This window comes from Halictus rubicundus, chromosome 1 (assembly GCF_050948215.1).
Source record: "Halictus rubicundus isolate RS-2024b chromosome 1, iyHalRubi1_principal, whole genome shotgun sequence".
Taxonomy (NCBI): domain Eukaryota; kingdom Metazoa; phylum Arthropoda; class Insecta; order Hymenoptera; family Halictidae; genus Halictus; species Halictus rubicundus.
In genome coordinates, this window is record NC_135149.1 from 32,714,098 (window position 1) to 32,818,966 (window position 104,869).

General features: G+C 40.4%; 8 protein-coding genes across 11 annotated transcripts; 5 read left to right on the forward strand and 3 right to left on the reverse strand.

Moving 5' to 3' along the window:
* The first annotated feature begins 20,621 nt into the window (after positions 1 to 20,621).
* LOC143362371 (protein gooseberry-neuro) lies at positions 20,622 to 49,215 on the forward strand. Its single transcript, XM_076802485.1, has 6 exons — positions 20,622 to 20,673; positions 25,169 to 25,482; positions 30,431 to 30,542; positions 44,743 to 44,939; positions 45,787 to 46,213; positions 47,688 to 49,215. Exons 1-6 carry the CDS (start codon positions 20,622 to 20,624, stop codon positions 47,909 to 47,911), a joined length of 1,326 nt encoding a protein of 441 aa, XP_076658600.1. The 3' UTR covers positions 47,912 to 49,215.
* A 672-nt stretch (positions 49,216 to 49,887) lies between these two features.
* LOC143361276 (guanine nucleotide-binding protein subunit beta-like protein 1) lies at positions 49,888 to 51,731 on the reverse strand. The gene is made up of 4 exons (XM_076800546.1): positions 51,372 to 51,731; positions 51,110 to 51,288; positions 50,595 to 50,913; positions 49,888 to 50,431 (listed from the first exon to the last, which is right to left on the reverse strand). The coding sequence occupies exons 1-4, from the start codon at positions 51,513 to 51,515 to the stop codon at positions 50,132 to 50,134; spliced, it is 942 nt and encodes a 313-aa protein (XP_076656661.1). The 5' UTR covers positions 51,516 to 51,731; the 3' UTR covers positions 49,888 to 50,131.
* Positions 51,732 to 52,818: 1,087 nt separating this feature from the next.
* Positions 52,819 to 55,994, forward strand: Atg13 (Autophagy-related 13). Of its 3 annotated transcripts, none has more exons than XM_076800730.1 (5): positions 52,819 to 53,491; positions 53,959 to 54,307; positions 54,478 to 54,661; positions 54,749 to 55,073; positions 55,154 to 55,994. In XM_076800730.1, exons 1-5 carry the CDS (start codon positions 53,339 to 53,341, stop codon positions 55,367 to 55,369), a joined length of 1,227 nt encoding a protein of 408 aa, XP_076656845.1. In that variant the 5' UTR covers positions 52,819 to 53,338; the 3' UTR covers positions 55,370 to 55,994. The 3 variants fall into 3 exon arrangements, with proteins under 3 accessions (XP_076656845.1, XP_076656855.1, XP_076656837.1); XM_076800740.1 differs by having other exon boundaries at positions 52,820 to 53,491; positions 54,878 to 55,082; XM_076800722.1 differs by having other exon boundaries at positions 52,825 to 53,491; positions 54,749 to 55,082.
* A 1,037-nt stretch (positions 55,995 to 57,031) lies between these two features.
* Uch-l5 (ubiquitin carboxy-terminal hydrolase L5) lies at positions 57,032 to 59,846 on the forward strand. The gene is made up of 6 exons (XM_076800932.1): positions 57,032 to 57,170; positions 57,357 to 57,420; positions 57,643 to 57,748; positions 57,850 to 58,037; positions 59,121 to 59,318; positions 59,404 to 59,846. Exons 1-6 carry the CDS (start codon positions 57,095 to 57,097, stop codon positions 59,705 to 59,707), a joined length of 936 nt encoding a protein of 311 aa, XP_076657047.1. The 5' UTR covers positions 57,032 to 57,094; the 3' UTR covers positions 59,708 to 59,846.
* Positions 59,847 to 59,914: 68 nt separating this feature from the next.
* LOC143361481 (uncharacterized) lies at positions 59,915 to 64,611 on the reverse strand. Of its 2 annotated transcripts, XM_076800917.1 has the most exons (9): positions 64,444 to 64,611; positions 62,430 to 62,963; positions 61,981 to 62,351; positions 61,691 to 61,876; positions 61,429 to 61,622; positions 61,164 to 61,339; positions 60,823 to 61,075; positions 60,144 to 60,295; positions 59,915 to 60,060 (listed from the first exon to the last, which is right to left on the reverse strand). In XM_076800917.1, exons 2-9 carry the CDS (start codon positions 62,959 to 62,961, stop codon positions 59,915 to 59,917), a joined length of 2,010 nt encoding a protein of 669 aa, XP_076657032.1. In that variant the 5' UTR covers positions 62,962 to 62,963; positions 64,444 to 64,611. The 2 variants fall into 2 exon arrangements, with proteins under 2 accessions (XP_076657032.1, XP_076657024.1); XM_076800909.1 differs by having other exon boundaries at positions 61,981 to 62,963.
* A 17-nt stretch (positions 64,612 to 64,628) lies between these two features.
* LOC143357010 (uncharacterized) lies at positions 64,629 to 67,828 on the forward strand. Its single transcript, XM_076793174.1, has 7 exons — positions 64,629 to 64,638; positions 64,710 to 64,832; positions 64,908 to 65,113; positions 65,189 to 65,315; positions 66,328 to 66,698; positions 66,765 to 67,286; positions 67,503 to 67,828. Exons 1-7 carry the CDS (start codon positions 64,629 to 64,631, stop codon positions 67,506 to 67,508), a joined length of 1,365 nt encoding a protein of 454 aa, XP_076649289.1. The 3' UTR covers positions 67,509 to 67,828.
* A 2,897-nt stretch (positions 67,829 to 70,725) lies between these two features.
* Positions 70,726 to 84,771, forward strand: Crzr (corazonin receptor). Its single transcript, XM_076800946.1, has 6 exons — positions 70,726 to 71,214; positions 75,706 to 76,399; positions 81,880 to 82,063; positions 83,490 to 83,692; positions 84,273 to 84,394; positions 84,487 to 84,771. The coding sequence occupies exons 2-6, from the start codon at positions 75,773 to 75,775 to the stop codon at positions 84,608 to 84,610; spliced, it is 1,260 nt and encodes a 419-aa protein (XP_076657061.1). The 5' UTR covers positions 70,726 to 71,214; positions 75,706 to 75,772; the 3' UTR covers positions 84,611 to 84,771.
* LOC143361500 (uncharacterized) lies at positions 78,074 to 80,291 on the reverse strand. Its single transcript, XM_076800960.1, is given in 3 exon segments — positions 78,074 to 78,343; positions 78,345 to 78,596; positions 80,092 to 80,291. Coding segments are annotated over 3 exon segments (552 nt in total). The 5' UTR covers positions 80,233 to 80,291; the 3' UTR covers positions 78,074 to 78,184.
* Positions 84,772 to 104,869: the final 20,098 nt, after the last annotated feature.

Consider the following 104,869-nt stretch of genomic DNA (forward strand, 5'->3'; position numbering starts at 1 on the left):
TGCGTGGCGCGGCATCTAGAGACACAGAGAACAACGGCGTCGGTCTACAGGGGTCCTGGTTCCCTGGTTGGGGCAGCGGGTACGCTTATGCGTGGATCTACTGGCAAAAGATTTACAAACGCGGCGTGATGCGCGTCTAATCAGCGCGGCGTAGCCAGCTGCCGTGCGGGTCGAGTCGGCCGGTTCATTCATCAAGACCCTGGTTACAGCGTGCAATGCCACCCGAATAATCCCTTTTCTTACCTTCCGTTCCGCACTCTCTTCCTTCCGCGCTTACTCTGTTGGAACGCGCGCGAAAGAACACGGTCCATGCTAGTTCTTCCTTGATAAGGTGCACCAGGACACCGGTCTCGCGTCTCGCGTCTCGCGTCTCGCGTCTCACCGACAATCAGTTGGTACTCCCGAAGTTGCACTCCGAGCCATGCACGCGCTCGTGTTCGACGCGGTGGAACCGACACTGCCGCCTAGACTGCTCAGGTTCGGATTATTGGATGCTAGATTCGACGCGAGGTTGCTGCTTCCGTAATTGAACAACCTGAAACAGAAAAACGAAATGCCATACAATTGATTCCTGGAATGTGATGCGCACTCTTGGACAAAATGTTCGAAACATCGAAAGCTACATGAAACTTCTGAACGAAGCACACAGTATCCTAATTGTTGCGACGCAGGAAGAAGGAACCAGTTAGCAAATAAAGTTGAGCTCGACGGCTTTCCGAGCAAGCGGAGGAGAGTCAGAAATCTCGAACACCGAGCTTCGCGCGGTAATATCGTTCGCTAGTTTGCGAGTTGTGATGCAATCAACATGTAAAGTTACGATTAAGCCCAACTGGCTTAGCTAAAGTCAACGTCGGCAAATATTCTAAAAAAACACGTTGCAAGATAATTTGTAATTTGGACGGATTCAGACGGATTTTCACTCTGTTGTCATGACTTAAGAAAAGAAGACTTTTGAAAATACAATGAAAAATGGATAAGGGTAGCGTAATGGGTAGGAAAAATGGTGGTTACTTTAATCTCGGAACAAATGAATGAACACGCGCAAAAAATTACCAAGGGCAAATTTATCTTCAAACATGACAATGCCTGCCATTTACAGATCTGCAGTTGTAACTTACAGATCTGCAGTTTATAATTCGTATTTTTGAAGACAAGCACACGAAAAGAAAAATTGAAACCGCTAATTTTTTGTCACCAGCGAAATATAATGAAAAATTGCGTTAAACTTCACTTATCTTTGCATATGGTAGATAAATCCTGGAAGTTTTAAACGATTTGCAGATTTAAATGATTCAGTATTTATAAATACATTCCATTTCAGTATTCATAGAAACACAGTCTACATTTATATCAGATTTTACATGATTGTTTCCGTAGCAATTTAGGAATCGTTATGACGGTACGGTTGCTTAGGTTTGGCAATGTACAAAATCGTAATATCTTGAGTGGTACTCGGTGAACTGTGAAAACCTCTCTACCCGTATCCGCAGGCACACGAAATTAAACTTAATTAAACGCTGCGGTTACGTTCGTCGAAGGAATTCTTTTAATTCTACAATTCCCATTATCGAGTAACATCCGTTAACACTTACTTTTTTTATTACACACCGACGAATTCGTGCGATGAATTGTCAGACACTTGATTAAATTCTGAAATCGTAATCGAATAGACCGACCGATCGCCGATTTCCAAGAGTTAACGATCATTTTGAAACTTAGCGTTAAATTATGAACTTTACGATCTATTATCTTTTTGAAAACACTGATATTTTCCCATATACGTATGTATGTAGTAGGTACATTGCCGGCCATTAAATTTTCCAATGAAATTTTTCATCGGATCCAAACATCCACAGAGGATCCAAAAAGTATTTAAACTCTAAATTTCCAATTCTCGAAAAATTGTCGATATTGAAATTATGATAATTTCGAAAAAGCAACCAGTGTAACCATACGCCTGTACAAAGGCTTGGCACGAAATGAACGATGGATCATGAAACTAGAGACTCCCAGCTTGAAAATAAGTTCAGGCTTATGGTTGTATTGTTTACTTTTTTGAAATTAACACAATTTATATATCGATAATTTTTCGAAAATTGGAAAGTTAGTGTCCAGAAAACGACAATAATATCTACATTCTGATATGGAACCTGTATAACATTTCTACTATACGTAATTACTTCTGACACGATGTTACGATCTTTATTATTTGTTAGCCACGTACAAATTTTAATGTTACGCTATAATAATATTGCACTACATATTTTCTATGTGTCGATCAATTATTATTTGCTTTTTATAGAAAGACATTTGGATGTCATGAATGTCTTATTAATATCTTATCTAGACTTATTAATATCGTTAGCTGAAAAAATGTTTCGTACAGTCTGTGAAAAGTATGGGAAAATAGGAAAAGATTTAAACAAGGTTTGGAAGGAAAGTTGAATCGGTGATTTTCAAGAATAATCTTTCAAATTCAAAATACAATGTTTAACTATAGACTAATAACTTATATTCTGGAAATATTCGAATCGATTTGACTTTTTAAGCCGAAAAGATTTCAGAACTCTTCGACTTCTTCAGAAGTTAAACTCAAAGTTTTGCAAACTTTTTCGGGTCGATGAGCAAATCCACTTAAGCCAGATTTTTCAGAGAAAATGCGGCCCGAGCAGACCGTTGCATGTGAAATCCTTTGGCCATGCGGATTTCGGACAAGCGACCTCGAATAGACCGGTATCCAATCCATGGGAACCCTGTGGAAGCATGTGAAAACATCGAGTAGGCGGGATAGGCTTAAGGATACTAGACTGACGCCGCGCCGAGCCGCGCCGAGCCGCTCCGAACCGCGCCGCCAGGATTACAACCCTTTTTCAAAAGGACACTTTCATCGGGATGGCGCTTTTTCTGTCGCAAACTATCACAGATTGTTCTCGATTTTTGCCGAAATTTTCAAGGTATAGCTCACCGGCTATACATACAATATACATACATTACAACTAAAATACATACACAATATGTACATAAAGCTTTAGGGAAAACATCTAAAATTAACCAAACACCAAAAACTAATAAAAGTATGGAACTTTTTAAAAATCTATAAATTTGAAAGAAGGATTAACAAAGCATTCTAGAAAATTTTCGATGTCGTGAGAACGTTGATTACTTAAAATGAATTATTGTTATCATGTCAACGCAGTTATTACAGAATGTATTATTCAATTTTCAGAGCATTTACAAATTAATAAACCTAAATTAGTGATGCATCGAAGGTAATTTTACGCGATTGTTATGCATATTTCGTCATCGTTGAACAAAAAATTTAATCAACGGTTGTTCACTTGTTTAACTATTATCGTTTAATTATTAACTGTGAGTCGACATCATCTTTAATATCAAAACCAAGAACATTTTATTGATTATTTAAGTCTGTTTCACTACACGTCCAAAATTATAGTATAAAAATATTAATTTTGCTTTCTACATATTTATCAATAAATTATCAATATAGAAAAAATAAATGCTTTCTAACAATATAATTGGTAGATCTGTGTACATGTATTACGTAAGAAAAATGCAAAAATGGTTAACATTGTTTAAAATGTCCATGTCGTCGGCGTCGATTGATTTAAAAATATGCATATCGACGTCGACGTTAAAGATGTCGATTTAATGGATTCACGCATTTCGTCGACGCCATAGACCATAAAGAGATAGAATCTAAATCAGCGAATACACCGTAGTAAAAAGTGTAGAAACAAGCGAATCAAACCGATTGCTTTGCCTGACTAACTTAACGAATAATGCCGAGTCCCCCTTGTCCACGTCTATATCATCGTAGTAACCAAACGAAACTAATCCGGGCAGACCGTCTTAACTAGACTTACCAAACCAACAAACAGCCGATGATACCGTGTCCGCGTTTATCCACGGATCCTTCCACGCATTTTTTCCTCGCGCATTCAACCACAATCTCGTTTCCTACCCTAGCACGTACACGTACACGTATACACATTGAGATCTTGCTGGACTGTATTTCCCATCCACCGACCTAACCAGCCCGCTTTCGTCGAGCTTCGTTAGGGGCTGAAAAGTGCCCCATGACGCTGCACGATGCGACGCGACGCGACGCGGAGCGACGCGGAGCGACGCGAAGCGAAGCGACGCGGTCCGGGTTAGCATCGCTCCTTCAACCCCTGGTCGCTGCCCCTACTCTCTGCACGCTTAAATCATATTCGTAACAGATGTTTTCTGCGTGTACTAGCGTATCGTGCCGAACGAACCCGACAACGAAGATGACCCATTCTCCTTTCACACCTCCCTCGACCCTCCGGCATCCTTTTTCTTACAGATTCTTGCCATTTCTTTTCTCCGTGTTCAATCTTCCACGTCACTCCACAGACCCAACATTGTATGTATGTATGTATGTATGGATGTATGTACACCCCGGCACAAAAAGATGGCACATCTTAAATTTTTTAAAGTTTCGTAATAAACAAAAAAAAATGTGTTTTATCCGAATTCGTGGAAAAAATCAACAATGATATACATATATAATTCTGCATATTCACACATTCTACAACATTTATATTTCAAGAGAATCCAAAAAAAGGAAAAAGGATTTCTTGAAAATGAAAAACCAGAATGTCCCGTTAATAAGGAATTTTCCCACAAATCACCTTATAAACAACAAAAATCGAGTATCGAGCGTCAAAGTTAAAAGCATGTCCTCCTAGTGTCCGAGTATCACTGCGATTTCCTGTATCCGCTGACAATGGCGAAGCTGGAAGGAGCAGGGAAGCGTTTCCTTGACAGATTAATCGCGACCCGTAGCCATTTCTACGAGGAAGGAACTTCTCCTCCGTCGATCCTGGATTTCCAGCGTAGCTTGGATAGTAAATAAACAACGGTTTAAAAAGTCAGCGGCCATGGAGCTAACGGTTAACGGGGTTAGTGTCAGCTTCGCGGCTTATCCACCGGCTAAGACCAGGCTAAGTCTCGAGGCGAGAGGACGCATTATCTTACTGGGGGGTCCTCTCCTCGGCAGAGCAACTCCTCGATGATTTCCTCTTCGTGGTTAAGCCATAGCCACGGGATGCTCGTATAATCTACCGCTGTTCCGCAAACGTCTTTTTTCGCCTGTCTTGCCTCTTCTCAGATGTCACTTTGATTTTCCGTGTAAACGGATGCCCCTTCCCGCGCGGCAAGAAATAGTTTTCGTGAACCGACCTTTATTCCGATGGATTTCCGGTAAGGTGTTCCAGCAGGAAACGGTTATGATTTTCTCGTTAATAGACCGGTTGGTTTTCGCTTGAACAGGAGTATCGAATTTTAACCGAAACTCCCTTTCAAACTGTACTCGCAAAGCACCTCGAGCATCTTTCTTTTAACCTTTTTAGCCCTTTCTAGTCGAATTTCACTTTCGTAGAGTTCTGCAGTCTAATAATAATATAAATACTACATGTTGCACCAGAATGATTTTCTATTATATGTTGTCGTTCGACACCGTTTCACTTTACAAGCTGTTATTTTAGGATACATTTGTAGCGTAAACGCGATTAGAATGCTGAGCACAAGGAAAGATGAGAAGAGGCCTAGACCCAAGTGGATCGACTATTAAAACAAACTTGTTGTATTCGTTGACACAGCAGTTGTGACACAGAGTAAATTGTTGTGAAACATACGAAAATGTACGTACAGCAAAAATAGCATAAACCATTTCTATTACCCATATAGGAAATGCTATCGATCGAATTCAAACGCTAAATATCTTGCACTCTGTAAGAATGATAAGTATGTAAAATTAATTTACATCTATTCGTATTCGTTTTATGTAAACGTAACAGATATCGCATCCGTTCAAATAGTTTGAATTATCTTTCTTTCAAAAGTAATTTTGAGTAAAATGATTGTTCTTGAAATGATATTCACAAAAAAACTTGAATGCTCTTTAATGAAAGAATGGTTTCTAGGAATAAAAGATTGATCATCGTGTAGATTCGCAAATTGTTTTATAAATGCATTTTGAATATACGTTATTTTGTTAGAGAAGTGCAGTACATCTTATTTTTGGAGAATTTTTCGACATTCATTGAATCATGAAAATAGTGAATTTTATTTGATTTCCTCCTGGCCAAATTGATCGTTTCTTACAAAATTCAAGAGTAACGATATTTAGTTATTACGATATTCGGTTAGGTATTTCATGTATCTTTGTTTGAAAGAGCAGCGAATATACCAGCGATCTATCAATCCCGATTGTAAAAATCTTGATAGACGGTTAACCGGTGATCGTGTTCTGGGACACGGAAAATCCCCAGCGTCCTCGTGCACGTCGTCGATGCCAGATTTCCATGTCATCGGTCGAGCATATCTGGCCAGCTCTCGATAAAACCGTCCTCGATCATCTTTTCGCGTCGGAAGAAGAAGGGAACTCCCAGAAGGAAAGAGGTCTTCGGGAACGTTCCCCAATTTCCTCGGTTCTATGGATTCGCAACGGCCGTCTCACGACCAGCTGGTAGGTCACCGAGAGAACCGAGAGAACCGAGAGAAATCACGAGAAATATCGTAAACTGCTGGTAGCGGAGGCACGAAAATGCGGTAGGACAGGAGACTCCGAACGGGAGGACACGGCAGATAATCGGTAAATGGGAGGAAGTTGCGATCCGGCGACACCGGGCCGAATCCAATCCGCGTTCAGGAAACAAGCGGACTGTGACGAAATACGAGACTTGGCTTAGCGTCGAAGGATCGCTGCTGCTACGCTTTTTCTACGGTGGAAATCAAAGAACGCGACTTGGCTCGTGTACAGAAAAGATCAACCTTCGAACCCTGTTTTCTTCGAATAGCTATCGGATCAAAAATATCGGCGGCACGAGTCCGCTCCTAGGCGTTCGACAACTATTTAGCTGTTCCGTTGGTTAGTTTTGTCGGCTCCCTATGACGGTAGACTCTCCTATAATGCGATCAAAAGATTGTTTAAAACATACTCTATACATAGAGAGCGAGTCACCTAACGTTTGCACCTCAAATGTCTTTGTTGTTTTTAAAGATACGCCAAATGTGGTAAGGACAAGACGAACGATTCAGCGAGGCTCGCTCTCGATGCCATAAAAATATTTTTAGTTTTTGTTATTTTCTTTTTTTTTTTGTTTTTTTTTTTTTTTTTTTTTGTTTAAGGGGACCACGCCTTTTTAAACACCTAAAATGTTAGGTGCCCTTCCATTAGGAATTCAGTCACTGCAATTACTCAAGATTATTCAAGGTCACGTGCGAGGAAGTTATTGTACTAGCAAAGCAAAATATTTCAAATAAAATGTCATTTACCTAATACGCTTTTAAAGTAAACACATCTTTTTTTTTTTTTTGTTAGCTAGTTATACTTTTCACTCGTTCATTTGTTAAAAAAGAAAAAGAAAAAGAAAAACAAACAAACTATCAATTTCATGCCTGTTTTTGTAATTTCTTGTGCTCATTATTTCATAAGAAGAGACTATTCGTAAAACATTTATTGCTGCTTGAACATACAATTTCAGTTTGTAAAAATGGTGGTATGTATGTATGTATATTCTGAAACTTTCTTTCGTCCGCCAATGTATAATACTATCGTTTTGCGAGTCACCGTAGACTGTAGACTGTAGACTGTAGAATATAGAACCTACTGCGATTCGACAAAGTTCGTTTGCACGATGACACCCGTGCAGCGAAACCCGGCACGATGACATCATATTTTGAAGCACATAATGTATCGAAGGCTAAACGACTTCCATTCGTGTCTCGGTTCGCACGACTCGTGTGTCTGACACGTTTCTTCTGGAGACATTAAAGTCACGAAAGAACGAACACGGAACGACTAAGAACTCTGGACTCCTTAAGCGTTCGCCGAACAGATCCCCAAAGTGGTCGAAGAGAAGGAGAGAAACAGGAGATGATGATGAAAAGGAGTACGAAAGAGAAGGAAAGGGGAAGAAGATGATAGAAGAGACTTCTCGTCGAGCCTGAGGCCTCGCAATTTTTCAGTGGGATTTATTAGAGCATCATTCTAAGGCTTTACGATCCACCTGGCCCGAGCGGTCGTCCCGTTCCACCTTGGCACTTCCATCGTGCTTCATCTTCCTCGACACTCTCGTTTCGCGTTCTCCGTATGCTCAAAGCGAGAAAGAGATGACCGAGAGTTGGCGAGAGAAAGCGAGAGAAAGCGAGATAAAGCGAGATAAAGCGAGAGAACGAGAGAACGAGAGAAAGCGAGAAAGAGGAAGGGTTCATGGCGCGGAGGGCAGCTCAGCTAATTATTTTATTCTCACGCCGGACCGTCAGAGTGCGCGTGCCTTTCATTAGACTTCCTCCGGCCATTTGACGTACCCTCCGCTCTGACAACGATCGTTTAATGGATTACTTCGTTTCGGTGTATACGACACCCTTTCGATTGCCTTTAGGCGGGCCAATTTTCGATCCCCAGATTCTTTCGACTGTGCCGCTACCACTTCGAATTATGGCTAATCGATTAGTTTACACGTGTGAACGATTAATACCGTCTTCATCGCGATTACTATTATTTTTTATGCGACCACTTGCCAGCACATCCGATAAACGAATAATTACTTTCCTCGCTAACCATACCGAGCACGAAATCTCACTGGTCCGCGTTCTTTTCTCAAAAGTCACAAAAATAGATTTATCTCGATTTCGTGCCTTTTCCATAACAGTATATGTTGCAATGAACAAATTTATTTACACTAATCATTTCTGCTGGAACCATCTTTCTAATTCCAATAATCTGAACAGAAAAAACCGGTCATTTGTCATACAAATATTTCTATTTATAATTCGGAATTTTGACAATATTATTAGATGCGCAAATAAATTCGTGGTTCTCGCAGTTAATCAATTGTCTCTGCTAATAGAGAGAGAGAGAGAGAGAGAGAGAGAGAGAGAGAGAGAGAGAGAGAGAGAGAGAGAGAGTATTTCAGTTCTTTGTTAACAATAAATAAATTCACCAAAAAAGGACTTGGAATTAATTTGTACACTTAATAATTGTTGTATTTATAGCGCACAAATTTATGTATTTAAGCTGGAATATTATTTCTTGAAGATTATTATTTTGTCGTAGAAATAGTTTCAGTGAGGTATTATGCCTAAAAAGTTCACAAAATTTAATAAGTTTTTGTTGCATAATGAAACCCGTTTCTTCTCATTTCTTTACGTTTAGATGTTCTTCGATCTATTGACTCACTATACCACTATGGTGTACAAGCTCGACCTGTGTAAAGTATTGCTATTCAATTGATATTCAAAAGATTTCATTCGTACAGTAACACGAGAAGTTATACGTGCAATCAAGCTGTTCACATTATTAATTTAAAAGTCCACTACCTTTGAACAGCAACAAATTTGACCAATTTTCCAGATGAATTCTTTATTTTTGTACAGGCGATAACCATAAACATTTCTGATTAAGAATCTTCTTGATAATTTTATTTTAGTCTACCCTAATCATGCCATCAAGATACGATTTTCAACAAGAAACAAGTAATTAAAACAATAGAAAAAATTGTCCGTTATGACAAAAGAGTTAGCCAAGTCAATTACAAAAAAAAAAAGAAAAAGAAAAAGAAAAAGAAAATTCTAACGTAAGACGTTCCGTCACTTTGAAAAAATGCATGAAAATTGTTGAATTTTCCAGCGTTCACATGACACTGGCCACTGCATGCAATTCATTCCTCTGAACGGTTGAATAAAAGTACGTCGCTAACAATAAAAGAAACACTAGAGTGATGCGCTATTACTCAGGCCTCTCTGGATTTTCGAATGAACCGTTTCGCCTGCCGCGAGTTATTTAAATAAAACCCTTTGTCGGCCGACTCGACTCCATTATCGAAGTACCTTTATAGCCACGCGCGTACGCCGATATGCCGGATTACCGTTTCCTTTTCTAACTCTTTTTACAACCTTTTGAGTCTCTTTCTTTGACCGCTGCACGCTCACGCATTCGTCGATCTTCGGTTGAACGAACTTCGTTGCGGATTACATTAGAACGACATGTCATTCCTCCTTGTCTAAAATTAAGAAATTACGCGTTGTTAGTACGCTAATAATTTTATTCGATTTTCATAGAAAACAATGAACGAACATTTGAGATTTATTCTTGGAAAATTACAAATCTTTTATTCCGTATTTCACTGAGACACAGTGGCCAACGAAAAAAGCTTAAGAAATAAATGCCACAATTTTGAAAAACGTTTCTGCAGCAATTATTATGAGAAAATATTGCAAGTACACATAATGAGAACTACAAAGTAGTAAATGTGAAATAACATTAGCAAAGACTCTGGATTTTTGTGTGAAATAAAAAGTTTGTGCATCAATTACAAGCACAGGAGGTAAATATAAATTTACATTTTTCACTAATAAGTTTAATGTACTGAAAATAATATATTAATATTCTAAAATCCGTAGTGTATTTATCATAAATTTAAGATTTCAGAGCATTTTAATAAATTTGCGAGATATTTCTATGGATTACGACGATAAGGATTAAGTCGATCCCTGTCTGACGTTAAATCAAAGTTTGCCTAATCTGCAAACATTTTTACCATTTTTTTCGCGTAATAGTCTTGATATCTGGTTATTATAGATCACATTGACAGAATTAGTTTTTGTTGATTTGGAAATTAATTTAGTCCAGCTAATTGTGGCATTCGAACCATTGCGTTGTGCGTCGCGTCAAAAACGCACGCGTCTGTACGCTCCAGTACCGCAATTGGTGTAAAACAATGAACGCCCGTCCACGAAGCGTGATTGTCGCGTTATAGTCACGATTTGCATTCGTCAAGACGACACGTAATGTCGTAAATGCATTGTTGTTTCCCGTACACTTTCGAGTAACGACTGAAAACAGAAGGTGTCCACATTTTACTCGCTAGGTGTACGCTGACGCGATGCGTCCTAGATAGAAAAAAGGTCCAACAGCGTACAGCCAACCACCAGTAAAGAAGTGATGCATCTGCTGTTCTCTTTTTGTTTTGTTTTGTTTTGTTTTGTTTTGTTTTGCTATGTTTTTGAAGACAACATTCACAAAATAGAACTGCTTTCTCTCTTCAGTGCGGAAATCACCAATTTAATCTGGTTTTCAAAATTGCGTGAAAACTGACTGATATGGTATATCAAGCAGGTGTAGCTCGCCGATTTTAATGAAATTTAAACAGGATATAATTTGTTGAATCCAGTTATTCGATACGTATTTTTTTATCTGCAATGATCCGTATCTAGGGGGTGAAAATAGCCCTCGAAGTTGCTGGTGAAAACCCCATTTTTGCTAATAGCTCGGCAACCAGAAGGTCTATTTTCGATATTTGCAATAAAGATTTGCAGATAAACGCATCTTTTTTCTGAAATCTTATTAATTATTGAGTAAGTTGATTCACTCGTGTGCATACTATAATAGTACAAACCAACAATGCTCGGTAGTTCCAGTGTTGATACGACGTTCTTACAATCATTCAGAATATTCACCGTAATTTCTGAGTTACGTCATTGTTTCGTTCCATATCCTCATCTCGCGAAAAAGTGGACGATTATCAAGTGTCTGTTGGAGAATTCTACGACCAGAATTAGTTTAGATTTGAAACGTAATGGATTCAACGGAAAATGGAGTTGAAGCGATACTAAAATTCGCCAAATGTCTGAAGATATCCAAGAATCAGCGGTGGAAGCGATGAAACTGATGAAACTTTAACGGGCACATTATCTGATTGTGAGACCACCAAAATAATTCATAGGTAAAGCTTCAAATTCTGTCCGAAAGTCTTTCCTTTCTAAATGGAGATATCGCTTCTCTCTGTGGAAGCGTAAAGTTTAAGAGAGGGCTTCAGAAATACTTGGTAATGTGCTCAGAAATGCTGGTTATCATGAAAAATAATGCGCTTCCCTTTCATTTCTGGAACCCAACTTCACATTTTATTTTAGTCCCTTGTTTTGTATAGCACGAATTCCCATAAGACGGCACCCTTTCGGAATTCTCGTGTTACACGCGAGATTTCTGCACACAAGGAGTTGCGTTGCACGTTGAAAATGCAGCAGGGGTGAATTCGACATACTAAAATAAGCAAAACAGCTTGTATAAACATACAGCGGTGAACAAAAGAAAATTTAAAGTCGACACTTTAGTATGCGCAGATTGGTAATTTTAGTATTAGATGGTTTTCCAATTGTTGGTAACATTCATCTAATTCGGGGCACATCTCCAACACTGTATGGCATGAAACTCCTTTTGTTCATTCGTCCATTCTCGCATATCGCATTGGTATCATCCATTTGGTTCGACATATGCAATCGACGAAAGTAAGTTTAACCGTTTGCACCCGATTGGCACAGCAGTGGTGACATTCGTAGTCGGCTGCCTAATGATAATAGTGGCAATACCATTTTTATTTAGATTCGGATACAGCAAGCCAATAAAAAACTCAAAGCAACCAAATTCATAAACATTTCAAATTTTCTCATCTAAGAATAAAATTGTTGGTATTCTGGATCTTCCAATTGATGCAGCAAAACTTTGTATTTTGCGTAAAGATCCGCAGTCTACTTATTAGTTTACCTCTCCATGTTAAGCAAGAATTTAAATCAATTTATCGTATGGTATAGTAGTTGTGAGCATTATTTTAAAGTATATAACCATTAGAATACAGCACAAGCTGCGCCTCGAAGACACGGTCACACTGGGTATACCATACATACATACATACCACCTTTTCCGCCTATTTTAGTGTGCTAAATTCGCCCCTGCAGCACTTTCCATACACAACGCAACACCAATGCATGGAGCTCAAAATGGCTCGAGTGCATGGATCGGATTAAATAAAAGCATAGGCTGCACATTACATTTCTTTCTTATTATTGCGTTTGTCCGATTTAAAAGTGATCCCGTCTATCCGACAGTAGATTTTCGAATTATTTCTCAACTGATTTCAGATCACGATTTCTTTGTTTAGTTTTTTATCATATCTTATTTTTGGCTGATCGGTCCAACGAGTTTCTATTCTGTTAAATTTCAGTTTGGTTCTTTAAATAGATCCAAGTAACTTCTGGGGATTCTTAGATTCTTAAAGTGCACGTACAAGAATATTACTTCGTTCTTAAGATGCTTTCAATTCTAAAAAGATAGGGTAAAGGACCCGATTACGGTGGGGGTACCAATTACTGTGCCTATATTCATTATACTTATTTTTAAAGCATAGTGAACATTTAAAAAGAGATATACTAATAACATATATATTAAGTGGTTTTAATGAAAAACTTTAATTTTTTTCTTTTTTTTTTTTTTTTTTTTTTTTTAATATGCATTATGCTTTAGAAACAAGTATAATTAATATAGCCACAGTAATTGGTACCTCCAGAGTAATTGGGTCTCTTACCCTATTTCTCGTTGCTTTTTTACAAGCTTGATTGACGTTAAAAAATGTATTTTAAAAAACTAAGGATTAAATTATCGAAGCTTACTTCTATTCTCAAGTACGAGTTTTTCTTTTATGAACATTCAAGTAGGGCAAGTATGGCTTTCAAATTAGTTGCAAGTATTAAAAACAGAATAAATCGAATATTTTTAACTCACCTCCATTTGTTGACACTATTTTACTTACTTTTGAAAAATGTTTTCTTTCGTTGTCACGAAATGAACACGATCTCCTATTATTCGAAGACGAATCGTAAAATTGTGAGATATGGATTAATATTCGAAATGGAAATAAAGAAGATATATGAATTTTCACCGGCGCTTGCTCCTAGGCAAAATCCGCGGGGCGAGCCAAGAATTCGTCTTGCAAATAGAGAATGTGTACGATGTCAAGGGTCATCGCATAATTCACAACATGTAGGTGCAACACTCATTGAGTAATACGAATTTACGTTCAACGTATTGCTACTGAAAGAAAAATAAGTAGCGTTGTATTACCTCTTCGACCTCTGGTGCCACATCCGTCTACTCACGTTATTGCAAATGGTACCTACGCTGCAGCAGAACACTTAAATTTTATAGTTTCCACGACTAATACAGTGGATGGAAAAATGATTTGAATACTAAATTTCCGATTTTCGAGAAATTATCATCGTTTAAACTGTGACAATTTTGTTAACGAAAAAGAAAAAAAAAACAACTAATATAACAATAAGCTTGGTCTCATTTTATAGCCTAAGATTTCATAGGCTTCCATAAACTTTATTTTATTTCGCTTAGGCAGCAAAATATAGTTTAAATTTTTACATTTCATATATTCTTTACGAGGCGATAACTACTTGAAGTTAAGGATTTTCCATTTTTATACATTTTTTGCTTTGTCTACCATTTCAACAACTTTCCCGCCTTTTTACCGACAAATAATGCTGAACTCACAGTTCCTTAGAACCTGAAGAATATTAAACCTTATCGATATTTTAGAGCTACCGAAAATCTGGCCAATTTTGAACATCTTCCTACGGTTTGTGATAAATGTATGCATGTCGATTAAAGAAACGTCTGTAAACGAATCTGAGCAATATCGATTCCGTTTAGTATTCGGTTTCGAAAGATATGGAAGTCCGTCGCGTTCGCGTTTCCCTATTTGTGTAGATGGTCGTAACCGAGGAATCTATCAATCGAGGGAAGCAGGGTGCACGCGTTACGGCACCCGGTGTTCTCAGCCGAGAAGAAACAAGAATGAACAAGAATGAACAAGAATGAACAAGGAAGAACAAGAAGAAACAAGAAGGGACGGTAAAGGGAGAGAAGAGGGAGGGTCAGAGTGGGAGCAGAAGAGAAAGAAAGTTGGATAGTCGGACGGGTCGGACGGGGCAAAAGAGAGGAAGCGGTCTACGTGTGGGGGCCCATTCCTGATGCATGCTTGCGAACTATGCAGCTCGAAAATGTTGCAGAAGTAAGCGGCGGTATGGACATAATTCAGCTTGTTATGCGCAAAGCGGGTTTCGAGAGAACCTTACGGGCCTTGTGGACCTTATGGATCTTATAGACTGTCCGCCCTATGCGAGGTCAGAGGGCCCTCTGTTCCAATTTTGTGCCCAATAAGACTAATTCCCTCAAAGGTGCCGGCGCACTTCGGATAGGCCACCTTGCTGGCGAGAACTTATCGGCTAATTTTACGTAAATTATGTGACGTCACGGATTATACCCTCGGACCATTCCCTTTCCTAAAAACGCCTTTTCAGAAATAAAATCGAACTCGCGTGCGACCAACACGAAACGCACCGCTTGAAATTTTCAGAATTAACACGTTTCAAGCGATATCGTTGCTTCATTGTTCCCTTATAACCGAGATACGCTCGGTTTTCTCTGCAGATTTGTTTAAACAATCGTATGTATAAGCAAATGCAAGATACCTAATGTAACGTGTCTAATGTAGCTATTGAATGTCTACATGTAAAAACATTGATGGCGTACAAACTATAATTTTGTGTATTTTTTTTTTCTTTTTTGTTTTTGGACTTGCGGAACTAACTCTTTTTTTTTTAATTGTATATTATTTTGCAGGAAATTTCGTATATATGATATATGTATGTATATTTTTTTTTATTAGAAATCAAAAAAGTGTTGAGGTCATAACCAATCAACACCGTATAATTTTGATACGAAGCAATCGTAAATAATGTTTACACAGAAGTCAGTGATTTTCGACAAGCACATAGAGTGGACAGCTATTACGACCATTAGCGTATTTCAGATATATCTTCTTTCGAAAATCAGACCAGAACGTGCCGTGCTATAGACTATAGAGAGGTTTACCATCGCAGGTGTACCACGTTATGACTGTTTGTCCAGGATAGTTTCGTTTGAAGTTGATAAAGCAGGCTATAATGTACAAGTTGACAAGAGCACTGCCTCGAGCACGGCAAACAGAAGATTTCGCATATATTTGAACTAATTTGAAGGTTTTTGTGTCGAAGAAGCTTTGAGAAACAGCTCTGTCTACGTACCAGGTAAAATTCGAATGGTCGACCTCTGAAAGTGCCCCAGTTCTAAAGTTATGCAAAGGACTCATTCATTGGGTCAATAAGGCAATCAGGAAACTATTTCGGCGATTTAAAAGTCTAAAGAGGCGGTTAGAAGAGGTGGTTAGAAGAAAGCTCGGCCGAAGACTAAGTGGAAGTGGAACACAGAATGCTCTGTAGTTTTGAAAACTATGCAGACCGCAAACCGACTTTTGTCGTCTTGCAGAGTGTCGCCAGATCTCAAGACTCGTGTCCCCACGCTAACACGTACATATTTTCCACGCTTCCCCCACAGTCCGGTCACGTGAACGAAAAAAAAAAATCGTAGGTGAAGTTGTTTTATGTCGTTATATAGGGTAGGTTACACTCACAGTCAGAAATATCTGCAGTCGATAATCTTCGTGGGTATAAAATTTTTTCAAAAATTTGTAGAAACGCTGCGATTCAGTTTTCCACCCGCTATGTCGTGCAAAAATATCTTAGATAACAATGAACGAGATTTTCAAGCTTCAACACGAGACCAGGTTTATCGTTGTATCGCTGGTTTAGTCAAAGTTATCACAGTTTGAATGTCCAGAATTTTTCGGGAATGGAAAGCTCGGTGTTGAAATAGTTTTTTGGTCCACTATACATATATGTTAATCGTATAAAAGAATATTCCGTGGAATGTTGTTAAAACTACTTTTGAATATCATTGGTTAAAATTCGATTTCCGCTCACCTCGGTAGTTTTAATTTGAAATACAGAGAGAAAAGATAGTCGGGCCGCTAAGTGGACCCTTCTGTAAGGTCTGGCCAAATTTCTATTAAAAGCGGCAATTAGTCTAAGTCTCTATAAATCTTGATGACTGATATGCCGACATCAGTTTGCTTGTCAAAGACGGTTGTGGCGAGGGCTACACCGATTTCCAACACACATTGTTTCCACGGCCGCTCTCGGTGGACGAAAATGGGGGAACTGCAGGATTCTTTCTGTGGTCCAAGTACCACCGCCAACCGGTCAGTCGTTGTTATGTTAAACCAGGTTCAGAGACGCGATCAGTCTGCAGCACCATTAGAATTTTCAATGCGAACGTTTAAAGGACATTCGTTACCTTCCAGCTCGAAAACACGATGGTGTAAGCCTTATAAATCTTCCACGCTTATTTCTGTTTTTTGTTTTCACAGTTTCTCCCTTCCGGTTTCGACATATCGATTTCAACAACTTCAAACTTCGGGCTCATTTTGTCGTATTTCAATAGTTGTTCGCAACCTTGGTAGTTGAACGTAGTAAAACAAAGTGAAAAATAAACATTTGGTTGGACATTTCGTCTTCCGGATCTAGAATATGTAGTGTAGCCAGTTTGAAAGGCTTAAACGCGGTACTACGTTTTCCAACAAACAGATCCGTAGTAGGTAGATACAAGTATTGTGCCAGCTGACAGTTGAAGATACACAGGTAGATTTAGAACCGTAGCGAAGTACTTGTTGCAACGTAAGACGTTTTACAAAAGATGACATCCCTCTGCGAGAGGGCATAAATTGCATTGGATGTTCAAGAAAAGCAACAGGTTTTCGGTATACCGACAACGAAAGCCACGGCAGACCACTTTTTTCATGAACAGTGTTTATTCTTGTCCAGAATTGAGTTATTCGATCGAATAGTTTAACGTTCTATTGCTATTCTAGAATATTGCAATATTTAACGATATCAATAGTACAGTGTTTAACAATATCAATGAAAACCGATTAGGTACATGTATCCGTTTGAAAATAACATAACAATATGTAATAATAAAACTAACCACAATCGCTCCAACAATGAAATATTTCGTACAAGATTCGGTTAAAATCTACAGAATTATGGTAATCAACTATTCCGACATGTAAAAATAACTTTTTCGATATTGTCATAAATAACATTTTCGATGTCCCCTTAGAGGGGACATCCGAGTGCAGAAGGGTTAAAGCGTAGAACACAAAATGGGTGAATAATGGTGTTTTATACAATTTTTTAACAGCGCACGGGAGTTAATTAAATAATATTAAAGAGCTCGTCAAAGAGCTCCCTCTGTTCAAGTACACTCTTGTCGTTTGTTTTTCACGTGGCTAATATAGAAAATGTACGAGGCCTGGCCTCCCTGTGCATCGATTCTCCTCTATCACCGGTCTGCCCTATCTTAAATTCGAACTGGCAAAAATTGCTAAAATTCGCCTTGACCTCGGTGGCGAGACAATGCGAACCAGGTAACCGGTCTCACCTGTCCATTTAACGCAGAGACAAACCTGTCCACCGTGGAATGATCTAACAGGAGGTGGTACGTCGAATCCAAGAAAGAGGTGTTGCAAAGTCGACTTAGTTCCGTGCAAGTCCGAGGGTGCCTAGATAAAACGAGTCTCAATATTTCCGTAACGGAGGTGCGTTCGCATTGTCTCGGAAGCGGTAAATTCGGCGTGAACTGTGGTCGAGTGCTGGTCGTCCAAAGGACCTACACCTCTTATTCGACGTAGGAGGAGAAAGTCACCGGTGTTCTATTCGAGCGTATTGGAGCGTAGCAAGGTCATGTGGATTCGGGATCAAAGAGTAAACCAGGTAGCACGCTGTAACGCGGAAGAAATTGATTAGGCGAATTCGGTGGATCGATAGGTTAGCCTCCTGTAGGCTTTCTATTGTCGCAGGTGAGGTTTCGTCGCCCCTCCCCCACCCCACCTCCCACTGAGCTTGCACAGCCCCCGAAAAATTCCTTTTCCCTCGAAAACGAAACTGTCCAGTCATTTTTAGTTTGGTCGCGACCTGGCTTCTCCTGTTACCTCGGTTTTCTCCGGCCATGGAAAGAATGTATCGAATCCTTCGTACAATCGAAAGGTTGATTTTCCTTTTTGTACCATACGTGGATAGCACACTACGACAATTGAAATATTAATGAATTAAGAGTCTCGATATAGAAATTTACAGATTACGTGATCGGTGAAATGATTTTCAGAATTCATTCAACCAACTTGAGCAAGTCTCGTACAAAATTCTTTCTTCTATTATTTTGTGTTTTCACTGGGTGCGTACAGCTCGATGTAGAGGACCTACGTATTATCACGAATTATCGCTGCTAAACGAAACTTTCAATATTCGAAGGCTTATTACGAGAAACCATGCTTCTTCCATCGTCGTAGTCCTCGACGGCAAGGACATTGCGAAAAGTTGTTCCAAAAAACTTCCGGCTACCTGTTTCGCTACCGTGCAGAAGATTTACAAGCTGGAAGGCCGTTTACACAGAAGACCTTCAAAAAACAAAAAAAAAAAAGGAAAAAGTCATATCATAAGTCATGCATATCAAATCATAATGCGTTCATTATGATTTTACTTCCAGAGAGCAGTGGCTGTAGATATTGCTCGACCAAAGGCAAGCAGAATACCTTCCTTCACAAGTTCCGAACTATTCAATTTCGAGGCCTTGTTTCCAGGATATTATTTCCTTATAATCACCTTTTAAATCAACTAAAAGGCAAAACCTTGCTTTCATAGCGTGAAACATTCCCTGTAAGCGGTCATTTTTAAGGGTAGTTTCTCATCCTAACAAAAAGATAGTACCGTGGAAATGTATAATCAAGTGTAAAAAAAAGTATATGTATAATTAAAAGATGTATGGATTTGGTCGAGGTTTTTACGATTTTGGATTAGCAAAATGTGGGGGGGGGGGGCATGCGCCGTGGTACTTGCGTGCGGCCAGCAGCTTTTCCGAGAGCAAGCCACGCGGCACGCGGCACGCGGCACGCGGCATGGCAAAGCTGCGCAAACCGGCGAGGACGAGGAGGTTTCAGAAAATCGTGGGGCCCCCGAGCCTGGCGAGCGTAGGCACAGAAAGGGTACAGAAGACAGACAAACCAGTGAGGAGCGGGCAACGATCCGGGCACTGCGCCCTGTAGGCGTTTCCGTAGGTAAGAACGCCCACCGCTAGGTGATCGCTTACCAACCAAATAGCAGGGCGTAGCCGACAGTGAGACCCCAGTGATATAGCGTAGCCCGTTAGTCCCAGAGCCCCGACGCGACGCGACGCGACGCGGCGCGACGCGACGGCCCCGGCCCCGGCTCCCTTCTTTTTTTCTAGGCGGCCAGGTTTGACAGAGAAAGACAGAAAGCCCCCCATTGCTCGACACAGTTGGAGGGACACGAGGGTACCAGTGGCAGAACTGACACGTTATTGCACCGGTACCCCTCGCAACGAAAGCTACGCGTGCTGCCTGCTTATTCGTTTTCTTGTTTAGTATCTTAGCCTGGGACCTACCTCGCGAGACCCCTACCCCTACCGAGCCCGTTTTTCCTTTCATTTTCTTCCCTTTTTTTTCCCTTCCGCGCTCCGCTCTCTATCTATCTCTTCTCCGCTATCTTCGGGCGCGTGTCCTGCCCTCCATGCGAAGCCGATGCGTCTCTCGACCGTCTTTCTCGTTCTCCATCTCGTTCTCCATCTCGTCGTTGCATCGTGCAACGCCTGCCTTTTTACCACGAGCTCTTCGGGTCGGCGTGCTTCTTTCCTCCGATAGCGGCTCGAACTCTTCGCCGGTGAAAACAGGATTGTTGTGTCTTCGTTCAGAAGAAACAGTGGAACACGGGAAACTGCCTACACACGGATTTTCTAGTGCACGGTGTGTTTTACGTGAATCGGAACCACGGCCGGCATGGATGTCACCAACGGCATGAGGACCATTTTCGGAGGCTACCCGTTTCAAGGTTGGTACTCGCGCGTTTTCAGATCTCACTTGTCGATCGGTCACCCCTGCGAACCTACCAGACCTTCGAGAAACTCTCAAATACTCTGCGATCAGGAACTAAGAGCAAACTGAATAGGTATATCGAAAGATGATAATTATCGAATGAGGAGCTTCTGCGTCGAGCTTCTTTTTAAAAACTTTTTATCCTGGTCACTGACAGCAACCAGACTAGACAGTCTGATCGAATATCTTCACGATATCACGAAACCATGCGAAGAATACGAACAATTCCTGTGAAACCTAACCCTAACCTAATATCGGTCCAGCCCTGATACATGATATTGCTGCACAAATCATTATATCCTATCACCGTCCATCTGTCGCTTTCGCAGATGTTTACAGACAGTTTGGACTATCGAAATCAAAACGCTTCTCATCGGAAAAGAATCACCTTTTCCCATTGTTTACACAAATGTACTCGTTCTTTCGTAAATTCTACTGGAGATTGTCTTCACGGCGACTCATTAGTGGTGGTTTCTCTAACATTTCACGTCACGTCATGTTGCTGTAGCTTCAGCTGCTATTTGTCCGATAGTTGACAAAGAAGTAGACCCAATCTTTAATATCCTCTTTCTCGAGCAGTTGTCGCTTTTGGGCGACCGCCTAGTTGTTTTTCACCGTAACTATCACTGTTTTTCAGGTAATTGTAAACCGCACAACGGTTTCTTCCGAATAGTTTTGCAATATTCTTCACTATTTTATAAGAACGTCGCACAAAAAGAACAAACAAAAAGTCATAAAATACCGTTGCGATAGTACCTACTAATCATTATCGCGCAATCAGTTACAGGGATCACAACAAAAAATTTCCTCTGTCATCTTAAAAGACTAGGCCTGCACACATACACCTATCATATTGTACCTACACAACATACAAAATCTCATAAGACTTAAGCAGTAGTGACAATTGGAGAAATAAAAAAGATAACAGTGTTTGCTTAGCGAATAATCTACGAATAGTATTGTTCAAGTTTCCAATTTTTATGATGTTTATGGTATACCTTGTATATTCCTTTGAACTAGAAATAGATTTTCTCTGACAACCAACTCAACCAACACATGTCAGATGGATCAATCCATTAAACAACATTTGAATAAAAGACAGGAAACGGTTATCGGATCTTGACAAACATAGAATAAGGGACTCAATTACTGTGCCTATATTAATTATACTTATTTGTAACGCACAATGACTGCTAAAAAAGAGATATATGTATATGTATACTTTAATTGATTTTAATGGGAAAAATTTAATATTTCCTTTTGAATATTCGTTATGCCTTAAAAATAAGTATAATTAATATCGGCACAGTAATTGGGTCCCTTACCCTATTTAGTTATTCTGTAATATTATACTCCAATCCGTCTAATAACAAATCAAATTTCTGGCCTTATTCGTTGCCTGATTTCTAGTTAATCTTATCAACTTTCACATCTAAATTCCGATATGTTCGAAAAAAGATGTTCCAAAAGGATACAAAAGGATACAATGTAGTTGTCACCATTGTTTATAATGATGTATTTAATACATTTATAACAAATGCTACTATTAAAGCTCGTTAAAATAGAGACTTTTAACAAACTCAAACTTCTTTGTAAATTCTTTCTGTTTTACATAATACTCTGATTAATACTCTGAAAACTGGTGTTTGTATAATTCTATTCGTACACAACCAATTCGTACTATTTTTACCTTTTTTTTTTTGTTACCTTTCATTAGTATAAACTGCATCGTATTTTTCCGTTGATTGTGGCAAAATTTCCGTTATGTCAATTGTACTTGTCTCGCGTTACGTAACACTCCCTAAATGTTCACGAATGAAAAGTCACACAGTTAAAAGGTTAAAAACCTCTTTGCGGACTGCTTGCTGTACATATTGTATAAGATACATAATTAAATGACTTATTTTATGACGTAATGAGCAGAGAAAAACGATCGTTGTTGGATGGCTGGATGCTTATGGTAAACCAGTGTTCCTCCAAAGACGTTATTAACGTAATCGTATTCTTCCGGTGTTTTCTCGGGTTCGAACCAGATTTTTGCCTGTACAAACGGTAATTATAATGACGGAACCGCGCGGTGTACGTTGTCAAAGCAAGTAATGCCATGTACGGAAGGATGGCTAATTCGACTAACGATCGGGCATTATACTCGTCAGACGTGGAAATGGTCTCCCGTGCGCATAACTTCTTCAATTTTACGGTTGTTAGTTTCGTTTTTGGTGTTCCCCGGCTCGAATTCGCCGACCTGTTATCTGATTTCACGTTTGCCTCCCGAACCCGGATTCGCCCGCTAATTTCAAGCTCAATCACCGCAATTCCACTTGAAACTTTTTCATTTTCCACCTCTAAACCATGCTGTTGTGGTAGCTTGTATGTATGTACAATGGGTGGACTAAAAAAAGTTCCAAGTCGATGATCCTTCTGCATATGAGAATTAGTAACTTTAGTGTTGGATGGTTTTTCAATTGTTCGTATCATTCGTCTAAATTCGAGCACACAACCGCAACACTACATACATATGTACGTACACGTATATGGCATGAAACTCCTTTTGTTTATTCGTCCGTCGTCGCATAACGCGTCGTTGATAATCCATTTTGTAAGACATATACAATCGACAAAAGTAAGTTTAACCGTTTGCACCCGATTGGCACAGCAGTGGTGACATTCATAGTCAGCTGCCTAATACTTATAGTAGCAATACCATTTTTATTCAGATTCGGATACAGAAAACCAATAGAAAAGTCGAAGCAACTAAATTCAGAAACATTTCCAATTTTCTCATCTGAGAATAAAATTGTTGGTTTCGTAGAGCTTCGCTTTAACAGTTCGAGTACCTGATGGCATCGCAACATGTATTCTACTTAATAGGTAATTGAATATCTAGGTCCTTGAATTGCGGCGAGAACGTAGTAGAAAATAGGCGAAACAATTCTTGAATTATACAATTTCACGCTTACGGTGAACCTTCACCGATTCCTTGTTTTTAGCGGTTTTCCATAAAAACAGTAATAAATCACTTATCCCACCAAAACTGAAAAATGGCAATCCAAATGCCATCTTAAATTTATAGACCTACTCGAGTTCGGAATGTTACGTCCAACATTTTCGAGCGTATAATTACGTGTAAATGATCCCTCTGATGTGGGAACATTATCGTTACATTTCATCGTATAGGGTTGGATCCGCTTGGGTGTGAACTGGTATAAGTATTCTACAGGATGTCAGTTTTGTAGCGAGTAATGACTAGGCCTCGGATTTTTATACGTTTATGGTATTTGCACATGTTTGAATTACAAGAAGATAAAAGGTGTTCTAATTTATCAAATCGGACCTTTACCTTCGCTCTGTTTAATCTACTAATTAATAATACCACCATACTGTCGATTCACGCTTTGTTCATTCTAGAAAACGCCTAATACATAGATTTCTTAATACCGTCCCCTAAATAAGTTATGTTCCAATTTATACGAATGTTATTAGAGACAGTTGCATTCAGCCGAAAGGAAAATATATGTACATCGCTTCCTAAAGTCTAAATAGTATATTCTTGTCCATTCTTAATATTATCCTATTCGAAATTCAAACATCATTTTCTTTCGTTTCTTTTTTTTTTTTTTTTTTGACATTTCGAAAGCACAATTGCACGTAGTTTTTGACTGCTGAGACTTACCAGAAGATTTAGAGCTTTGAAATTTTTCTGGAAGTCTTTACATAATTTATAAAGCCAGCCTAATATGTACCACTGACCAAATCGTACTGTATAGAATATTTACTGAAAATATATAAGGAAAATATCAAAGGAATTGTCATTGCGTCGTTACTTCGAGTCAGAACGCGCAACACAGTATTTGAATTGTTCAAGTTTTATCTATCGGTGTGATGAGCCATTACTGTTTTATTCCGTTTATTTGACAGATTTATGATCTTCTGTTCTTCAATTTACACTTACCAACTCCAAAAATCGGAGAATAGGTAATGTTTGGTATACCAGTTAGTAACATCATTTAGAATTGTACATATATCGAATACATCGTTATATCATTTCGACATCAATAGAACTATTTAATCCTTAAGATGGCATATCATTATTTACCAGAGTGTCAGTGATCTTTTAATCGAATGTTCACGGATATCGATGAAAGTTGGAAAAATGGGAAATAAACCAAATGTCACGATCTTGTCCGGCCGACATTAATCCATCTTTACAATTCTTTCTACATAGTATAACCTTTGTGTTACACATGATAAAATTCTGAGCTATTGCGTGTTCACTGTGGAAATTACCAAGAAAATACAGGGTGTACACAGGGTGTAATGTATACATATATGTATATCTCCTACCTTTGAGTCAGCAACCTTTCTTGAATTATGCAATGCGATTAAGTATTTACGAACACGTTTGGATGTTTCCAACGAAAAAGTAAAAGATTGGTGAAATATTTTGTCAGGGCAAGGACGCATGAATCAACTGGGAGGAGTCTTCATCAATGGTCGGCCGCTTCCGAATCACATTCGACGGAAAATAGTTGAAATGGCAGCTGCGGGAGTTCGCCCCTGTATTATATCTAGACAGCTTCGCGTGTCCCATGGCTGTGTTTCGAAAATCTTAAATCGTTATCAAGAAACCGGCTCTATCAGACCTGGTGTGATCGGAGGCAGCAAGCCACGAGTAGCTACCCCCGAGATCGAAGCAAGAATCGAAGAAATGAAAAGAGACAATCCTGGGATTTTCTCGTGGGAAATTCGTGAAAAACTCGTCAAGGTAAGAAACAAAGCAACATTTATTTCAATTTATTTCAACCGTAGATACTTCCTACGTGTCCAAGCATCCAACTGATATGAAATAAATATTCATTGTCAACTAGTCGTTTTTTCGTTTCGAGTGCCTATACCTTTTCAAATCAGGTTATTCACCCGCAAATGCTGTGATTCATGAATTAAAAAAAAAAATATATATATATAGCGGTTAAATTGATCGAATAAAATTTTCATAACATTATAAATAATTCATTAAAGTCACACGATGTGGCAATATAAACTCTTTTATACATTCGAAAAGTTCCTAATAAAATTTCCGAAAATGAACAGAGTTTATGTAGTAATATTCGTTAAAATGTTACACTAGAATTTGTATTACTTCAACAGACAATTGATATTTAAATCATAAAATGAATTCAATCTATTTGATATCATAGTGTAAAATCAATAAAATGCAATTGTTCTGAAAATTATACTATATACTTTGTTTTCGAGTTATTAACGAAAAAGAAGGCGAATTGCACAGGTGACGGGGTCCCGGCTTAGCTGGGCACGGCGCGGCGCGCGGCGGTTGAATCAAACTGATTGCGAGCGGTAGCGTTGCTGTCACGATGTGCTCGAATCGTGAATAATAATTTGATTATACAATCGAGTCAGCATGCGTGCAATTATTGTTCGCTACTAGATCAAAATAATTCGATATTGCCGTATAAGAGAGTTCCAAGTGGCAAGTGCATTTACGGGTGAATATGCGAGTTTTATTCGAATAAATTACAACTCCTTCTCTTGCTCGCGATTCGAGCACGGTTCCGAGATCCCGAGCCGAGATTCGGCAGCTGTGATTGGCCTGTCTATTTCGTTAATAACTCGAAAACGAAGCCGCGTATCACACATTCTCGCATAGGACAAAGCTTCTTAAAATAACCCAGGAATCATTTCAAGGAATTGGTAGATTTTTGGAATACCCTGTATATGAAATATAAAGAATAAACGAAGACTCTCGTCAAAAAGTAATAGCGTAATATTTTACCAATAATCTGCATACATATAGGAAATTGTAAATAACTGTTGCATCTTCTTCGGTAATGTTGTAATCATCGCCATATAACAACGATACCTATTAAATAATTCTTTTTCCACGTACAAAGTAAAAAAATCTATGATGAAAAAGAACAAATACTACGCGCATATACGAAACAATAATCGAAGTTACAGCTATTATCGCATAACACTATTATCTCGGTAAACACCAGTTTAAATAACGATTCAAAACTCTGGTCGTGTTCCGATTCTTTAATTTTAGAATAAGCGATAGTGCAACGTTTCGTCAAAATTTAAAGGGTAAATTGGCCAGGATGAGTGGAACAATGTAATTACATTGATTACTGTCCGAAATAAAATGCAATCACATATGATATAATATAAATGGTTAATAACTGAATTACCGATCCGAATGGAAGTTCATTTCCTGTTATTACGTTGTTACATTCCAGTACGCAATTCTAACGATATTTGATGGTTGTAGCTTGTATTCAAAATCTGGCGTAGGATTAAATGAAAAATGGGCCGAATGACCAATAACGTATGAAGAAATCCGAGGAAACTTATCGCAGGTCCATTGAACCACCTTAAAATATAAATTGCCAGTCGATCACGATTAAACGATACATAAATGTTTGGACGACGACAATACTTACCTCGAATACGTAGGATGTCGTTCGAAGAGCTGCTAAATAAATTAATCTTAAGCATGTTATAAAAAGAAATCTGTGAACGTACAATACAATCACCGAATAAATAACAACACGAGGAGGGCATCATAAATATTAGTTATTTTTTCGTTTAATACGAATTATAGTATTGTATAATATAGTAGTCATTATTATAGTATACGTGTTATAGCATTGTGACGGAGTGTATGAACAAGAACGCACATCTTGGAACGCACTCGAATTCGAAACGAGCAGTTTGCATCGGGAAGTCTCGATTAGCGAGAACAAAACAGCTATCTGCTCTACCGCCTCCCATCCCCCATCCCCCCTGCCCCCTCCCCTGCCCCTCCGGAGGAATCTGACCGGAATACATATTAATCTAGCGGGCGCAGTTTTTCGTTAGGAAAAACGTTGAAAGGTATTGTTCGACTTCTCGATCGGGGGTGGACGTTTCCGCAGGGTCTCTCTATCTCTCCAAAGATCGCAGTGAGTGGGGCTTTTTAATCTTGTACACGAGGCGTGCACGAGGTGGGCAGGGGTGTACGTGAGCGCCCCGAGGCAACTCGCGTGTCCTTTAATACGTTACTGCCCGCCGCCTACACCCACGCCTCATTGGCGTAACGCTCCCTCGTTCGTGACGCGATTTTCGAGTATGCAAAACGACTTTTCCAAGAATAGCTCTTCCGTGTACGGAGTTTATCTCATCACCTTGAAAAATTGCAAACACCAGTGCGAAAGCCGCGCTCCGCTCGTAGAGACTAGAGAGAGAATAGAGAGAATAACAATTTCTTCGTAAATTTCTCAACCGGCGACAAAAACGGTACAACGCGATAATAGACAGGTGCAAGCTGAGATTGATTGCCTCGGCTGTTTAATCGGTCCTCGTCGAATATAGGGGTCACCGAGTCGCCTCGGTTACGTCCATCATCGTTTCAAGTAACGATAATCGAAGTACAACTTTCCACGCATAGGTTCCCACTTGAAATGCCATTTCCGTCCGGTAGATCGGCGGTGGGCCATTCGATGCGAAAACAAACAAAAAATTGGAAGACGTAGAGCTATAGAGGTGTCGGTTGCATCGTTGCAACCGTTGCGTTGATCGAGATATTGGGGTGGCAGTAGCAGCTTCAGCTTCTCCTCGGAGGCGACCAAAAAGACAATAGCTGATAGCTGAATGTTTCTTTCGGAACGAAGCAGATCACCGAAGGTTCTCAAATCAAGATCCGACGGGAATTCCACCTCGACTCACCCCAATAAAACCGATTCCGATCGCGAGCTACGAGTAGTGCGATTACGGCGATTCTCGATAAAGAGATAAATTCTATCAAGGTAGAAGAGGAATGCCCGTGCTCGTGCCCGTGCGCGAGCGCGAGCGGTGATGACTGTCGTGTAGAGTGTAGAGAGACGGAGGAGAACGGAGAGAGAGAGAGAGAGAGAGAGAGAGAGAGAGAGAGAGAGAGAGAGAGAGAGAATAAAGACGGCAAAGACGGCGAGAGTCGAAGAGAAAAAACAGTTTCGTGAACGCGAACACGAACGCGAACGCGAACGCGTACGCCGTTGCAGTCGTGGAAGCAGGCGGTCGTAGCCGGCATTAATACGGCATTTAATGCTGGAAGGAGGCGTTCCTGGGCTGGAGGACCCGAGGCGGCATCTATCCTTCTTCCCGATCCTTGCGGTGCTCTCTAACAGAGATCTCTGTCTCTTTTCTCCTGTCATCGCCCCGGACCTAAAGCCTCAACCGCCATCAACGGCACAGGAATCGTTATTGTTTCTGAGATCGTCGATCCGCAAGATAGCCATCGACACCGACAACCTCCTTTTTCACTTTTTCACCTTTTTTCTCTCCTTCCCCCGTTACTTTCTATTTTCCGTACTTCCACGCTCTTCCTTGAAAACATGCTGTCTTTCGTTTTTTGCTTCTGTTCTCCACCGTGGAAAGTATTATTGAAAATAATAGAGGAAGGGGTGGTAATGTGACCCCCTAGTCTCATATGTATGTATATCTCTCTAAAATCTGATTCAGAACTTCTATTGCATTAAATTCTTGCTTAAAATGTAGGTAAACTTATGGTAGACTGTGGATCGTTACGCGAAATACAAATTTTTGCTGCGTCAAAATTACATGTAATAACAGGCGGAAGCAAAAGATAAGCAACTTCGTTGAACACGTAACGTACTATAAAAATACAAAGGCGAACGAAAGAAAGTATAAGAAATTTTTAAACTGCCCCGATAAAAGGACGCGAACGATAGTTCAAAAATGAATGTATTCACAGGAACGAAAGATGTTAACCCTTAGCACGCTAAACATTTCCTGATGTCATCAGGAAACCAACAATTTTATTGTCAGATGAGAAAATTGGAAATGTTTATAAATTTAGTTGCTTCGACTCTTTTATTGGTCTGCTGTATTCCAATATAAATAAAAATGTTATTGCTACTATTACTATTAGGCAGATGACTACGAATGTCACCACTGCGGTACCAATGGGGTGCAAACGGTTAAACTTACTTTTGTCCATTGCATATGTCGGACAAAACGGATTATCAACGACGCATTTAACAAAACAAGTTTCATGCCATAATATAGCGTTGCAGAGAGGCTCCGAATTATATGACTATTACCAACAATTGGAAGACCATCTAATACTAAAGTTACCAATTCTCACATACAGAAGTATCAACATTAATCTTTCTTTTGTTCATCGCTGTAAGTCATTTTGCAAAAAGAAGAATATTTGAAAGTGTCATTCCTCGATTCGAACTGGCCTTTCAGTCTCACCAACTAAAAACATTTCTTGCGCTAACCGTATTATCAAGGAATCCAAGCGTAGAATATAAGTATACACACATACATCTGCACACTAACGCATAACGGTGTCTTATAGGTGTAATAATAAATGGTTCGAAATGTATATTTTGCATCGAATATAATCACACGCGAAAACATCGAGGAAAGCGTAATGCTAGATGCCGTAACGTCGACTTTACGTTTCCACTGTGAATTCAAGAGAATAGTTGTTAGTTTTCTGTGAAAAACTCCGATGTGTGATTGTAATTGAATAAACTCAATTTTATTTTAATAAATGCAACGCATAATAATAGACAAAATAACAAGTTATTTACTTGTTATTAATAACAACTAACTTATTCCTGAATACTTATTTTTTAAAAAGATTAACAACGTTGATAATACAATATAATACATTGATGAATTCTGATGACACGTATTTTGAATAGGAAGGTTTCTCGGATCCTCCAAGCGTCAGTTCTATCAGTAGGCTGCTTCGTGGTGGACGACCTGGCGATGATGGGAAAAAGGATTACACGATAGACGGTATCCTAGGAGGTGGTAAGTAATTCCAATTTTCATAGTCTTTTTTCTAGTCTTTTTTGTAGTCTTCGTTTTTCATTAATAATTGTTAGGTTGGAAAGAAGGAAGCTGCGATTAGAATTTTCCCACATACATATTTATGGACGAGATAACCCACTGATGGGTTTGAACATAACACTTTCGACTCGTCGTCACTCAGAAATGTCAAAGAGAAAGATGCTTTGATACCACTATAGTAGAATGGAATGTAATTTTTGGCTAACGTCGGAATTTCTGACGACTACGTCTATCTACATATTACACCGGAAAAGTAAAAATGGCTTGCATACATGCATACATGTATACATGTATACATATAGAAAATAACAAAACACTCTGTACAAACGAAATAATTTTCGCGTTACTTTCGTGAATTTACAAATTGGACAATATTTCCTTTTGCACACATATTCTACAACACTCGTACTCAAAGAGAATGCGAAAACTCGTTTTTTTTTTAATGAAAACCAGAATACCCCGTTAAAGTAAATGTTAAAGTAGTGACGGCCTGCTTTTCGAAACCAATGTTCTATTGTGCAACGATTTATTCACAAAACGCGCACAAGTGGCACATTCTCATCGTTGATTGATTTGTAAGAAAATGGAAAAGTGGTATTTACGTCGCAAACCTTTGTAACGTTAATTGCCTGTACCTCGAGGCTAACAGTACACGAGAAAAATGAAAAGGAAGAGGAATTCGGTCGGTCCATCCTCGGGAGGGAGGGAGGGAGGGAGGGAGGGGGGCACCAAGAGCTTTTAACCTCTTGTATCTACGAATAAAGTTTGACATAAAGGTGTGTACGTGTGTGTGTGTGCGCGCGCGCGTGTGTGTGTGTGTGTGGGACTTTAAATCCTGTCGTACGTCGCGTCGCGTCGTCGGTTAGGCAAAGTTGGTTCGGCCGAGCCAGGAAGCCTGCACTGCACAGGATTTAATCTTCGGTGGGCGTGAGCGGGATTAGCTAGGTTGCCCACATGTCCGTCAAATGGATTACCGGAGTGTCAATATCTTACGGAGCACACATTATCTCTCTTCTTCTCTCTTCGCCATCTCCTCGCTCTTTTATTTTTTCCTGTCTCTTCCATTTCTCTTTACACGCATATGTATGTACTTTTCGCCGAGACTTCCTCTGCGGTTAACAGCGACGTTTTAGGTTTAAGTATTTTTTTGAAAACAGAAGGAAGCAGCAGGTGGAGATTGATCAACGCAAACATGACCCGAGTAATTTTACGACGATGAGAAATAATGATTGTCTGTAAATATGCTAATGAAAAAAGTGTTTTTAAATCTTTTCAATCTTGTTCGAGAATCAATTTTTTTTTTCTTTCTTTCTTTTTTCCGGTAATTTACATGAACTATTGTATTATTTAATTGTGTAAATTTTTGTATGTTTTTTCCAAGTTACCGGTTATTTTAAGTATTTTTTCAGAAGATACTCTACAGAAAAACGATAACTCGTATACCCCAAACACCATAAATACGCGTGCAAAAACCTACTGCAAAACAGGATCAACAGTTTTTCTGAATAAAATTGCCAAAAATTTGTGGAAAAACGGCCTCGAAAACCAGAATAGCCCCGTAAACTCAGTATACATCAGTGTTCGCACAATGGTCCTCATCGTACACGTGTACCGATAATGATAAAAATACTGTTGATCTGACAACGAGTGGAACGCGAGAATCGAAATAGTTCTGGACAGTAGTGCATACATATGTAAATGATCCTGCCTGACACAGAGTTCCGAGTTCTCGAGAAATCAGCTACGATCAAAGGTGACGGTCCCCGTTGACATGAGCCAAGAATTTGTTTTCGTGAGTGATACAGGTAGACAAGGAGGAATTAGCAGTACAGGTGTTCCGAAGTTTTAAAAGTCAAACCGTCAGGTACGCTGCCGCCTTGAAAGGGGGAGAATTCGAGGGTGGCTCAAGGGGGAATGAGGGATCGGGTCTCATAAATAAAAATAGTCTGCGAGAGGGGAAAAGAAAACGGGGTAAAGGCGAGAAACGAAGAGGGCCGAGGCCCGATGAAACGGAGAGAGAACTAAGATGTCCAGACGAAGAGATGTGCATATACGTACGCTTATTTTTAGAGAAAAAATGAGAGGGAGAGAGAGAGAGAGAGAGAGAGAGAGAGAGAGAGAGAGAGAGAGAGAGAGAGAGAGGGAGATGACTGTAGAAAAAGCAAGAGTATAAGAGGAAGAGACGAAGAAAAAGAAAAGACAAGACGTGGAAAAGGACAGGTATATGCTTCGAACGTGGAGAATGTGAAGAAAGAGGCAAGAAGTAACGATGAAGGAGGGCAGCAGAGACCGCGGGCCCCATGAGGGTCCCGCGGAGATCAAACGGGCCGCCTGCCACACGTCGGCAGTGGTGCTCATTTATTTTTACCCCTGTTCCTTCTCACCTCGCTATAACACCTCATAGACATACCTATATTGACGAATAACTAAAAAACTATCCGACTCTAACGTGTTATTACCTATTACTTTCGGAACTGAAACCTTACAGTAAAATAGACAATTCTAAAAGTCCAATCTGTACTAATTTTGCATGAAACACTAAACAGAACACTTTGAAGTTTCGCATACTATCGAAAGAAAAGAACATACCTATTCCACTGAAAGCGTTCGAACGTCAACGCGTAAAGTGGTTTCAAAAGTGTGGAGCATTCCTATCGAGTGTGCAAACACGTCGGAAACAACATTTCAATTTTCCAGAGAGTTTCAGAGCTGGAGCATAAATTTGAAACGATTACTCGTAAAGAAGAGTAGTTGAATGTGTTCAAAAAACACAGATAAAATCAGCACGAATCGCAGCGAAAACATTGAAAGAACATTTTGATGCAAGATTCGTGACACGAATATGGGAAAGAACAAGTCTCTTCTGTCAAAAACCGAAATATTGAAGCTCGTTTAGCATTTTTAAATAGATACAAAATTAAACCACTAATTATAGTAATATCTTAGGCCCAGTTAATTTTGAATTCCACGAGGAAAAGGATTTCAAAAATGGCACTTAAAAGAAGCTGTAAAAATTGTTAATGGAGCACTGGTGATATGATGGTGTGTTACGTAATGTAGCGTTAGGTCGCTGTGTCGTGTTAGAGGACGAATAAAGGTCGATCTATACCTACTATCCGCAAAGACACGGAACGGTTTCGTTCAGCATATGCATTCGAATATACACGTATGCATACGTATGTATGCAGGTGTTTATACTATTCGATCGTATCGGCACAGACACGTATCGGAAACTAAACAAAAGTATTATTAAAGTACAATAGTGAACGGAACTGTTCCGTGTCTGTGCGGATGGTATAAATTATCGTCCTTTAACCAGTAATCATGGAAAGAAATACATATAACGACGCACTTGACAGAAACAATTCAACAAGAATTCTCAGGTATTTAACCTCTGCAGGGACGAATTTTCCAAAGTAGACAGAAGAGTTACTGTCAGGTGCAGGATTTAAAAACTACTGATTTAATACCTTTCAAAAACTAATCATTTTTTGAAAGTTCGATCAAACAACTTGAGATTTTTTTCTTTTTTCTTTTTTTTTCTTTTTTTTTTTTTTTTTTTTTTGTTTTCTTTGACATTAGAAGAATCAGTTTACTAGGTAATGTATGAAAAAACTTAATTAAAAATTACCATAGGTCGAAATTGCGAAAAAAAGTGAAGGTCACGATTTTGAACTTTTCTTTATCCGTGCTTATTTATAGATCTAAATAAGTTATACTAAATGCACAGAGTTTCGTCCAAATCGATTGAGGTTTCTATGAGCTATAAATAATTAAAAATAGCAAAAATAAGTTCAAAATTCGAAGATTTTTATATTTTACAATGTGTTCGATGAAACGTTGTGCACGTATGCATACAACTCACTTATTGTTAGATTTACAAAAGACACGTTTTAAATTTTCATTATAGACACATTACCTGGTAAACTAATCATACAATCTCAAAAAAACTCGAGTCGCTTGGTTCAATTTTCAAAAAGACATTAGTTTTTAAACGGCGTCCACTTAATTCTGTCCCCGACTGTACATGTATAATAACTTCTTGTTTGATTCAAATATTGCCGGTGCTTCCATGCGGCGAATTGTTTGTTTTTACCGTTGAGCAATTCTGTTTTTCTCCAACAAATTTTAATTTTGTTTTGCTTGGAATAATTTGAATTATCATATGTGCCAAAATTAAATCCGAAATAAAATACTGTAACTAGTAAATTGAACGTAACAAAATTCAAATATTAATCGTTTCTTAAGTTCAAATTAATGGAAATTCGTATGTCCCTCAAGTTTTTTGCGATCCTGTTTTAATAAACATCTAAATAATGATTTCCGAAAAATGGTTTCATCAGTTCAATGTTGCTCCTCGCTCTATTTTTGAAATATAAGAACACAACGTAAGAAACAATTTTTTTCAAATATAAGAATAATGTAATTTCGTCCAACATAAAAATTGAGTATAAAAATAAAAAAATATACTAACAAGTTATACTAAGAAGATAATATATAATTAAGCTTTCTATCTTTACAATCAGGTTCGATCAACATTTTCTTATACTTGTAATTATAAGAGGGAATTCAGCAATTTTATAATCAACAATTTATAACCGTAAACATTGCGACGAAACTCGTAATTTCGAACTTAAAGCTACTACAAATATATGCGTATTTAACGCGTTTAACGAACAATTAAATCTCAAACATATATTATAACGGATATTATGTCATTTTAACATTGTATATGCTTGTCCATATTGAAATGATGTATGTATTGTAGTTATTTCTTTCCATAATTAATTAGTACTCGTCCTATAATTAACAGTATTATTATAATTTAAGATCACATATGTTAATTAATTGAACGTACAATGCAGCGGAAAATAAATGTTAATAAAATGCTGATGACGACAGGTGTTAAACCATTAAGGAATATTCTCAGAGTCTTCTCGTTCTTTAGGAAGTGTTGCGGACAGCTTTAAAATTGAACCCTTCAATTAAAGATATCCATCGTGTTGTCCGCGTTCAAGTATTCATCGATCTTGTAAATGGCCGTCGTTAACGTTTAATACCCCTTAATTAAAGCTCATTACATTAAATTTTTCTTGTTCGTGCTCTTATGAAATTATCACTTTTAACAGTTATTAAAGTTACACGATGATAAGGTTATATCGTCCAATTAGACGTTCCTGTATAATAATGAACCATAGAAATGCTATGTAATTTTTCATTTAAACTTATTCTCTTCGAATAGTGTAATAACACGTTTCATACGTATCATGGTTTTAACGGTCATTGAAAATTCGGTATTCTTCTTCGGTATTTTCGATCGTATTATTAATTACACTATAACCGATACAATAGAATCATTAGGGAAAAATAATTTCATACTTCAAGTTCAGAAAATATATTGGGCATTTTAGGTTATGTAATTACTAGAACTGCCGATCTTTATGCAATTTCTCATTGTCATAGTTTACTTTCTAAAATTTTAATCAAAGGAAACGTCTCTAAATACATTAGTTTACTAGACCACATGTAATGAAAATTTTGTAAAAATTGCGTTTCATCTGAATTACAAAAAAACAAAAAAACGTAAATGGTAATATTCACAACTTTTCATTTGGGTTTGTAACGAAAATTTAAAAAATGTGTTTTATAGATCTGTGTCAATTATACGCAAAGCAATAATTTCCAGATGAGAGCTTAAGGTTGAAAGTAGCAAATCTTCGGCTTTGTCAGAGAATTTTGCGCTTATGTGATCATCTTCAAATGTTTTTGGCTGATTGCAACGTTGTCCGATTTGGATGAAATTTTCAAAATGTACGAGTGTCATGCAGTACACTATTAAAAAGGTTACATCGCTTTGATGTAACAATTAACTTGTAATTTCTGAAAAAATTTAATTTATTTATAAATTTTGAGTGTTTGAGTGTTGGTGTTTTTTCTGACTGATTGTGTAAGATTGCCTAAGATTGTATGTAAAAGAAGGGAAACTATCTGTTTGACGGTTGCAGTAACTAGTAACAACAGAATCGAACGATCCATTTGTAGATATTACGTAAAGGGAAAGAGAGATGAAAGATGGGGTGAATTCCGAAGGGATGCCGAAAGTGGAAAAAGTTGAGTTGGGGGAGGGGGAAGTTGGCCGTGATTCGTGATAGGGAGCACCTCTGAGCGGATATACTCGTAGCACGGCTACGGAGTAGGGTCGGTATAGGTGTCGGCAGGCGAGCAGGAATGACACGTAACCTGTGGCTTTCTCATTCCTTCTTATTCCGTTCCTTTGGCCGAGGCCGCCGACGAGGGATTAGCCTAATGGGTCCTGCCCACCCCTCTCATTCCTCTCCGCGTGTGTTATATGTATATCCATTCTGATCCTTTACACCACCTCCGACCTCCTACATAATCGGAGCCCGCCATCCGATGAACAACGCCGCTAAGTGATTCACAATCAGGTTTATTGATTGTATCTGATGATCGACGCGCTACGGAATACTCGACATTGATTTAAGTAATCTCTGCTCCTTAACTCTTTACTCGCATGCCTTTGCTTGATTCCACGCAGATTGCTCTCTCTCTCTCTCTCTCTCTCTCTCTCTCTCTCTCTCTCTCTCTCTCTCTCTCTCTCTCTCTCTCTCTCTCTCTCTCTCTCTCTCTCTCTCTCTCTCTCTCTCTCTCTCTCTCTCTCTCTCTCTCTCTCTCTCTCTCTCTCTTCTCTCTCTCTCTCTCTCTCTCCCCCCTCTCTCTCTCTCCCTCCCTCTCTCTCTCTCTCTCTCTCTCTCTCTCTCTCTCCTCTCTCTCTCTCTCGTAAGGTTTATTGGAGATGTCGATTATTTCTTAAAAAAAAATTATAGAATACAGAATTCGTTTCCATTTTTTCGAAGCATGAGAAAGAAACGAAAAGTTAATTTAACCCTCCGTAGTTTGCGTAAACTTTCGCAGTTCGTATGTTACCAAACCGAGGATATAATTTTTGCAACTATTGAAACTCAGATTAACATTGAAAAATGGGGACAATTATTATTAGTGGTAAATACTGCTGTTAAAAGAATTGTGCATAGATGTATCATACTTTTGACAGACAGCTTATACATATATGTACATAGAAACTGCGCGATCGAATTGTAGAATTCGAAGAATGAAAAAGAATGGAAGGAGATTGGACAGATGGGAAAAAGAAGCGACGTCAAAGAAAAGGGGCAGCTTGTCTAGAACTGATATCAAGCTCTGTATCTAATATGTTATGCTGCGAGGTGTTGTGCCGACGCGTCGGTGTAGTCCTTGTCACATAAGCATATAATCCTTTTGAGATTGAGAATATACGGCGCGATTCGTCTAGTGGTTCACATTTGATTATCATCTGTAAATGATATCTCGTCAAATCACTAATGTAATAAGTCAGATTAAAGGACTCGGGCTACAGAGCGCGTTTACGTCAAGGGCATACCATTGTGAAGTATTATACCATCAACCAAGTCCTTTTGACCAGTCTGGAAACATTTCGTTGGTCGTACACTTTATGGAAAATTATTTCGATAATACACTCGTCAACTGTATTAGATCTAGAACGTATGAAGATCAATAGATTTTTGCGAAGAATTTGATACTCTATCGATTCCTGATACAAAAGGTAGGTCTTTCCATTTAAAGATATCAAGGTGACCTTGAAATGTCCGAAACGCACTGCCGGCCTTCACGCACTCGTACAAAAATATTTACATCACAATAGTTCCCCCTCTATTCCGTGCAACTTGCGTATATACCATTTTTTCATATTATTAGAAATAACGTAGGTTACGTGATTCACCCTGTATGAAGTGTCTTATACATTTATCCATCGGTGTAAGTCGATCCACGACGCATAAGGTCACCCACTCTTACTTGTTGAATTTGTTTCTTTTCTCTCTCTCTCTCTCTCTCTCTCTCTCTCTCTCTCTCTCTCTCTCTCTCTCTCTCTCCTTTTTTTTTCTAATTCAAAGAATAAAATATAGATTGCTGGGTGGGCTCCCGGGTACTACGGTGATGAAACAGTCTGAAATGTTTCGGTTACGAGCAAGAGGGTTAAATAAAAATGCAAAAGATGTTATTTACAAGGCAGCCCGCCGTACGACACGTATTATCAGTGCCCCTGAAATTCTTCGGCCCTTCCCCAACAGTCTCTCACCCCTCGAGAGAACGCTGACAGGAAGATAGAGTGCGCTCTCGGATGTCAACCGCTTCGCGGCTCATTGTTGGCATTTTGAAGACATTTGTTACCATTTAGGGGACCTCACACACGCTCTAAGACCCCCTAGGACCGCTGGAGGAGAAAAAGGTGGGACAGGGACGGGCCGGCTACATTTACAGCCTACGAAGGTGCGGCACCTTTTCCACCATTCAGAACGCGATTCGACATGCGGAAAGCAAAAGGAAGGCGCAGGAAAGCACCGACCCCTCCTGCAACACAACTGATGTAAACGAGTATACATATATGTAGTATATGTGTATGTAGCTACCTACCGATGTTTCTGTGCACCCGATATATATGTATACATATATATATATATGTATGTATTTCCCCACTTTCGCAGCGACACGATATATGCACAATATACCATCCTCCATCGCGATTTTCCTAACTGGTACAACATCTTACTCAGAGAGACGACGCGACGCGACTAAAGTCCAATATTCAACTTTGTTAAAAATAAATGATTTTTGGATTTACTAATAGTTTTTATGCCACCTAAATGTTAGTCAGTGGCAATGTGGATGGTATTTGAAGTTGTGTCGATTACAAACAGACTCGAATCTGTCACAAGAAAATACAAATCAAACACATCACATCAAAAACATAAGATAACATTTTTCTTGAACCAAGAAGAACAAAAGAATGTGAAAAACATTCGCTTTTCATGCGCGTTAATGTACATTATTGTCTGCTATTAATATTCTCATTTTTAAAATATAGTATTTGTTTTGTAGTTACCAAGACATGAGCAGTGAGCAGCTAAAATTCACTATGCAGGAAAGTAAGCAATTTATTCTTTCTATTAGAAGCCTAACGATTGGAGTTCAACTTTGATCCATTATTCTATATTTCATTTGATTGTAGACACAATCGACAATTTGAAACAAAATCTTTGATTGTACATGTAGCTACGTGCGGTACGGTACAATATTTGTGTTACTCGAGCACCGAGAAGTTCGGAGACACCGATTTTATATTAGAATCGTGTTCCCATAAATGTACACGACATATGTAGTCGGTATATTGTAGTCCAGATAAACAATTGATTTCTATGATTATAAAAAATTCTTTAAATTGGTTAACTCAACCTACTAAAGATGATGTAAATAGTATAGATACGTATAGACGAGACGCTAGGTCTACTACTACTAAAGTGAGAATATATTACAAGCAATTCTTCTACACGTTCGCGCAGAGCCTCCGTAGTATTTCAGTTTCGTTACTCGACGCGAGAGTCTCGTTCATATGTAAACGTATTGGTCTTTACTCAGCAGGGATGCTGACCAGCACATTTCAGGATGACGTTGCTCCAAAAGAGATATTTGCTTTTGACTCCACAAGTCCTCTCTAATTGATTACACGCATCTTTTCACGCGTTCTATTCAGCCGATCGCATCTCTTTTCATCCTTGAGAAGCCGATATTGATTGCGCCTATCAACGAGCAAACCCGCCAAATAGTCGTAGGTCGCGGAGCGGACTCCGTGTGAATCGGGTAATTCGCTGACTGGACATTTGTCGTGTGTCAACGGACCTTGTATATCAGCTTCTGATTACGTTCTCCGCAAACTGACTCGCAACTCGATCACGGATATTTAGAAATGTATGCCGCACGCTGATATCGAGGTATGTACCATGCGGTGCTACGCTTTGAAACATTTCAGAAAATTTATACCAACGTTATTAATATCCGCGAATGTAAGCGCAAAGCATATATGTATGTACACATCTACGTATCTACGTATGTATGTATGTACGTATATGTATACATTCAAGAAATTTTGACCAACGACCGTTGTTCTTAACAGTGCGATTCGTATTATACTTTCACCTCAGCAATCATTTAATTTTGCTCTTAGTAATCATTTAATAGAATTATGTGCTCTTACAGATTGAAATCGTTTAATTTTGACGATATTCTCGAGATTTTAGTCCGTACTGTTTCTCTACTCGGTCCCAATCTACAATTGTCCGAGGGCAGTACTTTCCTTTCAGTATTCTGTGAAACTCGTGTCATTGTGGTACATCGAAATGTTCTCTTTAGTGTTTTATACAAAACTAGCACAGATTGCATTTCTAGAAATCTATGACTGTGTAGCACAGTTCCAAAATTCTTGCAAAAAATGCATCAATCGGTATAAGTTTACACGTTTCCGAAAGTTTGCCTGTAGCGTCACACGGAAGCGCGTGCGAGCGCGCGCGCACACACACACAAACATACCTGATGGTACGAATGCCACATAAATTCGAAACGAAGGCTTAATATCCGCGTGAGTTTCCTAAGGTACAAACCGACAGAAAACTTTTGGTGATTCGTTTGGCGGCACCTTTACCGGCCCCTTTACGTTTTCACTGTGACAAACGGAAGAGAAAAAGAATGCATCAGAGACAAGTTGCATTTACCGTAAAGCCGACGGGTACCCGGTTTAAACTCTTGTCATATCGTGGCAAGACAGTGTGGAGAACATGGTCAACTCAAACAAAACAAAAAAAGGGTCCGCCGATATTTCATTACGATCCATTATAGCTATTACGGAACGTTGGCGTTGGTTCGCCAGCATACGTTATTCTTTGTACAGTGGTGGACAAAAGAAAGTTTCAAGTTAATATTTCTATATGTGAGAATTGGTTATTCAATTTTTGGTATCATTCATCTAATTTGGATCCGCATATCCGCAACAGTATATGGCATAAAAATTCGTTTATTTATTCGTCTATTCTTGTTCGATATATGCAAGGTATGACAAAAGTAACTACCCCTGCGCTATAGTGGTCAGCCACCTAATAGTAATACAGCGAAGGGTTCGATTTAAGCAAACCCTCGGGACCGTGTCGTTGCTTAGATCGTGCAGTTCTACTATTTTTCGCGAGCTCGCCGGCCGGACCGCGAGAAGAAATCCGAAGGTAAGGACAGCGGGTGTAAACACGGAGCGTGCGTCCGAAGGCGCAACAGAAACTACATAGTGGCTATCGATGGGACAATGCTAATGCAATAACGAAACTTTTTTTACTTTTACCTGTTTTATCAGGGCTGTAATGATAGAAACTCTATCCAAAGACATAACAGACGCGTGTACATACGTATACGTACAGTATGCATCGACAGAGGAAATAAATTGCAAAATTATTAGACTAAATAAACTGAAAAATATTTTCAAGCCCTAATAACAAGGTACCCATTCAACCCATTCATATGTATTCGCTTTTATAATTTGCTATGCTCTCCTAATGATATCACAAAACCGCTCTGAACTGCTCTCCGTTCGTTAGACATTGATTTATGGTGTGAAAATAAAAATTCTTTTAAAACATCTTAAATGCCAACGTTATACAGTTATTTATACATTTTAGTTGGCTACTCGCATCTGCAGGATGGAAGATAATAACCTGGACGCTTGTACCGTTACGGTGACTGCCTTCATAGTTTAAGAAAAGTAATACGGTCTCTTTGGAATAAGAGACTTTTCGCTGCTGTTATTTTTCAAAAATGATTCGCTAGGGGAACCTTTTGTCATGCCTCGTGTTCGAGTACATGTTTCGGTCCATCGCATCGGTCAAATGCTATTTAAGCGCGTCGATTCGACAATGTTTCTCGAATTCGAAAAATAAGTTCAGTCTTCACGGTATTTAATTCTTCATCGCGAAGCTGATCCGCAGCTAGGCAAACAGAATAGTGAAGTAATCCTGTATTGACAACGAGCAATCGAGGTGCGAGTAGTTCCTTGTCATAACAGACGTCTCTTCCCGATGTCTTCTTCGTTGATCCCGTCCGCAAAAGGTACACGCGAGACACGTCGAGAATCGACGTCAAATCGAGCGTAAGATTTGATTTCACTTCGCCGATGGATCAATGAGTTCGCTGAACGAACAAACGGTAGAGCTTCGGCAGGTAAAGAGCTTCTTCGACGTTGAGCCACGATACTTGTAACGGATACAAAAGGTTTCGTTCGGATGCTCGATTGAACGATAATGGGACAAAAAAAGGGACAATGGAATAGAGTCGACTTAAGAGCAAATATGTCCGAAGTAATCGCAGCCGATCATCCTTTTGGCTTACTTTCCCTCTACATTATACTCAATGTCTTTTCTATTATTGGCAACAAATAGCCATACAAGTACCCCATAGCCTGGTCCAAATAAACCTAAAAAGACCGAAAAAAAGAAACGCTTTTCAACAATATTTCAAACCCAATGCAACTCTTCGTTCAGAACCTCCATATCAAGTAAACTAAAATGTTTGGAAGTGCCGTCAAATTATTTTCTTACAAAGTATAGTTGAACATATACGACACGAACTATTTAAAAGATTATTTTAACACCGATTTTTAATTGATCTAACAACACGATTTAAACTTTTCCATTAAAGTACCTTCGAAACCGTATGTATGTATACATATGTACGTCGCGTCGCGTCGAAGCAAAAAGGAATAAGGTAAAAATTAAACACTACCGACCACCGACTAGATTCAAATTGAATAAAAGTTTCAGCAACGTGATTAGTTTTTTCATAAAACGAAAAATTATAGACGTTCTTTTTTAAGCAGTGTACAACGGAATACAATAAATATTTCATTACAATCTCAATAATCGCAAAATAAAAATATTAGAATGCGCCATTTTGTCGCACAACTTTGTATACATCAAAACTTTATCTCGCCGATCTACATTTTAGTATAGTATACATAAGTCTTACAATTAGATATAATACATACATTGTATACAGTTACATTATTGTATTGCAACAGGACGCTGTAATAGTTGGAACGTATTATAAAAAGATGAACGGACATATACGTATGTACATATATGTAGAAGAGAAAATCAAGAAAACTGCATACCTAATCACCTCAATACTAAATACATCATTTAAATATATTCAAGTGAATACAAATGATACTTCGAATACTATGAGATTCTTTGTCTCTTTGCACTTTGATCTTTGCACTTTTTTTTTATCTCGCTTTTAATAAAAATTACAAATAGAAATACCGAAATTAGTAATAAAAATAAAGAATCCTACAATTAAACATGATTCAATATATTAAATTTCAAACGATGTTCTTTGTACGCATTAATCGTCATCGTTAAAAGTTCACTTCTACGCTTTGTACTTTCTATAGCAGATTATAAAGAAATGTATATAAATGCTTTAATGTTAATATTTAAATAATGGTTCGATTAACGACATTTTCGTCGATCTAGCCGTCGCGTCGCGTCGGCTACACTACCGACGATTGCGTGTGCGACACCTGTCGTTTTGTCCGGTATAAGTATTTACCTTATCGCAAAAATTGCCTTATGTACACGTGTCAAGATAGTTGGTATAGAGTTGGAATAGCAAATGAATGCGAATAAACTATTCTACAAGCGTTAACTCGTGGATGTCCGAAATCTCTCTCGATTATTTAAAAATGTCTACTCTTAACAGTAGGTAAAACAATACATTCTCGTATTATAATAAAACACAATAAAGATATCATTGTATGTTGTAATAGAATACAATAAGAATTGTTTTGTGTAATCAGTTGCTGCTGTGTTGTGATCGAAAAAAGGTTTTTTACTTGTTATATTATCTTTTCTTTTTTTTCTGTTTCATAAAAAATGCTGATTGTCGCGAATATTTAACGTTGGTAACGAACGCTTTAGAAGGAGTTCTCTAGTTCTTTAATAGTCTCATAAAAATTAATCATGTAGGGTAAGGGACCGAATTACAAAAGAGTTTATTCAATTTTTTCATCAAAATCAGTTAAATCAGTCAAAATCAGATATATATCTTTTTCTTAATATTCATCGTGCTTTAAAAGTAAATACATATAATTAATATAGGCACAGTAGTTGCCCCCCCCCCCCACCCCTCCCTCCCCCCAGAGTAATTTGGTTCCCTTATCTCACCTGCTAAACAGAATTTTTAACTTATAACGCAACAACTGTGCAAGTTGCAGGTCGTTGTGGTGACGAATCCGATACGGAAAGCGAGCCAGGTATTCCTTTGAAGCGAAAGCAACGTAGAAGCAGGACTACGTTCACCGGAGAACAACTAGAGCAACTGGAAACTGCGTTCCAACGGGCGCAATATCCCGACGTCTATGCGAGAGAAGAATTAGCTCAAAGAACTGGCCTTACGGAAGCTAGGATACAAGTGAGTATATTTGCATATCGTTTGGCACCCTTGGTTCGAACTCTTAGGCAGTCCTCGGTTCCCATCACGACCCATCACGTTCCTATTTATCCATTTGCGAAACGAATGCGACCACGGACAAAAATATAATGAAGTTTCTACGAATACGTTTGTCTTCCATTTATTTTAGAACATATTAAAAGCATATCACGTGAATTCACATATCGTAGTTTTAATCACAATTGTCACACTCGCGGTGTTCGGGTCTTTTTTTACCCATCGTGAACGATCATTGCTACAGTACTACGAATTGTATCGTAGATATAAATACAAGGTGATATTTTACACTTACCCCGAATGTCACTACTCAACACTTGAAAATTTCAGGTTGATATCTGCAATTCCTTCAGAGAAAAAGCAGCTTTTAACACTTTAGTTGCCCCTGATCCTGTATATTCGAATTAATAAATGTGGAAAACGCTTTGTAAACGTTTTTTTTTTTCATTCCATATCCACTCACGTATCTACAGTACCGCTCATCGTTATGCGAACGGCACTGATTTTATACTTTGCCCTGCTTTTCAAAAGTAAGTACCTATAAATATCCCGCGTTATTTTTAGCGTAAATAATTCTTCATTGAAACAAAAAGTATCATTCGTATTATTATGCAATCGTAATTACATGGATTCTAAATCTGACATGTTGTATCTGGGGCACTCCATTGAACTTTCATAGAATATTCTAGAAGTTTGCCCCGTGAAATCTACAATTATAAATGTGACGATCTTCGTCATTAAGAATCACTGGAATACAAATGGGAACATAAACTGGATATCTTACTAGAAAGAAATGTCTTTTGTGTTTCAGGTGTGGTTCAGCAATCGTAGAGCACGGCTACGGAAGCACGCTGGCAGCATAGCTAATTCGGTGGCTAGTTTACCCTTGACTCCCTGCCAATATGCAGCCAGTCATGAACTGGCACAACTACCGCAAGTGCCTCAGATGTCGGCTGGTATACCGCAGGTACCAACTTCGTTGCATCACAGTCCAACATCGCTGCAACAATCGAACGGCAATGGTGGACACCAAATCCCAGGGTCGACCACACAAATACCAACTAGCACATCCATCAGCCAAGTGCCAGCGACGATTAGTAGTGTCCTTCCAGGTCATGCGGTGTCCATTTCTGGGCACTTTAGTTCGTTGCAGGGCCATCCGATGCAGATCGGACAAGTCCCAACGATTCAACCACCAGCAGCTCACGGCGCACCAACAACTCTTTCTCATAATGCAGGTTCGTGTTGGCACTACTTTTTCTTCTGTTTCTGCCACCGCTTCGAACACCGTCGATACAGGGTGTACCAATAACTTCGAGCATCTTGAATATTTCCGTTATTTCTAATACAGTTTTCTTTCGATAGAAGACCACGATGTTTTCTTCGCAACAAGAAAATCTCTAACCCCTCTTCTTCTTTTGAAGTTACCCGCTCTCGATACCGCTCAATGCCAGAACGAAACGGTATGTCGAAAAGAATCATTTGTTCTGGCGAGACAAAGACAAACAGACTTGAATCTGATCGAAGGTCCTAGTACTCGACATCCGACACAACAAATCGTCAAATATTCCATATATTCTCAACACAAATAACACCTAAGCTGTTACATATTGTTACTTACTAGACTGCGGATTTTATGCATTTATGACAACAATTAGTAGGTGTAATTTTAAGTAGCAAAAATATTAGAAAAATTTGAACATACCATTATATTATTTTCAATCTGCTAAACATAATAAGAAAGAAAATACAATAAATTTCTATTTCACTTTAATTTTATTGCAATTCATGTAAAAAAATCATCTGTTATCTCTCGGTATTAGATGCGATGTATGCAGGTACGCGTACACTTCCTTGCATACAACATATGGGTTATATACGTATGTATTTATTATTTTCGGTAATATTCGATACTAAAATATCAAACGATATAAAAACTGCAAGTTATACTGTTTTTGCGTGCAATGAAATTTTCTTAAAAGTATTTATTTAATCTTGTTGCATAAATAATTACGTTTATTATAACATAAGGTTTTGGCAATACATATACGGAAAAGGTTTTTAAAATGGATTTAATATAACAACTATGCAAACGATATTATAAAATGATATTATAATATTACACAAAACAACGAACGTCTTCACATTACAGAATCAGTGACACATCTGATTAATTCTTATAATGCTAATAGTACTAATATAATGTAAATGTAAAGTGTCTGAAACTGAAATACATCAAATATGATTGTACTACTATATTACTAAAATGGTAAGTACACTGCCATCTACCAGTGGTTGGATTAGCTACTCCATAGACGAGGTATAAAAGCACAGTAGGGGTATAGAAGTACTGTACCAAGGCACTGGTACAGATTTAGGAACATCACACTGTGATGATCACAGACGTTGCATCTTATGGGCTTTCCTGTCTAGACTCTAGGCTCTAAGAGCTCCCGTACCATTTCAGTGTCGCGCTCAATGTTACCGATAGTTTACGGATTTAAGCGTATTAGCAAGAACTGAATATTCCGTATACTTCGTTTTTACTACGGGTGATTAATAATACGATTTGGAGGCTACACAAGTCCTTTTCAAGTTTCCTTTTCAAAATGAACGACAAAATTGGATTCTGCAGACTTTAGTTAAGTTATGCGGCATTTTATTGTTTAAATAGACATCCAGGATTTAAACGATGATATTATTCGCTTCTAGGAAACCCTGATTGGTGTAGAGCACAACTTGGTTGGGGACAGTTCAGTCATTTTCAAGGAGAGTATACGTCGAGCCATCAACATTCGTCACATGCAGGACATCCTGGCACATCATCTTCTGGTACCGTCAACTCTGTATCCTCTGCCGAGTGGTACGATCAAGGTTATGACTATACTCAACACAGTCAACTCAATTATCATCGAAGTGCAGGCGGAATATTTTAAGAACGGATAATTATATGCACATTTGCAAAAGTCAATCGTGAAACTTATTTATATTTTACTTATACAATAGATCTACTTTTGCATTCACGCCTCACATTTCTTTCTTTTATATGTTTCCGTATCTAAACAGCATTAAGTATCTTCTCATTTTCTACGTTCTGAAATATTTGCTTTAATTTTTTAACAGAAATCTGACTGTGTATCAATAAGGAGGCATATATCAAATGCGTTTATGTTTTTCTTTTTTTTTTCTTTTTCAAATTGCGAAAATCATGCAATAGCCGTAAAATAAAACACATTATTCAATACGCAGCATCGTTAATAGTCCAATGCTTATTACATTTTATATTTATCGTTGACTTCGTTAGAACGCTTCAAACGGCGAACCTCGACTGGAATAAATTAGGCGTAATTTAAATCTACTTGCTCAATGTTAATTAGATGTTAACTCGAATATTGAGAAATGAAAACGAACTTAAGAACAACAATTAAAATAAAGAGTTTTTTTTTACTAAATATAGAATATTTTGTAAATACGTGAATTTAAATATTTTTATACGTAACGACATTGATGTAAATATATATTTGTATGCAGCATGTATATAAAATAATACGTTATTAATAAACAACTGTACTTTTTACGTACTTCCAACATTTCATAAATTATTTTGATATGTTATAATTGTATAGCGAGTCACAGCGAAAATCGTGCATTACATATAAAAATATGTTTCGTGTAGTAAAAAAGTATAGGGATGATTCGGAAAAAGAAATATAACAAATATACATATATCTATAGTAAATGTATCTATAGTTAGTGTGTTTAAATGTTAAAACAAAAGAACCATTCCAAGTTACCAAAAAACGGTACTATAATTCAGTCTGAAAAACATCTCACGCCTAAAGTCATACATATGGAAAATATTGTTTTAAACTTTATTTAAATAAAAAATTAGTACTTTTGTGGGTATCCTCGACTATTTTCCACAGCATATAATCGTCTTTGCATCGATCTCACCAGTTTCTCTGTTAAATCAGCTCTGGGTTTTGTCCATTCTTCGATTAGACCTTTCTTAAATCACTCGAGCTCGTTGATGCTGTTCATATTTTCGCGGCGCACGCTGGCGTCGCCTTGCTGTCCCGTGATTGGCCCGCTGGTGGTGGTGCAGTCGGAGCGTTGAGTGTGGTTCAGCGATGATGGGTAACGAAGCATGTACGTTTTCGGGGTTCTACTGTATCGGCGGTGTGGTAATGTGGCAACCGCTGGCGGTAGTTGCGGTAACACCTGCTACGGTGATGCGGCGTAGTAGTCGTTAACGATAACAATTTTAAACCTACGCAATACGTCCAAGCAGAAGCAGACGTAACACCTCCCCCCCCCCCCCCTCCTGCGGAAGTCCTGCATTCGGAAAAATTATTTTTCTTCTGCAGAGTCAAATAAAATTTTTTGGGATTTGGGTGTTGCTTTTCCGACGTTTCAATCGGAATAGCATCGATCGGGAATAGCTCCGGCGAGGTCACGTATTCTAACAGAATGTTTGAACATTGTTGTACATCTGCGGGAACCGCACTCACGCACTTCGGCGTCACTGGCGTCGCTTTTTGTTTTTAGATGTAGGCAGAAAGGCACTGCAACACGCGGCCAACAATCGTACTTAGTAGGCTCCAACCGTACGCGATGTGGAGGGCTATTCAATTCAGTATTATGTTCACGCACGTTTTCAAAAATCTGTAGGCCATGTAGATCCAGAAGGTTGAACATAAAGATCGAATTTTCGACGTAGCCTCGACTGGAGGTTCTTTGTGCGGCTTTCTCAGCGGAGAAACATTATGTGCTCCTTGTTTCGAGTTTCGAAATGTCCTCTTGCGAGTAGATTCCTGCGTTCGCAAGGTTTTTCGAGTCGAAATATTTCCACGATTTTCATATCTTTTTTACACGGAACATGAAGAAATGAGTGCACATACATTGGTAATATAGTTACTGATGAAGGCTTTATTCAACATAATACCTGCACATATTTTGTCTTTATAAATTTGTATAAAAATGTACAACAAACAATTATTTTACTAAACAATTAAAACATGTATAACTCAAGTACAAGTATAACTTTACATTGTTTGCAGAGGGATAATGAGATATATGCCTTATTCTAAGTTCTATAATGAGCATTTTATAATTAAACTCTATAATGAACTTTAGTTACTTGCATTTACGTCAAGTTAATTGTAAATATTCCACAATGCAATGTATCCATCTTTTGCAGCTGTAGCCATTACATGTTTATCGTAAGTCTTTATTATATCTGAGGAGTATGCAATGTCCTGTACCGTATCTCTATGTTGGTTTAAAACAGCTAATGGCTTTAAGTTTTTCCACGAATATATTCGAACACTATTATCCCATCCTCCAATTGCTACAATCCTAGCATCAGATCTTATAGCGATTACAGAAGTACCAGGATTTTTCAATTTAATTCTTGTTTTATCGCACAATACATGATCTTTTGACAAAGTAAATACCTACAAATGAGAAATTTATTACTATAGTAATGAAACACCAAAGTTATTATACCTTGAAACATATAGAAATCTTATTTTATCAAATAAAAGTACAATACATAAATAAGTTCTCTAGAAATTTCTCTTGATAGATATAATTTTCAATAAAAATAAAATAGTTTACCTGTAACTGATCGGAAGGACCAGCAACAATACCTTTCATCAAAACAGTATCAAAATCCAAAGCCATTGGGCATGGTTCTGTTACTAAATGATTCATAATCTTCTTTTGCCTAATGTCCCATAAAATTAACTTGCCACATTCATAACCTACTAGAACTAAATTTTCCTGTTTCAAGGGTTTGATCGCCATCACTTCTCCTAAATTTTCAACATTTGGAGGACTCAGTTCTAATTCCATGCTAAATGTATTTGTAGATAATATTCCAACTTTCGATTCCTTAAGTGGTACAAATAGTTCATTTTGAGAAAATGTTTTAAACCTGTCATAGATGTTTTAATTTTAATAAATTTTAGAAAATTTCTAAAACTAAAACTAGCCGTATCACAATATTATAATTTTATGTAGTTTATCCTATTAAATAATTGCAATTCTCTTCTTCTAATAAAGTTTCTCATTTTATATTGTATATATAACGAAGATAATTTTATTTCTATACATATAAATATCAAAAATACCTGCAATAATGATAAAAATCTATGTCAATTGATTTGTACTTGTTCCAATGGGATTCTGTTCTTTTATATGCATTTATTAAACCACATTTGTGCTGTACAAATAGGTTTTCTTCATCCAAACTTTGTAAACTTAAACAAGACTCTTGACCTGATTTAATCTGACTTAATTCTCGATTTGTCTTAAATATGAGAAATGGCATTTTCGATTGAATGTAAATTATAATACGCTAAATCATAGGAAAAATCAAAAGATTTTATTTACGTCTAAATTCCAAATATGAACGTTTCCATTAGCAGTACCCGCATAGAGGACCTCTACATCAGAAGTTACTTGAAAAAGTATAGAATGAATACTTCCCATATTACTTCGGAAAAGGTATATAGGATCCGGAGGAAGCAATGCCATTATCACGAAACTTTTCTGACCTTGTTATACCATGTATACGTCGAATACTGTGGTATATATGGTATACTATGCTAATGGGGCTCCACAATTGCAATCAACTCGGGATATATGGGATGTAGTTATAGAACCTTGACCATTTTTCTTCCATCGTTCTTATTTGCCGGCGACTTGCCGCCATTTGCCGCCATTACAGAATGTAGTGCATATATGTAGTTTACTTACATATTCAGTGTCGATCACAAAATATCAGAAGCGAAACTCCCGAGTTTTGTCGGTAACCATTTTCTAGCGCGAAGGCAAAGAGTAGGGATACAACAAGAGGCGACACGTCGGCCGGCACCACGGCACCTTTCACGTCGCTGGATCGACTGACCCTTTAAACTGGTTGTATAAGCAAGCGGGAAGTTTAAATTCACTGGATTTAATATTCTTATTTCGTATCATTGTCTAAACATTAGAAATTATTTGGTTTCATTTAGAATGAAATATTTATTAATGGGATATTTCTATTGTCCTACAACAGAAAACAATATTTAACAGATGAACACAATTTCAGGAACTGAATATTACACAGAAACTAAATATATATATGGCGCCTCAGCGATGCGTAGTTTCTCCCGCGTGCCGTCCTGGTGCTTCGAACGCTCCGAGAAGGAGAAAACAAGTCTTGAAGCCGCGGCCGCTTTTTCTCATTGATCACTCCTGAAGACGCTTACCATTGTTTGCATTTGAGGATGCACCCTAATCGCGGCCTTCTTGTTTCCTCCTTCTCTTTTCTTGTTTAATGTTGTCTAGGTAATTTAAAAATAGCAATTAATTTAACTTTCATTTTTATTACAATTTGTTTCTCGTTGCTCATTCCATCTGTACATGTCTCATGAGTATCACGTACATTTCTCTCTCAAAGTTTTTATTTTACAAATAAACCATTTTTAACATAATTTTACTAGTTAATTAATTTAACTATTGTTACCGCTCAGTTAACGAACACGCGAACTCTAAATATATATATATATATATCAGTGACCTACAACGGCCACATCACTCAAAATTAACATATTTGAGCACTAGTGCTGTCAAATAAAAAGCGAAGGGAATTAAAGTAAAAGCAATTGTGAAGTAGAAGCTCATTTCATTATGATTTAACAATATCTGTTTAAACTTTGAACTAATTTTTTTTATATTATGTATATATTATCCTCTGATATTATACCTTTACACACGAAAATCAACATTTCGCCTGGCTTTACACATAAGATAGAGAGTAAATCTAAAACATCAAATAACATAGCATACTTCTCATAGTTATGCGATGTGCGTTCGCCTTAACACACCTTAATAGTACTAAGTGAACTTATTGTGCAACCTACTGCACTTTTGTTCGACGGTGTATTATTCGTAAAAAGGAATCTCACATTATCAATTGGTTCGAATAATATTTTTGACTGCGACGCTATATTGAATCAACAGTGACCTGAATTCTGTTTAAAAGAAGATCAAATCGACTCGTTACACATAACCTGCCATAGAGTTATTCGCAACACAATGCAACGATATGATGTCCATGCTGTTGTCAAATTATTGTTTTTCATTTGGAGTCCTTGCATTAGGAACTCGTAGGAAAAATTGGAATTGCTGGCTGACTCGCCTGTAATGGTTAACACGTGCGAGTGTCAAATACAAATGCATCATGTAATTTTGAAGGCAATCAAAGGAAATGTTTTGGCATATTCAAAATTTTATTCAGTTTAGTGATATCAGTTATATCAATTCAATAGCTGTGTTGTTTTTTATCAAAATTATTAAAGAACAGTAGCACTAAAATGTCCACATTAAAATTGAGTATGCAAGATAGAAAGGACTTGGATAAGTTTACTAAATTCTTGGCATTAAAAGCTGCTCAAATTATAGTGCAGTCGAGGTCAGGTGAAAAGGTCAGCACAAAGTGCAAGCCGAATTCATCTGGAACAGATTGGGTAAGCTTATTTGTGTATAATAGTGTTAGACATATATGTTATTAGTAATTTATAAATTTACCATTACTTTGTTCACATGATCGATATTTTTTCTTTCATATATTAAAATATGATATTTTGTTTTTATGTATATTAGACCTGATCAATCAAGTAATAATTTTACTGCAGTAACCAGCACTTTTAGGTTTTTATATTAATTAATCTACACAAAATATGCGTAAAGTGTATGAGATAATTGTGAAACAAGTTTCTGATTAAAACATTTCGTTTTACTTTGTAAAGATGTTAATTTATGTGCGACTAAAGTAATTGATAATTATACAAGAGTATAATTGAAAAAGAAGAAACCCATCTTATTGTTGAGTTATAGTACAGAGTAAAAAGTACACTGACAATGCGTATGCTATTTGTTATGAAATGCTAAATATTTGTAAAATGTCTTATATTTTCATTGTTGGATTGTGTAGTTCAACTTAGCTATTCATGATGTACCAGAAGTTTTGGCCGAAGCTAAAAGAGCATTATGTGGGGAAATAGTCAATTCAACTATACCTCTCTGTATCGAAATCTCTTTGAGGACTGTTGAAGGTGACACAATGGTTTTAGAAACATGGAGTCTTCGTGTTTTGCCTGAACATAGCGATCCTGCCGTAAGAGTAACATACACGGTATACAACAGAATGGGCATTTTATTGAAATCTTTATTGTCTGTATCGAGAATTACTCCAGCTTATAAGCTTAGTAGAAGGCAAGGCCCCGATTCTTATGTTATTTGCTATAAAATTTATCTAGGAGAACCGCAGCTTCATACTTTAGGTATAAATTTTGTCCATTCCACGTATATGTATAAAATTCTCATTTAATTTATGTTTATCAACATACTTTATAAACATTTCCTACTTTTATCATTTGAACCACTTAATTACAATAATATTGTTTTATTCGTATTGAAATGTTAACAGAAACTAAAACAAATCTTTTTTAAGGTGATAATTATAAAAATGTTAGAGTAGGTCAATTGTGCACACCTGTGGGTACAATTCATTTATCAGTATCGTACAGAACAAAAATGACTATTTCTCCTACTCATACCGGTCGTGATTCGATAATGGTAAAGAGTGATCATTTTCATTCGGATTTAAGTCCTCGTCACACAAGGTACCAGCAAAGGTAAGCGATCGATATAATGTTTAATTTTTCTATTTCCATCGAATATAAATATATATTCAGATACATTTTTTTACATTTATATTTTAGCGAAGAAACATCAAAATCTCTCAGTGATACTATTAAAGTGGGAGCATTTGTAGTCAATAAACCTGTTACTGTAAACGAAGAGGATTTTGTTATACCAGATGTACCTTTTAGTTCTTTGTTAACTCCTAGACAAACTTCACCTCCACCTGTCACAGTGGCTGAGGCTGCAAACACAAAGACTGCAATAACAACTACTACAACAGACAGCAGCAATGGAAATAATGAAAGACTTACAAACGATAACACAACGTCAAAGTGCAACTCGCAAAATGGATCTAGGAGAAGTAGTTGCTCGATGACCAGTGCCAACGACGATTTTATTATGGTAGATTTGGTAATTAACGTTCCTTCGTTTATAATATATTTATGATGTGGTCTCTTTAAACTTTTGAAATGTTATTCTAGAAAACTCCTTTTGCTGGTACAAATACTAATAGTGATTTAGGAGCATTTTATCGTGAATGTCAAAGTGCGCCTCAACTTCAAGCCTTTATGGAAGAAAGAACACTCGCCGAACAAGTAGGAGGGGACCTTACTAAACAGTTGGAAACATTTGAAACAAATATGCGGCGGTATGAGGATATTCTGTCATCATTATGTCATACAGAAAATAATAACTAATATCATGATTATGCAATGCTAGCTGCTTTGACAAGAAATGTATAAAGACTACATACATATGTAATGTTTTGTCATAGGTTTAAGTAATTTTTTATTACAAGCGATTAATACCAATTAACAAAACTAGTTCAATGAAGTTTCATGCTGAATACTATCGATGCTTGCGGTCACTTAAAATTTGGGTAAAAAATTGACACAAATTATATATGTATATACAATATAAAAATAAAAATTGTCCACTGATGCTAGTAAAGTATGCCCATTGGCTTTAAATGTATGACATATTGATATTTCTTTTGCGGATATCCGATTATAAAACAATATAATAATAATACATTCAATTATGCTATCAATGAATGTAAACTGCGTTTCAAATGACTTTTTTTTTTAAAGTTTGTTGTAAACTTGATGTACAATCTTTGTTAAAAGAACTTGTAACGTAACGCCAATTAATGATCATTGATTCTTAGTTATAACATTTTGAAAATTTAATTAATTTATTGCTTGTATATAGTGTAAATTAAGCTTTAGCATTGTAATATTAATTGATGATTATAAAGAAACTATATAACTTTTTCATATTTTATTAATCCAATCACTTAATAAATGAGGCTGTGCTGGTAAATTGTGTAAATTTTTTACCAAAAATAATTGATACCACCTAGAATTTCAGTTTATTAACGTACCATCTTCACTTACAAGTTAACTACAATTTTATGTAATGGTATATCAAATAAAATAAAGAAAAAGTTCAAATGACACAGTTGCATGAAGATTTTTTTCTTCACCCAAGTTGAAGTTTATAACACCAGAAATATCTGAATATGAACAAATGAAAAAACCATATACATACATGAATGTAAGAATTACAAAAAAATGAAGAAAAAAAACTATACGGTATGGTTTAGAATTTAGTGGCTACCATTTTTAAGGCACTTCCGACAGTTGGTCTGACAAAAAAATGTTTCGAACAAAAGTTAATCAGTTTTTAATGGCCTACAAATTGCACTAGTAGGAATTGGAAAAGAAAAAGTTTCATTTCAATGAAGACTCACGGTCACCATGACTTTTTTTAATATGTATGTATATCTGAATGTGTAGTTTTATATGAATTCAGTGACCTTGAGTTGACCTTGAACTAAGAAATTGATATGAAATATAACGACGACTCTTCTTGTGCAATAAAGCTTTATCATTTCTATTATTATTCTTCAAAGAATCCTTTCTTAATAAAGATTTTTCTCTTCTCGATGACTGGAACGGGTTAAGCTCATAAAAGCTGATTCTCGACTTTCCTTGTAAGAACTACTACATAATGGGCTGATTTTTTCCAGTACTGTTTTGTCCAGTAGTGTTTGCTGCTAGAAAAAAGTCACGCGAAATAGAACAGAGGCAAGCGAAGGTCCTACTTTTTCATAATCTGTTTCGTTGATGTTGTCACTATGTGACTTCATAGCGAACTTATGGATGCCTAATTACAAATCAAACCCGCATTTTGTCCAGGTGTCTTTTTCTCAGATGTGAACAGCGAGGGTACTTACATATGTATGTACCTTCCCTGTGTCGAAATGCGAAATCAAACAGGATAGATCCCCATTATTTTACGAAATTCGCCGCTTGGTGCAGCACCAAGTTATCAACGACAACGGAAATTTGAGTGGGAGCACTCTCTCATTTCTTCTCTATTTAGTGTTACCTTTTGAGTTTAGCAAATGATGGAAAAAGATGGCGGACTCAGCGGGCAATTGGTGTCCTATCGAAAGTGATCCTGGCGTTTTCACGGAATTAATTAAAGAATTTGGTAAACCATTATAAATCTTATATGAATTTATTACATATTATGATTGCTTAGAAAATAATTTCACTTACTTATATCAACGAAAAACTTTTACGCTAATAATTGTTCTTCTGTGTGCTTGTACATTGTACCTTCTTGTTGTTAGCAGATACTTGTAATCTATTTAAAATACTATCGATATTATTATAGGTGTAAAAGGTGCGCAAGTGGAAGAATTGTGGAGTTTGGAGGACGAACAGTTTGACAATTTAAAGTGAGTGTAAATTATTTTACTTAAAATAACCTAATTGTCGCTATAAATATTTACAAAATTTATTTGTAAATCTTTTAGTTGGAGTGATAAATGCATTCTTACATAAAACTCTCATAATGAAAGTAACACTTTAAATTTATATAAATTGATTGATTTAATCAATACCATAAATAAAGGAGGAATAGTTCTGTCATTTTAATTTATTATTATTATCATTTTTAGGCCTATACATGGGTTAATATTCTTATTTAAGTGGGTTCAGGATGATGAACCTACAGGAAGTATTGTCCAAGATAATAGGTTGGATAAAATCTTTTTCGCAAAACAAGTAAGTATTATAACAATGTACTATATTATATATTATGAGTGTAATTTTTCTAAAACAAAGAAATTCAATAAATAAATATATAAATATTTCTTCCTATGCAGGTAATTAATAATGCGTGTGCGACGCAAGCAATTTTAAGTGTACTATTAAATTGTAAACATTCTGATATATCGTTGGGGCCAAATTTGGAGGAGTTCAAAAATTTTTGCCAGAGCTTCGATGCTAATATGAGGGGGCTTGCTCTCAGTAATTCTGATATAATAAGAGAAGTACACAATTCTTTCTCAAGGTATATTGTAAATCTCTTTCATAATTTGTTTTGTACAGGCTGATTCTTATAGTGACAGATTGAGTTTTCTCAAAGTTATAAAGAGGCATGAAAAAGTCAAATAGGCTTTTTCTTAAATAGAACACTACACTTTGTTCTCTGTGACCAGTTCATACACCATTATCCCATTTTTGTCTAACAGTTACGCCAAGTCATACAGAACAAAAAAATTTAACTATAATGTTTTGAAAAAATGTGTTTACTTTTAAAAATGTGCTATTAATTACATGTCAAGTGCTCAGGCTGGCCATAGCACAAACCAAAGACGATCAATTTATTGATTTGATAATTCAAGTATTCATGTTGAAAGATAAATCTAGTGTAACTGTAGAAAGAAGTTTATTCTCGTGATGTTTTTTCAATGCATACAATTTTTCTTTGTTGTACCTTCAATTGTCTCTCCATGTCTGTATAATCAAACATGTATCTTTACCTCAACATCATTTCACTGTTTTCGTAGACGATAATGTTAACAATGGAACATGAACATTCCAAGTAATTTTGCTAAAACATGATAGTTAAATTTTTTAGCTTTGTGTGATCTAACATGATCTTGAATGAACTGATGTCATGGTGCGTGAATTGTTTACAGACCACTATTAGACAGTATGGAAAAGTTCAGGGTCCTATTTAAAAAAAAAACCTTGACCTTAAAATAGAACGTTTTTCGTTAAATCGATTTTGCAGAAAACTCAATCGTCACTTTATAAGAGTCAGTTTATACAGGGTGTACCAAACATATTGCACTTCCTTGAAATGGGTGATTCCTGAGGTCATTTGAAGTAACTTTTTCGCGGCTTCGTGAAGGAGTTATTAACGAAAAACACGGACCAATCAGGGCGCGACAAAAGCAGACGGACTCCCGCAGAGCGTGGCGTTGGCATTGGCCGAACTGAAATCCGTCTGTTGCCGTGCCCTGATTCTTCAAATGACCTCGGGAATTACGGCTTTCAAGGAAATACAATGTTCTTCGGACACCCTGTTCATTCATTCTAACAAGGAGTGACATTTTACATCCTACAAAACAATTGTTATTTATTACAGGCAAACGTTATTTGAATATGACTTAAGGAAAGCATCCAAGGATGATGATGTATTTCACTTTGTTAGTTACATTCCAATCGATGGTCGACTCTACGAGTTGGATGGGCTAAAAGATGGACCAATGGATCTAGGTCCATGTCCACTTGGAGATCAATGGGTTCAAGCAGTGAAGCCCATAATACAAAAACGAATAAATAAGTAGGTATTTCAGTTGCTCAAATTTATCTTTTATTCTTCTTTTTTTTATGTGCAAACTATTTGTTTTTCTTCTTTTCTTTTGCAGATACAACGAGGGAGAAATACATTTTAATTTAATGGCAATAGTAACCGATAGAAAAACATTGTACGAACGACAGAAAGCGAATGTTTGCGATCCAGCCGAGTTGGAATGTCTGCAGGCGTTAATAGAGAAGGAAATACGAAAATCGAAAAGGTACCAGGAAGAAAATATTAGAAGAAAACATAATTATCTGCCATTGATAATGGAGTTACTTAAAATGCTTGCTAAGGACGGAAAACTTGTACCCTTGTATCAAAGAGCAAAGGAGAAGGCACTGGAAAAAGAATCTAAAAAAAACAATGTATGAAGTTTGATGTTACTACATATCGGATTGGAAAAATCGGTGTGAAATGTATTTATGATATATATTCGACATTTGAATTGTAACAATTTCTTTTCTTAAATAAATGTAAATATCAAATGGTTTTTATCATTAATTTCAATAAGCATATTATTTTTAAATAGTGTGCTGTTGGAAATTTTTTATATTTAATAAATGGTGTAATGAAATATTTTAAATTTTCTTTGCTATATAATTATCTGTATCTCCATCAATAATTTTAACATTTCTGTCCTTATACGATAATCTTGGGAGAAATTTGTCAATACAACTATTTTGTATATCATGCATTTTACTATTATAAAGGTATTCTATAATGTCTGAAACATAAAGGTATCATTTAGTTTTTATAGAAAAAGGTTTTTGCTGTCATCTTTTCTTTTTGTGTTTACGTAATACTTACCAGGAAGATGTGTCGTATATATTTTTTTAGCGGCTTCTTGTACCATATAGAAAAATATTTTACATAAGAAGATGCTGGTGACCCCATCAAAATACCTCGCGACGTTAGGCCACAATATCTCTCGAGTACTTGAAATTCCTTTTCCATAAATGCTATAACGAACAATACAATTTTTATATCTCAATATTATATGGATTATAAATACAAAAATACTATTAAATATACTATTTTTAAGAAAATTTTGACCATCACCACCATTTTTTCAAGTGCTATTTTCTTTTTGCGACATTGAGATTCATTAATTCAATAAGCCAAAGATACATTTGTTCAATAAATTATTGGGAAAATTATATTTAATTGCGTAATAACGTAATAAGAGTCCTCATTGATTTATGAATTAGATAGTTACTGTGTATAATATTTATAAAGTTTTATTACATTATGTTTTCGTGATGTTTGTTCAATATGATTGAATTTGTAAAAATATCCTCTACAATACTGTGTATAAAAATTGGTGTGGTGCCATAAAATAGTAACTATGAATTTAAATTTTTGTCGAAACATTAGTATTTCTGTTAAACTACCAAACAGATCCCAAAAATTGTGATAACCGTTACGTTGAGTCCCCTATATACAAATATCTCGACTGAACATATGATATATTTTGTATATAACTTACTACTCTATTAATTTTATTTTAATATCATTTAAATAGATTGGTTCAGGAGAAAATAATTGCATATGCAACCGATAAATCCAAAATCCTTTCAATACGCTCCAGTCTATGTTTAACTTTTTTTCTAATTTCAACCAAATTGGTTTCGGAATGCTAGCGTCTTTCAATTCTTCTACTTTTTCACATAGCGTTATGTTCATGAGATTGTGTATGAATTCACCAACTAATTGTAGCGTCCACTCCACATCTACTATTGCTGCAATAAAGTTCACCATTTATTTTTTGTTTGAAGGCAGAAAAGTATAAGAAGTTACGGTTATATTTTAAGGAAAGAGCTTACGTACGTTTCTTTGTTCTACTAGACTGCATATTTTTAAGTTTTTTATAACGTAGCCAAACTGAATGTCTCTCACGTTTTAACATTTCTGCTAGTTTGGAGAAATGATTGTGTTGTTTCCTACGTTTTTTACAGTTAATCTTCATATAGGATAAAATTATTTCATCTTCTGCTGAACAGTACCTGTATAAATAAATCGTTATCACGCAATAAAGTATAGAATGTAAATCAGTATACGAATAATTTTTTCAGTTCAATCTATATTGTTACACCTTTCAAAACTTTTTTCATATTTTATGAATAAAGTTCTACATCTTTGGAGTACGCTATTAAGCGATCTACATGGTAATCCATTTGCTAAATACTGAACAAATTTTTGTCTTTCCTCTGGGCTTTTAATATAACATCCATTACGGTGTCTCATGCAGATAAATGGTTTTACAATTTTCGGATTCCAATCATGAACCTATTTGTAAAAATGATTTTTTAACATAGAAATTTGAAAACACATAATAATGTTGAAGAGAAACATACTTCACAGAATTTTTTCCAGTTATCCTTGATAATTTCATCTTCATGAGGTAAAAAAGCACCTCTTCTTAGTGACGCATGTTGTAAAAACAAAGCTTTTTCTGCTTTCGTCAATAATCTCAGATTGGATTGTATCTTATGTTGTGGTGGTACATTGTGCGTTAATTGCACCTTCAAATTATATAATCTCTAAAATAATAAACATCGACGAAAAAATCATTATTTAGAATTATTGAATTGGAGGTTATAAAAATATTATAAAATAGTGGTAACATTCTAGCGATAACATTCACCTTTTTAGTATCTTCAGATAATTCTTCGCTTTCTGTATCCGACTGGATGTCTAATTCCCCTAGTGCGATTTTTATTCCACTCGGAGTCTCATTAAATTCATTGTTAGTGAACTTTATTTCTGTATTTTTTACATTTTTCCTCCTGTTTCTTAAACGAGTTTTAACAACGATATCATGCATATCATGCTTATCAATAGATAGAGGATCAACCTGCGGATCTTTTGATACACCTATATTTTCTTCGTCCTGCGTATCATTAGTTGTAGAGGATAGGAAGATTGATATTTTTGTATCTTCAAAATCCATCACAGAATCCAAATCGTGTAACATTTCTATATGCTCCATCTCATTTAGAGTGTCATCATATAATTCTGTTTTAACCGAATCAGGTAATTGGTTATATTCACCAATATCATTAAGTTTTCTTTTTTTCCGTTTAGCAGGTGTACCTGTATGTTCATCGATGTAAAGTTTTTTCTTTTTAGTTGGTGTTGATATTTCTTGTGATAATTCTCTAGCAGCATTATAATTCCATTCCGATGAATTTATAGTTAACATACTAGGACTGAATCTTGCAGGACTGGACGTATTTTCGTTTTTAATACTATCTCTATGAATTGATTCGTTTAGACTTTTATTCCTTATAGGAGTTTTACATAAGTCTTCCATTTTACGGATACTAATTAAAGAACCGTTAGTGTCATTTTTTACTTTGCAATTACCATCAGAATGTTGCAATACATTTGTCTTTTCTTTATTGCTACAATTACTGCTATTATTCTGCAAATTTTTATTATCACATTTCTTTTTGGTAGGTGTTTCGTCATTTTCTTTCTTTATGTATTCTATATCTATGGATGTTTCCTCGGACTTAATAATACTGTTACTTAAGTCATCATTGAATGGATTGTTCATTCCCATTTTCCTTTTTTTAACACTTCGTGAACTATGTACATTCGTATTTAAAGTATTTACAGCCATTTCTGTAAAGTGATAATTTCACAAGATTTAAATTTTTTATAATTACATCTAATATAATATTTTATAGCAACAATTGTAAACTAGAATCATACGAAGGATTGAAAACAGTTAAAATGTCGACTTTGGTTCTTGAAACATTTATGAAGAACCGAAATAATGTTATGTTATAACTGTTATAAACATGTTAGTTCTGGCTTATATCTGCTAGAGTTTCGGTTCTACAACTGTTATGTTTTTATGGTTCTAGTATCAGAAGTTGGACATACATGACAGAAGAAAAATTATAAAAAAAAAAATAAAGACGGATCCTAATTAAGCATGTTAGAACTAGCTGATGAACTCGATAGCATAACATGCAAAAACATATATCTATGTATATATTTTGAAAAATAGTTTACACAAAAGTGTAGTGAAAATAGGAATTCTTGACACCTTAAAGTATTACCAAGATAGAAAACATTAACATAAGGCTCCCGTCGTACAGGAATATTTGTCATATAACTATCCAAAATTATTACATATACCACATGAGCCACTAGATTTTAACCACGTTGAAAAGGTATGAGACAAATTAGAAAGACCAATTAGAAAAACTACCAATAGCTTTTAACAAAATATTGAAACAACAATTCAAAGAAAAATGGAATAACATTACCACGTAATATCTGAAGAAAAAAACAATTTATAATATGCCTTAAAGATTAAAGGAAGTTATTAGTCAAGAATGTCATCCTACAAACTGTTAGTTTACATTCTAGTTACAGTAAGTATAAAACATATCATAAAGATCATTAATTTTGAAAAGTGCTCGAATGTTAAAGTAACATTAAAATTAGATGTTATTTCATTAAAAACGTATTTTTAACTAAACAGTGTAAATTATGTAAATAAAATTTATACTATCGTTAGCTAGATTATACCGAAAACAAAAGTATTTTAAAGTTGCTTACTCTGTGTATGCAGAAATCATACATAATTCTATTTTACCATAGAAATGCTTAAAAAAAGTTAAAGTTGAGATTTTCTAAAAACACTATCAATATCGTTCTCACGTTTTTTATTTAGACATAATACATAGTCAACGTTTCGGTGTGACTATGGAATTCGTAGCAATAATAAATTATTATTATAAATTACTCATCAAGTTGGAAAGAGAGAAAGGAGGGTTAGGTCCCTTGAGGGTTAAATTCCTTTCTCTTGATAAGATAGGAAGGGTTTTTACTTGAACTTATTTAAAATGTACTATTTATCAAAAGCTATTTTACTAATTTTTATGTGAACTTTTTCCATTATTTTATATTACCGATTTGTACTTTCTTATTTTCAACAAATAACTCAACAAATTATTTTTACAATGTATAGATTATAAACACATCTTTATTTTGTTCAGTTCAAGTCCAAAGGTTGTAAAGTTCGAATTTTTTAAATCTTTTCTGCACAATAGTTTTCGTTATAGAAAGAAGTTACAGCTACAAAACTTACCTTAAGTTCATGAAATTCAACAAAGTTGTCTTTTGAGAGACGGTCGGAAAGAAACTGTATGTTTCATCAGAGAGGAAGACATATGTATCACGTATATATGTAGTGCTTACGGTTTCGGCACGGACGCAGTGATGAGATATAGGATTCCTCTCTGATATTCTCCACACCATCCACGCACTGTATGAATGTATGAAGGTTGCAGCAGAGACAGCAGAGAGAAAGTTGCAGCCTGTATCAAATTTGTGTTATAGTGTTTTGACCAGCAGATAGAGGGATTCGTGTCGAAGGGGTAAAGTTGGGTCGTCACGGTGCACTATGCACTTATGAAAGGAAGTTCTTTGTTGCTTCGTGCACCGTGGGCGGCGAAAGTTCTTTCCCCGATGTAACAAGTAATTCTTTGTCACGGCATGGTTTTATGTTAAAAATTGTGAAAATAAAAATGGTCAATATATGCTGTGTTAAAGGGTGTCAAAGTGGAAAGGGTGACATTGAAAAAATGTCATTATTCAAAACACCAAATACTAGTTTATTTCAAGAATGGGCAAAAGTACTTTCGGAGGTTGGAGTTCAACTGAAAAAAAGTCATTTCGTTTGTGAGAAACATTTTAATGCATCTGACATAAAAAAGCAAACAATTATTAAAGATGCTACTGGAAAGGTGATATTTCAGGTAAAAATAAGCTGCTTGTCTAAATCTTCAATTATATGCTTTTAAATGTAATTAATGTGTTTGATAATAATATAGAGAAACTTGAAAAAAATAAGTTTATCCGACTCAGCTGTTCCTTGTATATTTGCAAATAGGAGGTTAAAACGTGACATTGATGACACAGAAAATAATGGTCTTCATCAAGATCTGACCTACAACTGTGGTATGTTATGATACTTTATGTGCTAGCATCAGGCTTCCCAGACATAGGGTAATCGTGGTAGCATAGGATACATGGTAGAATAGAATAGGTAGAATTAGTTACTACGTTCAATGCATCGTCCATGCAGGTCGCATTTGTGGCGCCAGCCTTTTCCGGGAAGTGTTCCCAGAGACTACCCACTAAAAAGTCAGGCCCACCTAAAGCTAAAGGGGAGGTGCCTGGATCACGCGAGTACTCAACAGGACACCTCCCGGCTATCATACTACCCCGGGGGGAGGGGTTAGCATCCCCCACTGTCTACTCTGTAAGACCCCGGGCGAAGGAACCCGCCCAGTGATCCCATCCCTGGAGCCTTCGAATTGGGCTTCCCGAGTCGAAGCTCGGTCCACCCACAGCTCCCGGTGTCTTCGTGCCTCTTCCGGAGCGGTTGTCCCGAAGGAACCCGTCCCGGTCAACGCAAGAAGACGCCGCCACCGGTGAGGGAGGGTCGTCGGCGGCGCGATCCGGCACGCCCCGACCTTTCCCGCCCCACCTCGACCGACGAATTCACCTCCTCATTTTGCGTTAATAGGGAGGGGACAGACCAACATCCCCCCCCCCACACACACACACACCATCACACTGAGGATTAACTCGGGGGTGGGGGTCGACCCATCCGGGGGCGGGGCTAGCTCACACCCCGAGCGTTTGTGGTGCCGGCCTAGGAACAATGTAAGGTTGGCAGCGAAAGTGGCGCCAACTCATGGCAATAGGCTGGTATTCAACCTGATTCAACCTTGGTATCTCAGTACGACTGACTGGTCGCTTGCATTGTGAACAAAACCGTTGTTATACATCACACGTGAACTTCTTTCATTAGTAATGAGTCATTACCCGGTATCCCACACATTACTATATGACGTTTTCAGTGCGCCCCATGTAGTGTACTTTCTGGCTAGCCTGGTTGGGATTTAATTTCGTATTACATAATTTAGCGTGAATCATATTCAATAAAAAAATTTATAATTCACAGATTATTTCGATGAAAGTACTAGAAAAAGCTGTATTAGTAATATTGGAAGTAGTAATGCTAAAAATTGTATAACATATGGATGTACAGACAAAACAAAATCTATTCCTGTTATGGATATTACCAATTTTGTTGAAATCAGAGATAAACCTCAGGAATGTCCTGCAATAGAAACTCCTCGAATCAACAATACGGAAAGTGATTGTTCGATAGAAGCCCAAATGGCCAATTTTTTTGATTACGTGTACAATACTTGTCACGAAATACAATTTCCATCATTAGCATGGAACTATCATAAAACTGAATTTAAAAATGAAATTATATTTTCTGAAGTTAAATCAGGAAGAGATGCTGCTCCAATTTACCAAAAACAAGTATATAGATGTTATTCTTATATAAAATGAACAAATTAATTTAACTTGATTCACGTATCTTTTCAGGTTGTATTTAGTAAAAATGGTGAAATCAAACTCTTCATTTATAGAAAATTGTGTGATTTTGATATCATCACACCAAAAAGTATTCAAGAATTAAACGAAACTCTAAAAATGACCGATGCGCTAACATTGTGTGGAGGAGGTCCAACTTGTAATGTATATTACGGCGGACAACCTGCTTCTGCTTACATAGACGACAACGATAAATGGCGACATAGATTGTGTACTCTGGTTGTATCGAATAGAGAAGTGTGTCAATTTTGTTATAGATTACATAATACTCTTCGACGACGTCTCGATAGGAACACACGCTCCAATAAGTACCGGCTACTTTCACCTTCAAAGGAAAAAGCACCGGATACACTTAAAAAATCAAAACGTGTACAGTTACAAGTTATAAAAAGATCTAAGACAAAGGAAGAGCAATTGAGATGTCAGATGTCAAATCTACAACAACAAATGCAGAAACTGAAAAGTACTAAAATTTACGAAAAATTAAAGGAGTACAATACTAGTGGTGGCCAGGTAATTTTTTTAAATAAAAAAAGTGTTTTAAATATATGTGCAAAAAGATGTTAATTTTTTGTTAACTATGTACATTTGTAAAATATATTTTTAATTATATATGATTATTGCATTATTATACATGTAATTCACTTTATTTTCTACATTGTTTATGATCTATTCATATAATATATTTATTTAAATATATATCAAATATTAATTATTATTTAACCAAAGGTATAGGTACCTCTGAATAGTAGAGTTACCGGAGTACCTGAGAAAAGGAGGGAAAGATGGTAGATAACGACTACTAACACAAGCAAGAAGGGGGATAATAAGAATGTGGAATAGATTTTGGGAGAAAGCGGAAGGTCGGAAATGTGAGTTATACAGGGATAAGTTGGGAATGTTTAATATTACGTAATATATTTTTAAGATTCAGAAAAGATAAGTATAACTTGGATAATATTTTGTTGGTGCCCAATTTTTATGGGAAATAGCAGCCATTCATTTTTGCCAGAATTACTCATCTTTGAGAAATAAAAATATAGAAATATAATTATTTTCTTTCAGAGTACTATCGTATTATTTCCCTTACAAGTGGGAACACAACAATGCCGTGGTATTATTAACTAATAAATATAGTATGAAACTTGTGAAAAGAACTATGTAACTATGTAACAAATTTTCCAAAAACTCTGTATGTATATAATAGATAGAATTTTGTAAAAACTAATATATGACATTATTAAAATGCTTTAATACCAAATCGAAATATATTGAAAGGGCAATAGGTTCTATTAAATAAATGTGCTACACACAAAGATAAAGACCTACATAGTTAATAAATAAAGCTCACTTACATTATTGCACTTTCTTATTTTTGAAAATTACCTACTAACAATAAGTACACATTGATGTGTAAACATTTAAAAACTAAGCGGGAAATTGGGAGACCAGGAATTTTGTAGGGTGGGTTAGGGTTAGGTACACTGATATACCTGTATCACAGCCGGACTCTTGCGGTGTTGTCATTTTTACCTTCAGCACGGCTAGTACTAGAGTAGGCCGTGCTTTTGACTATTTCGTAATATAATAATACTGAATCTCGTCCTCGGCGGGCAACCCGGCCGGGCAGCCAAGTTTTCGGTAAAATTTCACCGTTCTCTCCTTGTGAGTAGATACAAAAAGAGATGGCATTTCATGTACCCGTTTGTTCTTACGCATGCAGATTGCGATTTAAGTGGACGTTCCTATATAAACAGCGCGCTCCAGAAATAGACCTTTCAATTTCCCTCTGTTAATATTTCTGGAGCAAAGCCTGTATTTGCAAAATGCCGGAAGTATAATATACACATGTGGGAAATGAAAATTAAATGCGTGTCTGTACGTTATTAATTTGTGTATTTCTATTAATTTTTGTAAATGAATTTTAGTGCACATGCGTGTAAAAGTGTATGTAGTCTCAAGTGGATTGTGCAACGTAATCTGATAATGAAAAATTGCTGGCTTGTCTTAGAAAATATTTGCATAATTTATTTCCAAAAATATGTGTACATTCAGGGTACGTACAGGGTCAATGTACCATATTACGTACACTAGAAAATCAACTATCCAAACTGAACCGGGAAACATGACTGTTCGAAAAATTAGAACAATTACTCGATTATAATACTAGATTCAATTTTTCTTAATTTCTACAATAAATAGTGTTCCATATGGATCTCCCGAAATCTAAAGCATGTTGGGATACCAGAGACTTCAGACACCGAAGATTCAGATAATAATCGAGATTCAACTGTAATACTTCAATTATTGTGTCGTTAGACAGAAAGACAAAAGTATACAATAACGTGTTTACCTGTTATAAATTTTTAAGAATCTAGTGTATCACTGTATCTGGTTGAATGATGTATCGAATAAAAATTATAATTTTTTATAATTAACTATAGTTAATTAGAAAACCACCACAGGGCGAGCCAAGAAATGATGTTAGGTATTACGAGGACGTCTATATCCCTGCTGCGAATAAACACTGTGTACAACGCTTTATAAATCTGAAGCATAGGAAAATCTATTTACTGTATTGTATACATACATCGCGTACAGCAACGTGTATACGATTCCCCACTTATCGCATGCCTTGCTACAAGAACTTTGCCCGTAACTTTGCCGTCAGTTTACACGTGAGAAATTACGACCATGACCGTACACCCCACTTGTACGACTCTACTCTATATTGTAGGTTCTTAACACATTCCACTCGAATAATTCACTATTTCCCTTTGATTTCCGACTTGTCTCATTCTTTTACTGTCATTAATTACTAATTTATCACTGTACATTAATACTAGGTAATTTATAAATTACGATACCAACGCTTTTCTAAGCGGCTTGCTAAGCCATCATGACCATCGTTTAACTTTAAAATATACATATATGTAAATTATAGGTTTCAGATATACGCGCGGAAGATACAGTCAACTGCATATACATATACATATTAAAATATAAGGTCGTTTGTCAATTGTCGGTCGTTTGTCTTTAAAAGACTTTCTGTGTACAATATGTCTTTGGAATGGTATTGATTTAATAGTGGATCTATGTACATATATTGATAAATATTTATGCCTATCAAGTAATCCATAATTTTTGGCAATGATCTTTTGTTAATTTTTGGGTTTTTTTTTTATTTGTACAGTCGAAGTCAAAACAGTCCGGGCATCCGGCTGGTATAAGGTGAGATTCCAAGTTGGCAACCATAGAATTAGTTTTCTAACATCAATTCCTCAAAATCCGTGAAAGTTTATGATTTATAGTTCAACCAGATATGGCGATGCTCATAACGATTGATTATAATATCGTAACAAAGGATTGTTATATCACGATTATTTCAAAACATTTAAATTTTATCTTTTATACGAAAATTTGAGTATTCACGATGACGATGAAACGAATGAATACTGCTTTTCAAGTTATATTAACAATAAAAAATTACCAATAATGGAGCGCGAGCCACCTCTAACCACATAAGTACTAATTATTATTTAAGCTATTTAAGCTATTACTGGCGCGCAAAAGAATATTTTAACTTGTAATAATTGTAAAACAGATTCGATATTGTTTACTCTTAATTTTTGCTTTATATCATTCTTCAATTAAATTCAAAACAAGAACTTGGAACGATAATGTTCAGACGTAATGTGCATACGTTATTCTTGTTTCATATTTTCACCACGCAGTGTATTTATAGAACTGAATATTTACGATTACCGAGTGAATTAAATTCGAACATCGCCGATATCGCGACACCGCCATATTTGTTAATCACGTGTAAACATTCGAATTACCTGTTTGCACTTTGTAACGGAAGCAAAAAGCGCAAAAGGGGGAAAAGCGCAGGAATGTCAGAAAGAGAAGGAATACAGTGACAGACACTGTTAATGTTGGCTTCGGTTAGTCTCATCATCAGTCGATTTCCGCGCCGCGTCGCGCCGCGATCGAACTGCCGCACATAAGCAACGCTCGAGTTTCGTTTTCCAAACTTATTCAAATCTGATATCTAATTCCGCTGTTGTAGGAAATTCAATGAATTGTACAAACCGCTTATTAGTATACGCACATTTAAACCGATGTGATACAATGATATTGAAAATAATCCTCGATTCGGTTAAGTGATCTCAAATCTGCTGTACTGATGTTGCTACTTCAAGACTTACACTGCCAGTACGTGATCAAATAAAAAACCGATTAAATGGATTACTCTTAATCTGAGACGCATATCGTGCCATCGCTAGTGGCTAGCGGCGACTGACAAAGCAATCCTTTCAGAATAATTATTTTGAAAATACAAACACGGTGGAACTCCGGTAGTGCAACGGAATTAGCATAAAACGATGATACAGCATTTTAATTGATTCAAATTTGTGGATGTTTTTGTCAGCATAAGGTAAACAAAACCGTTAGTCAATTTTTTTATTCCATTTCACGAAAGGTCACAGACAAAATTATATATTGTTTCTTCACTGGCTGCAGTTGAATTAATATTAAATAGGCTCAACTAATTCTAAGCTACGTCGAAAGTTTCCTCGCTTTTCTCCCAGCAAACTTACGTCCTGCTGGTCTACCTCTCCTAATCTAGAGGATTAAACATTAATCGAAACATCGAAAAATCAGTTTCTACAATATTATATCTCTACAGCGGATTGCGCAAAAGACACAAATCTGTAGTGTTTTATAAACATCTCAATGTCATTTTTGGAGTTATATCGGGGGTTTTCGTTAAATCGGATACACTGTATCATTACTACTCGGATAGTGTGCATAATTATCATTCAGCGTTTTTAAACAATACAATTTACTATCGTGACATAATATATCAAATGCCAAAGCTCAACACGTTCGGGATGGCATTGAATTTCTCAAATTGCTTATTGTCACTGCCGTGTTTCGTATAATTATGTAGTCTGACTTTATCGATGTTCCGTCATAATGACCAGTCATTAATAATTCTTCCTATTTCGAACATCTTAACGTTCGACATAAGCGTGTTTTATTTAATGGCATTGCTAATTTATTATCGTGTACACGCTGACAAATGATTTTATAATATCGACATTACAAGCACAACAAATGAATCACTACCAATTCACGTATATGTCCATATATACGTATATGTCAAACGACGTACTATCAATTATGACAGTACAATCCATCAATATGTCACATAAGCACATGAAATGCTTATGTGGAGTATCCGCTCCACGCGTACTCGAGTGGGTGGGCCCTTCATGCGTTACGTTTGAAAATCGAAAATCAGAAAATAACCAAGGTACTCGAATTACTGTGCCCATATTAATTATTAATTAGACTTATTTTTCAAGATAAAGTTTTTTAATTTTGTATTTAATTTTATATGTAAATTTAAAAAATTTTTAACGATACTATCGATCGATCAAGTAAGTGAAATACTCTGTGTAGAAAAAGTTGCATAGAGACTACTATACCTCCACGAGGCCGATCTTTTTTTGCCAGAACAAGTTCGAATCGAGTGGAAAAGTGGAACACAGATCATCGCGTCGTTTCCGCTGAATCGACACAGCTCGACATCTGCGTTTAACGTGAAAATGAGTTTCTTCAACGCGAACACGATGCAGTTTTCAATTAATCAATATACGCATCGATGAATTGCTTCAAACGATTACTGGTAATTCGACGAGTTTCTCTGTATAATTTAATGCACGAGCCAACACACAAGCGCACAGTTCTTACTTGATCTTCCTTTAACTTGCACGAGGTGTACGTTTTGAAATTCTTGAAAACAGTCCATTTTCATATACATAAACTTGTCTCGATATACATAGATACTTGCATTTCTTTCATGATTTTTTTTTTGCAATGTCAGCATCACACCCATATCTTGAAACATACGTACAAAAGTTCTGCATTCCTAATGTTTCAAAGATGTGCGATCAATTTCTAAATTATACTGGCGGTGAAGTTTTTCAATTCATGCAAACCTACTGTACAGACTTGTATTCGATCTATTTTACAACAACATGTATATAATAAAGTTTCTTGTTTAAAAGAAAAAAAGAAAAGAAAAGAAAAAAAATAAAAATAAATAAATACTATAATTTGAAGCCACTTGTACGAAAATAATGTTATTATATCTGTTAGGGTTACGAGGGAGATGATTGTTAAAGCAGTGGAATTTCTATATTTAGAACAAAATGCTTTACTGTATACTGAAGAATAATACAAGTACTCGACAGGGTTGATACGTCTTACTGTGATGGCTTTCGCGCTTCCCGTATCCGTATCTCCACCTCACAGCATTCAGTCAGGCGCGGCGCGGCGGGAGACATTCGGTTCCTCGAGGCAATATCTTCTCGAGGCAATTAACATTGTTGTTGTAAGAAACAAAACATTCATTCGAACATCCCGATTTATTTTAAAGTAACTCGAAGGTACTTTACGACAAAAATGTCTCATTTAGAATTCTATTGAAATTAGCAAATACGTTATATACAGGGTGGTCCACGCAACTTGCACACCTATATAATTTCCAAAGGATGCGTTGCACGAAAAAAGTTTTGTATACAGAAGATGCATGGTCTGAAGGGGAGCACAATTTAGTGTATTTACTTTTATTACAGGTGGAAGTGTTTCGGAGATTTGAAGGTCGACTTTGTTTTTTTAAATGAAATACTATATTTTTTATACCAAAATATGGAAGAATGTCGAATTCTGAGTAAAAAAGTATTGACCTTCATTAGCTCTAAACCTAATAATTAACGAGTAATTTCACTTTATTTCCTGAAAATTTTCTTACAAAGAAAAAAAAAATCATTTCATTTTCTTTTTATTTTTCTAAACTGATAATACGCGAAGAGATGGGTGTGCAAGTTGCGTGGACCACCCTGTATATAAGATAAAATAAATAAATCGCCTCGCGGATGTTACAATTATCATAAAATTTTGCAAAACGTATAAAAAGTTATAAAACTACCTCGATTTATAAGTAAACTGTTGTTAACTTGCAGTGTCTCGATAGCGCAGGAAGTTAATCTATTCTGGGGTTAAAGTAACTTCCGTTTGGTGAATTATTCTCTTAGTAGGCACAGAATTGCTTCGCACTGAAAAGGAATATCCCGCAATACCTAATAAGTAACGCGATTATTGTTTTGAACGCTCGTCTATGTGTAACGGAAATGAATTCTACTTATATAACACGTAATAACCGTGCCATTAAAATGTCCGGTAATACCATTTTCTACACACAACAAAGGAAAAATGTTCATTCTTTTTAAATGTTATATGTATCTAATGTTTATACAAATGAACTTAAGCCTACCATGGCCGAAATAATGATATGTAGTCTCATTGTCCGCGTCAGCTGGTTCACTGTTTTTGTTCCTGTATACGTTGTCGGAAGCGTACCGTGGCGTTTGTTATTGCTGCGTAAAAATTTATTAACCTTCGTAAGTCCTAGAGCTATAGTGAACGAGATATTATCGAAATAATGTTTCACATGTACTTGCCATATTCAAGTTGAGGGACATCGGTACGTGCACCTACTATAGTATGTAGTTTTCAGGTAATAGGTAGGTACGTATTGAAAATTATTTCGATAATATGTATGTACCTTTTTAACTATCCGGTTTCGAACATACGTAGGTCAGTATACATTTTTTTCATGTTTCATGATACAAAAAGGTAGGTCTTCCCATTTAAAGAAATCAAAGTGATCCTTTCTTCGGAACACCTTCACGCAGATAGAAAGTGTTTACATCACTATAGTTCACCCTCTATACCATACAACTTTTCTATACATATAATTTTTTCATATAATTACAAGTAGCGGAAAGATTCAAGGTGGATAAAGTTATTCCTCCACCCTGTATACTTAGGAAGAAGTTGACAACATATATTTCAAGGTATTTACCAGCGGTCAGGGATCGGTAAAGTAAATAATTAGTTAATACTTTATCAGCTGGTACCTATCTCTCAACAGTTGTCTAGAATATTGAAATCGATGGATCTTACGGTCTACGGTAAAATATTTATTCTATCGCTTTCAAAAAGAGTTTCTACTACCGTTGCTTTGTGCAAAGTTGCATTGCCATGTTGGAAGATATACATTTGGTTTGGCAATACTATGTGCATATTTTGACTACTACTTGTTGACTATTTCTACCACGCATTCGAACGCGACACCTTACCCTAACCCAGAGCTGCTTATCATGCGTATTAGCGGGCAAGGGCAAGGGCGCCCGCCGATGTCCGTGGGCATAGCTACGGACAAGTAACATAGCGGAGTGCGAGTACCCCGCAGTATAGAGCCGTACCTGACTGACCAAGTAACTGTAACAATGACAAATACACAAAGTAACAAATACATGCAGACTTGCCCGCAGGGGCATGGCTTCTTCACCACGTTACTTTCTATCGCATATGTCTAGAGTAAAGGCTCGATCTAAGCAAAATCTTCGGGTCCGTACCTTTGTTTAGAATGTAAACACTCCTAGATCGTACAGGTCTACTACATACCATAATATATTCTTTTGTATCCGCGTTGACCGCACCGAACGTAGAAAAGGACAGCGCATGTAAACACGGACGCGTGGCCGGATGCGCAACAAAAAGTAGCGTATCGGTGAGCCGATGCTAATTCAATAATAAAACTTCTTTGTTTTTGCTTATTTTTAATGAAATTTTACTGATTAAAAAAGAAAAGAAAAGAAAAGAAAAGAAAAGAAAAACCTGGGGGAACAAGACTCGATCCGGCGACTACGGTCAGAATGTAGTGTGAGAATGTAAACACTTTGCCTAGACATCATCTGGCGGACGGACAATACCCGATTAAACCCTATTCTTTCCTGCATACAATGTTTCTAATTTCATCTTGTTCACATAATTTTCAATTTTCACAAATCAGGACTTGGCTGAATAAGGACACCGACCGCAAATATGACGAATGGGAGAAATAAATCCGAAGAAATTACATGATGACAATGTCTACCGAATTAGTGGGAAACTTTTCCGTGAACGTTTTACCAGCTTGTGACAATCTGACTAATTTTCTCGATTATTCGCGTGGCCTTGGTCTTGGCTTGGATTCTCAAATATGGCAGAACTTCAGCGAACACGATTATTCGCATCGCTACGATTCACCGAACAATACAACATGCTTGGAACATGCGCCACAGCTAACAAACAGAACTCTGTTCAAAGTTGTTGTTTTGTCTATCATGGCGATCATTAGTTTTATGGCGAACTTAGCGACCATCTACTCAATTGCAAAAAGTCGTCGACGTCGGCACAGTTGGTCCGCAATTTACACACTGATTTTACACCTGGCTGTAGCAGATCTGTTGGTCACTGTATTCTGTATAGGCGGAGAAGCAATATGGAGCTACACAGTAGAGTGGATCTGGGGAAACATTGCGTGTAAACTTTTCAAATACTTACAAATGTTCAGCTTGTACATGAGCACATTCGTACTGGTGTTGATTGGCGCAGACCGCTTCATAGCTGTGCGATATCCCATGAAGGGACTAAACACGTCTAACAGATGCTGCAGACTCATTATCGTAGCCTGGATACTGTCTTTCATCTTAGCATTTCCTCAGGTAAGCATTTCAAGAAATATTTTTTAGATATGTCTTGATAAAAACTTTTCACTGTAGAACGAGTTTACGTTCGTTTTCAAGTATAATATTTATAATCTACTTGTTATCATGTGTTTTTTAGCAGCGAAATCTCAACGTTCTAGTTGGTAGTTGACACGTTAAGCGCCTCGCCGGTCCCTAGCCCTTTCGTTACGGCAGTCCGCTCCGCCGGAGTGACACCACTGAACGGGGCACCGCGCCGAAAAGTGTGCACGATGAACGTCGGTAGTCTTTTCGGTGTTTACAAGTTGCCGGATATAGACGGCACCCGTAACGAAAGGGCTAGGGGCCGGCGCTAGACTTTCCATTCAGGCCTCGTCGGTCCGCATGGGCCGGCGCGGCGCGGCGCGGCGCACAGTGGGCAATTTCGACAAAATCGGATTCAAAATCAAGGAACTTTCGATAGGAATGAGGTAGAGCGACGAAATTTTTTTTAAATGAAAGCTGCAGCTTTGTAGAATATGGGACAAATAGACAGATTGTGGTATGAACGTTTGTTAACCTCGAGCAAATTCGTTAAACGCGCACAAATTCAAGAAAATTTTAGTTTTTCCAATACCACGCGCGGAAAAAATTTTTTTTTAACATGCTATACATCGTTTCCCATAGATTTTTTCACGCTGATTTCAAATCTGGTCTCAAACTTTGTCTACGATCTCAGGATTTTGCAAAAAATAGATTTTTGTGCCAAAAAGTATTGAAGTCATTTTTTCGTTGAAATGATTGGATGGTAATAATCTCCCTATTTTTCCCATATTCTACAAAGGTTCAGCTTTCATTTAAAAAAAATTTCATCGCTCTACCTCATTCCTATCGAAAGTTCTTTGACTTTGAATCCGATTTCGTCCAAATTGCCCATTGTGCGGCGCGGCGGCAGACTTTTCGTTCTTGTTATCGCCGCGCACCCGCTACCCGACATCTGTTTATACTCTGGCTCGCCTGTCGGCGAGCGGCCCGAACGGAACGGCAAGCAAAACGGGCTGGGCACTTAACGTGTTAATTAATTAATCACGATACCGTGATTCATCGATTAACTTATTGCACAATATAATGTATCGGTGTTATCTATTGGTGGATCTTCAAATTAGAGTGGGGGACTTGTGCTGACTTCTGAAATCGTCTTGATACACGCTTTTGTATAAAAGAAAAATGTATGTTGCAATTTATTTAACAAACTGAGGCTCCACTCGACTTCTAACTTAATATTATTGTAATATTTAAAGATCGGTTGGATGCGTCGTAACAATTCTACATGTGCAATGTAAGGGAAAGTAAATTATGCAAAACAATGTATTTGCTAGTATATTGCTTTACAATAATCGAAACAAATATTCGACTAAACGAAAATACGAATACTTTCCTTCCGAATTCATACATAACACATACATTTTAAAAGCAGGTTAATTGGCGTTTTTATCGACAGTACATCAAGAAATCTAAAAACATGTATACAAGTGTATATGTAACCATGGCAGACTCAAAAACGATATATAACGATGGTAAAAATAAAATGCTGTAACAGTTTATGCAAGTGATGTAAAGTGTTTTTAGTCGTGACGTATCAGATTTGCATCTTTCAAGTAATTTTATACAACATATAGATTAGTTCCAAAAATGTGTAATTGTTTCGATCGACATACGCTGTTTACTTCACCGGTGAAGAGATAGCGAATACCGAGATTCTGCATTCGCTGTGCCCAGAATCATTGTCCTTAACTAGCAATTCAAAGGACTAATCGTTTGCTACTACCTCGGATGCTCGATGTGTCTCAGCTCTTTCCATTCGATTCCGATCGCGCTTATTCCTAAACCACCACATCGGCATTTCCGGTTTCTGCGCCGTCTGCAACTCGTGCTCCTTCTCCTCCTTTTCTTTTGGCAGCCTCTTCTCTCATTCCACTCCTCCTCTCCGCCTTTTCTTCTTGCATTTACAAGGTTTCATCTGCTTTCTTCGTCGACATCTGCGCCGCCGACGCTGTTTCTTCTTGCATTTGCAAGCTGGTTTTCGCGACCGCTTCTTGCGGCAAAAGTCTAGCAAATTAATCTCCTGAGACGCAATTTCCTCACCCTTCGTATCACTATTAAGTGGCAGTACGTAATGACCGCCATTGTTCTTCAAAATACCGTATGCCACACCACGTTTTAGTACTGCTTGCATCTGTTGTCCACAAATGCGACATTTTAGTGAAAGAATCTAACCGTATTTCTAACCGTATAATTTACCAAAGCACAATAAGACGCTATACAAAGCTATACCAATCCGTGTTATGAAAAGAAATTTCTCCTTCTCATACATATATATATATATATATATATATATATATATATATATATATATATATATGCGGTGTTATCGCTCGGTCAACCAAACCTACCATGGCAAGAAAATCAAGAAAGTCCTATCCTAGCAGATACGCAGCAGACGGTTGGTACAGCACCCCCTACAGTCCAGAGCTGCTCGACATGCCTATTAGCGGGCAACCGAGCGGGCGCCCCCCGACGCCCGTCGACGTCGACATAGCAACGCAGCAACGGGCAAAGTTACGGGCAAGCGACTTAGCGGACTGACAATGAGGGGTAGGCCGTAGCCGGCTACGTAGTTGTGACAAACACATTCAGCTTTACTCGCAGGGGCGTTGCTTCGTGCACGCTGTTCCGCGTATGCTCAGGGTCAGACAATCGTTGCCCGTACAGGCAGTTTTTTTCAAGATACAAATGGTATCCAAATCAGAGAAACGCTGGTATTGTACGAGATACTGTCACGATGATAGACAACTAAGAATAATTCAATTTTTTTAACTGACTGACGTAAGTGTACCGAAGAAATCAGATTTTATATTTAACAATTATTGCGACTGTAAAGATCACGAGACATTCTTGTACAAAATTAGCAAATAATTTGATTTATTAGAATGTAGATTATAAACGAAATCGTGCAGAATCTGAATAAATACAGTTTCGGCATTTTTATAAGAAACTGTCCATTAGTTTAATCCAAAGTATCGATCAGTTTTATAAAAACTGATAGAGAAACATTTTTTTCGATTGCATTAGAAATTCACATTCAGACACACTGATTCTTCTTCACGCTCAATCTTCGTTGATTTATTCCGCATATTCTATTTACTACACGTATAAATCAGGGGTACCTAATCGAAGCCAGCGAAACAGATGTGGCTGCTTCTCCTCTCCTCTTAGTTAGCCTGCTCGATGAATCAGTCTCCACCATGTCCAGTCCGACTTTTCCTGCGGCACAAGCTTCAAGCCATAGTCGCCAGATCAAGACTCGTTCCGTTCCCCTTCTACCGCGTTGTTCGCGCGATCGCGCTTCTGCCACGGCCCGGCCACGTCTCTGTGTCTCGTGTTTGTCTCTCTCACGATGTCACGTGACTAACCGGCTACTGCCAGAGAGAGGATAGGGGAGGCTTTTTCCCGTAGCCACGATTCGTGCTCCCTCCCCTCATCTGGCATACTATGTTTCAAGCAAGGGTCTTATATGTACGTGTACATGTACATATATTTGCGCCCAAGGAAAAGTCAGAATGCACATGATGGGAACTGACTCGACGAGCGGCCGAAGAGGAGAAGCGGTTACGTCTGTTCCGCAGGCCAGCCAGCGTTAGGTACATACACCCGAGTTTCAGTAAACGTACCTGTCGTCGTGCAACTTGAAGTGGAATGTCGTATGCAGAACAAAGATAACGTAGAATCTCACGTGTTGTAGAGCCCTTTATTTCCCGCAGATTTTTTATTGCTGTGAGCACCAATGCAAGAGTTTTCGACGGTTCACTCATTATGATTGTACTTCGTATGACCTCGATGAAAATGTATCACACGTATTAAAACTGAAAATAACTTTTTCATTATTTTCGAAAGCTATTTAACTGAATTGATCCTACAATCAAAGGAAAAAATCTTATTGTTTTTACAATCACTGCATAGTCAGTTAACGATTCGATTATTAAAAAAAAAAAAAAAAAAAAGGAACGCTGCTGCATTTATAACTGATTATCGTTTTCAAAATAATTGAATATTTTAAAAGTATAATTATTTAAAAAATGACTCCATATTATATTTGTCGTTGTTGGAGGCACACATCGCATACCACAACGACAGGTATTAAGTTAATGTTTCGATCTGCATAGCAACGCTATCAATGCATTATACATTTATGAATCGATTGTAATTCAACGAATTAACGAGCGTTTGACATGCAGGTCACTGTATTCACGGACGACTATTATTACTGACGACATCGCGAATGATATTTCTCTCCAACTAGTAATTATAAAATAGCAAAAGTCAAATAATTAGTTGATTCGATCAATCATCGTTTTGAGCTAATAACGTCAATTGCAATAGTTTCGATTAAATTCAGATTTAATTGTAATCGTTGTGCATCAGTTCCTCGTAAAGGACGATATAGAACGATAATTGTCTCAACAAGAAAACATACATGGGCCGTCTTGGCTGTTGCAACATTCACAAATATATTAAATAAAATATGTAAAATTAAGAAATATTTCAAACATTTAAGAGGGATAGTATACCTGATGACGATATCAATAAGCAAGCGCACAAATTGTTCGTGCCTTTTTCACTTCTGAAAAATTGTTTTCGTTGAGTTGTAACCCTCAATTCGATAATCTAAAATTCTTTCAAAGCAAATACTGAGAATTTTTTATTCAGAAAACAAGCCAAAATGTTCTTACGTCACATTGCAGGGAAATGGTCAACGAACGAGCGTCGATATTTACAAGTGAACAACAATTTTTTCAGTGTGTTCGATATTGATATCTCGAGAGAATTTCATGGCAATGATAAGGAAACTTCTTCATCATCGCGATTAATGAAACGCGTCTAAACGTAAAATGTAGGAACCCGGAAGATGAGTTACGCGAAGCTTTTTAGCGATGCGAATAGAAGCACATCGTCTAATAAAAAGTTCCCCGACATAATATATATGTAAATTGTCGTATTTAATCAAAGTGACCGCCACCGAGAAGTATCCATTGCATACGTTTAATATTTAATATTTACATATTCTTTATACACATTCTGAAAATTAGATTTTACAAAACATTTTAAACGTTTATCGTGTCACCTACAGAGAATGTTCTGTGCGTACATTTCCATTAGAATCTTTCGAATCTCTTTCCTGAGAACGGAAAACGCTGTAACCGAGCCCTTTGCTTATAGAAAGGTTGACCATGTTTCAAATGCAGTAGGCACCAAGCATGATTCGGTACAGTGACAATTCCATAAGATTTCCTAATATAGACATTTTTCGAACATCCTCAAAATTTCCTAATATGGAAATCTTGAAAGCATCTCCTCTTAGATTTCACAGTATACACATAAACCCTCGAATTTATGCACAATGATCGTTTCAAGTGCTTTTGTTATATTCAAATAAAAATCGAATCTTTTTTCATTTTCAGCTTGTTATATTCCACGTAGCCAAGGGTCCATTTATTGAAGAGTTCACACAATGTGTAACTCACGGTTTCTACACAAAACCCTGGCAGGAGCAGCTTTATGTGTCCTTTAGCTTATTCTTCATGTTCGTTCTTCCTCTGAGCATTCTTATAACAACCTATGTATCTACAGTGATTACAATCTCTCGTAAGTATATACAAACATTTTCTCTATATTCTCATTAATAAATATACTATTTCCTTTATAACATTCTTTGAGTACAAGTTGTTCCGTTTGTTTTAACAAGTCTAACAGAATTTTTTGTGCAAACAACAAAAAAAAAACCAAAAATTGTAAAATGATCTGCACAATAACATGTTACAATTTAAATAAATATGAAAGGGAAATATGATTTGAACATATTTAAATGTTAACTTTAGTTAACTATAGAGTTCGCAATAAAATAATCAACTACTAATGTTCCGGAGCCAACAGTGTTATACATCATGGAGCGGAAATCGTAGTAGAGGGGGTGATTCTACATGAAAAAAATTAAAAAAGAAAATTTGGTACAATTTTCTCATCTAAAGCTTCGAAAGTACAGCGAATACGCGTGTTATTAGCAAGACTGCGGAGTTGGCAATACAAATTCCCGACTCCGACTCCACAGCTCTGGTTATTAAATAGGAATCGTCTGATCACGACCAACCAATTCTACTTCCTGACATTCAAACACGATTTTCCCGAAAACAAGGCGTCGAACGACAAAATGCTTTAGGTGACGTGGGGTAAATGAAATGATATGTAGTACGATGGTTTCACGGGTAACAAAAATAGAGTTTATTAACGGGAACGATTAACAATTAACAAATAATAACAACTATAAAACAAAACGAGAAAACTCGAGTCCATGAGAAAAACGCGAAGACAAAATATACGGTAACTCAACTTCGCGTATAAAGCCGTCGCGGGTGACTCAGACTAAACTCTCTGAAGCTATCGTTCTCCGCGAGAGTCCCAAGCTTTCCGCTCTTCTCGTTTCTGAGGCGCGTTAAATAATGTCCCCGAAAACCGTTAAAATAAGGAGAGGTTCTCCACCCCCACAAGGGCATGGAGAAAGTTTCCTCCCCCACACATTGCATCCGGGGACTTCACTCTTAAGGGTACTGTAACGGTCGAGCCGAGGTTCTGGCAATCGTCACTTAAATGACCAAGCCCTCAACCCGACCTCCCATGGTACGCACTTGAGAAGGATGGAATTTCCGCGTCCGAAAATTCCACGTTCCCACGCACCATGGTCGCCACAATGTTATTCGCTTTTTCGGAATTATTCCAATATACAGAATCAGTATCACTATCCACCCGCTGGTACTACGATTTCCACCCTATCCTGTATAGTTGACTATGTGCGTAATCTACGTAACCAATTTAAGAATAAAAATAACATGTTTGAACGACGTTGTATGAAATTACAAGAAATCATTTAAAGCCTACGAGAAGGGAATGCAGAAGGCAAGCGCCTAACTTTTCCCCATATGATTTTCTTTTCTTATCGGTTCCATTTAGTTTTCGATATGTGCATTTTTTCACTAAATGCAGAACATAAAATAACGTGCTGATTAACCATTTCCAGGAAGTGAGAAAATTTTCAGAGTGAAGTCGACTAATAATAATATTTGTTATGCGAACGAAGACATAAACAGAAGAAAATTAATGCATCGAGCCAAGGCCAAGTCGTTGAGACTCAGCGTCGTCATTGTAGCTGCCTTCATCATTTGGTGGACCCCTTATTACGCTATGATGATCATTCTTATGTTCCTTAATCCTAATAAACACGTAAGTGTTAGGTTATATTTTGTCTGTTAATAATACTGTCAAAATATTTTATAACATGTCAACTCATTTCCAATGTTGAATGTAAATATTTCTTTATAATAACGAACGTTTATGTAGATTGCTTCTAAAATGTTTTTAATTATATTTTTTAATCAAGTTTTTTACTTTAAATGTTAAAATTGCCTTCTCATCTCTTCCACCTCTGCTTGGCTCCATCCGTTTCTCTTTAAGAATTCCTCTCCTTCTTTCCCGCTTTCGCCCTGCACATTTCCTGAATCCTTTTCCTTTAAACACTCCTTGACTATCTTCCTTCCTACGCTATTTCTTACTTCTTCCGTGTATTTCCAGGCCCTAATTCCTGCCTATACTCTAAGTTTCCCTCTGTTTGTCTCTTCCAGTACCAAATATCCTCGAGTCCGCACATCCAAACCAAGTGTCCTCTTTATACAACTCAGCTGAATCCTTTCTACTTCTGTTCTCTCTTTGAAGCCCCACAACTCCACTCTGTATACATTCAATGGTAGTATAATGTGACTTATACATTCAATTTCCTGGTTTAATATATTCATATTTCTTTCAGCTCAGTGAAGAATTGCAAAGCGGAATATTCTTCTTCGGTATGAGCAATAGTTTAGTAAATCCATTAATTTATGGCGCATTTCATCTATGGTCTCGAAGAAATCGTCAGAATTCTTATCACAGGTACATTTTAAATGCTATAATAGTATGTGCCTGGAACATATGATACTCTTTGAAATACTTCCCTTCTCTAATATGCGTTTTATTATTTTTAGGGACTTATCGACAACACAACGTAGACTTACACCAACGATCAACAATGATAGTACCTACAAACGAGAGTCACGAGAAAGTCGAGTACCATTTCTATTAAAAAATCATTCAAATACTACTATTTAAGAAACTTTTATATGAAAAAAGGATATTTTCTACAATACATTTCAGTTTATTGCTACACAAGTAAAAGAAAAATGACGCCTGTGATCTTATGATCCAGAAGTGTGTTGTATCACAGTTCCGTTTTTGTAACGCTCGTTAAATAAATAATAATAAGAAACGTAGAAAAAGTGCATATTTTATCCGAACCTGACTACTACTTACGTGTGTTGCGTCGCAGTGTGGTGAAATAGGGATTTTGGTAGTGGGTTCGAGTGCCCGTGGAGCGCTGAAGCGCTCTGCTCGTGGAATTTAAGAAATAAACTTTGTACACAGAGTTAAAGGCGAAAAACTGTTGTAGATTTTATTTCTGGTTCCTTGGGATGTGACTCTCTCAGTTCTACAATGAGTTCTGTTTCATCCTGGAGTTTCAAATCCTTTCCCAGCTTCTTCCTTCTCGTCTCCCTTCCTTAGCCAATAGGAAAATTAGAATCTTCTGGCTAGGATAAGAGGACAAGAGGTCATAAATTCTCAGTCAAGGACCTCTTGGAACTCCCTCGGACCTCTCTCTTGTTCGGTCCCACATGGCCCCACGTCCCTCGTTTTGGCGGGGATTCGCCCTCGTGCGTACCCCACTCCCGTGCGTGCGCTATTAAGATCCATCCACTACCAATCACCATCATGCAGCAACCGGAAGACGAGTGATCCGACGAATCAACGCCTAGCCAGAAGATCCCAATTTTCCTATTGGCTAAGGAAGCGAGACGAGAAGGAAGAAGCTAGAAAAAGGATTCGAAGCTCCAGGACGACACAGAATTCATTGTAGAACTGAGGGAGTCACATCCCAACGAACCACAAATAAAATCTACAACAGTTTTTCGCCTTTAACTCTGTGAAGAAAGTTTATTTCTTAATTTCCACGAGCAGAGCGCTTCAGCGCTCCACGGGCACTCGAACCCACTACCAAAATCCCTATTTCACCACACTGCGACGCAACATTATCAAGTACGCTTGAGGCGCTGTAGTTTGCCGTTCTCCCAGTTACGTAGTCTATGCCGAGTAGAAGATTCTAGTATGAGTTTCCGTTGAATATCGTATATAGTCTATGCCCGTACGTTGCCATGTGGCTGAGCCATTAGGTATTACACGGTTGGGTACCGTTTCACATCTCGGACACTTTAGTTCGTGACCTAATAAAATCGGAACACGGGGCAGATCTGCGATCTCCCCTGGTATGGGGGCGCCTACACCACCCTCGCCGAGGCCCTCTTTGCACGCTAGCGCGCGCGAAATGTGTAAGAATACGAGTTTCCCGTCGATTCGGGAGTTCCTCGGGGAGCGCTTCCTAACCTATCGAGCCGTTGTTCTATTCGCGGTAGCGTTGTTTTCGGGCAGTCTGGTCCCTTCGCTCGGTTGCCCTGAGCGGCAAAGGGGCGATGCAATATGTGGGATTTTATTTATTTATAATTAATTTAAATATTGGAAACTTAGTGTTCTAGCTCCTCTTTCAGTTATCTATCTAGATTTAAATTTATATATACCCTAGTCTTATTTTATAACTTCCAGAATTTTTCCAAGTTCGAAATTATAAATTATTACTACTTAACTATTACTACTACTTACTACTTATGCTATTGTAGCGGCTAGCTGGGCGCCGGAAGAGAAATCTTCAGCGCACCAGCGCCAAGAAAGATTTATGGTTTGCACAGCATAAGAGTCTATTTGTGAGAAAACGTCTTTAACGTTTTTGGCCACTTAGCGGACAGATGTATCCTTGTAGTTCCTAGCGACGAACTCAATAGCGCAAGTGGACACCATAAATTTTGGGTAGTCGAAGGGTCTCCAGCCTAGAGTGTCCCAGCGACGCGTGCCTGGTTTCTATCACCCGGGAAAGCTGGGCCCGTTGACGTAAGCCAGCAGCCACGTACCGCACTTAGCACTGGGGCCGGAAGACACCCATCTGCATCACCAAAATTAGTTTTTAACAAAACGACGCGCTCACCCTTCTCACGCACGAGAGGCGTGGAACGTGGGCATGTCCACCAATCAGTCGACAAGCATTTTCGAGATATAAGGCAGAAGACTACCGACGAGTGCGAGTCACGAAGTCAAGTCACAGCCAAATCTCCGCCGAGTCATAGCTACAGTTTAGCTACACTCTATCGCTGCGAGTAAAAGTTCAGTCGCGCCGAGTTCTAGTCGGGTCGTAGATTTACAGTCGCGCTATCAATCTACCCCGGACACTATCGCGACATCACTCATATTAAATAAACGACTCAGTCACATATACCTGAATTGTGAACATTATTTGAAGGCACCCGCCTCCGATAACCCAGTTCCTTCACTATAGCTTCCTGCCCCTATATATTTCTCTCTCCTGGTTTTTCCCTAAGACTGGCCTTAGTTTTTTTTTTTTGAGCTCGATTCTTTCTTTTCCGCAGTAATTTGCCCTTTTACTGGGTTTTCTAGGGTGATGGGCGTTTAGGAGTTGTAGTAGTCCTTAACCTCCTCCCCGTCTTTCCTCTCAGGCTCCACCTTTTAATATTATTATATAATTTAAGTCGAGTCTGAGATATTTTTTTTTTTTTTTTCGTCGTGCGGCTTACTGAATCGCCCCGGATTACCCCCTCCAGTTTAGATATCTAATCTGCTTTTCTCAATTAATTTTTTTTTTTTTTAGCTTCTAGGAGAGATAAAAGCCGAGTCGGCGAAGCCGACGAGGCGCAAAGTCGCCGCGATGCAGCGACTTCGCGCCGAGGAGGGGCCTAATCTTCCGAAACAAGTCTTAAATTCATCTGTGCGTCCTTCTCCTTCTTTTCGACCCCTTCCTTTTTTCTCCTAAAATCCTTCGTTTCCGAGAAAAAGCATCCTCCTGCTATTTCTAAGCACTTTTTGGAAATTTTTTCTTACTCCCTCCGACCTCCTACGCCGTGACGTATTGGTTTAGCATCGACAATGCGTAGCCACAAAAAAATTTTTTTTTTTTTTTTTTTTTTTCCCCGCTCACAATTGGTAGCTATTAATAAACTATTGATGTGTGTATTGATATCACTCCCTACTATACCACTTTATTTTATTTTCTTTAGAAAATTATTAAGAAACACTGAGATTGTTCATTCCTCAATATTTCTACTCTACTCCACTCGCGGTTTATGCAATATCAAAACTCTAACTAACTTTCTTCTCTAATGACTTCCTACAGAGAAGTTTCCTTACACAAAATAGTCCTAACCCTAATCCTAAAAGTTAACCCTAATTATCGAAAACCTAACCCTAACCCTAAAAAGTTAATCCTAACCACCGACACCCTAACCCTAACCTTCGAAAACCTAACTCTAACCATGGAAATCCTAACCCTACCCATGGAAATCCTAACCCTACCCATGGAAAACCTAACCCTAACCACGGAAAATCTAATCCTAACGATCGAAAACCTAACCATAACCATGGAAAACATAATCGTAACCTACGAAACCCTAACCCCAACCTTTCCAAAACTAACCCTAACCCAAACCCTGCAAAACTAACCATAACCCTCCGAAAACTAACCCTAACCCCCTCCAAAAACCTAACCCTAACCTTCCGAAAAGTAACCCCAACCTTCAGAAAACTAAACCTAACTCTACAAAAACTAACCCTAACCTTCAAAAAACTAACCCTAACCTTCAAAAAACTAACCCTAACTCTACAAAAGTAACCCTAACCCTTCACAAACTAACCCAAACTCTACAAAACTAACCCTAGCCTTCCAAAAACTAACCCTAACCCTCCAAAACCTAACCCTAACCTTCCAAAAACTAACCCTAACTCTACCAAAACCAACCCAACCTTCAGAAAACTAAACCCAACTCTACAAAAACTAACCCTAACCTTTCAAAAACTAACCCAAACTCTACAAAACTAACCCTAACCCACCAAAACCTAACCCCAACCCTCCAAAACCTAACCCTAACCTTCCAAAAACTAACCCTAACTCTACCAAAACCAACCCTAACCTTCAAAAAAAAAAAAAAAAAAAAAAAAAAAAAAAAAAAAAAAAAAAAAAAGTAACCCTAACTCTACAAAAGTAACCCTAACCTTTCAAAAACTAACCCAAACTCTACAAAACTAACCCTAACCCTAACCCTCCAAAAACTAACCCTAACCCTCCAAAACCTAACCCCAACATTCCCAAACTAGCCCTAACCCTCAAACCTAGCCCCAACCTCCAAAAACTAACCCTAACCCTCCGGAAACTAACCCTAACCCACCAAAACCTAACCCTAACCCTCCGAAAACTAACCCCAACCTTCTAAAAACTAACCCTAACCTTCCAAAAACTAACCCTAGCCCTCCAAAACTAACCCTAACCCCCCCAGAAAAGGTAGGGTTAGGGTTAGGGTTAGGGTTAGGGTTAGGGTTAGGGTTAGGGTTAGGGTTAGGGTTAGGGTTAGGGTTAGGGTTAGGGTTAGGGTTAGGGTTAGGGTTAGGGTTGGGGACCTAGGGGATATGGGCTTGGCAGTGGTGACTCGGATCCACTGCTAGGTATGCCACAGTGGTGGCGGTCATATTCCTAAAATCCTCCACGCTCCACCTCCTCGCGGTGGTCCCTGGGCACTCACGACTGTGGGTGGCTAACGGAGCGGGGGGTACGCGGCAGGAAGTAGCCTCGACGATGTGCGAGGCAATGCCGGCGGGATCTTCGGATCCTGGTAGGGGCACCCTTGCCGGTAAGGTTCGCACGGAGGGGCGAAAACTGCCGAGTTGGGACGGGATTTTCGGTGACGGACCAGGGCAAGGCTGGGTGTTTCACAAAATTGACATGGACGGCACAAAGGAAAAGAGTTTAGTTTACGGTGCAGGGGAGGGATACCCCAGTACCGGCGCGACTGTTGGTGGGCGAGCAGGCCACAGCGCGTCGTTATCCAACGACTGCGAGCCGAAGGTGGTGGACCACTGGGCCCCTTCGGAGGTAAATACTACCAGCGAAGCTGTGGTGACGGAAACGTCATCACAGATTTCGGGAGATTCGGACGCGGGCGTGTCGCGCGCGGGAGCCGAGATGCGGGGGGCGGACGGAGCTCCGACGGGGAAGCGGCCCCGGCTGGAGCCGTCCGTGGCAGGAGGGGGGCTGCAGACGCGCAGCGGGAGGGTCGTCGGGGGGACCCCTGAGGAGGGCTCCTCGGGGGCGGGTGCTGAGCAGGTGCTCAGCGACCGCGCCGAGAGGGGCCAGCTCCACAAAATCGCGGAGCTAATGGAGTCCGCGGGGAGGCTGCCGACGGCGCAGCTGGCGGAGGAGGTGGAGGACGCGATGAGACGTGTGGAGGGCGTCTCCACCGTCTCCAGGGGCCTCAAGGGCAATTTTGCCAAGGAGCTCAGAGATTGCTCCGCGCTGGCCAGGGCCTATTGCACTACGCTGGTGCAGCGGGCATACACTGGCACGGCGTGGGGCAATAGCCAGGAGGTCGCCCGTCTCCGCCAACAGACCGAGGCCCTCGCCAAGGAGGTACAGGACCTCCGGGCGAGGCTTCGCGTCGCGGAGGCGGAGAAGCGGGCGGTCGCGGGAAAGACGGCCCCTGGGGCGGTACCCTCCGCCTCCTCAGGCGGGACCGCGGGGACGGGACCGGCGGCGGAAGCGGCGACGCGGGCGGCGGAGGGGGCGGGGGTACTGGACCCTCAAGCCCTTCTCCTCCGCGTCGACGCGATGGTGGCGGCCAGGAATGCCGAGCTAGAGACGAGAATGGAGAATCGTTTCCGGGCAATCCTGGCCGGGATGGTTCCGGCTCTCCAGGGCAGGGGGGGAGGGACGCGCGATGCCCCGCCGGTGGCTTCTCCGCCGGCGGTGGTCGAAACCAAGAGGACTGGGCCGGTGGTGGTGTCCAGCGCCGGGGTGGTGCCACCCGTGGACATCCCGCCGCCGGTCGACCCAGCCTCCTGGTCGGTGGCGAAGTCGAAGTCCGCGAGGAAGGCGGAGAGGAGGCGGGCAGCGGCGGAGGAGAGGGCGGCCATAGCCCTCGCCGCCGAGTTGGCGGCCGCTGCTTCGGCGAAACGGAGGACGGCGACCGGGGGTTCGGCGGTCGGCACGCGAAAGGGGGCCGGCGCGATCACGGCGAAGCCGTCAAGTGGGAGGGTTGTTGCCCTGGGGCGCGCCCCCAAGTCCGGGGCCGTGGCGATCACGATCCCCGAGAGCTGTAAGCTCACCTACGCGGGAGTGATCGCCAGGGCCAGAGAGGCAATAGACCTCAAGGCGCTGGGGATTGAGTCGGGGGTGCTCCCCAGGAGGACCAAGACGGGGGGGATCCTCCTGGAGGTAAAGGGCCCGGAGGGCCAAGAGAAGGCACGGGCCCTCTCCACGAGGGTCTCTGAGGCCTTACAAGGGACTGGGGTTAAAGTCGTCCAGGCCGTCAAGCGAGGCGAGTTGCGCGTCGCTGGCCTGGACGACTCGGTTAGCGCAAGGGAGGTCGCGGCGGCACTTGCGGCTGCGGGGGGGTGCTCGGAGGCCGAGTTCCGGGTCGGAGAGATCCGGAGGTCCGCCTCTGAGCGGGTGCTGGGCTCCTGTTGGGCCCAGGGCCCCCTCGCGGCCGTCAGGAAGGTGGTGGCGGGGGGCCGGCTGCTGGTCGGCTGGTCCTCGGCGCGGGTGGAGGCACTGAGGGAGCGACCCCTTCAGTGCTTCCGCTGCTTGGAGACGGGGCACACGCGGTCGACCTGTAAAAGCACGGTCGACAGGAGCGCGAGGTGCTATCGGTGCGGTGCGACCGAGCACCGCGCCTCGGCCTGCGGGGCTGCCCCCAGATGCCCGCTCTGCGCGGATCTGGGGAGGCCCTCGAACCACAGGTTCGGGGCCAAAGCGTGTGCCCCGGCTCCGAGGAGGGGTCGCGCGGCGGTGAAGGGAAGAGGGGAAAAGTCGGCGGCTGCACCCGCGCAGCAGCAGCCGACTACACCGGGGGCCCAGTCCCACCAGGGGGGGGAGCCTGCAGAGCAAATGTCAGGGTAGGCTGTTTTCAGGCCTATTCCGGTTCTGCAGGCGAACCTCAACCACTCGCGTGCGGCCCAGGACTTGTTTGTCCAGGCCGTGCGCGAGCGGGGGACTGGGTTGGCAGTGGCGGCGGAGCCGTACTCCGTTCCCGATCACCCCTTCTGGGTGGGGGACGAGGCCGGCTCCGTCGCCATAGTGGCGGAGGGCCGCCGCGGGTCCCCGTCGATCTCCCTTCTGGAGAGAGGCGAGGGATTCGTGGCGGTGCGGTGGGGGGACATCGCGGTCGTCGGAGTTTATATCTCGCCGAACCGTGGCCTCGATCATTTTCGGGGGTTCCTGGGCGGGCTGAGTAGCTGCATCGCGCGGTGCAGCGCCCGTCCGGTTCTCGTCCTGGGAGACTTCAATGCCCACGCGGTATCGTGGGGGAGTCCCAGGACGACCACTAGGGGAAGCGAGGTGTTAGACTGGGCGTCCGGCCTGGATCTCCGGTTGATTAACCGGGGATCCACGCCGACGTGCGTGCGGCCGCAGGGTGTCTCTATTGTCGATCTGACATGGGGGACGCCGTCGGCCGTGCGCCGAGTGTCGGGATGGAGGGTGGCGGAAGAACTAGAGCTGGCCTCTGACCACACGCCCATAGTCATGGACGTGTGGCCCGCCGCCCTCTACGCGCGGGATTCCCGGCACGGCCAGGTGGACCGACGGCCGCGATGGGCGTGGAACAGGGCGGACGAGGACCTGTTCCGGGCCGCTGTCGCCGCGGTAACGTGGGGGGGGCCCCAGCCGGCTGGGGGGGCACCGGCGCGCGGGGCGGAGCGGCTCCGGGAGGTGATGACGGCGGTGTGCGACACCGCGGTGCCCCGGAGCCGGTCCGACCATAGAAGGGCGGCGTACTGGTGGTCCGCGGGCATTGCAGAGCTTCGGCGTGCCTGCAATGCCGCGCGGCGCCAGTATGGCCGAGCGCGCAGGAGGCGCGACGACGAGGAGGCGAGGCTCCACGGGGAGTACCGAGCCGCGCTCGGGACTCTCCGGAGGGCCATCGCGAAGGCCAAGGCGGACGCGTGGTCGGAGCTCGTCGGCACGGTGGACGCGGATCCGTGGGGGCGCCCGTATAAGCTTGTAATGAGCAAGCTGCGCGCGTGGGCCCCCCCACTGACGGAATCGATGGACCCTCCCTTACTCGAGGAGGTGGTGACGTCTCTCTTCCCGCGTGAGGGGGGACAGCGACACCGCCTCCATCCGGGCCAGGAGCCTCTCTCCTGGTCCGCGGAGTGGGAGGTGTCAGCCGGCGAGCTCGGGGAGGCGGTGACCAGGGCCCGTCGGGTGGGCCGCAAGGCCCCGGGTCCTGACGGGGTGTCGGGCCGCGCGTTGGTCTTGGCATTGGAGGGGGGGCTCGCTCCCGAACTCAGGCGGCTGTTCAACAGTTGTCTGAGGGAGGGAGTGTTCCCCCCACTATGGAAGTCGGGCAGGCTGGTCCTCCTTCCAAAGGCGGGCAAGTCCCGGGACTCGCCCTCCGGGTACCGGCCAATTTGCTTGCTGGACGAGGCGGGGAAGTTGTTCGAGCGCGTTCTCGTTGGACGCCTCGTCCGGCACCTGTCGGGGGGAGGAGTCCCCGATCTGAGCGAGGCGCAGTTCGGCTTCCGGGGGGGTCTCTCCACCGTCGACGCAATTCGGCGGGTGAGGGCTCTCTCGGGGGCCTGTACGGAGGGGGGCGGTGTTGCGTTGGCGATCTCCTTGGATATCGCCAACGCGTTCAACACCGTCCCCTGGGATAGAATTTCGGAGGCCCTGGTCTTCCACCAGGTGCCTCCGTACCTTAGGAGGGTGATCGGGGACTATCTCTCCGACAGGAGCATAGAATATCCTGGCCGGTACGGGATGATTCGCAGGAGCGTCGTGCGGGGGGTTCCACAGGGCTCGGTGTTGGGCCCGTTGCTGTGGAACCTCGCGTACGACAGCGTCCTGCGGGAGGGGATGCCTCCCGGTGTCAGCCTAACGTGTTACGCCGACGACACGTTGGTGCTTGCCACCGGGAGGTATACGAAGGAGGCCGTCTGCCTGGCGGAGCGCGGCGCGTGGCGCGCGGTACGCGCGATCCGGTCTCTGGGCCTAGAGGTGTCCGTCGCTAAGACCAGGGCCATGTGGTTTTACCACCGGGCCCGGCTGGCGGCGCCTCCCCAGTGCTGGATCGCCGTGGGGGGGGGAGCGGTCGAGGTCGGGTTCCAGATGCGGTACCTGGGACTCGAGCTCGACGGCCTGTGGCGTTTCTGCCGCCACATCGAGTCGCTAGTGCCCCGGGCGGAGAGGGCGACCGCTGCGCTCGGTCGTCTTCTCCCGAACCTCGGGGGACCCTGTGGACGGGTGCGTCGCCTGTTCGCGGTGGTGGTGCGGGTTTTAGTCCTGTACGGAGCCCCTGTGTGGGCGTACGATGTCTTGGCCGGGGGGCGTAGCGGTGTGCGAGCACTGCTGCGCCGAATCGAGCGCAGGCTGGCCATTGGCATCGTGCGGGGGTATCGCACCATCTCTTACGCGACGGCGATGGTGATGTCGGGGCTTATCCCCCTCGAGCTGGAGGCCCGCGTGTTGTCGGACGTACACGGGTACGCCAGGGACCTCCAGCGGAGGGGGATGGCTCCGGATCAGGTGGCGCTCGATGTGGCGGAGTACAGGGGCCGCGCTCGGCGGGCCGCCGCCCGGGAATGGCGCGAAAGCCTTCACGGGACGGAGGAAGGAGGGAGGCGGGCCGTTCGGGCCATCCTCCCCGTGTTCGACCGGTGGAACAGGGGATGGATGGGGCATAGGGTCTCCTACCGAGTGACGCAGGTGATGACCGGGCACGGTTGCTTCGGTGTGTACCTGTGTCGCATCGGGCGGGAGGCCGAGGAGGCGTGTCACCACTGCGGCGAGTCGCGGGACACGGCGCAGCACACTCTGGAGGAGTGTCCAGCGTGGGCGGGTGAGCGCCGTGCTCTGCGGCGCGCAGTGGGCCATGACCTCTCGCTTCCGGCTGTCGTCTCGGCGGCAGCGGGCGGCGAGGGGGCGTGGAGAGGGTTCGCCTCCTTCTGCGAGCAGGTAATGCTGCAGAAGGAGGCTGCGGAACGGGGTCGTGAGCGAAATCACGATCCCGGCCGAAGGGGTGGGAGAAGGAGACGCAGGGCACGCCCCGGGGGCGTGCCTCCGTTGCGGCGTCCTTAACGCGGGCGGGGGCGCCCTTGGTGATCTCGAGGCGGGGGACCGACGGTCTCCTTATACTCGGTTGCCAATGGCGTCCCCGGAGGCCGTCGGACGTCTCGGGCGGGGGCCCGGACGTCCATCGGGCGGCCTAAATGGGGGGGAAGGCTTCACGTCGTCCGTTGCGTGGCGCCTTCGGATAGAGTAGGATAGGGTGGAGGCCGCGTCCCCCACCCAGGGAGGAATGCTAAGGCGGGGGCACACCGGATAGACATGCGCGCGCGGACCACGGGTGCCCCCAGGAGCCTAGGGACGGACGGGGAGGAGTTAGTGGGTATACTCGGCATTGCACCCACCAGCCGAGGAGTCCCACATAACCCGGCCCACTCCCCCCCGGGAGGGGTCGGGTATCCGTAATAGTGATTACCTCCTCGGAAAAAAAAAAAAAAAAAAAAAAAAAAAAAAAAAAAAAAAAAAAATAGGGTTAGGGTTAGGGTTAGGGTTAGGGTTAGGGTTAGGGTTAGGGTTAGGGTTAGGGTTAGGGTTAGGGTTAGGGTTAGGGTTAGGGTTAGGGTTAGGGTTAGGGTTAGGGTTAGGGTTAGGGTTAGGGTTAGGGTTAGGGTTAGGGTTAGGGTTAGGGTTAGGGTTAGGGTTAGGGTTAGGGTTAGGGTTAGGGTTAGGGTTAGGGTTAGGGTTAGGGTTAGGGTTAGGGTTAGGGTTAGGGTTAGGGTTAGGGTTAGGGTTAGGGTTAGGGTTAGGGTTAGGGTTAGGGTTAGGGTTAGGGTTAGGGTTAGGGTTAGGGTTAGGGTTAGGGTTAGGGTTAGGGTTAGGGTTAGGGTTAGGGTTAGGGTTAGGGTTAGGGTTAGGGTTAGGGTTAGGGTTAGGGTTAGGGTTAGGGTTAGGGTTAGGGTTAGGGTTAGGGTTAGGGTTAGGGTTAGGGTTAGGGTTAGGGTTAGGGTTAGGGTTAGGGTTAGGGTTAGGGTTAGGGTTAGGGTTAGGGTTAGGGTTAGGGTTAGGGTTAGGGTTAGGGTTAGGGTTAGGGTTAGGGTTAGGGTTAGGGTTAGGGTTAGGGTTAGGGTTAGGGTTAGGGTTAGGGTTAGGGTTAGGGTTAGGGTTAGGGTTAGGGTTAGGGTTAGGGTTAGGGTTAGGGTTAGGGTTAGGGTTAGGGTTAGGGTTAGGGTTAGGGTTAGGGTTAGGGTTAGGGTTAGGGTTAGGGTTAGGGTTAGGGTTAGGGTTAGGGTTAGGGTTAGGGTTAGGGTTAGGGTTAGGGTTAGGGTTAGGGTTAGGGTTAGGGTTAGGGTTAGGGTTAGGGTTAGGGTTAGGGTTAGGGTTAGGGTTAGGGTTAGGGTTAGGGTTAGGGTTAGGGTTAGGGTTAGGGTTAGGGTTAGGGTTAGGGTTAGGGTTAGGGTTAGGGTTAGGGTTAGGGTTAGGGTTAGGGTTAGGGTTAGGGTTAGGGTTAGGGTTAGGGTTAGGGTTAGGGTTAGGGTTAGGGTTAGGGTTAGGGTTAGGGTTAGGGTTAGGGTTAGGGTTAGGGTTAGGGTTAGGGTTAGGGTTAGGGTTAGGGTTAGGGTTAGGGTTAGGGTTAGGGTTAGGGTTAGGGTTAGGGTTAGGGTTAGGGTTAGGGTTAGGGTTAGGGTTAGGGTTAGGGTTAGGGTTAGGGTTAGGGTTAGGGTTAGGGTTAGGGTTAGGGTTAGGGTTAGGGTTAGGGTTAGGGTTAGGGTTAGGGTTAGGGTTAGGGTTAGGGTTAGGGTTAGGGTTAGGGTTAGGGTTAGGGTTAGGGTTAGGGTTAGGGTTAGGGTTAGGGTTAGGGTTAGGGTTAGGGTTAGGGTTAGGGTTAGGGTTAGGGTTAGGGTTAGGGTTAGGGTTAGGGTTAGGGTTAGGGTTAGGGTTAGGGTTAGGGTTAGGGTTAGGGTTAGGGTTAGGGTTAGGGTTAGGGTTAGGGTTAGGGTTAGGGTTAGGGTTAGGGTTAGGGTTAGGGTTAGGGTTAGGGTTAGGGTTAGGGTTAGGGTTAGGGTTAGGGTTAGGGTTAGGGTTAGGGTTAGGGTTAGGGTTAGGGTTAGGGTTAGGGTTAGGGTTAGGGTTAGGGTTAGGGTTAGGGTTAGGGTTAGGGTTAGGGTTAGGGTTAGGGTTAGGGTTAGGGTTAGGGTTAGGGTTAGGGTTAGGGTTAGGGTTAGGGTTAGGGTTAGGGTTAGGGTTAGGGTTAGGGTTAGGGTTAGGGTTAGGGTTAGGGTTAGGGTTAGGGTTAGGGTTAGGGTTAGGGTTAGGGTTAGGGTTAGGGTTAGGGTTAGGGTTAGGGTTAGGGTTAGGGTTAGGGTTAGGGTTAGGGTTAGGGTTAGGGTTAGGGTTAGGGTTAGGGTTAGGGTTAGGGTTAGGGTTAGGGTTAGGGTTAGGGTTAGGGTTAGGGTTAGGGTTAGGGTTAGGGTTAGGGTTAGGGTTAGGGTTAGGGTTAGGGTTAGGGTTAGGGTTAGGGTTAGGGTTAGGGTTAGGGTTAGGGTTAGGGTTAGGGTTAGGGTTAGGGTTAGGGTTAGGGTTAGGGTTAGGGTTAGGGTTAGGGTTAGGGTTAGGGTTAGGGTTAGGGTTAGGGTTAGGGTTAGGGTTAGGGTTAGGGTTAGGGTTAGGGTTAGGGTTAGGGTTAGGGTTAGGGTTAGGGTTAGGGTTAGGGTTAGGGTTAGGGTTAGGGTTAGGGTTAGGGTTAGGGTTAGGGTTAGGGTTAGGGTTAGGGTTAGGGTTAGGGTTAGGGTTAGGGTTAGGGTTAGGGTTAGGGTTAGGGTTAGGGTTAGGGTTAGGGTTAGGGTTAGGGTTAGGGTTAGGGTTAGGGTTAGGGTTAGGGTTAGGGTTAGGGTTAGGGTTAGGGTTAGGGTTAGGGTTAGGGTTAGGGTTAGGGTTAGGGTTAGGGTTAGGGTTAGGGTTAGGGTTAGGGTTAGGGTTAGGGTTAGGGTTAGGGTCCCGCCGCCCGGGAATGGCGCGAAAGCCTTCACGGGACGGAGGAAGGAGGGAGGCGGGCCGTTCGGGCCATCCTCCCCGTGTTCGACCGGTGGAACAGGGGATGGATGGGGCATAGGGTCTCCTACCGAGTGACGCAGGTGATGACCGGGCACGGTTGCTTCGGTGTGTACCTGTGTCGCATCGGGCGGGAGGCCGAGGAGGCGTGTCACCACTGCGGCGAGTCGCGGGACACGGCGCAGCACACTCTGGAGGAGTGTCCAGCGTGGGCGGGTGAGCGCCGTGCTCTGCGGCGCGCAGTGGGCCATGACCTCTCGCTTCCGGCTGTCGTCTCGGCGGCAGCGGGCGGCGAGGGGGCGTGGAGAGGGTTCGCCTCCTTCTGCGAGCAGGTAATGCTGCAGAAGGAGGCTGCGGAACGGGGTCGTGAGCGAAATCACGATCCCGGCCGAAGGGGTGGGAGAAGGAGACGCAGGGCACGCCCCGGGGGCGTGCCTCCGTTGCGGCGTCCTTAACGCGGGCGGGGGCGCCCTTGGTGATCTCGAGGCGGGGGACCGACGGTCTCCTTATACTCGGTTGCCAATGGCGTCCCCGGAGGCCGTCGGACGTCTTGGGCGGGGGCCCGGACGTCCATCGGGCGGCCTAAATGGGGGGGAAGGCTTCACGTCGTCCGTTGCGTGGCGCCTTCGGATAGAGTAGGATAGGGTGGAGGCCGCGTCCCCCACCCAGGGAGGAATGCTAAGGCGGGGGCACACCGGATAGACATGCGCGCGCGGACCACGGGTGCCCCCAGGAGCCTAGGGACGGACGGGGAGGAGTTAGTGGGTATACTCGGCATTGCACCCACCAGCCGAGGAGTCCCACATAACCCGGCCCACTCCCCCCCGGGAGGGGTCGGGTATCCGTAATAGTGATTACCTCCTCGGGAAAAAAAAAAAAAAAAAAAAAAAAAAAAAAAAAATAGGGTTAGGGTTAGGGTTAGGGTTAGGGTTAGGGTTAGGGTTAGGGTTAGGGTTAGGGTTAGGGTTAGGGTTAGGGTTAGGGTTAGGGTTAGGGTTAGGGTTAGGGTTAGGGTTAGGGTTAGGGTTAGGGTTAGGGTTAGGGTTAGGGTTAGGGTTAGGGTTAGGGTTAGGGTTAGGGTTAGGGTTAGGGTTAGGGTTAGGGTTAGGGTTAGGGTTAGGGTTAGGGTTAGGGTTAGGGTTAGGGTTAGGGTTAGGGTTAGGGTTAGGGTTAGGGTTAGGGTTAGGGTTAGGGTTAGGGTTAGGGTTAGGGTTAGGGTTAGGGTTAGGGTTAGGGTTAGGGTTAGGGTTAGGGTTAGGGTTAGGGTTAGGGTTAGGGTTAGGGTTAGGGTTAGGGTTAGGGTTAGGGTTAGGGTTAGGGTTAGGGTTAGGGTTAGGGTTAGGGTTAGGGTTAGGGTTAGGGTTAGGGTTAGGGTTAGGGTTAGGGTTAGGGTTAGGGTTAGGGTTAGGGTTAGGGTTAGGGTTAGGGTTAGGGTTAGGGTTAGGGTTAGGGTTAGGGTTAGGGTTAGGGTTAGGGTTAGGGTTAGGGTTAGGGTTAGGGTTAGGGTTAGGGTTAGGGTTAGGGTTAGGGTTAGGGTTAGGGTTAGGGTTAGGGTTAGGGTTAGGGTTAGGGTTAGGGTTAGGGTTAGGGTTAGGGTTAGGGTTAGGGTTAGGGTTAGGGTTAGGGTTAGGGTTAGGGTTAGGGTTAGGGTTAGGGTTAGGGTTAGGGTTAGGGTTAGGGTTAGGGTTAGGGTTAGGGTTAGGGTTAGGGTTAGGGTTAGGGTTAGGGTTAGGGTTAGGGTTAGGGTTAGGGTTAGGGTTAGGGTTAGGGTTAGGGTTAGGGTTAGGGTTAGGGTTAGGGTTAGGGTTAGGGTTAGGGTTAGGGTTAGGGTTAGGGTTAGGGTTAGGGTTAGGGTTAGGGTTAGGGTTAGGGTTAGGGTTAGGGTTAGGGTTAGGGTTAGGGTTAGGGTTAGGGTTAGGGTTAGGGTTAGGGTTAGGGTTAGGGTTAGGGTTAGGGTTAGGGTTAGGGTTAGGGTTAGGGTTAGGGTTAGGGTTAGGGTTAGGGTTAGGGTTAGGGTTAGGGTTAGGGTTAGGGTTAGGGTTAGGGTTAGGGTTAGGGTTAGGGTTAGGGTTAGGGTTAGGGTTAGGGTTAGGGTTAGGGTTAGGGTTAGGGTTAGGGTTAGGGTTAGGGTTAGGGTTAGGGTTAGGGTTAGGGTTAGGGTTAGGGTTAGGGTTAGGGTTAGGGTTAGGGTTAGGGTTAGGGTTAGGGTTAGGGTTAGGGTTAGGGTTAGGGTTAGGGTTAGGGTTAGGGTTAGGGTTAGGGTTAGGGTTAGGGTTAGGGTTAGGGTTAGGGTTAGGGTTAGGGTTAGGGTTAGGGTTAGGGTTAGGGTTAGGGTTAGGGTTAGGGTTAGGGTTAGGGTTAGGGTTAGGGTTAGGGTTAGGGTTAGGGTTAGGGTTAGGGTTAGGGTTAGGGTTAGGGTTAGGGTTAGGGTTAGGGTTAGGGTTAGGGTTAGGGTTAGGGTTAGGGTTAGGGTTAGGGTTAGGGTTAGGGTTAGGGTTAGGGTTAGGGTTAGGGTTAGGGTTAGGGTTAGGGTTAGGGTTAGGGTTAGGGTTAGGGTTAGGGTTAGGGTTAGGGTTAGGGTTAGGGTTAGGGTTAGGGTTAGGGTTAGGGTTAGGGTTAGGGTTAGGGTTAGGGTTAGGGTTAGGGTTAGGGTTAGGGTTAGGGTTAGGGTTAGGGTTAGGGTTAGGGTTAGGGTTAGGGTTAGGGTTAGGGTTAGGGTTAGGGTTAGGGTTAGGGTTAGGGTTAGGGTTAGGGTTAGGGTTAGGGTTAGGGTTAGGGTTAGGGTTAGGGTTAGGGTTAGGGTTAGGGTTAGGGTTAGGGTTAGGGTTAGGGTTAGGGTTAGGGTTAGGGTTAGGGTTAGGGTTAGGGTTAGGGTTAGGGTTAGGGTTAGGGTTAGGGTTAGGGTTAGGGTTAGGGTTAGGGTTAGGGTTAGGGTTAGGGTTAGGGTTAGGGTTAGGGTTAGGGTTAGGGTTAGGGTTAGGGTTAGGGTTAGGGTTAGGGTTAGGGTTAGGGTTAGGGTTAGGGTTAGGGTTAGGGTTAGGGTTAGGGTTAGGGTTAGGGTTAGGGTTAGGGTTAGGGTTAGGGTTAGGGTTAGGGTTAGGGTTAGGGTTAGGGTTAGGGTTAGGGTTAGGGTTAGGGTTAGGGTTAGGGTTAGGGTTAGGGTTAGGGTTAGGGTTAGGGTTAGGGTTAGGGTTAGGGTTAGGGTTAGGGTTAGGGTTAGGGTTAGGGTTAGGGTTAGGGTTAGGGTTAGGGTTAGGGTTAGGGTTAGGGTTAGGGTTAGGGTTAGGGTTAGGGTTAGGGTTAGGGTTAGGGTTAGGGTTAGGGTTAGGGTTAGGGTTAGGGTTAGGGTTAGGGTTAGGGTTAGGGTTAGGGTTAGGGTTAGGGTTAGGGTTAGGGTTAGGGTTAGGGTTAGGGTTAGGGTTAGGGTTAGGGTTAGGGTTAGGGTTAGGGTTAGGGTTAGGGTTAGGGTTAGGGTTAGGGTTAGGGTTAGGGTTAGGGTTAGGGTTAGGGTTAGGGTTAGGGTTAGGGTTAGGGTTAGGGTTAGGGTTAGGGTTAGGGTTAGGGTTAGGGTTAGGGTTAGGGTTAGGGTTAGGGTTAGGGTTAGGGTTAGGGTTAGGGTTAGGGTTAGGGTTAGGGTTAGGGTTAGGGTTAGGGTTAGGGTTAGGGTTAGGGTTAGGGTTAGGGTTAGGGTTAGGGTTAGGGTTAGGGTTAGGGTTAGGGTTAGGGTTAGGGTTAGGGTTAGGGTTAGGGTTAGGGTTAGGGTTAGGGTTAGGGTTAGGGTTAGGGTTAGGGTTAGGGTTAGGGTTAGGGTTAGGGTTAGGGTTAGGGTTAGGGTTAGGGTTAGGGTTAGGGTTAGGGTTAGGGTTAGGGTTAGGGTTAGGGTTAGGGTTAGGGTTAGGGTTAGGGTTAGGGTTAGGGTTAGGGTTAGGGTTAGGGTTAGGGTTAGGGTTAGGGTTAGGGTTAGGGTTAGGGTTAGGGTTAGGGTTAGGGTTAGGGTTAGGGTTAGGGTTAGGGTTAGGGTTAGGGTTAGGGTTAGGGTTAGGGTTAGGGTTAGGGTTAGGGTTAGGGTTAGGGTTAGGGTTAGGGTTAGGGTTAGGGTTAGGGTTAGGGTTAGGGTTAGGGTTAGGGTTAGGGTTAGGGTTAGGGTTAGGGTTAGGGTTAGGGTTAGGGTTAGGGTTAGGGTTAGGGTTAGGGTTAGGGTTAGGGTTAGGGTTAGGGTTAGGGTTAGGGTTAGGGTTAGGGTTAGGGTTAGGGTTAGGGTTAGGGTTAGGGTTAGGGTTAGGGTTAGGGTTAGGGTTAGGGTTAGGGTTAGGGTTAGGGTTAGGGTTAGGGTTAGGGTTAGGGTTAGGGTTAGGGTTAGGGTTAGGGTTAGGGTTAGGGTTAGGGTTAGGGTTAGGGTTAGGGTTAGGGTTAGGGTTAGGGTTAGGGTTAGGGTTAGGGTTAGGGTTAGGGTTAGGGTTAGGGTTAGGGTTAGGGTTAGGGTTAGGGTTAGGGTTAGGGTTAGGGTTAGGGTTAGGGTTAGGGTTAGGGTTAGGGTTAGGGTTAGGGTTAGGGTTAGGGTTAGGGTTAGGGTTAGGGTTAGGGTTAGGGTTAGGGTTAGGGTTAGGGTTAGGGTTAGGGTTAGGGTTAGGGTTAGGGTTAGGGTTAGGGTTAGGGTTAGGGTTAGGGTTAGGGTTAGGGTTAGGGTTAGGGTTAGGGTTAGGGTTAGGGTTAGGGTTAGGGTTAGGGTTAGGGTTAGGGTTAGGGTTAGGGTTAGGGTTAGGGTTAGGGTTAGGGTTAGGGTTAGGGTTAGGGTTAGGGTTAGGGTTAGGGTTAGGGTTAGGGTTAGGGTTAGGGTTAGGGTTAGGGTTAGGGTTAGGGTTAGGGTTAGGGTTAGGGTTAGGGTTAGGGTTAGGGTTAGGGTTAGGGTTAGGGTTAGGGTTAGGGTTAGGGTTAGGGTTAGGGTTAGGGTTAGGGTTAGGGTTAGGGTTAGGGTTAGGGTTAGGGTTAGGGTTAGGGTTAGGGTTAGGGTTAGGGTTAGGGTTAGGGTTAGGGTTAGGGTTAGGGTTAGGGTTAGGGTTAGGGTTAGGGTTAGGGTTAGGGTTAGGGTTAGGGTTAGGGTTAGGGTTAGGGTTAGGGTTAGGGTTAGGGTTAGGGTTAGGGTTAGGGTTAGGGTTAGGGTTAGGGTTAGGGTTAGGGTTAGGGTTAGGGTTAGGGTTAGGGTTAGGGTTAGGGTTAGGGTTAGGGTTAGGGTTAGGGTTAGGGTTAGGGTTAGGGTTAGGGTTAGGGTTAGGGTTAGGGTTAGGGTTAGGGTTAGGGTTAGGGTTAGGGTTAGGGTTAGGGTTAGGGTTAGGGTTAGGGTTAGGGTTAGGGTTAGGGTTAGGGTTAGGGTTAGGGTTAGGGTTAGGGTTAGGGTTAGGGTTAGGGTTAGGGTTAGGGTTAGGGTTAGGGTTAGGGTTAGGGTTAGGGTTAGGGTTAGGGTTAGGGTTAGGGTTAGGGTTAGGGTTAGGGTTAGGGTTAGGGTTAGGGTTAGGGTTAGGGTTAGGGTTAGGGTTAGGGTTAGGGTTAGGGTTAGGGTTAGGGTTAGGGTTAGGGTTAGGGTTAGGGTTAGGGTTAGGGTTAGGGTTAGGGTTAGGGTTAGGGTTAGGGTTAGGGTTAGGGTTAGGGTTAGGGTTAGGGTTAGGGTTAGGGTTAGGGTTAGGGTTAGGGTTAGGGTTAGGGTTAGGGTTAGGGTTAGGGTTAGGGTTAGGGTTAGGGTTAGGGTTAGGGTTAGGGTTAGGGTTAGGGTTAGGGTTAGGGTTAGGGTTAGGGTTAGGGTTAGGGTTAGGGTTAGGGTTAGGGTTAGGGTTAGGGTTAGGGTTAGGGTTAGGGTTAGGGTTAGGGTTAGGGTTAGGGTTAGGGTTAGGGTTAGGGTTAGGGTTAGGGTTAGGGTTAGGGTTAGGGTTAGGGTTAGGGTTAGGGTTAGGGTTAGGGTTAGGGTTAGGGTTAGGGTTAGGGTTAGGGTTAGGGTTAGGGTTAGGGTTAGGGTTAGGGTTAGGGTTAGGGTTAGGGTTAGGGTTAGGGTTAGGGTTAGGGTTAGGGTTAGGGTTAGGGTTAGGGTTAGGGTTAGGGTTAGGGTTAGGGTTAGGGTTAGGGTTAGGGTTAGGGTTAGGGTTAGGGTTAGGGTTAGGGTTAGGGTTAGGGTTAGGGTTAGGGTTAGGGTTAGGGTTAGGGTTAGGGTTAGGGTTAGGGTTAGGGTTAGGGTTAGGGTTAGGGTTAGGGTTAGGGTTAGGGTTAGGGTTAGGGTTAGGGTTAGGGTTAGGGTTAGGGTTAGGGTTAGGGTTAGGGTTAGGGTTAGGGTTAGGGTTAGGGTTAGGGTTAGGGTTAGGGTTAGGGTTAGGGTTAGGGTTAGGGTTAGGGTTAGGGTTAGGGTTAGGGTTAGGGTTAGGGTTAGGGTTAGGGTTAGGGTTAGGGTTAGGGTTAGGGTTAGGGTTAGGGTTAGGGTTAGGGTTAGGGTTAGGGTTAGGGTTAGGGTTAGGGTTAGGGTTAGGGTTAGGGTTAGGGTTAGGGTTAGGGTTAGGGTTAGGGTTAGGGTTAGGGTTAGGGTTAGGGTTAGGGTTAGGGTTAGGGTTAGGGTTAGGGTTAGGGTTAGGGTTAGGGTTAGGGTTAGGGTTAGGGTTAGGGTTAGGGTTAGGGTTAGGGTTAGGGTTAGGGTTAGGGTTAGGGTTAGGGTTAGGGTTAGGGTTAGGGTTAGGGTTAGGGTTAGGGTTAGGGTTAGGGTTAGGGTTAGGGTTAGGGTTAGGGTTAGGGTTAGGGTTAGGGTTAGGGTTAGGGTTAGGGTTAGGGTTAGGGTTAGGGTTAGGGTTAGGGTTAGGGTTAGGGTTAGGGTTAGGGTTAGGGTTAGGGTTAGGGTTAGGGTTAGGGTTAGGGTTAGGGTTAGGGTTAGGGTTAGGGTTAGGGTTAGGGTTAGGGTTAGGGTTAGGGTTAGGGTTAGGGTTAGGGTTAGGGTTAGGGTTAGGGTTAGGGTTAGGGTTAGGGTTAGGGTTAGGGTTAGGGTTAGGGTTAGGGTTAGGGTTAGGGTTAGGGTTAGGGTTAGGGTTAGGGTTAGGGTTAGGGTTAGGGTTAGGGTTAGGGTTAGGGTTAGGGTTAGGGTTAGGGTTAGGGTTAGGGTTAGGGTTAGGGTTAGGGTTAGGGTTAGG

Excerpts from the sequence above, each read along its gene's own strand:
- LOC143357010 (XM_076793174.1), top strand. Across the intron at positions 65,114-65,188 it reads CTGGAAAGGTGATATTTCAG|AGAAACTTGAAAAAAATAAG; the intron begins GTAAAAATAAGC and ends ATAATAATATAG. Across the intron at positions 65,316-66,327 it reads AGATCTGACCTACAACTGTG|ATTATTTCGATGAAAGTACT; the intron begins GTATGTTATGAT and ends TATAATTCACAG.
- Crzr (XM_076800946.1), top strand. The coding sequence starts at position 75,773 with ATGATGACAATGTCTACCGAATTAGTGGGAAACTTTTCCGTGAACGTT. Across the intron at positions 82,064-83,489 it reads TACAGTGATTACAATCTCTC|GAAGTGAGAAAATTTTCAGA; the intron begins GTAAGTATATAC and ends AACCATTTCCAG. Across the intron at positions 83,693-84,272 it reads TCCTTAATCCTAATAAACAC|CTCAGTGAAGAATTGCAAAG; the intron begins GTAAGTGTTAGG and ends TATTTCTTTCAG.
- Atg13 (XM_076800722.1), top strand. The coding sequence starts at position 53,339 with ATGTCCACATTAAAATTGAGTATGCAAGATAGAAAGGACTTGGATAAG. Across the intron at positions 54,662-54,748 it reads CACACAAGGTACCAGCAAAG|CGAAGAAACATCAAAATCTC; the intron begins GTAAGCGATCGA and ends TTTATATTTTAG. Across the intron at positions 55,083-55,153 it reads ATTTTATTATGGTAGATTTG|AAAACTCCTTTTGCTGGTAC; the intron begins GTAATTAACGTT and ends ATGTTATTCTAG.
- Uch-l5 (XM_076800932.1), top strand. The coding sequence starts at position 57,095 with ATGGCGGACTCAGCGGGCAATTGGTGTCCTATCGAAAGTGATCCTGGC. Across the intron at positions 57,421-57,642 it reads GAACAGTTTGACAATTTAAA|GCCTATACATGGGTTAATAT; the intron begins GTGAGTGTAAAT and ends TATCATTTTTAG. Across the intron at positions 59,319-59,403 it reads ATACAAAAACGAATAAATAA|ATACAACGAGGGAGAAATAC; the intron begins GTAGGTATTTCA and ends TTTCTTTTGCAG.
- LOC143362371 (XM_076802485.1), top strand. The coding sequence starts at position 20,622 with ATGGATGTCACCAACGGCATGAGGACCATTTTCGGAGGCTACCCGTTT. Across the intron at positions 30,543-44,742 it reads AGACGGTATCCTAGGAGGTG|GTCGTTGTGGTGACGAATCC; the intron begins GTAAGTAATTCC and ends TGCAAGTTGCAG. Across the intron at positions 44,940-45,786 it reads TTACGGAAGCTAGGATACAA|GTGTGGTTCAGCAATCGTAG; the intron begins GTGAGTATATTT and ends TTTGTGTTTCAG.
- LOC143361481 (XM_076800909.1), bottom strand. The coding sequence starts at position 62,961 with ATGGCTGTAAATACTTTAAATACGAATGTACATAGTTCACGAAGTGTT. Across the intron at positions 61,877-61,980 it reads TATCTGAAGATACTAAAAAG|AGATTATATAATTTGAAGGT; the intron begins GTGAATGTTATC and ends TTATTATTTTAG. Across the intron at positions 60,061-60,143 it reads ATATACGACACATCTTCCTG|ACATTATAGAATACCTTTAT; the intron begins GTAAGTATTACG and ends TTTATGTTTCAG.
- LOC143361276 (XM_076800546.1), bottom strand. The coding sequence starts at position 51,515 with ATGGCATTGCTTCCTCCGGATCCTATATACCTTTTCCGAAGTAATATG. Across the intron at positions 51,289-51,371 it reads TTCATATTTGGAATTTAGAC|ACAAATCGAGAATTAAGTCA; the intron begins GTAAATAAAATC and ends CTCATATTTAAG. Across the intron at positions 50,432-50,594 it reads GTCCTTCCGATCAGTTACAG|GTATTTACTTTGTCAAAAGA; the intron begins GTAAACTATTTT and ends TCTCATTTGTAG.